General features: G+C 37.6%; 1 protein-coding gene across 1 annotated transcript; it reads right to left on the bottom strand.

Moving 5' to 3' along the window:
- Positions 1–21013: 21013 nt before the first annotated feature.
- LOC140236109 (retinoic acid receptor alpha-like) lies at positions 21014–64864 on the bottom strand. The gene is made up of 9 exons (XM_072316080.1): positions 64751–64864; positions 58718–58875; positions 54657–54798; positions 41135–41358; positions 30530–30712; positions 26222–26471; positions 25091–25206; positions 23695–23888; positions 21014–21988 (listed from the first exon to the last, which is right to left on the bottom strand). Exons 1-9 carry the CDS (start codon positions 64848–64850, stop codon positions 21799–21801), a joined length of 1557 nt encoding a protein of 518 aa, XP_072172181.1. The 5' UTR covers positions 64851–64864; the 3' UTR covers positions 21014–21798.
- Positions 64865–121362: the final 56498 nt, after the last annotated feature.

Here is a 121362-nt window from a genome sequence, read left to right as displayed (position 1 = left end):
AGTTCATATTCTGGTGCCACTTCCGGGTTTCATCATCTTACAAGCCAAAAAGAAAACCAAAACCAAAAACAAACATAAAACAAAACAAACGAACAACAACAACAACAACAAAGCCTTAAGCTCAACTTTCTGATTCCACTTCCGGGATTCTTCAGCTGACAAGCAAAAACCTTCTCACGACCAAAACAGAATCGCTATGGTACAACTGGTCAGGAGCTTAACCGAATTCTTGTTTTTTGTTTGTTTCTTTGTTTTTTTTGTTTTTTTTTTTTTTTTGTGCCACAATGACTTCCCGTTTCCGGGGTCTAAAAATGTGTGTGTGTGTGTGAGTGTGTGTGTGTGTGCGTGGGGGGGGGGGGGATAGACCCCCCCCCCCTTTAGCGGCCATGTTTCCTTTTACCTGATTTGCAAGTGCATCATTGTGTTCTCTTCTCAATATGGTACTTCCCCGTCTCTTCTGAAGACACGAAATGTATAATTTCATAAAACTGTCTCAACCGTATTTTTGTCAGTATACATAGACTGATATTGTTATTATTGCCAGAATGACAATGGCTCACCCGCTTGCAGCATGTGGCTTATCCGACTCCAAAAACCTGCATTAGAGAAGAATTTTGCTATACTAGTATCCCTGTATATTTGAAGACCTGAATATAAGAACGACCCAAGTCCAATTTTTGGCCAAATTCGGTTTGACATGGGAAATTGTAGCTTATGCATGGACTCATCTTGGGTATAAATGATAAATCCTAATTACCCCCGGAAGTGCCTGAAATGCATAAGTTAAATCTTATATGAATGTAAGAATGAAGGACTTGGGTCATTCTTACATTTATATTATAGCGCCCTCTCTCATCCTTCTCTCATCTCTATAGCAGAATATCATGTATATGATTCAAAGAACGACCCAAGTCCATATGATTCAAAGAACGACCCAAGTCCATCACACAAAATGGCCTCTCCACAATTAATGGGAATGCTAATTGTCATAATAATGTATGTTCTAATTTGTATATACAATGCTGCCTTCCCATCACAGTTAAATAGAATATTATTGGACAAATAAAAAAGATATGAAATTTTTTTTAAGTTTACTCGAAATGGTCTTCCATGGACTTGGGTCGTTCTTATATTCAGATACTCATTTGTATAATTATTTTTGTTTTGTTCTTCTCTTCTCTTTATGTTTCGGTCACTTGTTGTACGGCCTACCCATGCTCCTCATCTCAATCACGCTCGACAAGCTTCCTTTTAAATAGATTCCTTCATATTTCTTAAGCATTTATTCTGAGATTCCAACTTTCATAGATTGACCACTATGATTTATTATGTTTTCAATATTCTATGTATGTCTCGTACCTGGATATCCATGTATTAATTTAATTTTATTACATTTGATGTACTTTTTCATTGAGAAATATGAAAATAAATTGAAATTGAAATTGAAGATTGAAATCGAAAATTTGATATATAGAAGAGGAGCAGTAGAAGAATATCGCTATAGGCAGCACTAGGTGAGACCATGTATCTGTAAAAGGAAGTTGATGTGCGAGGACATTAATTCTCATTGTAGAGTTGGAAACGTAATGAATAGGAGAAAGACTTTGTTACGTAACAAAGACCGGAACCGGCCATGTTCTATAGGCTGCAGGTTTATAAGAACTATGACACTGCTATTGTGTTTCGATATCATTCATGAATATTTTACATCAGTGTGTTATAGCATGATATGATAAGAACTAGGAGTAATACAACCTTGATGTATGATACTCACTGGTCCATATAGCATTAGGCAATTCTCGATTTGTATAATTCTTGATTTGTTCATCTGGTAAAACCAAACACATTGGCCATCACAGGGCGCAATGCTTTCAGAATCCTCTTTATTTCTACGGGATAAAATGTAAATAGTGCATGTAAATAGAAACACTTCTGTGGTTGCAAGATTATGCTTTCAATAATGTACTTATTGTTCACCCACTCTTTGGTATGTAAAGAATCAGTGTCATAGACATAATGTGCTATTCAAGGCTTTTGATTTGGAGCTATGGATCGTTTTGTCAATGCTTAAAAAGAATTATTGTTTGTGAAGCGGACTATTAACACATGATAATGAGTCATGGAGGACATCCCCTAAAAAAGGAAGTTCCTCTGAATATGAAAATTGCAAAATGCGACGGAAATTCAGAAAGATTGCCAAAACAAATTAACTCTAGAAATTCGAAAGGTATATAAAGGCTTTATAATACTGCAACTATGACCTTTGTCTATCAAAGATTTCAACAGAGAGAGGGGGGAAAGGGGAGAGCAACATAATGAAATTACCAAAACTTAGTATTGAAGGGATCGTATAGTTTTGGTTGAGACCTAATTTCAGGTTTCTAACATTTTTGGTGAGATAATGAGAAACCTCTAATGAAATATGAAAGAGCATGTAATTTTATGAGAAATTCAACTTTTTTTTGATGAAAATTGGTTTTGAAATGGCTGGGATATCCCCCCCCCCCAAAAAAAAAAAGAGCAATTCTTATAAAGTGTGGGACCCACACTTTATTACGATCACTTTGTTTTACTTTGTTTTTGGATGTTTCAGTAATTCCAAACCCGATTTACATCAAATAAACTTTGAATTCCTCTTAAAATGGTATGCTCTGTATTAATTATCATAAGTGTTTTCTTGGTATCTCGCAAAAAGTTAAAAGCCCAATTCTCATCTACACCAATACTGTACCATCCCTTTAAACTCTCAAATACATTGTTTAACTTTGCTAAAACTTTCAAGAAGTATTTCACTACTAAAATGTTCTGTCCATTCACGCTACAAATCCACATGTAGAGAAACTTTCCCCGGATCGACCACGCCTTAGTCTCTCAACAGTTGGGTTAACAACGAACTATTGGGTAATACTCTGGCTTGCAGCTGGCGCGACATCACTTTGATATTCCATCGAATGACTTCTGAAGTTAAGAGCTCTTGGTTGCATCAGTAATAATTCTAGAAATATATATTTTGGTATTCTTGTCAGTACAGTTGATGAGTTTGTTTGCAAAAACCGATAAGTCCATATTTGCCAAATGGAGATATTTGGGTTTAAAGGTCAAGAAAAATAGAGAGAACAATAAGAAAATGTTTGCTTCTTTTGACCATAACTTCAAAAATGTACCTTTATATGTAGTGACCAATATATCGTTTAAAAGGTATTATTTTGTACTTTATGACAGAGACCGTACTTCAAAATCTTCAAAAATGGACTTATCGGTTTTTGCAAACAAACTCTTCAGTTGTATCTGTAGAATCAGAGATATGGAGAGTTTAGAAATATATTATGTATCATGCACATGTTACTACGCTTTGCTTACTATATATTTGTTCCTATGAAAAGAATAAATGTAGATAGGTGTTTTGATATATTACATGTAGTCAATGGAAGAAAAGTTGATAAATGAAAGGGAAAATGAAATGAAAATGTATCAATAAAATCTTCGAAGGCATATTTTGTATGCATGTGTGTGGATTGACTCCATTGAGTATAATGTGTGAAATATATCTAAAATTCACATTCATACACTCATAATCACTACAAGTCTCCCTCTCCATATCGATTTTCTGTGTTATGAGTTTATGATGTTATGATGTGTGTTCTGGGAGGTATGTTATGAATACACATGTATAAGTCCCGTGTTTTGAGCTTATGATGTGTATTCTGGGAGGTATATCATGAATACACATGTATAAGTCCCGTGTTTTGAGCTTATGATGTGTATTCTGGGAGGTATATTATGAATACACATGTATAAGTCCCGTGTTTTGAGCTTATGATGTGTGTTCTGAGAGTTATTTCTGTTTGCAGCACCTGCAGCATCATAGTCACCATGTACCATCAACACCATTAACATTATATCCGTCATTAGGGAAAAAAAAAAAACAAACAAGTTGTATTGGCGTAACATGAGATTTTCAAATAGGGTCGGGCGGGCGGATTTTATTTTTTTATTTTTTATTTATTTTATTTTATTTTTTTTTGCGCTACCTGTATTTTACGTGTAAAATTCATATTTAACAAAACCCCATCGATAGAGAGGGTCTGTTGCATTCAAAATTTGTTATTATCACCGGTTTAAAAGCAATAAATATTAAAAGAGAATCATATTTTGGACATGGAAAAACACCCTGGCCCGCCTCCCACTCGAACCCATAAGAGACCGCATGCGTGTTCCCGTTTTCAACGTCTATCTACGGAAGATTTGTCCCTAGAAATTTATGAAGGAGGGGGGGGGGGGTGTTTTTTAGTCTTTTCCGTAGATAGGGGTGTCCATTGAAAATTACCCAGCGCCACAGACAAATCGATTCTCCGAATAATATTAAATGAAATCTTCGAACCGGACTTGCCGGTCGCCGACACGCTGTACTGCGCGGCCATTTTCCGACATACGATTTTTTTTTTTTTGCCTTACTGCCATCATATTATTATTATCACCATCATACCATCACCACCACCATAATCATCACCACCTTCACTATCACCATCATCACCATCATCATTGCTGTTACCATATCAACCATCATTATTATCAACATACAGTGTAATACCATCCCTACTATCATCATAGTCACCATGCACCATCATCATCGACATCATGATCACCATCTTGATCATGATCATCATCACCAACACCACCATTTGTGATATTAATCTTGGTGACACAAGACCTCTTCATCCTCTGAGAGGAAAAATACCAAGACAAAAAATAAAAATAAAAATAGAGTGTTTAACGTTTACTATAATGCTGAATATTTCTTTATTCATATATTTCTTGTCGGCTGTACATGATAGTATACCTGGAAACACTGATGGATGACATTTACATTTCAAAAATAAAAGGCAAATATTTTTCTCTTCTCTGAGGTCTTTTGATTCTCAGGTTAATAAAACAACGACAGAGAAGCATACTCCTAACAAGTATAGATTACATGTCAACCTGGCATAAAATTATATGTATATATATATATATTTTTTTTTTTTCAGGTGGGAGTGCTTCATTTTGTGTAAAATTGACAGAATTTGAAAAAAACACATGAACTTCAACAAGTATATCTAATTTTCTATACCTGAAAAGCATTTCCTTGGGCATGGCCCAATCCCAGCTTCCAAACTTTCAGTATGGTCAGCAGAGCAAGCATAATAGCATCACAAACAATGAACACACTTTGCCTCAAAGACTGTCATAATAAACCATGTGTACTTCTGACATAAATGCATCAATGATAACCTTAAAAAAAATCATGCGTCAACACAACAAAGTATTGACCAGTTCAGGTTCAGAGCTGGTACTAGTATAGGAAATCAAACCAAAGCCTGAGACAAGCTAGCCTTTGCAAAGGCAGCTTGTTATTATTTTCAACACAGAGAGCAATGGACTCGCACACACGCCATCCAATCGCTGTGTGCGAGCGAGTCCACCGCCCGCCATATGCGAGTCCATTGCTATCCACCTTTGCAAAAGGCTGACACCTGTAGGTCTACAAAAAACTTAACTATAATTTTTAGGTACAATAATACATGGAATCCTGCCAAGCTAGTATCTCACATAGAAATACCAACTCTTACGACAGAAAACATGCTCTTTATAGGCCTTATGTACATGTGCTGTGGAATCATAACTTAAACATGGCACTCCCAACATTCGTAGGTTGCGGTGTGTTTTGACATGTAGGGGATTCAGTGTTGCACTCAATATTTCAATCTGACACAGATTTGTATGTTTTGGGCAATAAAACAGAAAAAGCCATGAATCCCACATTTCTTTAGTAAAAAGAAATTACAAACATCTGGGCAAACATTGAAAGTTCTTTGAATTATACCATTCTTAATGAAATGATTTTTTTGCCTACGATTCACATTCACTAAAGAACTTGAGAATTTCTTGCACATTAGATTACATTGACAAGCAATAATCCCGACTTAGGAATGCTGCTTTTTAATAGTGAACTTCAATACATGTCGTTGAAGTTAATCTATCGTGAACTTTGACTTAGGAATTAATTTTCCATTGCAATTTTTTTTTTCTTTCTAACGACAATAGTAGCTTGAAAATACATATCTTGCCTAGTTTTACAAGCAATGTTCTGAATGGTCATCGAGAGGACCAATATTTGACCTTTCAAGTGAACTGCCATACAAAGGGGGTCAGTGTCTCATTCCAAATATGTATCCATTTTCTTGAATAGCAGTATCAATTGCAGTTTCATTCCATGCAAAGCTCTATACAGGTAACTGGTTATACTGATTGTGCACATAGGCTACATATAGAAGAGTATGTGGGACCATGAAAAACTCATCACTGGCTGTTGCCATGATGGCAAACTTCAAGTTATGCATACAATGAATACTACATAAGCACAATCCAGGTTCGAAAGTATGATCATAGTAAAAATGTTCGTTGTTGTAGGACCAGCTAGAAAAGTGGGACTTTTTACAGCATTACAGATCGATGCACACCATCATCCCCTGAAATTTACAGAAAATGTATCTACATGATATTCTTCTGCAATTAATAGAGAAAAATAAGATGGCAGGTCCTGATTACCACAGCCCAGTACATTAAACACCTCTTGGCATAACACACATGCACACACACACACATATACACATTTTAAACACATCAATACAAGAATACATTACAAAATACAGGATACTCTATACATTGTACACATTACAATTACGGAGTATAAAAAAAAAAATGTGACTTTGAAATAGCAGAATGTCACTCCCACATAAATCAGATCCACGTAATATTTCAGATAAGTGATGATTCTTCTTAAAGGGTGTGTACAGTTCTGGTCGAGGTGAAGATTTAGCTTTTAACGTTTTGTGAGATATTCAGAAACCACTCTATGAGATGTCAAAGAGCATGCAGTTCTAAGGGGTATCAAACATTTATTCGATGAAAATCGGTTTTGAAATGGCTGAGATATCCAAAAACAAGGTGAAACAAAGAGATACCAATAAAGTTGGGGCATGTCGCCTTTTATTATTAGCACTTTTTTGGATATCTCAGCCATATGAAAACCAATTTTCATCAAATAAACGTTGAATTCTTCTGAAGATTACATGCTCTTTCATATTTCATAAGAGGTTTTTCATTATCTCACTTAGGAATGTTCAAAACATGAATCCCTACCTCAACCAGTACTGTACAGTCCCTTTAAAGGTCTTTTCAATATTTCTTTATTCTATCTTCGTGAATTTCATCACATACTGGAGTGCTTCTCACATATAAAAATTAATCTGTCCCTCTTGCTCTCTACGTATTTCTGGCTACCTTTTTTTTTTCCTCAACGGTCAACTGACAAGGTATTATGTCAAGGAACCCCATCCCCTCAAGAAACTGAATTCTAACAATCACATTGTCAGATTTAAATGTAAATCATGGACATGGCTGCCACAATTATCTAAAAATCAAGCTCACAGCCTTTCTACAGGAATAATAACTTACGAGATATTTGTGCATTAAATGCATCTCAAAATATAAAAACTACTTTTGCAAATCAGGCAGACATTTACATCCTTTTAATGCTACACTAAGGGATATCCAATGGAATCAGACATTTACATTTAACATCATATCATACCATATCACATCATATCAGTATATGATCATTGAAACTGTAATATGATATAATATGTCATAATACAATATCACATTGAATCATGTTAAATGGATGGTATAGTTTTAGTTGAGATGAGAGATTTAAATCTTTTTGCGAATTAATTAGAAACCACTTATATGTGATATCAAAGAGTATACAATCATATGACGAATTCAATGTTTATTTGATGAAAACCAGCTTAGAAATGGCTGAGATATCCAAAATCAAAGGGAACAAAGTGGTTATAATCAAAGGTGTGTCCATCTTTTATTAGCTTCACTTTGTTTTTGGATATCCCGGCCATTCCAAAACCAATTTCCTTCAAATAAACTTTTTATTTCTCTTTGAATTGTATACTCATCAACATGTCATGTACATTGTATGTGGTTTCTAATTAGCTCCCAAACGTTTAAAACCCCATTTCCCATCTCAACCAAAACCATACCATCCCTTTAAACTATTAGAAAATGGAAACTCTTGATCTGGGGCACAAACCGATCAAATCTGGCTTAATGCACACCTCTTTGTACACAAGTTGGACGGAGTTGAAGTCAGTGACTGGGACTGCTGAGGATTAAATAAAACCGGGTGAGGCGTTCATGACCGATGACACCTTCACATGTCAGATCTACCTCTCAGTAGAGTGGTTTCACCATGTATGCAAAGTTCAATATCGACATGATGATGAAAAGTACAGTCAACCTTGGCCAAGTCAAATCCAAAGGGGTGGCAAAAATTCCTTCGACCTGCATAAACTTTGACTTCCATAATAGACAAATAAAGAATTCTTTCTGGTCAGTTTATTCTGTCTTTATTTGTTACAAACTCAAAAAGCTGCATCACTTCGGTGATCCCTCGCATTTATCCCCAAGTTGAATTATCCTTCGGGTTTATGCCAGGTTCAAGTGTGTGCGTGTGTGTTACACACAAACACACTGCTATAGCTTCTGACCACCCGAGCATTGAGAATTAAGGGTTTCTGGGACGAACACTGTACTAGGGCTTTCTATAGCTCAGTCGGTAGAGCACCGGTCTAGCAATCCGGAGGTCTCGGGTTCGAATCCCGATGGAATCCCATTTTCTTTGCTCACTTTTCCATAATAGACTTTACACATACAATGTATTCACATCCATATGAAGTAGCATTCTTTTTTTTTTTTCTAACTTGATTAATTTGTTTTAAGATTTTGTGAAGTCGACTGTGGATGCATGAGGTGGGGCATTCATGTCAGGAAGTGGGATACACATAATCATAACAAAAACTGTCAGCTCTCAATCATAGAAGCATATAAAATTATCATTCTTCATCTGTGCTCACACCTCACTGATAGTTTCCTACCAGGAATACCTAAATTTTGTGCCTTTAACATGAAACAAACAAACGAAACTGAAAAGAAGCAAAAGCTATGTGTTGAAACCCATCGAATGACATAAAACTTTTGTTTTCTATCATTTGTGTCTTATGTGGTAAGATAACTTCTTATAGGGCACAAAATACTGAACAAATGTAGACAAATAGCTCTCGGTCTGGACCGAGAAACAGATGTTCATAGAGGGAGAGTATTGTGATATTCTGTACCAGTATGTGACCAAATGAAAGAAAATAAATGAGAAAAGTGTGCTTCAAAGACTTCAAGGTCAGATGTACTCTCGGTGGAGTGTGCTTTTTTTCTAAAGTAATAAAGCGTTTTTAGATTTACAAAACCCCCAAATTTCCACTACAAGATGAAAGATATACCTAGTGGCTCAATACAATGTCAAATCTTTAGTTTGACTGAGTTTCACCTGTTTTGAAAACACACAAGTGTCATCATGCCTGAATTACAAATTTTGTGATTCGTGCACACTTTGTGTCCTTCAAGCTAAGATAAGGTAAAAGTCAGAAAGGTGTTGCACTAATTCATTTTGTTATTAATTGATTGAGAATTGTGAGGCAAAAGTACCACTACCCACTATCCCCCTTCCCCCCCCCCCCCCCCAAGGAAAAAAGCAAACAACAATACAATGTACCACATGATTGATTAAGCATTACATTGTCAGATTTGGATGTTTTTCCCGTCTCTGATTTATATTCATGGATTCTGCTGAACATTTTTCCTCATCATAATCCATTTTCATTTGTCCACCACATGAAATTTGATGTTAAGCTATCTCCATACAGTCCTCCCCAATCTTACATTCATAAAGGGTCAAAGGTCATCAAGTTTCAATACATTTAGTCAGCTCAAAATAACAATTTGACCCAGAGCAGAAAAGAAGTCATTGTTAAACAATAATAAATTTGGGCAATATTAGTAGTACCTACACATTTTGTCTGACTCTGTTGTAATACAATGTATTTCCTGTGACCAATTTCTTGAAATAATTGTGGAATCATACAGGAGATAGAAATAATCTTAATACTGGAACTTAAACATTAATTTCAGGAACATCATTCTTAAGATTGCACCAAATATAACATCTGTCTTATGTAAACACCTACACAAAGTTTGATTATCAAAGTTTTGTGAAATAATATCTAATTCACTGCAATAACAAGAAAAAATATGAAACATTTCAGTGATTACAAATTAGTAGGTAGTCAACAAAAGCAATGGCCCTTTTCAGTTTATGGCTATGTTACAAGTCAAAATTGCACTCAAATAAGTGTCATCCCAAATTTTCCAAATGAGTATATAAAAACAATCATAAAATCTGACCTTTGTTCCATAACAAATGTCCCCCAGAACTAGATAACACCTTACCATGATGACACCTATTGATTATTCATGGAGAGTTCACCCAAAATTTCTTCAGAGGCACTGCTTATGTTTGGGGGAAACAAAGCTGAAAGCATAGTCCTATACAACTATTGGAATAATTGATACTGTGTTATTACGAAGCCATATAAAAGTGAGGTTGAAAATAAATGTTAAATACAGTGTAAATCAAAATGGAAACTATCCACAATGAGTTAAAAGATTTACCACACTCATTATTTTCAATAGACTGAAGCATTAGAATTAACTATTCTGTAATCAGTCCAATAGTTTTGTGGTAATTATTAACAGGTCACCTTGTAGTGGCAGTATAATTCTCAAAACTTCTTGTATGGAACATCAACGCATAAAATAACTCGGTCAGCAAACATCAGCGATCGATGAAGTCGAGCCACCAGTGTGAAATTGATCTCAAGTTACCATGGCAACAGGAAATTCATCAATGAAGTCCCTTTGATGGTCAATTGGTATTCATATACCTTACCGGTCATCGGTATGTACAACATGGTAGATTCATATTACATCTGAAAGGAAATAGTTCTAAAGTGAAGTTAATTAACCCTCACAACATGGCAGTCATACAAAACAATCTAAATGCTACTGACTTTCAATATAGAACAGTTCTTTTTGAAAGAAAAGTTTACTACTTTTACTCTGATGTCTATCGACTATATATTTCCAGACCTATAAACTTTCAATCAAAGAAAGATGCTCGGGAGTAAATTCTCCTGGACGGCATCAGATTCTTGATTTGCATTTATGAGATTAAGCAGGATGGGGAGAGGTAGAGAAAGGGGATGCATAAAAAGATATTGTTTTTAACTCTTTATGTGCCATGTTTGCACATCCCACTCAGTCGACGGCGTGCCAACTTCGCATATTCTGCTCAAACGCACTAATCCGCTTAAACTGATCGATAAATCGCCTAATCCCGCGGTACAATGAAAGCTTTTCTCTCGCTTTTGTTCCATTTACATACAGCTTACCAACTTCTGTGTGGTGATTGACTATCAAGCGGTGTTCCCAACTAAATTTTTCGTGTAAATTCTAATTTTCTCTCATGGTTTTTACATGCAAAAGTCATGCCTTTACAGTAATGTAGCAACTGGTCATTAAAAAAAAAAAATAAATAGAAATAAATTTGTCATACAATTTATATCAAAGCAAAGCTTGGCATTCCTCTTCAACTTTGCTCACTATTATGTCCAGCTTAACATAAATTTGTAGAAGTTATATAGACTAGAAAAACAAAATTCTTTCACAAAGCATGACTACCTTCGTGTCTCAGAATAATGTGGCACACAGGGGGTTTCCACCATGGCAAATAAAGAGTTAATGGAAAGGAGAGGAAATAAGATGGAGGTAATGGCAGGAAAAGAAAGAAAAAAGAGAAGAAAGAGGTAAAAAGTGAGGCAAATACTATCTTAAGAAATACACAAAAAACATGTCTCTGAGAGTTGTACTCTTTCCAATAAACTATTCTATATCTTTTGAAGACACAACAGTTCTCCCATGCTGCTCTTAGTCTAGTCTGTTTCGTTCACTACCACACACCGTTTCAATCCCTGATGTTGACAAATGGTCAGAAATTTGCACTTTGGCTGGACAAGGCACACAAAATGAACCAAAACAAAAAAACAAAAAAACAAAAAACAAAAATCAAAAACAAAAAACAAACAAAAACAACCACAAACATAAAGGAAGGATTCATAGATTAGTGTTCCTGACAAACAGCACAAAGAACTACACTTGAATTAAACTTCTGGCAATTGTGCTATGATAAAGTTTGAAATGTACTGAAAACAATGCTGACAAGGGCAGACATAAAGTCATGTTAGAATCTTGCCATGCATATATGTACATGCTGTCAAGACAAACATGGTGGGACATTGTTACTGACTGAAGTAAAAATGTCTGTACCACTGATCGTAGTGTAATGAAAAGATAAAGCAAACAAGTTCTCAAATTCCCCCTCACAGGGAATGCCACATTTGATTTCTGACAAAAATCCAAGATGGAGAAAATTCACAATGTGGAAATCATTAACAGGCCCCAGCTATACTTTGACAACAGTGATACACACACACACACACACATATTTCAAAGAAAAAAAGTATGACATTAAATGAAATCACAAACTTGGTAACTCCATCACTATGTGTGTCAGTGACAATGATTTGAGTATTGAATTTCACTTAATGGAAACACTAAAGTTTGTTACAGTGAAGGTTCATTAATCCAAAAATTAAATAAAGTTTGTCAATCAGAAAAATGAAATGAGGTTTGTAAATCCCAAGTTGATTATAGTTTGCACCTTACTTCATATTTAGATCAATGAACCTTCACAATAAATAATTGTTTTTCACTTTTGTAATAATGAACCTTTTTTATGTTTGGATTTACAAACCTTTGGAATAACAAACATCACCAGAAACATAGAAGTGTCAAAATGGCAGAAATGCCCTCTATTTTGACTTTAATGAGAATTTATCAATCACACCAAGAATTTCCCCTTGGCTGAGGGGTAATGATGTGCATAAATATTAATAAAATCAATGCTAAAAGGCTCGATCTTTGTTGTAATCTAACCTGAATGAACCCAATCTCGCATGAAGATCAAACTCTATGTAACATGTACAGTCTGACATTATCCACCACATCCTCTGAAATCTTAATTCAACTTTATATCATAATGTGTCACATGTTCCCTACATTCATACAATGCCCTGGTAACCTCATGACGATGGTCTGATTTTTCTATAATACCCATTTCCCATTTACCCCAATCCAAGAATACTCCGGACCAGTCTTCAATGGGCTTAATGCACAGTGCAAAGTGAACTGGGAGGTAATTTGTAAATTTTGTAAGAGATAGTAGTCTTTTGCATGACAGGTTTATATCTACTAAAGATATCTGCATCTATTGTTGTCTTTCATAACTAAAATGTTTATTGAAGGAAGTATTTTTGATTTTTTTCATCAGTCTATAGCACACCAATGAAATTCTTGTTCTCCTCTTCAAATTGGCAACACAGTCTTTTGTCGCATTTTCTACACTGGAGAAAGATGTAATGCAACGAGATACATTCTGTAAATCTGCCTAAAGTCAGGAATAGACACTAAAGCGTAACAGTCTAAAATGTGTTGCCAATTCAGAGACTGCTCACAACTTCAATAATTTTGGAGGCTCTTATTGGCTTTGCTGCTTAACTTGTAAAAACTGGTAGATGACCAGAACAGGGTAAAAATGACTGAGAATATTTATCACATGATGGAATACATTAAAGCAATTAGTCACAACATTTTCAGAGACTGGAGAAATATGGTGTACTAGCTATATGTGACCGTTCCTCACAAAACCAACACAAAGTCGCACCCACTGATTTTGTGTTAGGATTGAAAATAGGTGAAATGGGTGAATCCAGCCAATTTTGAGTTTTTCATATTTCCTGAAAGAGCAAGTCTTCTTCTATTATACTTAAGTTTGGGATCATATCGCAAACAGGAACTTATGTTTTCAGCAGTTTTTCTCAAACACTTTTTGGTGGAATAGTGGGATAAGGTGTTTCTCATCGAGTCCCCTTTTCATTTCTTCAAAACCCTCTCCATACTCTTCACGTTCAACTCCTATAGCTTTGGAAAGAATGATATTGCTGCCTTGAAAGTTGGCATTAATCATCTACATAGTGTTATAATAAAGAATGCTCAATTTTAGCTTCATATAACAATCCCTTCTTTGTTGATACTTCAGTGGTTTACATCCTGTTTTTTGGACCATTCATCCCGTAAGCTAGCACAGCTTGATAAAGATTCAGTGCTTGAATAGAACTTGTACTTCAGAGGCTGTTTTCTCAGTATACAGTTTCCACAGTGTATGCTTTCTTTCAAATATTAGGATAAGTTAGGAGAGTCCATTTGAATTGAGTTACACATCAATTAAAAGCTTAACGTCTGCTCTTTTAGAACCTGCCCTCAACTAAAAATCCATGTCGGTGACTTTTTGTGGGTTTTGAGATGCAGGGTAACATATTATTATTCAGTGAGAGGCATCATTTTAAGCATGACTGGTTGTTCCCAGTGACAAACACTGAACAGTTCATGAATACCAGGATACATGATTCCAATGATTTCAATAATTGGAAAAACTGATTTACACTCTCATAAAAAAAGAACCAAAAATAAAAAAGAACAACTCAAAACAATCTGGCTACAGTATATTCCCGAGACTCATGAAACATAATACTCTCTATATTCCTTAACAAAGTATCTAGATTATTAAAATTAATGAAATTCTCGTGTCAAGTTGTTTTTATTGCAACAGACTGACAAATCTGAAATTGGTATGGAGATGAAAGTATCTATATCCACAGGATATCAACAGATATTTGAAGGGGTCGGTGCAATATAGCGCTAACCCACACTTTTGTCAAAATCGAGTTACATGCATTTTCATAATCCTTATCCTTCACTCTAACCTCCGTGAAAATATCATATCTTAATTCAACCAATAAGATGGTAAAAAATGCATGCATTCATGTTCTATTAATGTACAATGTATGGACTTTTCGAACATTCAACAGCGATTATCTCAAAATGACTATTGTGTGGGTTAGCACTATATTGCACCGACCCTTCATTTGATAGATACTACATGATTGACTGATTATTGTTACCCATATGACATCATATTTGTCCATTTTAACATGGAGGAATTCAAAGTATATTCCAGAACACTCTCTTCACCCTATAGCAACCAATTGAAAATGAATTGATTTTGCTATTACATACATTTCCCATAGACACCTACCCCTGTATACTCGGGACTATCATTCTAAAAAGGTTACGGAAACTGGAACTCTTGTGTCCAACAAAAAGGAAAAAGGAAGTGTTTGTTAATTTACAGATCAGCAGTTGCAATCTTGACAAATTTAATTTGTAGAGGGAGACAAAGTGAAGAAACTCGCACCCGAAGTGTCCCTAAATAGGCGGCTCTTGGTAATTGGGCATTTTCCATCTGGTTTCATTCTAGCTTACTAACACACATACATGCACTTCCCAGATAGTAAAAAACACACAAACAAATAAACAAATAAACTACCAAATACCAAACTACCCCTCTGAAAAATGCCCTTCTGCATTTCCTTACACTTTCCCTGTGTCCAATTTTATCCGCGGCTGAATGTATTTCATAACTCTTCTTTTCTTTACCTAATGGCTAATATGTACTCACCTTATTCATTTCAATTTTCTATTTCCGGTCTCCTTCCAATTTCAGTCATTCAATCTAATTCAAAGCTTTTCTTTATTATCTCTTCATTGTCCAAATCTTATAATGCATACCTTGGGTGCGTTCTAGCGCTCTAAAGCGAACCAAAGCGAACTGAACCAAAGCATACCGTACAGAACTGTGCCAGTTTTGAAGCGTTCGAGCGCTCTGTTGAGAAAGCGTACCGCACGAGTTATTTTTAGAAAAGGTCACGCTTGTTTGTAGCAAGAATGTCATTCACCTTGCGCTTGACCTACTTACAGCTGTCCCAAACAAAGAGAATGATGTCTTTGCATTGTGACGTATGCGCATGATACGCGCATGCTTTACAACAAACTTTTGGTACGCTTTTGGAGCACATCGGGAAGTGGTCCACTTTTGGCTCTGTACAGTACAGTACGGTACACTTTAGGAGCGTTCGAGCGCTCTTCTGGCGCGGATACGGTACGGTACAGTTCGCTTTAGGAGAGCGCTCGAACTCACCCCTTGACATGCCTATTGAAACCTGACTTCTGAAAATTTTTTTCATTGTGCGATAGAGCACTAACTACTGCACTCTCCTGAGTTGGTTGGTTTATTAGTTTTGATCATTTTTTTTTTTCTGGGTGTCTTAATAGATGTAGTGCAGCCTCTTTTGTCCATTCAAATGTGCAGCCCATTCGGTTACAAGAAAAAAAAAATCTGAATCACTTTTAAGATTGCATTCCTGAGTGTCTGATATAAATTTGTTGAAGTATGTGTTAATTTGTTTCAACACGCATATCCCATACACTCCTGCCTGAGTATACTCGGGACTTGTTCTTAACAGGTTAAAACTTGTGTGCCACTGTTTTTATAATTCAACTGCATTGCATTCATAAAATTGCAACACTGTGATCAAACTCTTCACCCGTCATTGCATTCTCTGTGTCATAAACTTGCCACTTATCTCTATCAAACATGTCCTCATACAGAGTGTAGATATATACTTGCATGAAAGAGAATAACCTGCAGATGTTGTATCTATCATCTGTTTTTAATATTCAATGCATCGCATCGGGAAGATGCTAGAATTATATTAATCCAAGATTTCAAAATGGCCTGAGAAGCCTATTGTGCGCATACTAAAAAGCGTTTTTAATTTCATTTTTCATTTGATAAAAATGCTCTTGAGCACAATGTGCAGGACTAGATAATTACAGGCAATGTAGTCTTTCCCTTCATGAAAAACAACCAATACCCGCTCATTTTTTGAAGGAAAGTCATGAAAAACACAAATTCCTGAAAATGAATGAATGAACTTGTATCCTTTTAAGATGAATACATGAGAAACATTCACAATTCATGTACAACACAACTTGAATATCCCGATATGTTACTTCAGAAATATATGTGTTATAACAGTGAGGCATTCCTGAGTGTTAGACACACCCCTTTGAGGGCTATTGTGAAACCTCATAATAACGAGGCAGGATATAGGGGGCTACCTGACATAATGGGGTAATTTCATAGTCCGTGCCATTCCTTTTAATGTATTCTTTTGTTTTAATCCCTGATACAAAATATAACATGATACCCAATGTAAAAAGGACATTTCAGAGGTCCTTTGCAGCTCATTATTACAAGGCTCCCCTGCACTTCTATTTCTATAATCTGTGATTGATGATATTTTGTGTGTGTGTGTGTGTGGGGGGGGGGGGGAGGGGAGGGGATTAGACATCAATGACTTCTCCTTCCCTGTCTTGTAATATGAATACAGAACATGGCAAGTAATTATCGCTATCGGAAGAACAGGTGTCTTTCATTACAACACAGTTCTTGGAACCGGCAATTTTCTTTTGTTACCGGGTATATTAAAATTTCGTTAGAGCCAAAACCGTAAAGTATATAAAGATAATATAGATGACAATTTCGGGACCTAAATTTTTAATTTGTTGTAAACGAAATTTCATTAAAACTGTGTTCATTTTAAGGGGAGTGAAGATTGATGTTCTTTTAAACCAGATGCATGCGAAATGTGGTGACTTTTTACACAGCCTTATTGTGTAAACACACAATGCACTAAGTTCCCCAATGCACCAGCTAATACGTACATGATTATGCCTAAAAAACTAGTACTGTGTATGTATTGACAAGATTAATAGGCAGTGCAACTAAGGGCCAATCTTACATATGGTGAAATACCATGGTATTTTGCATAATACCTTGTAATGTGAATACAAACATCTTGCAAAATACCATGGTACTTATGGTGGTATTTCAAACTTCGCACAAATTACACATGCCACATAATCATGAGTGTGACCAACTCATCGCATTAGCATCCTACTCTTGTATAGGAAGTCAGATATTCTATGGGAAAGAGTTATGACTCCCTCACACATGGGAACACCATTCTAATAATGTCCTATCCATGGGACACTGTATATGACTCTTACTAGAGGGGACAACATGATTACACATGACATTGCTCAGCTAGACTCAATGGGAACCTAATTCTAGCCATCTGATTACAAGGCTGACGCATTGCTGACTGAAATAAAAAGACATAACTGTAAAATGTTTAGAGCAAATGATAATATAAAAACAAAATTGGGTGTTGTTTAATTCAAACAATTCTGTCCTGAGAATAACTGCCCTGACTGCCTTGTGAATTATAGTCTTATTCCCCCCCCCCCCCTTAAATCATTACGTAGCATCAAAGTACAACATACTCACTGATTTTAATCCAAAAATGATCTGAGGTGATTTTGGTGATTTCTGTATTCTCTGGCTCAATTTAATATCTACAATGTAAATATACCACAGTGTACATCAGGATTAACAAATAGTTTGCAAGTTTGCACACATGCCACAATCAGGTCATGTGATCACATTGTACCGACAGAAGGGCCTTCCCAACCATGCAATCATGGCACGTCAGGAACAGAAAGTCACATGTGGCTGAGGTGAGAAGGTGAGACGTGGCCGAAAAGATGAGGTATTGTCACATGACAGAGTCTGGAAAGAAACTAACACTTTAAAAATACTCCCCAATGAAATGCATACCCGAAGCTCCACAACACTGTACAAACAAATGAGGAAGAAAAGCTTGCCAAAACATGAAAATCTCCTATACAGCACAATTAAAAACATGTGTTTGCAACGAAAAAAAAAAAATATAATGTTGAATGTACCCATTTCTTTCCTACAAAAGAGAGAACTAAATCATGCATATCCTCATGAAATAGAAACAGGTACTGTAACAGAGCAGACCCAAATTAGCTCAGTGCACCATGCATAACCTATAATTGCAGTCAATCTCTTTTGGTGTAGTTTATACTCAAATACAATACTTTCTTCAGACCTCTATGGAGAGTTCTCTACAAAGTTTTGAAAGTAGGATTGCTCAAAGTCCAGAAATTTGAGTTGGACCTTGACTTGTAATTTGTTTTACAAGGCTGTTTTTAACAAAGAAAGCTGTGAATGTTTGTATTAAAAGCAAGCAACCATATGGCCTACAGCTTTGTGTCCTTTCAAAAGAACTCAGCAGCAGGGAAAGAGTACCTTACCAAAGGGGCAAAAGCTGCCCGGGGATTTGAACCAGGATCCTCATGATTGAGAGTCTATCATCCTAACCACAGAGCAACAACAGCTTCTCTATTGTCTGCCGCATGAACTTCTGTCTTGTTTCATGTTTTGGCAAAGTTGTTGTGATGATGATCAAACTGCATTGATTAGAGAGTGGAATGAGCTAGCTGGCTATTTTTCTAGGACAAATGCTCATCCGTAAAAGGCCACATATGGGTCACATATCATCAAATGCCTTTCGATGAATGGTTAAGTTCATATTTTTATTACCAACACAACACCGTATGTTCGATGATTCAACGACAATTAACAGAACAACACGAGTGGCCAATTTGCAATTCTGGGATGATTCACGAAGAAATTGTGATGTTTGAGTAATCTTAAAGAAAATCATAAAACTTTGATATTTAACAAATCATTTTATAACATGAAGATTCTCTGCTATTCATAAAGTGCAATCTAAGCTGAATAAACCACACAAATGGAAAAATAATAATATTGTCAGCAAAAAACATCTTTTCATTCATCACCTGTTTAAAACTGCAGATGGCATCACCATAGACATATCCTTATTGCACACAACCAAGTTTAGTCGCTACACAGTCTAGAAATGTGTACCTCGGTACTTCCAGTTCTCACAATATCGATTTGAGGGGAAGCTAATTTCACTAGAACATACATTTCCCATAAACATGTGCACGGGAATGCTTGGACTAGTCTTTAACAGGTTTAACACTCTCTGCGCTGGGGATTTTGGACAGTGTGTTTGATGCCATGGGTTTACAGTGACAATAAGCACTCAAAGCTCACAAAGGATTAATTTGTGTTCACAGTACCTTTAACAACTTCTAGCAGGTGAAGGAAATATTTCTTGTAATGCTCTCCTGTATATATCATTAGTCACTGGGTTCATTGTACACAAACACCAGATAAAAGTGGTTGATATAAAGGCACCCTTTAACAATTCATCCAATTTGATCTGAACAACTGGAAAAGAAAAAAGGTTGGAAATAAAATGCTGAATGCTTTCAAAAGTGTGAAAATATGTAAGCGATTGGATTCACTGCATTTTCCACTGAGAGTATCCCTAAAATGAGTTGTTCAGTAAATGGGTATTTACATGGTAATGTTTGGTCCAATATGTCTTGGAAATAGCAGAATTGAATATCACCATATTCTTGGTGAGCAGATAACACAAGGAGTGTATTTTTTAAGAGTTTGAGAGAGTGCCCTCACACAGAGAATCAATTATATCAAACAATCTAAGTTTGAACACAATTACAAATGTCCAGAAGTTGACCTTAGGTGCCAAAATTTGATTGTGCGCAAAAGCATAGGTTTCTCCATGTAGACGGCAGTAAAGTCTTGGACGGCATTATGGTCAAATTATGGGCAGATTGCTTTACTTTGAGAAATCAAGAAGAGGTTTTCGCTCCCATCAGAACAAAAGTTGAAGTGGTGTTGGCAATGCCCCCCCCCCCCAAAAAAAAAAAAACAAACAAACAAAACAAACAAACAATCAAACAAAAACAAAACAAAATACAAAAACAACAACCAAAACAAGCACATTACAGTAAAATGATTTTGCAGTGATTGAAAGAAATCAACAAACAGCAAACTGCAACCTGAAGAAACATCCAGAAGAACAAAGCAAGACAATCAACCAAACAACCAAGAGAATAGAGACAAAGATACAAATAAATCATGCACCCTGAATAATGTCAACAATAAATCAGACTGACAAACAAATAGAATGTAGTACAAACTTCATAGTGCTGTATTCTTTGTGAATGGACAGATGATACGCACAGGAGTACAAACAGATAAACACAGTAAGTCCTCCAAAAATATTTCCAGATATTCATTAAAAAATTATACTTCTGTCCAAAAATCATTCAATACTGAAAAAAGAGCCCTATAAGTATGAAATGTACCTTCTTGTATTGGTGAGATACACTTTATGACCCAGACTCCCCTGATGCATAAAATATACAGAACATGTCCGTCACTCTATCTGTTTTGCATGAATAAAAACACATACGGTGGTAAATATAAATGATGCAAGACAGTGAAAAGTCCTAAATATTTCTGGCAAGGGTTTTGCTGGTTGCATTTAAGAAGTTCTCATGACAAATATGAGTACATCATGAGTACAGAGGTATATAGTTTGTATAACTCACCTGGACAGACATGGAGCATAGGTAAGGCAATGTATTTCTTTTCTTTTTTTTACACTGAACTGGTCGTTCTGTTTTTATGTTCATACAAGGAATTACATACACAACACAATTTCATATCACAGCTTTATCCGTGGAGGCTGTAATTTTTCTTATACAATCTGTACACATACATCAATATTTCCATTCATGATCAGAATACACCATTAAGCCTTATTTCTTTAAACAATCGCAACTGAGTTGAGCAATTACATACACATAATTAGGATAAACAATTGCGAAATGAAAAAATATAGAGAGAAATGAACACCGTCACTGACAAAAATAGAGTTGAAAACTATTTATAGGATATATTTCAATGTACATGGGGAAGTGGGGTGGGGCGCTGAGGCGATGTCACCGTGGCTGTACCGGTAGACTGTTGGCCGAGGCGCAGCTGAGGGGGTCTGCTTTTTCCTCCTTTGGGGTGGCGTGGGAGAGGTTGGTAGGAACGCCGCAGACTGACTTCGGGGGCTGGAATATGCCATTACCTTTCGTCAGCTTGGTGAGTGGTAGCTGATCCCAGATGTCCCTCGGCCGTTTGCCACTGTGGCCCAGTCCACAAGGGAAGATCACATGACAAGTGATAAGTATGGTAACCATGGCAACAAAATCAACTTAATCAATGCTCCTCCTTCATGAGTATAAGATATCACAGTAATATATCATCCCTGGGGTGACAAGAGCTCTTATCTCAAAATCATGAATTTTCAAGAGGGTGATTTTTTTTTTCTTTGTCTTCTTGCAACATTTTTGTAGAATAACATCGATGTGACATCGAATAATGTATGAACATGTTTTTGGAATATAGTTGGAACTTACTTGTTGTTTCATTTCATTTGTTTCTATATCCACATAATACAAAATATAGCACAATAAATCTGTACACACAGGTGGAAAGGTTATGTTTTAACCCTAAAAGACCCTCGACGTTTCGCGCTATAATTCTGTAACGCGAGAAGGCCTCGTCGCAAGGCTTCTTGACTTTCTTTGTTCAAGTCGCACGCAACTTTTGAGACCAAATTTGCAATGTCCGCGCATACTTTTTCGAAGCCACGCCTTTTCTGTAACGGCATGTCACCCCAAAACGGGCACAATTTTATGATTTTGTGTACATTTCCTATGGAAAAAAGTGCTCTGTTGTGAAAGTGATAAAAACCTGATTACTTTCACAATCAATCACTTTCATTGATTAATTTTATGTCAGTTATGGTAGAAAAGTGGTCAGTGACAATTTCCAATAAAAAAACAAAGAAAAAAAATCAAAGTTGAAAAACAATGAAATATATAAGAAATTCTGAAAACAATAAAATACATAAGAATTGAAATGAGTTTTGAAAGTTTTTGTGATGTACAATTGTTGAATATGCTAAAACGGATTTACAGACCAAAAAGTAGACTCTCCATGCTTTTAATTAGGCTAAAATATGATTTTGAGTTTAATTTGCACAATTAATTAATCAAAATTAGAAATTGATTGTTTCAAAAAATGTTATGATGCAATCTTGTAGATTATGACGTGGGTGTCACGCATGCCAAATTTTGTCGCGATCGCACAACCGATGGCCGAGATCTCGGGGGGCGGAATCCGCCCCCCTCCGGTTTTAGCATAGCCAAAAAAGCCCGGCCTGATTAGGGTTAAAACTCAAATCAGTAATTTTTATATAAAAAAATCAATTTGTAGGCTCGCCACACTCGCGTGCAGTCATTTTGTTCTCACAGTTGGGTCGGGTTGTGGTGCATGGGCCATGGTAAATGTCACTGTAGCTCGGAGTTACTCATTGTCCTTGTTAATCTCCTCCTCCCTTTCCTCCATGCTGGAGGGAACTGCTGCCTGTTCAACAGCTCCCTCAAGCATGGAGGAAAGGGGATTTAATAAAAATGGTTAACATACTCATCATCATCACCATCATCATAATCACTATCACAGTCTCAACTATCTTTATCAAGTACTACCATAACCATCAAATAACATACATGTGAAAACAAAACAAAACAAAAACAAAACATAAAGCCTACAACCCTACAAGAAAGTTGTTGCCTTTGCAAAGAAATTTGGTTGAATTTTAGGGTTTTCTCTGGTCATGGGATTAATTACAGCACATGAGCAGGTTCTAAAACAGAGAGACTGAAAGACAAAAACAACAACAAAACAAAACACCTGAACACAAAAAAGAAAAAAAAAAACAAGAACAAAAAAATAAACAAAAACACACACACACACACACAAACAAAAAATCCAGAGCGTCTTACCCATTGGCGTTTGACTGGTTGAACACACCCGTGCAGGCACTGTAAATGTCTACCTTGGGCGTTTCCATGACATTGTCATTGAGTTCCTGCAGGAGGGGAGGTACGGGGACGGTGGGGTGCTCCATAAAGAACCTTAGGAGGGATTCCATCTGGAGAACGGAGACTGAGCGGAGCAACTGCATCTTCATCACCAGCTGAGGATGGGATGGGGAAAAGGGGGAGGGGGAATTGGTTACGTAACTTTAGGGTTTTTTTTTTATCTCAATGATACTATGATGCTCTTCTTCTTCTTAATTATAATCTCCTTCCTTTTCTACACTTTCTCTTCCTTCTTTATTATAATATTCTTTACTTTCATTTTGACCATAATGATGAGATAATCATTTGGTAAAAATAATGACCTGATAAAAATCAAAATAATGATAATAATAAAAAATAGCAGTTTTCTGTATAAATTCTATCTAAAATTCTTCAAACACATTTAACACATAGCCCAAAACACTTTGTCATTACAGCCTATCATTACTCTGCCCAATGAAATCAAACCCACATGCCCAGAGCACACCTCTATCCCCTGGTGCACACACCACAGAGCAGCACTTTGGAGGGAGTTATATTTTCTTTTTACTGTCTCATCTAACTGACTTAACCCGTTGAGGACAAGTCCGGAGTACACTGGGGCAGGAGTCTATGGGAAATGCGTGTTGTAGCAAAATCAGCCCATCCTCAACGGGTTAAAGGTCCTGTTTACCGTTGGGAACAGTGATTTACAAAATTTTCAAGATATGACATCTAATGCATATGTGTAGGTATGTTGTACCACAAAATACCCTATCACATAATTTTTTTTTTGGTCGTTTTATGTGATAAAGCCTAAAATATAAGGAGATATTTATGTTTTTCTCAATAACCCGTAACTCAAGATGGTTTAGTCTGAAAACATTTTTATTGTAACTACTGTTCACATTTTTAAAATTTAACAATATTTAACATTGATTTTACCAATTCAAAAATTTTCAGTGGTTATTCCTATCCCTAACTCACATTTTAGACCTACATGTATTCTAAAGCACTAATGCTGGGATTTTGCTTCATCTGCAAATGGTACAGTATGTTCTTAACCTTCATGGAAAAAACACACAAACAAATAATAACAACAAAATTAAGAAAGTGTTGGTGTTCAGTAAATCAATTCTGGAAAGTCCTTGATAGATATCAAAGACCTCTCTTTATTGTTCTTTTTTTGATAATCATAACACAATTTGGATGAAATTGAATTAATATTTTCACGTGAGTGTCTGACACTCAAGCATTTACTTTTCTCTTAAAGATATCTATGGCATTATTTTTGATATGTGAGTTCTTATCCCTCTTGAATCTCACAAGAAAAACGGACCTTAAAGAAGCGTTTGCTGTCTTGCGGATCCTTCCTGGCCAGTTCTCGACGCAGACATTCGAGGAAGAGCTCCGATTGTTTCCCGAGCTCTTCTCGCTGATGAAGCCCAGCACGATCTGGAGTACGACCACGAACAGAAACATAAAACGTTTCATTTTCTTTAACTCTTACACTGCTTTGTTCACCAACTGAAATGTTCAATCCCTGGCAAGCCCTATTTTCTGATCAGTACAAAATGTCATGCCACTAATCCGTTCATGAACAGGGATAATAAGTAAATCCCCCTATTCAATATCACACAACTATGACATTCATAAAGTGTGTTAAAGTGATCAATCTTGATCAAATATTTTGTCATAGCAGAGTTAAAAGGGATTGCATAGTTTTGGTTGAGACAGAACTTCAGGTTTGTAACTTTTTTTTTTTTGGTGAGATAATGAGAAACCTCTCATGAAATGTAAAAGAACATGTAATTCTAAGAGTAATTCAACATTTATTTGATGAAAATTGGTTTTGAAATGGCTGATATATCTATAACAGAGCAATTGCACCAAAAAGTGGGACCTACCTTTAATCATGATCACTTTGTTTCGTTTTGTTTCTGGATGTCTAGGTCATTCCAAAACTGATTTTCACCAAATAAACTTTCAATTCCTCTTAGAATGGAAATGCCCTGCACAATTTGATAAGTGGTTTCTCATGAAGAGTTAAAAGCCCAATCCTCATCTTCACCAATGCTATACCATCCCTTTAAGTGAAAGGTCAAATAATGGGGCAATTTCTTATTCCAGAACAACCAACATTAATCACTTGGTGTCAAGAATCTTTGAGATGTAACAAACAGGAAGTCATATAAGGTTATTAACACTAACACCAGAGAAAATGGCTTGTAAACATCTCTTTGCCACGATTCATCTACACATACTCATGGCCTGGTTTCATATCACACATCAGTCTTTAGGCAATTATCTTTATCACTCAGTGTGACCATGGCACATGACTGAATTTCAAGATATTTATGACAGAAGGACACACATTCTCTCACACACACACACACACACACACATAAACACAAACAGCTATAGTCACTGCAGCGATACTCACACTGGGAAAAACTTGCCCTGGACCTACCCGAGTTCATAATGGTTGAGGCCATGAAGAGGGCGGTCTCCATATCGGTAAGGTTGAGCTGGGCTATGGCCGTCGTGAACTCGAGTACGTGCCTCCAGAGGTTCTCCTCAGCCATGTCGGCGATGAGGCCAGCGTCGAAGAGCACCTGCTCGCCGAGGATGATGCTGCCGTCAACGGCGGATGCCAGCGGGTTGACTTGGATGAGCCACACCTCGAAATATGTCTGCTTCAGAAGCTGCATCTGGTCACACTGGGTTAGAATGGGGTTAATTGGAGAAGAAAAAGAAAAATGATACAAAGAGAGAAAGTGTGGGATTAGCAACTTCATATGGACCGACACAAAAAGAGAAGGAAAAGAGAGAGATAGAGAAAAAGAAGGGAACAACAAGACAGAAAGATATATATATAGGGAGATAAAGACAAGAAAGATTGTTGAAGAGGGTTATGAAATAGAGAAAAATGGAGATATGTGCAAACAAAGAGAGAAAGGGAAAATAGTATTCATCAGAAGAGGAAGACAAAAAGAGAGATGGTGAGAGAAAGGGAAAAATAGTTGTAGAGACAATAAAAAAGAAAAATATATTTATTCATACATTTGAAAGTGAGAGAAAAAAACAGAGGAGGGAATTAAGAGAGAGGAGGAGAGAATCAATGTCTTTCAGAAAGACAGGGATGAGGGAGAGAAAAGATTATAGAAAATAAAATAGAAAACCAGAGACAAAGTAAGAAGGATAAGGAAAGATATAAATAAAAGCAGGCAGAATGAGGGAGATGAGAGATAAAGACAGATGTAAAGATAGAGATAGAGATAGAAAAAAACAGATTGACTTCCTTCATTGCTCTTGGGAAATTTACATAACTTACAGAAATAGATCCAAAGCAAATATGATTCAATCTGTACTATCACGTAAACATGAGCGAATGAATGCAACTAAGTTCATGTCAAAAAATCCTTAATCTCTCAAATTGATAACATTTCAGTAGGCATTTTCACATCAGCCCGATGTTTCGAAATAGCGCGCTATTTTCTGACTTGGGAAATTTTCCCCGATAGCGAAATAGCGCGCTATTTGATAATGTGAACACAAATTAGCTCGCTAATTGTATCGCTCTGATCGAGAAAATTTCTCGACTCCAACTCGGGAAATTTCTGAAATAGCAGGATAGTAGCGCGGTATTTGATAATGTGAAAACGACTCAAGAAATTAGCGTGATGCATCCCATCATGCCTAGCGTGTGTGACCCGATCGATCGAGGCAAACTGCACACAAATCATGAGGAATTTTTGAGAGGGCACACACGTTACTGATGCTGTTTGCACATACTCAGCTGTCGAATTAGCTATTTCAAAATGTTTAACTATTCGGGCTACCCCCTCTTCGGGCTGATGTGAATAAGAAATGAAATAGCGCTCTAATTCGCAATCACGGGAAATATTTCGAGCTTGGATTTTTATCGGGCTGATGTGAAAACGCCTAATGCTCTAGATGTCCTTTAAAGGGATCATACAGTTTTGGTCGAGACTTAATTTCAGGTTTCTAACATTCTTTGGTGAGATAATGAGAAACCTCTTATGAAATATGAAAGAGCATGTAATTCTATGAGGAATTCAATGATCATTTGTTGAAAATTGGTTTTGGAATGGCTGAGATTTCCAAAAAAGAGCGTTATCACGATCGCTTTGTTTTACTTTGTTTTTAAATGTTTCAGTCATTCCAAACCCGATTTTCCTCAAATAAACTTTGAATTCCTCTTAAAATGGTATGCTCTGTACTATATCATAAGTGTTTTCTTGGTATCTCGCACAAAGTTACAAGCCCAATTCTCATCTCCACCAATTACTGTACCATCCCTTTAAGGTTAATGTTAGTGTTATTCAATGAAAGTTTTATGCTATATGAGAGTAGTCATGTTCCTATCTGACTCTGCCTCTTCTTTTCCTTCTGTCCGTCTGTCAGTCATTTCATTTCACTTTATTTCCAAATTTATCAATCTGTCTCTCTCTTCATCTATCTTCGTCTTTTGTCTGTCTTCTATTTATATGTCTGTCTCTCTGTCTACCTATATGTACGTGTATTTGTCTATGCCTTAGCTGTTTACCCATATATCTCCATCTTTCTCTATTTATCTGTAAATCTGTTTACTGTACCTATTTATCCACCTACCCATCGACATATATCTTTATATCTATCTTTCTATTCATTTATGTCTTCATTACCTATCTATCTATCTACCTACCTACCTACCTTTCTATGTATCTTTATATCTTTCTATCTCATTTATGTCTTTATTACCTATCTATCTATCTCTATCTATCTATCTATCTATCTATCTATCTAACTATCTATCTATCTATCTATCTACCAATCTATCTATCTATCTATCTATCTATCTATATATCTATCTATCTCTATCTATCTATCTATCTATCTATCTATCTAACTATCTATCTATCTATCTATCTACCAATCTATCTATCTATCTATCTATCTATCTATCTATCTATCTATCTATCTCTATCTATCTATCTATCTATCTATCTATCTATCTATCTATCTATCTATCTATCTATCTATCTATCTATCTATCTATCTATCTACCTATCTATCTATCTATCTATCTATCTATCTATCTATCTATCTATCTATCTAACTATCTATCTATCTATCTATCTACCAATCTATCTATCTATCTATCTATCTATCTATCTATCTATCTATCTATCTCTATCTATCTATCTATCTATCTATCTATCTATCTATCTATCTATCTATCTATCTACCAATCTATCTATCTATCTATCTATCTATCTATCTACCTATCTATCTACCTACCTACCTACCTATCTACATGTCTCTGTATATCAATCTTTCAAGTATGTATGTATTTTTTTCCCATCACCTACACCTCTTGAAGTGATGGAGTGTGTGGTTTAGTACTTGTCTGAGTGGGAGGGAGTGAAGGTATGGGTTGGTAGGTCTGGCGAGGTGATGTTGTATTTTAAAGGTGAAAATTACTCTAACAGACATACACTGTATATATGTTCTCTGTCAGACGTCTTTGCTATTTTCATCTTTATACCATTTTCAAGGGAAACATGGCACCACTAAATTAAAAACAAAACAGAACTAGAAATATCTGTTGCCATAAAACAGGAACGTATCCTCTGGTTCACTGAACCTTCACCTGTTGAAGACTAGTCCCGAGTGTACTCAGGCAGGTGTCTGTGGGAAATGGGTGTTGAAGCAAAATCAGTCTGTCCTCAACTACATGTAGTTTAGGGTTTATAAGGGTATATCAAGAATGATCTGCATACTGAAGAAAAAAGTCAAAAAGTGTGCCAGTAGAGTGTATACACATAGATAAACTATAAAGTATGACCTTTGACCCTATGGAACACACACAACTGCATTAACAAAGACACCAGTAATCTTTCACCATCGTACACCTGAGTAAAAATGTCAATAATATCAGTCACGAAACTGCAACTGTATGGGGACAAGTATGGGACAAAGGTGCTACCATCAAAAGTTACGGGCAGTTAAACCATTAAACCATTCCCACAAGAAATGATTAAACTGATACATGTTGGTATAAAATTGGAGTAAAGTCCGTCAAGAAACATGGACAGCAAAATAGGAGGCATCAATCTGGCAGCGGTCTGACACTGGCACCTTCTTAATCCGAAGTACCCTCAAGTATATGTACCGGGAGATGCAGTGAAGAGAAATAGAATTCATTTGTATTCACTTACTGCTGTATATTCATATAAATCCTTTGATTGGAATTAGATTGTTTCTTAATTAAGTTGTTGATCCCTAGCTTGTTAAAGGGATGGTACAGTATTGGCAGGTGGAGATGAAAATTGGGCTTTAACTTCTTTTGCGAGATACCAAGAAAACACTTATGAAATAGTACAGAGCATACCGTTTTATGAGGAATTCAAAGTTTATTTGATAACAATCGGGTTTGAAATAGCTGAAACATCCACAAACAAAGTAAAACAAAATGATTGTAATAAAAGGTGGGCCCCATACTTTATTAGGATCGCCCTGTTTTGGATATCTTGGTCATTTCAAGACCAATTTTCATTTTCCATTCGTTTTTTGTAATTCTTATGACTACTACTTATTTGCCATTTGTTGCGGTAAGTTATTAGAATATACATTCAATTTTGTTTGTCGAAAAAAAACCTGACAAAAATGTTGTTGTATAATAAATATCACTGTAACTCAGTTTAACATGTTTGTTTCTTTGCTTTTGTGAACTAAAAGAGGAAATCAAACCAACTCAAATCATTTTTCTAACCTGAGGTAGTTTCATGAATCCGGGGAGGCATTTTGCAAATTCCACGATTCTCCGGACACACGGCGATATGGCCTCTAGAAACGCCTTCCATGCGTAGACCTTGGGATCTCTTCGCTGCTCCTCCGTCAAGTCTGATGTGTAGGAGGCAGGGATGATTGGCTTACCACCACTCTTAAGTCTCTCCTGGGAGCAGTGAAAAGAGAATCATGCAATTTAAAGAAAGTGCTCATAAAAATAACTGTCTCCATGGAGGAGCTCATAAAAGAAGAGAATACGAAAAAAAAAGTTTTCACATGGGAGCTAATATTAAAAAAATTGTGAAAAAGTCTCCACGTGTGAGGACATCAAATAAACATGAACATCTAACACAAGCAATATAATACCTGTCCACATCAACACACTTTAATTATCTGTTGAGGACGAGTCCCAAGGATACTCAGGCAGGTGTTTATGGGAAATGCCTGTTGTAGCAAAATCAGTCCATACTCAATGGGTTGATGAACACACATCCTCACACACACACACAACACACACATGGTGAATTAGTAAAAAACAAAATATTTGAATCCTAGCCAAAATTAAAGAATCAATTTACACCCACAAAAGTTTGCTTCTAAATCAAATTTTAGGGGTAGATAGAGGCAAAGAAAATAACAACATCAGAAAGACAAGATAATTGTCGTGCAATCATTTACCAACAGCTGTTGCAGTCCATTTCCAACCCAACACTGGGGTTTCATCATGATGTGGCTAAAAATGCTGGTACAATGGAAATGTGCCATGGTTGCCATCAAAATGAAAAAAGAAAAGGAGAGAGAAAAAAAAAATCCACACACACACATTGTACCGGTACCCCACTGAAGGCAAGTCCTGATTATACTCTGACAAGTGCCTATGGGAAATGTGTGTTGCAGCAAAATAAGGCCAAAAAAAAAAAATTGTTGCATTGGCGTAACCCGCCCGACCCTAAAAATTCCGCCGACCCCATGTTTTTTTATTATTTTTTTTTGCAATCGATATCAAATATCTTGTTGATTGCGATCGCGATCGCACAAACCCGGGAGTGGAAACGGCTCTGGGGATATCGGATGTACGAGGGAGAGATCTAGCGCCTCGCATAAGCCTTCCTTGATCAGTACGTCATCTGTTTCCAACACGGACACGTACTCTAACAAGATTTATTCAGTGTATACGTAGCATTCAGACTGCGATGTATTGTGCACAGTTTTGCCGTAGGTTTCTTGTGTGGAGAACTTACACGAATCTGTATATGTGGGACTGTAATAGAGATCGCCGTGTGCGATGAAAAGATCGTACATATGGGTCAATTTGCATCTATCTTATCTAAGTCAAAATAGTAAAATATGAAGTGAAAACATTCAGGATAGGGATTTCAACATCTTTAAATTCTGTGAAGGGGTATAATTCCAGTAATATCGGCCTCATAAATGATTTGTAGAATAGATGAACACAGCAGATTCGGTGCAGCAGTTGTAACTGTTTACTGAGCTGAGCACGAGTTTTACACGTAAAATGCAGGTAGCAAAAAAAAAAAAACAAAAAAAAAAACCAAAAAAAAAAATCCGCCCGACCGACCCTATTTGAAAATCTCATGTTATGCCAATGCAACAATTTTTTTTTTTTTTTTTTTTGGCCTAAGCCCATCCTCAATGGGTTATAAAGGAAGCTTGGAGTAGGGAAAAAAAAAATAGAAATACAACTTCAAAAAAGACTCAGAGGTTTGAAAAAGGAGACATACAGTGTACGTAGCATTTGGTTTCCATATAAAGTAAAACTACACATACTTTAGACAATTGACATTTCACAGTTGATAACTTTCAAATCTATTGGTATTTGTACAAGTCTTTGAAAAGACAAATCCATATCAAAATCACCGTGTCTTAACTTTGTTTTCCATTAGGTCCGAGTATATTAACCTGTTGAGGATGGGCTGATTTTGCTACAACATTTCCCATAGACATCTACCCGAGTATACTTGGGACTCATCCTCAACGGGTTAAGATAGAACTTTATGAACCTTTCAAGTTTCAAGTTTCTTATGAATATTAGTGAAATGGATTTTTTTCTCTCTCACTTTTTCACATTTATCAACTGACAGACCTTCCAGTAAACAGGTTAATATGCTAAATAATCGGCCTTAAAAAAAAAAAAAAAAATAAATGTTGTATTGGCTTAACATGAGATTTCCAAATAGGGTCGGGTGGGCAGATTTTTTTTTTTTTTTTTTTGCTACCTGTATTTCACGTGTAAAACTCATGTTTAACAAAACCCCATTCGATAGAGAGGGTCTGTTTCATCAAAGTTTGTTATATCGCTGGTTTAAAAGCCGTCACGACATACCGGTCAGAATACGAACGAACAAATTCCTGGGTTAAATCACCCAGCGCCACTGACAATTCGATTCTCAGAACAATATTAAATAAAATCTTCGAACCAGACTCGCAGTACTGCACGGCCATTTCCCGACACCAGCTGTTGTTGTTGTTGTTGTTTTTGATAATTCGCAAACTCGTATCGCGCCCTCTCTCGGTAAAACAATGTATTTCCTTTTTTTGTGTGTGAAAAGTTCAGGGTCGGGCGGGTTACGCCAATACAACAATTTTTTTTTTTTGCCTAATGCAAAGCTTCAACATTTTCTGTATTGATTTCATATCCAAACAAGAAATCAAATGAAGGTTTAAAGGACAGGTTCACCTTCATACAGATTGTAGAGATGTGGATTGAGTGAATGCAGCAGTATGGGTAGAACACATCAGTGAGAGTTTAACAAAAATCAGACAATCCCGTTCAAAAGTTATGGATTTTTGAAGGTTCTGCTCAATCACTGAAGATAATATAACCCAATAGAAGCTTTGCTTCTGTATGTGACGGCATTACTATGTAGTTGTAAAACCCTTGTATGTTTTGTCACTCACAATTTCCACCCTAATCTATCACAATTCTACAAAAACCACACCCTCTTGGAACATCAGAACAAAGAACAACAAAAGTGACAATGATTTGAAAGGACTGTCAGTTATCAGAAGAGATTTGCTGTTGCTTTGGGGAATTCGGTAGATCTGATTTGTCATCCACTAACACAACAGGAAGGAAAAGTTAAGCCAAAGTCATTCCAGACGTAACTACAACACTATGTGGGAAAGGGAAAGAGGGCAGGTGAAAGAACTGACATCATAACCAAACAGAAGTTTGCTCTCTTCCTCTCCACATCCTAACATTGCCGATTTGCAGTGAGGGAACAACAAATGTGATCTTCCAATATGAAACCCACACAAAGTAGGCCAAAATGAATTTCCACTTTTCTACATAGTTCTTAAAGGGTAAGCTAAGCTCAAATCTTTAGTATGACATAAAACTTGTTCGAAAAGGACTATCCTTACCCATTCAAAAAGTAACTAAAGTAAGAGAAAGTTATTCGGAGGTACAATTTCATAGCAAGGGGCGAAAATATGATTTAAAAATTGGGGTCAATTTAAAGGCATCCTGTACAGAAGTATCAATGAAGACATTATTTTTTTTTCCAGTAAAAGCAGTGCCTGTCCAAAAACAGATGGTCCAAAGAATTGCTAAATCTTGGTTTCAGCTTGGTTTTAAGCCACTAAGGTCGAGTCATGAGTATACTCGGGGAAGCGTCAATGGAAAATGTGTATTGTAGCAAAATCAAACCATCCTTTGAACGGGTTTAGTAGTCAAATTTTGACAGTCGGTAGAGAGAAGATTACTCTCCCAGGTAAGACAAACTTTAAAAATTTGAGTCAGTCAACCCAAACTGTGGGGGCGCTGTGGCATAGTGGATAAGACTCTCCACTCCCAATCGGAGGACCCGAGTTCGAATCCCACCCAGTTCTTACGTCCTTGGACAAGATGTTTTTACCCACAATGTCCCTCTCGACCCAGGTGTATAAGTGGGTACCTGGTAACGCTGGGGTAATAATAATGGCAGGGCCCTCTGGTAGAGCAGTGGCAACGCTGAAGAGGCTACCCTGGATAAATAAGACCTTATTATTATTATATTATTATAAATGACATACTTGCGTCCTTGTAAAGCAGGGGATCCAAATCAGTGACTTTTTTGTGGCTTTTGAGCTACTTGGTCACAAATACTGACTTCTAAAGAAAATCATGGAGTGAGACAAAGGCAATGATTCAAACGAGAACTCACACTTATGGCTCTGGGATTATAAGATTATTGCTAGCACTTTGGAAACCCTCTACATCTAGAAAAAAAATGTGCATGAAATGTTAACAAACATGACAATATGCTGTAAGCTTTTCATGTGATTTAAAATTCCTCCTCTTCACATCATTTACATTTCCTTCAGACATGTTTTAATATAAATTTCCATGTCTTCTTATTCTAAGAAGCATTTTTCTTCATTAATAATGTCTGCTCAAGGCACTGCACCAAAAATTGTTTTCTCACAAATCAGGTTATCTAGATGCTGATGAATTCTAGGAATACGCTAGAAGAGGCACCTTGCTTGAAGAGAATACAGATTATAACCTTGCAGTCCTATCCCTCCACATTCCTTCAATTTTAGATCATTTCAAGATCAAAACAATCAGGTGTAAAGGATAAATATCATGCTCATGGATTCCACGTCAAAAAAGACATAATGTGAAGATTTTATTTTTTTTTTTAAAAGTCATATGTTTCCTGGCTGATTGTTAAGGTGGAGATACGTGAATTATCGCCTCTGCCAATTTGAATACTGGAATATATACATTCCTCCCCCCCCCCCCCCCCATTGATAGTTACGTTGTATTATCACTTCTTTGAGGAAAACCTGCAAAAGGTTAAAATTCTGAAACTATCTTCACAAGGTCAATTACTCCCATTCTAGTTGTCTGATCTAATTCACTCTACATTTCTCAAAGGTAACTTTGAATGCATTGTGTGGGGTTGCACCTTACTGAAGCTTGTTGATTCTATTATTATTATTCATCGCTATGTGTTAGAAGTAAACTTGAACATGGCTTTAGAATTTTGATTGAAGTTTTTACAGATCTTGTGTGGGTGCTGTCTCTGCGCCCTACATTCATTCAAGACACCCTTATACCTCTGGGGTGAAGTCCCTTCAGGGGGCTACCCTGGCTGGGGCCAAAAAGGACCTGGGGTGCAGATCAGATCTCTTCACCCCCCAAACAACAATGGAAGCCCAGTTGGGCAACTTGTCAAGGGCATGCACATAAAAACAATTGATTCATGGTAACCATGGCAACGATATGGTGAGGCAGATACACAGATAGGCATTACAAAGATGTGAGGGGAGTTCTCCCCAAGGACAAGTATGAAGAAGAGAGGGAAGGGGGGGGGGGGGGAGAAAGGGGGGGGGGGGGAGACGCTGTGTAAACATAGACAAAACATGCACACAAACTGATCAGTTAACTCAAAACACACTCTCATATGCACTACCTTAACTACACACAGACTGATCTTCCCATAACCTCTGCCCTAGCTCATACACACACCAGACAGAGCTGATCTGCTCAGCATTTATAGGGAATTTAGGGATTTTCCCTACCACATACAAATTGCTGAACTCAAGTAAAATGCCTAACATCCATCACCCTGAAGCCATAAAAGAAGAAGAAAAAAAAAAAAAAAAAAGAAGAAGAAAAAAAAAAAGAAGAAGAAAAGAAAAGAAAAAAAAACCCACAGCCCTACTGAGCCTTCTTTGCTGATTGGCATAGATGTCTGGAATCTAATTTTAAGTAAAATAGAAAAGATTAATACGCCTACATAATTCCTATTGTGTCACCAGATGTCCTAGGCCTGCTTGTTGGAGTGAGGCACATTGCTACTCCTGTACAGGCTTGCTTTAACTCTTTATATGCCAAGGTGTAACCCCCTGTGCGCCACATTATTCTGAGATAGCAACGTCCTGCTTCGAATGGGAAAACATTAATCTGTTTTTCCAATCTATGTAACTTTTGTAGATTTTTGTTACCCTCGACATGTTATGAGCAAAGTTGTAGAGAAAATTCCAAGCTTTGGTTTGATGTGAATTGTATGGCAAATCTATGATTATTTTTCTTTCAAATGACCAGCAAATGCATTATTGTAGAGGCATTACTTTTTCACACAGAACAGTGACAGAAAGCTAGTATTTGCTCACAAATCGAGTAAGGAACACCGCTTGATATTCAATCACCACATAAAATGTGAGCTACATGTGACAGGAATGGAACCACGAGAATGGCATTTGGCAATCTATTGATCCGTTTGGGCAGGTTTGTGCATTTGAGCAGAATATGTGAAGTTGGCCCGCCGTTGACAGAGTCGGGTGTGCGAACGTGGCACATAAAGAGTTACAGGCATAATTTGCCATTTGCAGATAAAACAAAAAACTCAGCATTAGTGCTTCAAAATAGTTATAGAATGTGAGGGATAGGGATATATAAGGGATAGAAACAACCAATGTAAAAATTTGAACTAGTATAATCGATATTAAGTATTGTTAAGTATAAACAAATGTGAACAATAGTTAAAATAAAATAGTTTAAAAAAAAGCGTCTACAGTTATGGTTCTTTAATATTAAAAATAGTGATATCTCCTTATATTTTGACTTCATTGCAAAAATTGTATATGGTAAGATGTTGTGTGATACAACTGACCTACACATGTGCATCAAATGCAATATCTTGAAATTGTTTTTTTTTTTAAGTTCCAAAAGGTAAAAAAGACCTTTAAACTTTAAAACCAGGTCAAGTTTGGTTTGACTACTGATATACAGTAGTGATGAAGAGGCTGAATAAGATGAAAGCTATGTGCCCTGGCTTAATGTAAGGGGCTAAAGTGCCATTGTACTGAATATATTATACAACACCTATTTAGAATGTAGCTATCCGATTGGTCGATTGTCCATCACGTGACATTTAGTGAAAAGTTCCATCGCACGCTCTGGCTGTCAGCTGTGCAATTTTGTTTGAGCAAAATGTTCCATTGCACGGCTCTGATGTCACAATAAACAAACATGTGCCGCGCACACTCAACAATTACAAGCGCGCTTACAAGCACATCGTATACTTTTGTCACTCATTTTTGTAAACAACTTTGTTTCGCATACGTACGTACATGGTGACTGCGACTGTATGTGAGGCTACTCATTCGTCTTTCATGGAAAATGGTTGCCATTTCTGTGCTAAATTCAAGAATCTGTGAGTACCAAATCTGTTGACGTTCAAGGTGTTGTGTAAAACAAATAGTGTATAGTCTTTACTCGTGCAATGGAACAAGATTTCGCACTCGGTGAAAGATGAGGCAAACTATTCAACTCAGCTTCCCCTCATTGAATAGAGCGCCTCTATCTTTCACCTCGTGCGAAATCTTGTACCATCGCACTCGTGACCATTCACTATTTGTATAATATTCAAGCTGAATTTGAATTACAGTGTATTATCTGCTGGAAATCAGATCAAGAGAATGATACCAGTTTCATCAAAATCAGACATACATTGTTTAAAAGTAGGACAGAATAGCAAGGAAGAGTTCCATGTTTTTGTTGCATACACACAAACGATGCCCTGTTATCCTCAGATGGATCTTCCATTGGTTTGTACACACACACACATATCAAATTCATACGGTTTTTCTTGTAAGATACAGCGACATTTTTCCCATACAGTTATTACCTCAAGCCCACAATAATTTGATGCAAAAGATACATTGTAAGTCTGTACATTTTAAACCCCAAAAAGGGGGAATTTAATGATGATTTATGTAGATTTCAACTGGAGACTCGTGAGGTGATGACATCACTACCATTGCCCATTTGAGTATATGTGTTTGCAAACGATATCACTGATAATAAAAGATCAGGCAAAATTTCAAACTTCCTCAACATTTGTTATTGATTTTTTGTCAGATTCTGTTAAAACCTCTATGATTCATTTAATCTGTTGTAAAAAAAAAAAAAAGAAGCTTTTCAGAATGTTACACAGTTTTTTGTCAATGTCCAGCTTTAGGGTTAATAATTTGTGTGAAAGTCTACTGAACTCACCTAGTGAGTTATCATTATTATTATTATCACTATTACCATTATTATTTTTATTATTACTATTATTATCATTATTATTATTATTATTATTATTATTATTATTATTATCATCATCATCATTATTATTATTATCATTTCTTTTTACAGAATCAAAACACATTGGGCAGAGGCACAAATGTTTCTGAGGTCTTGTTGCTTTCAAAAGTGCAAACACATAACTGCCACCACTGTGCCTGTTTTGCCCATTTATGTTATTTACATCAGTTAACTTCTTATTTAAACCCATTCAATCTACCAGCACATCCTTACAGAGAAAGACATGCTACTTTTGGCTCAAAAAAAAAAAAAAAAAAATCTCAAGTGTCATGAGACATTAAAGGGACTGTACAGTACTGGTTGAGGTAAGGGATTTATGTTTTGAACACTTCTAAGTGAAGTAATGAGAAACCTCATATGAAATTTGAAAGAGCATGTGATTTTTATCAGGATTCATTGTTTATTTGATGAAAATTGGTTTTGAAATGGCTGAGATATCCCAAAAAGTGATAATAATATAAGGCGACAGGCCACAACTTTATTAGGATCTCTTTGTTTCACTTTGTTTTTGGATATCTCAACCATTTCAAAACCGATTTTCATCAAATAAACTTTTGATACCCTTTAGAATTGCATGCTCTTTGACATCTCATAGAGTGGTTTCTGAATGTCTCGCAAAACGTTAAAAGCTAAATCCTCACCTCGACCAGAACTGTACACACCCTTTAAGAAGAAAAACAGAAAGGAGGAAGAAGACTGGACAAAAATGATGGAGATATGTGACCCACTACAACAAAAGGATCCTAAAGTCGCTGACGGGCGAGCCAAGCATGGCTCAGAAAAATGTTATTTTCAGGCCTTTCCTTTGATCATTTAGCTTCGAAATTTCGGCAGATGATAGAAGATACATTAGACTACAAAATTATGTAACAAAGTTGACATTATTTTGTCAGAACCTTTGAGAAAAGCGACTAAGTAATTTTTTATTTTTTCCAGAAGTCATATCGCAGTCCCGATCACATGCAGAAATACACACACACACACACACACACAGACAGGCACACTCACAAATAAATTTTTAACTTTTTAAAAATATAATTACAGTGTATTGCAACGGATCAGCAAGAGGTACACTGTGGGCTTCCATCTTATGTCTTGCTTTATCAAGTCAAGCACTGTGGGAGTATTTACCTGTTAGATGAAATAACAAGGTACTCCCACAAGTATCTATTGTTGGGATATGTGTGATGAAAAAACTTTGAAATCTTGTGCATGGACATATGAGAATAGATGCATGTTGATTTTTTTTTTTTTTTTTCTTGGAAACTCTCATGATCAATTCACAAAATGTTACTCACCATATGACCTACAAACGCATGCTGGGGTACATGTGGTCAAGTTGTGGTCATTGTTTTTAAAGGCATGCATGCATTCTGAAGGCTCAAGTGCTTCATTTGCAGAGCGAGTGATTTATTTATTTTTTAGTTTTTAGTTTTGCAGGGTGTGAATGGCAGGAATTAAATTTATTCTTGCACTGCGATAAAAAAACAAAAAATAAAACATGTAAGACCCAGTAGCATGGGGAAGCATGGATGGTTCGATTGAATCTAGATCTAATGGTGCTTTCAGACACACCGAGTCATCGTATATATTCATACGACATATGGATATACAACGTTTCAATACGAGAGCATAAAGACACAGCACCCCATTATACGATAATCATATATTTCTTGAGCAGACGTGAATCTCTTCCATGCGCAATACGTAATTTAGTACGCAGGCTTTGCGCACAGTATTTATACTCTGCCTTGGATTCATCTGGTAGTTCGCTAGTTCACGCCAGATCATTATTATGTCACAATCAATCTGTCAGCTGCCCATTACAAGTCCGCACCGTGGATACGTGAGCTCGGCGCGCACTGCGAATAGGCCCTGCCTACTCATACAACGTATGGATATGAGAGAATTCAGACACAAATATATGTCGTATGGATATAGGATAATGATTAGAAACGATGCTCAAACCATCGTTTCGATACATGACGTAAATTGATACAATGTTTCAAAATAAAAGCATTAATCAGGCACATAAAAACGTTCTCTATCCATACGTCATATATCCATACGAGAACTCTCTAGTCTGAAAGGGGGGTTAATTCATTCATCTTCAATTGATTCTTCCATCGGCGTACATAAAAAAAAAATCATGAATAGGGATAGTATCTGCCAGCCAAATGTCAGTGAATGTCTCATCAATAAAGGCTGCCTCCACTTGAGATTCTCTCTCTGCGTGTATATCAGATTCTTCATGGATCAGTGATAAAGCTGCACAAATTCATAATGGAGATTCCTGAATAAATCTACGCCAGGCTAGCCTATGCACGACACGACATTCCCACACTCTACTGGGTCCTTAACCCATTAAGGACGCGCTGGTTTTGCTACAATACGTACTTCCCATAGACACTTGCCTGAGTTTACTCAGGACTCATCCTCAATGGGTTAACAGCTGTACGTGAATAGAATTGGCACAGGCATACTTACCATAAGTTCCTTTCTCCTGCTAATCAAGGTGTTGACCATCGTCTTGTTGTAGAGGCAGGTCACCTCTCGGGCCTGGAGGATGGTCTGGCTGACCGTGTACATCTCCATCTCGTGCCGCTCCCTCGCCTCCTTCTCCTCGCTGGTCTCCGGCCGCGCGGTCATCTTCCGGATCTCGTCCAGGTTGTTCTGCTTGACCCGTTTGGAGTAGCGGCCAATACGGACGGCTGACCAGTCGAAAAATTGGATGGGAAGGGGGAGGGAGAAATATACAAAGAGAGATGAAGAGATAATAAAAAAGAGAGAAGAAAAGAAAAGCAAACATCAATACAGAAAGAAAAATAGACAGACAGAACGAGAGAGAGAAAGACAACAAAACAGTGAGGAAAAAGAGAGAGAGAGATCAAACATTTAAAACAATTGCAGACCCAATAACTTCAACTTTTACAGTCACGCAAAATAGTTTTTATTATGATGCTCATGCAGTCATTATAACAGCCATATTTGTGTACGATGAAGTCTATTTCACTTAGCTTTACTTAGAATTTCATTTGAACGGTTATTAGCCCCATAAACCTAGAAAAGAGAGTGATATGAAATAAGACTGATCCTACAAGGCCGATTGTACCTTAATTACCAACATTCAATGATCTGTTCCTTTAGCTGGCACCTTGACTCAGAATGATGTACAAAAATGTGACCGTGCACCTCAAAACGAACATAAAGTCGCACACACTGATTTTGCGTGAGGACTGAAAATAAGTGAAATGGGTCAACCTAGCCGAACTCGACTTTTTCATATTTTCTGAAAGAGCGGGTCTTCTTTTACATTATGCTAAAATTTGATATCATAAAACGGGCAGGAAAGTGGTTTTTTTTAGCAGTTTATCTCGAACATTTTTGGTAGAATAGTGTGATTAGGTGTGTCTTTAGAATCCCTTTTTCATTTCTGAGAAACCTTGTCCACACTCTTCACTTTCAACTCTAATGACTTTTGAAAGGATAGTGCTACTGCTTTGAAAGTTGGCTTTAATTATGGACAGAATGTATTAATGAGGCATACTTCATTTCAGTTTAATCTGATAATCTCTTCATTGTTGTTACTCTGGTGGTTTACTTCCTGTTTTTTGTCCCATTTATCACACAGCCAGCACGGTTTGGTAAAGATTAAGCGCTTGAATAGACACTGTACTTCAGAGCCTCTTTTCTCAGTTCACACTTTTCCTGAGTTTGTGCTTTCTTTCCAATATTTAGATCGTTAGCAGAGTCCATTTGATTTGAGTTATACATCATTTTAAAGCTTTAAGTCTGCTCTTTCAGAATATGGTCTTAACTAAAAATTCATGTCTGGTGACTTTTTGTTTGTTTTGAGGTGCAGGGTCACAAATGGAACCTATGACAAGGACAGACTTCTATAGAAGAAAATGGTTTGTACTCTCAGAGAGAACTTAACTTTCTTAGATGTTAAAATTACAAGATCAACAATTCTGTACTGATTCTCAGATTTTACTCATTTTGCATACTTTGTATCAATTATGTACTGATTTGTCACTGTACTTGAAGAAAAAAAAAATACAGAAATAAAACTAAACCAAAACATACTCAATCAAGAATTGTTTGAAACAAATGGGCATCAACTCTCCTTTCTCCAATTTTGCATCTCCAAAATTCTGATGGGGAAAATTACCAAAAAGTATCCCTTTTTAACTAATATGGTATGCATCATACATTTCATGAGGTTTTTATTTTTGCAAATTTTGTGAGATGCATGTGTTTGAAAACATGTGAAAATGCAGTGTATTACAACCTTTGATCCTGACACAAATGTGATGTGCACTCACACAGTGCTCCGTTCATTACACTGTACTCCCCAATCACAAATTTCACTACTCACGAAAAATGTGACCCGCTACAACAAAAGGATCCTAAAGTCACTGATGGCAGAGCCGAGAAATTCAAGCTTGAAGTCGCATCATCAAAATTGGTCAAAACAATCGGATTTCTGTTTCTGGCATAATTTTGTAGTCTAATGTTTTTTCTATCATCTGCCGAAATTTTGAAGCTTAACGGTCAAAGGAAAGGAAAGAAATTGCCGTTTTTCTGAGCCATGATTTTCCGACTGTCAACGTAAGAGAAACGTGTCCGAAGATTTGGATTTAGCGCCGCAGCTAGACTCCGCCCCTAGCAATGAGGGAGTGATCTTATTGGTCAGTCCGTGGCATCCTGATTACTGATTGGTCATGCGTGGACCGCTGGCGCTAAGCTTGAATGAACATCGTGGAGGTCGCTAGGAGCATGCCTTCTATTGTCAAGCGGTGAAAATCTGTCTCGCCTCCCCTTGATCATGATAGCGTCGGAAGGTAAACTTTGAAGGCGTTTTTCTCGAAACTCTGATTCCCTCAACCACTTGACATGCGCTCATAAAATCATCGATATCTCCGCAACCGAATACTTTTATGAGTTGTGCTATATATGAAATGAAAGTAGAAGAGTAAGGGAATAATGTCATGCCATCTTCAGAACATTGTCCTCCCCGACTTTCGGATCCTTTTGTTGTAGTGGGTCACAAATTAAACTCATTAAATACATTGGTGTATGCAGTACTCCTGAAAACACCTCTGAAACTGCACGCTTCACTGGTGCCCTATGAGTAGAAAGAGGGTTTGCTAATCTCTTTTTCAGTTTGCAGAATTTCTAAATGTGACCCTGCACCATGAAACCAACAAAAAGTCACCAGACATAGATTTTTAGTTGAGAGCAGATTTGAAAAGAACAGACTCTAAGCTTTAAAATGATGTATAACTCAAATGAAATGGACTCTCCTAACCAGTCTAAATACTGGAAAGACAGCACACACTCCAGAAAAGTGTGAACTGAGAAAAGTGTCTCTGAAGTACAGGGTCTATTCAGGTGTTATTTATTTATTTATTTATTTTTTTGCAAGCAGTGCTAGCTGTGCGATGAACGGGACAAAAACCAGGATGTAAACCACCTGAGCAGCAACGATGAAGGGATTATCAGATTAAACTGAAATTGAGCATGGTCAATTAACACATTCTGTCCATAATCAATGCCAACTTTCAAAGCAGTAGCATTAGCCTTTCAAAAGTTATTAGACTTGAAAGTGAAGAGTGTGCAAAGGATTTCAAGAAATGAAAAGGTGCCTCTAAAGACATACCTGATCATTCTACTCTCCCCCCAAAAAGGGTGGTAGAGAAACTGCTAAAAACACACTTTCCCATTCATGTTATGATCCCAAAACTAAAAAATAATGTAGAAGAAGGATAGCTCTTTCAGAAAATATGAAAAACATAAGATTGACTTGGTTGACCCATTCTACCTTTTTTTTGAGTCCTCATGTAAAATCAAAGGGTGCAACTTTTTGTTTGTTTTGTGATGCACAGTTGCATATTATCTAAGGTTGAATTTCCCTGTAGATATCTAAATGCCTGACTCATTTCTTGCCCTTCTTTTAATAAGGGGTGAATATAACTCATTTATTCCTAACATCACATTTAGGCCATGACTACAATCTGACTCAATGCAGCACACTTGGTCGGGAGAATCGTTATTTAACACTTCCATATTGTGAACATTTCTGCGCTAAAGATCCCATGGCACCATTTCACAGAGGCCTGCACTGCTTTCTAGGCTCCAGCATTGATTAGGTGATGAAAATTACTTTTGAGAGATCTGGGCTGAATGCCAGTCTCACTGCTGGATCCCACATATTGCTTTACGTGTACTCCTAGTGTATCAGCCACACACTGGGTCACAATGTCTTAAATGCCTAAATATCTCTAATCCCACATATTAAACTCCTAAAATCTATGAAAGTTGTCCGATATCCTTCATACACTAATATAGGTCCACACTATCACCCATGCATGGTCACCAAATATGCTAGCCTTGCTAGCCTTGGGCCAATTACTAAGAACACGCGGCCATTAATCTTGATGGCATCAACCAAAACACTAGAATGGACCATCACCAAGAAGTTGTCCACTGTCATTGGGAGGGGGGGGGGGGAAGGGGGTGGATGGGGGTGTTGCTCTCAATCCACACAACTTGCAATGCACCTATTCCCCAAAAAGCATCAGAAAATAGGATTCGCTTTTAGCCATATGTGACCCGCTACAACAAAATGATCCTAAAGTCGGGCGAGGTCGATTATTTGAAAATTGCATGATATAATCCCCTAATCTTTCTGCTTTAAATTGATATATAACACACTTTATAAAAATAATCGGCTGCGGAGATATCAATGTTTAAAAGAGAGCATGTCGAGACGTCTGGAAAATCACTGTTTCGAGAAAAGCGCCCTAAAAGTCTTCCTTTCGACGCAATCGCGATCAAGGGACACGCAAGTCAGTTTTCACCTCTGGACAATAGAAGGTAAGCCCTAGCAACCCCCGAAGAGTTAATTTAAGCACATCAGCGTCGGCGGTCTCTTCACCAACCAATCAGTGACCAGGATGTGAGAAGCGGCTGAGCATAGCGCACCCCGCCCGCACGCACCAGTCGACTGGGCAGTGTGCGAGCTTCACGCTTCGGTTAGCAGCAAGCAGCAAACTGACCAATGAGATCACTCTGGTCGTTGTTAGGGGCGGAACCTATCTGTGGCGCTCAATCCAAATTTTCGAACCAGTTTCTGCTTCGTTGAAACGCCAAAAAACATGGCTCAGAAAAACGCTATTTTTTTATCTTTCCTTTCATCATTTTGCTTCAAAATTTCGACAGATGATAGAAGACATGTTAGATTCCAATATTATATCAAAATCAGAAAATCGTAAGTTTTGACCAATTTTAATGCTCTGACTTCAAACTCGATTTTCATGGCTTCGACCGTGCGCGACTTTAGGACCTTTTTGTTGCAGCGGGTCACATATTATGGTGTCATCAATGTTTTCCCCCAAAAGCAGTGTTTGTTTTTGTTTGTTTTTGATTTTTTTTTTTTTTTTTTGTCCATCACCATCTACCACTAGGGGTGAGGAGAAAAGGCTATTATGCTTTTCAAATAAGGCTCCCATCTACATCTAGTCATCACATAGGGATAAGGGAGAAGAAATGAAAAAAAAAATATTCTGTTGCCTACTAACTATCAATAGGCAACAGGGTATCCAACCTCATACACCACATTGCCGTATTCTGAGGGCTGAAAAGGCTTTTTTTTTTTTTTCTGGGAGGAAAAATAAAATCTTGGCCTTTTCTGCAACAGCCATCAATAATAAAACATTTGGGGAAAAAATATCAATATTTTCCATTTAATCTGTATTTTTTTTTTTTTTTTTTTTTGGGGGGGGGGGGGAAACGGTTAAAAATGCTACTAAAAAATTAACAGTTGGTATCTCTGAGGCACAGGTGACCATCTTCACTTGAGTTGAAATAAACTTGAGTACTAGTTAAGAGCATGATATGACTACCAGCAAAATGCTTTCTTAACTCACAGTCCCATAAAATGCAGAGCACTGTTGAGACTCACAAATGAATTATGCCCAGACAGAATTACCAGGCTTCAACTTGTAGTTCTCTTTCAAATCAGTAAAGAGTCATTACAGGCAGGGAAGGAAAATCTTTGTCATAATCTGCCTTGATTTGATTTGAACTGATAAAATTTGAATTCCCTTGATTTGCCTTGATTTGCATCAGATTGAATTTGTTCATGAGACCACTGTTAACTCTTTATGTGCCTCCTTTGAATGCCCGACTCAGTCAAAGGCATGTTAAGTTCTCATACTCTGCTCAAACCCCACAAACCTGACTAGACTGATTGATCAATCCGCAAATGCCACGGTGCCATGGAAGTGTTTCTCGCAATCTCATTTCTGTCACATGTAGACTGCATTTTATGTGGTGATTGACTATTAAGCAGTGTTCACTAATGGACTTGTTAGAAAATTCTCAGTTTCTGTAACTGTTTTGTGTGCAAAAGTCGTGGCTCTTCAATAATGTCACTACTGACCACGAAAGAAACAAAAATCATATATCTTTCCTAAAATGTACATCAAAGCAAAGCAAGGACATTTTGTCTTCAAATTTGATCACTGCATGTCGAGGGTAACAAAAATCTCTTAACGTTTTATGGATTTGAAGAAAAAAAACCAACAAACAAACAAAACACAGAATGTTTTCCCAGGCAGCGTTGCTGTCCCAGAATAATGTAGCACACAGGGGTTTACGCCACGGCACATGAAGAGTTAAAAGTAATGATCAGAAGCCAGCAACCACCGAACTCATGGCTCCCATGGGGACTTGAACCATTGACCTTGTGATTGATGGTCTTATACACTGAAGCATGGCAGCTCCTTGCATTTGGTAATCATGTTGACAATGGTAACGATCTCACTCAGAGACTAAGCAAGCTACCGCATGCTCTCACCATTGCCATAAATATAAGAAGTGAGAGATTAGTATTTCATGACAATTCCCCAAACCGAACCCTTATACTGTGCTTAGTTTCCAGATGTAGGCAGACTAACCCAGTGAAGCCCCGAGTATACTCAGGCAGGCGTCTGTGGAATAGACTGCCGTAGCAGTTTTAGCCCGTCCTCAATGGGTTTAATTAATTTTAGCCAACCATGTGAGGTTATGAAGAGGTGAGCTACAATTTGTAACTACAATGTGGGGCGCTCTGAGAAACGGTCTCACCAAGTTCAATTCATCTCAGAGCTTATCTCATCAGCTTTCCCACTGAGCTTGCGGTTGTGTTTTCAATTTACTGTTCTGATGCCCTCCACTGAGGAGTACTGCCATTAAAGAAATGATGACGCACAGTACACTCAAGTGACTCTCGATTATTAACCGTTCGCTGTGCTTTACTGGCAAAGAGGCACATCTATTGGAGTGCCTTTTTTTGCCGATTGTCACAAACATCTCAAAACTCTACTGTCTCACCAATGAAAAGAGATTAGCTAATCCCCTTAATCCCTATTGAGTCACCATGGCTTTTCTGCTGGATTAAGACATTTTTTTATGCCTAAGTGGGCTGGATAACTTATAATTAGGTTAAAGGGTGTGTACAGGTCTGGTCGAGGTGAGGATTTAGCTTTTAACGTTTTGCGAGATATTCAGAAACCACTCTATGAGATGTCAAAGAGCATGCAATTCTAAAGGGTATCAAAAGTTTATTCAATGAAAATTGGTTTTGAAATGGCCGAGATATCCAAAAACAAGGTGAAACAAAGAGATCCTTATAAAGTTGTGGCATGTCTCCTTTTATTATCAGCACTTTTATGGATATCTCAGCCATTTGAAAACCAATTTTCATCAAATAAACGTTGAATCCTTCTTAAAATTACATATTTCATATTTCATAAGAGGCTTTTCATTATCTCACTTAGGAATGCTCAAAACATGAATCCCCACCTCAACCAGTACTGTACAGTCCCTTTAAATTTAGAGGACGTTCATTGACAAAATGTTGACGAAAAAGCATGACAAATTTTATAGTGTTTGGGCACATATAGAGGGTTATAAGCTACATGTATAACATACATTAGGTTCCTGTTAAAACAAGTCCTCTTTCATAATGGAAAAGCATTGCATTTTGTTATTGCGAACCCAGTTAATAGAAAATACAAATCCACTTCTGGAACCAAAAACAATTAACTTCATCACATTCTGGTCATAGCTATTTATTATGATCATTTGTGCTAGATGTACAGTGAACAATGCCAGTTTGAGACGGCACAGGGCCTAGAGTGTAGGTAAACAGACATACAGTGTAGCAATAAATTGTAGATGACATACTTAACCCTAAAAGGGCCGGGGGGGGGGGGGGGGGGCGGATTCCGCCCCCCTCGACGTTTCGCGCTATAATTCTGTTACGCGAGAAGGCCTCGTCGCGAGGCTTCTTGACTTTGTTTGTTCAAGTCTCGCGCAACTTTTGAGACCAAATTTGCGACGTCCGCGCGTACTTTTGCGAAGCCACGCCCATTTTTGTAACGGAATGTCGCACCAAAACGGGCACAATTTTGTGATTTTGTGTACATTTCCTATTAGTCCAGTCAAAATACGACAAAAAGTGGGTTAACCCACAACTAATTGCAACAGAAACGATTCCACTTGCATATGAACCGGAGGAGCTATTAAAATAACATATTAAAAGTTCCCTAAAATTCGAGTGGTGGATCAGTGTCTAATTTGCATAAATTCAAAATGGCCGCCATACAACCTATTTATGCCTATATCTCGGGACATATAACCCACAGAAAGTAAATTCCGGTGTCTAAACCTATGTTTTATAGGTCAAGGAATACAAATATGTTATCTTTATCAACTTTCAAGCATCCCTTTATATAGTTTTTGCATATATTTGCATACAATTACATACAAAATGGCCGCCATATTGCCTGTACAAGCAGGTATCTTATTAATGTAGTACACTCAGGAATAAGTCGCTATATATCTGGACATAAAACCCGCAGAAAATAGATTCTTATGTCTAAACCTTTGTTTTTTATGTCAAGTAATACAATTATCATATAAGCAGTAACTTTCAAGCTTCCCTTTATACATTTTCTGTATATATTTGCATTTAATTAAATGCAAAAAAAGCCGCCACAATGCCTCTACAGGCTTATATCTCCATTTGTAAAAGGTACCCAGTGTTGGTGTCTGTGGTCTTCATTTTACTGCTGAGAATCACTGATGAAGAATACCTTCCACTCAGGAATAATTACCTATATTTCACTAAAAATTTGCGTATATTCATACATAAATCTATTCAAATTAATAGTAGCTTATATCCATAAGCTACTCTACAAAAGTTTCATGGGTTTAGACATTAGATGACGATCTTGTCATATCAGGGTACCATGTCACTCACTCACTTTTTGAATAAAAGACCCAGGGGTCCAGCCCTCATCCGAGCATCTCAAGTTTCCCTTCCTTTCATGTTTACAGACTATTACTTGGGAGAAAAGGAAATTGGAAGACGTTGGGAAACTGTATGGCCATATCTGGAAGCCTTTAGGGACCTCCAGGGCCCAGGGAGGCATGATGTCCATATATGCATGACACTAGCGATAAATGCACTTACAGTACTAAGTTTGTTGTAAATTTGACCATGTGTTTTCAAAAGGAGGATCAAAAATCAAAAGTGGCCTCCAATAATTTGGTCCCAGCCCAAAGGTGGCCGCACCTAGATCAGATTTGAGGTGCCTTTGGGCATTCTGTGACCGGGGGATGGTTCCCATTTTATATACCAATATTCTACCAGCCAAGTTTGATAACAAATTGAACAATTCTCTCTTTTTTTTTTTGAAGATGAAAGAGTGAAAATTGGTACCTATTTGGCACTAGCCCCAAGGAGGTCACCCCTGCATCTGCCATTATAATCTTGAAAGTATGCTAATGCACTCACTGATGTATTGACTCGATGCTCTTCTGGTTTTATAAAAGCAGCAACTCTAGATACAGATGGGGACATTAGTGCCCACACGTAAAAGAAAAATATATATATATATGATGACGAAGTAGACTGGTGATGCATTTCAGTCCAACAGTGCTAGTTATTCAGACCAAATTTTCGACGAATATATTTGTCTTCCTGAAGGTCGACAATGGCAATTCTGAAGAAAGACGAATGTATTTGTCGAAAATTTGGTGTGACTAAATAGCACTGCTGGACTGAAATGCATTACCACCCTACTTCGTCATATTTTCTGTACTGGTACCATATAATGTGTAAAATTTTGAAAAGAAGGAAGATAAAACTGCGAAACTATGCAGTCTCCAAGATATTCATCTTTGTACTTTTTACCTAGCTCTGTTATAACTGGTTCTACTTATGTGTGTGTGTGTGCGTGTGTGTGTGTGTGTGTGTGTGTGTGTGTGTGTGTGTGAGTGTGTGTGTGTGTGTGTGTGAGGGTTTTTTTAATGATAAATTCCTTAATTTGGGGGTTCTGGGACCTTTTGGATATGGCGTCTATTTGAACAACTTGATAATCTGTCATCCTTGGGATGCTACATGCCTAGTTTGTTGAAGATCGGTCATTACATGGGGTCTTAAAAGAGAATCTGAAAATGGTTTTTGAAAATGCATGCATGACTGTCGACGGACGCCATAAGATAAATGATGGCTATTTGCAATATTAGCTTGAACCTTTTTTGCTGTCTTGAACCTTTGGCTAAGATGAATTTAAAATCTAATGAATCAAAGTCATTGGATTTCAAGAAAACTTTCTTCCGTTTCAAGTACATCATTTTCATTTTCTGTCTTGCTATAATACAGATACTTAAGGTATGTAATGTGATCTCTGAAAATATAGATCAATGATAAAAGTGTAAAACATGAAAACTCGCTTACACTCAAAGTGTTCTATACCACAAACTCTAGACTAGGATAGTGTGAAATTGCAGTCGATTAATGTAAAGCAAACAGGATCCCGGCTTCATTTCATACTGACGAAAAGAAGAGTGGTAAGTCTCACATTTGTTGTAAACTGTGTTGATGTCTTTCGAGAATGTTATTCATTCCTAGTCACCAATTAGAACAGCATCATCTGACTCCTCAGATATTTTAGAAATACAACATTACAAGTGTCTGATCTATAATGGCCCGCATCTGCCACTGATATGGGTTGTGTGCAGTCAAATCTGTTTGCCCTGCAACTATACACTACCAGTTTGCTAACAGCCTGATGTAACAGATACAACACGAAAAATGGTAAAAGTAACATTTATCAGAATTTATAAGCGTTTTATGAGCTTGAAGCCAATGAGAAGGATGCTGTTTGTATTGATCGACTGATGAATCCAGAGTACTAGGAATAGAAATGTTAAGGCATTTCCTTTTTCTTTTCTTTCTTTCTTTTTTTGTATCTGGCTTTTTTTCTGTAAGTCATTGGGTGAAACCACGCAAAAATATGACAAAATCCACTTCCATACAAATTATCACGGTCATATGTTGCTCATTGATAAACATGCCTTTGCCAAAAGTTTTGCAACAAAAGACACAAGTATCGACTAAACATGGCTACAAATCATCGCAGGTAAGGAAAAAGATGTTTGAAAAAAAAATCTGCTGAATGATTTAAGACCAATTTTGGTGTACCGTAAGCACACTTTGAAAGCTATATGAGATAATATGACAAGAACATCATCTAAACAAATGTCTAAACTCATGAAACTTTTGTAGAGTAGCTTATGGATAATCATGATCTTGATGACTTCCCCCCCCCCCCCTTTGGCCTAAAAAAAAAGTATTGCAACATAGACACAAGTATAAGCAGTAAACATGAGGGTAAAATTACACGATATAATACATTAAATATCATGCAATCATAAAAATCTTTTTAACGATTTCTACCACATAATTTGAGACTTTACTGTTGTGTACCTATTGAGCACACTTTGGAAGCTAAGTTGAGATTATAGTTAAGTAAAGATATGTTCTATTTGATGCTACTTACAGTTGTTTTCTGTTCTGAGGCTTTATCTCAAGAAAATGTGAGTTTAATGTAGTACAATACTTTTAATCAATGCAAGAATATAAAACTGGGTGTAAGGATAATCGTTAAGGTCGTGAATGGAATTCTAACAATTTTTGCCCTTGAAATATTGGATGCATTAATTGCAGTACAATTAACGTTCTGTAGCTCGTATTCGTGTATCAGAAATTATATTCACGATAAAAATTTGAATAGATTTATGCTTAAACATAGCTATGCAAATTTTTAGTGAGATATAGGTAATTATTCCTGAGTGGAACGTATTCTACATCAGTGATTCTCAGCAGTAAAATTAAGACCACAGACACCATCACTGGGTACCTTTTACAGGTAGAGATATAAGCCTGTGAAGTTATAATGGCGGCCAATTTGCATTTAATTAAATGCAAATATATGCAGAAAATGTATAAATGGAAGCTTGAAAGTTACTGCTTGTATCATAATTGTATTTCCTGACCTAAAAACCATAGGTTTAGACACCAGAATCTATTTTCTACAGGTTTTTGCCCAGATATATAGCGACTTAATTACGAAGATACGGGCTTGCACAGGCAATATGGCGGCCATTTTGTATGTAATTATATGCAAATATATGCAAAAACTATATAAAGGGATGCTTGAAAGTTGATAAAGATAACATATTTGTATTCCTTGACCTAAAAAACATAGGTTTAGACACCGGAATTTACTTTCTGTGGGTTATATATCCCGAGATATAGGCATAAATAGGTTGTATGGCGGCCATTTTGAATTTATGCAAATTAGACACTGATCCACCACTCGAATTTTAGGGAACTTTTAATATATTATTTTAATAGCTCTTCCGGGTCAAATGCAAGTGGAATCGTTTCTGTTGCAATTAGTTGTGGGTCATTTCATATTTTGACTGGACTATATGGAAAACAGTGCTCTGTCGTGAAAGTCATAAAAACCTGATTATTTTTACAATTAATCACTTTCATTGATTAGTTTTGTGCAAATTATGGTAGAAAAGTGGTCAGTGACAATTTCCAATGAAAAAACAAAGAAAAAACAAAAGTTGAAAAACAAAGAAATACATAAGAAATTCTGAAAACAATAAAATACATAAGAATTGAAATGAAGTTTGGAAGTTTTTGTGATGTACAATTGTTGAATATGCTGCAACAGATTTACAGACCAAAAATTAGACTCTCAATGCTTTTAATTAGGCTAAAATATGATCTTGAGCTTAATTTGCATAATTAATTAATTAAAATTAGAAATTTATTGTTTCAAAAAATCTTATGACACAATCTTGCAGATTATGACGCAGGTCTCACGCATGCAAAATTTCATCGCGATCGCGCCACCGATGGCCGAGATCTCGGGGGGGGGGGGGGGGGGCGGAATCCATCCCCCCCCGGCCAGAGCATAGCCAAAAAAGCCCGGCCCCTTTAGGGTTAAAGGAAACCAAAGCCCATATACAAGAGTGGATTGAGTGAAAGCTTGTTTGTTTCATTTTCCATCTGAGAAGTTGGGGTGAGGTGGGACCACTTCATCGTCTTAAACACCCTCTTCTTTGCAGTGAATGAATGAAGCAGGATCTTTTATGTGCATGAGTTGTGACTCTCTCACACACGGGACCTCCATTTTATGTCATATCCGAGGGACAGAGTGCTTGCCTTTTGCTAGGGGGGACAGTATGATTACAAACAACACTGCTCAGTGGGACTCCGGGATCGGATCGGGTCCATTAGATCGTGAGGAAGAAGCGCTACCAACTCAGCTGACATTCATGCAGGAATTGATTTTAATTGATTCGAATTATCAAATTCTAACATCTAGCAATTGTGATTGGAAATTAAAGATGTACCCTTCATTGTTTTGCAACTTTGTTTGTATTCCAAAATAAAAGTCTCCGTGTTCTGAAAGGAAATACATTTCAAATTTAATAGTAGAAAACAACACATACTCCCAAACAGTCATATCCTCAGACACAATGTACAATGCAAATGACATGATACAAAAACGTATGATGATGAGGAGCATGGTCCGGAAAACCTTTCATGAGCACCCAGGGAATCGATGTCGAGTTCACGAACGACACTCACATTCCTTGGACATTCCGACCGCCAGGCATTTCCTGAAACGACAGTGCTGGCACCGATTGCGGTTCACCCTTTCGATCGGACAATTTCCGGTGAAGTGGCATTTGTATTCCATCTTCTTTTGAATACTCCTCCTGAAGAAACCCTGGAAGTAAGGGGAAAAGTAAGAGTGTATTAAAAGAACATGGTGGAAGATATGTAAGATATGGAATTCCTAGGAGAAAGATGTATTCTTTTCTTTCTTTTTTAGGGGGTAGAAATCATCTAAGTCTTTTATACTGAGATTGAATTCCACAAATATCAAGTTGAAACCTACGTACAGCCACAAGGGAAATTTAGATATACGTAAGGTATGCGATACGAGGGAAGGAAAAAAACAACAACAACCAAACAACAAACCTTGCACCACAGGAGTTCTCAAGTGGCAGTGAAACTAAATAGTATTCAATCTTGAGAGTGAAAAAAAATTAAAGATACTTTTGGGACATCCCTATTATTGTTCCTCTACAATCAGGCAGGCTTCACACACCCTTGATAGATTGTATCATATACAACTTTATTTTATGTTTCTATCTCTTCATTCATATCTATTGCATTTAATTATTAATTCATTATTTCTGTTTGGCAAAAAACAATGTCTCTTGAGTGTAAAGATTCATGTGCAGCTTCCTACATTACACCTTTACCAAGAAATGTAAGTTTTGCTGAAAGGTGCAACATTGCACTGCAAGACTGAATATCTAATAAGCTCTGCAAAACTTTGCAGTGCAATATATATTCAAGAGAGTCAAGTTTTGGGGTGCACTGAATCTTTTGCAATTCAGATTCTAACAATTCACTGATTGAAACTGAACTTTGCTCTCTTCACAGTCTAACAAAAATCTCAACAACAACAAAACAGTACAATATTTTGCAGCTGGCTTTAACCCTATTTTAACTGGGCTATTTGAGACCAAGTTTTTACTGGGGGCAATTAGACCCCCCCCCCCCCCCTTCAGATCTTGGCAGCCGATCGCGCAATCGCTGCAAAATTTTGCCTGAAGATAGAGCCGGATGTCAACTACAAGATTACATGGTCATACAATGGAAAAATATTGCCTTTCTATTCTTAATATATTAATTATGCAAATTTATGCATACAATCATATTTTTACCTGCACTGTATAACTCCATTAAAAAGACTGAAGGATTGCTAAATTTTTGTGTCAGAGTTCCTCACGACACATCAAAAAATAGGGTTAAGTCAGCGATCACAAAAAGCACACCATGAAAAAGTCATGTGCCATGTACACATGTGTGGTTCTGTAATGTTTCAGCCAATCAATTTATGGCTTCACAGCTTCTGTGATTTACAGACCAATGGTGGCACCTGCTGGTGTGCTTTCTTCCCAAACTGGTGCAGATACAAACCGTCAATACACACAAATTTCCGAAGCCATGTAATCCCATAAGCATCACCCTGGCTTTTCTGTTGGATTGACACATTGTTGGGCCCAAGTGTGCTGGTTAAATCACAGCACATTAACGTCTAGGGGGATATTAGGTGAATACTTCTGAAAAAAAAAAAACTTGTCCAAGTTTTAGCCAAGTGCCTGACCATACATTGTAAAAAGATCTGCATAATGAACACCTTAAAAACCTAACTCGTCACGGCAAATCATGGACCCTATGCAAGTACCTTGTATCTTAACCCATCATAAACAAGTGCCAAAAAGTAATGCCATATCTTCAGAAGATGTGTACAGGTGGTTTAACTTAACTTTTGGTGATTACAACTTTTGGTTGCCTCATCGAACCATAATGCAAGCGCATGAGTAGAGGCTGCCGCGGCTGCCTGGCTGGTCAGTGGCCCGGCACAGTAGCACCAACCTACAGTTGTAGCTGCGTACGTGGACATTTGCGTGCACTTGCGTGTTTTGAGAGTATCGTAGTACACTGATCGTACAGAAAATTATCAAACTACGCAATCGAATGCAGTCAATAAGGCCAGAAGACTACTCTTAGATCAAGGCGCATGTAATTTTTGTAATGTTTATCTTGAACATTTTTGGTAGAATAGTGTGATTAGGTGTGTCTTTAGAATCCCTTTTTCATTTCTGAAAAACCTTGTCCACACTCTTCACTTTCAACTCTAATAACTTCTGAAAGGATACGGCTACTGCTTTGAAAGTTGGCATCAATTATGGACAGAATGTGTTAAGGAGGCATGCTTAATTTCAGTTTAATCTGATAATCCCTTCATTGTTGTTACTCTTGTGGTTTTACTTCCTGTTTTTTGTCCCATTCATCGCACAGCCAGCACGGTTTGGTAAAGATTAAGCGCTTGAATAGACACTGTACTTCAGAGCCTCTTTTCTCAGTTCACACTTTTCCTGAGTTTGTGCTTTCTTTCCAATATTTAGATAGGTTAGGAGAGTCCATTTGATTTGAGCTATACATCATTTTAAAGCTTGAAGTCTGCTCTTTTTGAATATGGTCTTAACTAAAAATTCATGTCTGGCGACTTTTTGTTTGTTTTGAGGTGCAGGGTCACATATATACTACATATACCATGCACCCAATAATCCCTGGATGTATGGCTGACCGTACTGGATGCTCAAATCAAGAAATGGATTTCTGGAAAAAACAACAACACCATTCTATAGAACAGATGATGCACATGCCATTTTGCACATCAGTAGTAAAAGTGGGCATGCAGTAACTATGGAATCTTGTCTAAACCCACTTGGCTACGCCTTGTGGTTAAACTTTCCAGTTGCCTTATGCTTACAATTCTTACAGATGCACTCAAACCTGCGCATCATTTATATACTGATTTAATACTTAAAGGGGAAAATGGGCTGCTGTTGCTAGATCCCTGAGCAAAAATAACTCAGTCATCTAAATATTTAATGTACAAATCAATAGAAGAGTTGTGAGGCAATAGCATCTCTGCTATCACTATCACTAGTTTGTGAACAGATAATCTTCTGGTGAAAACACATGAAACTTCACAGCACACATAATTCCACAGTATTTTTATTTGATATTTTATTCTAAGGTAATTTCCAGCACTGTTCTTATGTACTATAAAATGAGGAATGTTCCCGTGCATATTAATTTCGCGAATTTCGCGAGCGGCAACATTGATTCGCAAAATTAAAATGCATGCGAACGTTTTTTGCCTACACAACATGCATCTAACTGGATGCCAGTGGCAATTCATGAAAATTTCATGCGAGAGAAAGGCCATCGGCTCCAATTCGCGAAAGTTTCATGCCGCGAATATACTGTCAAGGGCGGATCCAGGAATTCTGTAAAGGGGGGACGCAAGTAATATTTATGGTGCCACTTCCGGGTTTCATTTCATTTTTTTCTTTTTATTTCTTTTGTTTTTAACGAAAAACAAAGGGGGGCGTGTGCCGGTTGCACCCCCGTCTGGATCCGCCACTAATTGTGTTTAACAGTAGTTTTCAGCCATTCAACTATAAAGTCAACTTGGATTTGGTGTTGACAAGGGCATTAAACTCTTTGTTTTGTTCACTAATTGACATGCCTGCTATAAAGCATTCTTCGCCAATTAGCATTGATGTGTAGGGACTACTCTCAATTTGATAGAGATGAACTGATCCCTATAATCTCTTGTATCACCATGGCCTTCCTATTGGACTGAGGCACATTGCTACACTTACAGTGTGCTTGCTATAAAACTTTACATCAAGGTTTATATATTTGAAGGGATGTACAAGAGCATCATGTTGGACCCCACTTCTTTCATTGCATTAATGTGTTCCACCATCAGTTGGCAAAGGGTTAAGGTTATAAAGCTCTTATTATTGGCAGCTGCTGTTCTGTATGGTAATTCTAACTGTAACCATGAATACTGTAATTACAATATGTCACAGATGTAAAATTGTTGAAATTGTAGATTCGTAGCAATAGTAACTTATATTGTATATGTACAGTGCATATCATGTTTGATTGAATTGCTAAAAGAATGGCAAATGATGCCATAAAGAGAATACATGTATACAAATGAAGTCAAATATAGTAAATATAGTATTTTTGAAGACATAGATAAGTACCTTACACCCTTCACAAGCCATGACGCCGTAGTGGAATCCTGAAGACTTGTCCCCACACACCTTACAGGGCAGGCATAAGTTGTCCAGCACCTTCTCAGAGCTCTCCTGCTCTTCCTGGGAGCCACTGGGATTGGTGAAGCTGTCGATGCACCCCTCATCTGGATCAAAAGTACAAAGTCACACCTGATTATTAAACCCCTTCTGTGACAGAGACTTTAACCCTTTATGTGCCACGTTCGCATGTCCGACTCAGTCGACGGTGTGCCAAATTAGCATATTCTGCTCAAACCCACAAACCTGCCCAAACCGATCGATAAATACATACCTGCCAACATTTCAAGATGAAATATCTTACTCGTGGATTGCAAAAATCTTATTTTATATGCAAACTGAAGTTAAAAATCTTACTTTCGGTCAAATCTTCAGAAAATACACATGAAAGGTATATCTAAATATTTTTTTAAAATCTGATTTCTCTGACAGAAAATCTGATTTTGCTATTTTTAACGTAAAAAATCTTACTGAATCTGATAAAATCTTACTAGTTGGCAAGTATGTAAATAGCTAAATCCTGCAGTACAATGAAAGCTTTTCTCGTGCTTCTGTTCGTCTCACATGCTGTAGCTTGCATTTTATGTGGGTGTTACGATTGACTATCAAGAAGTGTTCCCCAATAGATTTGCAAGTAAATTCTAAGTTTCTGTCACTGTTTTGTGTGCAAAAGTCGTGCCTTTACAGTAATGTATCTACTGGGCATTTGAAAGGAAAACAATCATAGATTTGTCATTATACAATTTTAATCAAAGCAAAGCTTGGCATTTCCTCACAATTTTCCTCATTACATGTCCAGCTTAACAGAAATCTACAGAATTTACCTTGTAGATTTGAAAAACGTAATGTTTTCTCAAAGCATGACTACGTTGATGTCTCAGAACAAAGTGGCACACAGGGGGTTTCCAACATGGCACGTAAAGAGTTAAAAAGCATTTGCAACACTACCAATGGGTTTTCTGCAAAATATAACTAAGATGTTATATTTTAAAGGGTGTGTACAGTTCTGGTCGAGGTGAGGACTTAGCTTATAACGTTTTGCGAGATATTCAGAAACCACTCTATGAGATGTCAAAGAGCATGCAGTTCAAAGGGGTATCAAAAGTTTATTCGATGAAAATCGGTTTTGAAATGGCCGAGATATGCAAAAACAAGGTGAAACAAAGAGATCCTAATAAAGTTGTGGCATGTCGCCTTTTATTATTAACACTTTTTTGGATATCTCAGCCATTTGAAAACCAATTTTCATCAAATAAGCGTTGAATCCTTCTTAAGATTACATGCTCTTTCATATTTCATAAGAGGCTTTTCATTATCTCACTTAGGAATGTTCAAAACATGAATCCCCACCTCAACCAGTACTGTACAGTCCCTTTAAGACCCTGAAATGGTATTCAGACAGTCTAATCATATTGGAAGTTATCAATGCAAATTTTTTTTTTTTCATTTATCATTTATTTATTTATTTCATTTTTTAATTTGTACCTTTTTTTTGGGGGGGGGGGAACATACTGTACACGAGTTTCGGTGCCAATAAGCACTCAAAGAACATGAAATTAAGTAAACAACAACAACATCAACAAATGCGTTTGATAGACTACTAATTCAAATAGATTTGCACACATACACTTCTCCCAAGGACTGAAGGAAGATTTTGCTACAGAAAGTATGATGTTTTCACCCTCAAATTGGCACCTTTGATTTTGATTAAATATCTTTATATTCAAGAAACACTACACTGAATTGGTTTAAAGCCATCCAAATAAATGTGTATGAAATCAGAAAGAAATTTGTAAATATTGCAAATATGTGAGAAAAGGGATTGTTGTATGTTTCTATTGGTATTGCAAATGTTAAAAACAAGAGAAAATTCAGCACTTAAAAGGCTTTTGAAAAAATCTGCAAGTGAAATGACTTTCCATGAACAACAAAGGGCTTGAGTAGGGCTCAAAGGGCTCACTAATGATAAAGATACCATATATTAAAGCTAGCAGCTCTCTATTAGGTAAGAGACATAAAGAAGCTACTGTGGGCTCATCCCATTGACATATAACTCAGGAGAATCTTTTCCTGTTGTCACATAATAGAAATTAAGCAAACAACAACAACAACAAATGGCAAACATTTGTGACCCGCTACAACAAAAGGATCCTAAAGTCGCTGACGGGTGAGCTGAGAAAATCGAGTTTGAAGTCAGATCACCAAAATCTGTCAAAACGTTCGGATTTCTGTTTTTAACATAATTTTGTAGTCTAATGTATATTCTATCATCTGCCGAAATTTCGAAGGTAAATGATCAAAGGAAAGGCCTGAAAATAGCATTTTTTCTAGGCCATGCTTGGCTCACCCGTCAGCGACTTTAGGATCCTTTTGTTGTAGCAGGTCACATTTTGTCATTACTGCTATTAGTAGACATTGTTCTTTCATTATTTACCATATTAATCCACACATATAATTATTACTCTAGATACTATACTTTATGACTTGTATTTTTTTTTAACAAATTGTTATACAATATAATTTGTCAAACATTTACTTTGAGTTATGTGTTACTTTCTGTTGGATGGAAATACAAATTGTGAAATATCATTGAATTGACTTGAAACATGTCAGATACAGGAACATGACACGAACAATAGCCTTCAATTAAAGGTGCATGGTCTCGGTGTTTTAGTCAAATGCGTATGCGGACGCACGGCACAAGTTTCCTATAGAGACCTACGCTATCGACTCCTCTCTAGCGCTTACGCTTTTGCCCACTTTCCCGAGTCCGAAGAAGTCCGATTCAGTGTAGTCAGTGGTCCGATCACAGTTCGGCTCATGAAACGGCTGAGGGGGATGACAGCTTTAGCAAACTTCTTTTGTGATGTCACAATAACAAGCACATATGCACGCACCCTGGCATTACTACAGACTACGCGATGCGCAAAGAAGACAACAAAGGCAACGTTACTTAATAGCAACACCTACGCACTTTACTGTTGATGACAGCTCAACTTCGGTAATCTTTGTATCAATGCTAACGGTGATCGGCAGTATCATCAACAGCGCCATCTACACTACCGGGACTATGCCCCTTTAATACAAACACATACAGAAATACAGACAGACACTTAAACACGAAGACATGTAATACACAAACACACATGGTCTGTCTCTGCATAAGGTATCTTTTCATGAGCTCGGAATATATTAACTCTTTATGTGCCACGTTCGCACGTCCGACTCAGTCGACGGCGTGCCAACTTCGCATATTCTGCTCAACACACAAAGCCGCTTTAATATTGAAAGCCGATCGATAAATCGCTAATTCCGGGTACAATGAAAGCGTTTCTCGCGCTTTTGTTCCTCTCACATACGGCTTGCATTCTATGTTGTGATTTACTATCAAGCGGTGTTCACAACTAGATTTGGGTGTACATTCTAAGTTTCTCTTAGGGTTTTATGTGCAGAAGTCATGCCTTTACAGTAATGTAGCAACTGATCATTAAAAAGAAAAATTGAAAATAGATTTGTCATACAATTTATATCGAAGCAAAGTTTGGCATTCCTCTTTAACTTTGCTCACTATTGTGTCCACCTTAACAGAAATTTGTAGAAGTTATAGCAATTGGAAAAACTGAATTCTTTATCAATGCATGACTACCTTCGTGTCTCAAAATAACGTGGCACACAGGGGGTTTCCACCATGGCACATAAAGAGTTAAGTGGATGTGCCTAGTCCCTTCTATGCAGACACAGAGAGAATACATAATTTGCTAACCAGCATATTTCACATCCACAGATACTATAAAAGTCATTTGAAATTCTTTTTGTCATAATATCTGATTATGATTACCTTTTCTGTTTTCCTTTAGTGGGACCAGTATAACTTAGGCAAAGCATCATTTCATTTGGGTTTACTGTGCAATGTTTTTATCCATTGCAACAAATGCTGTATTTAAGCTATATATTTAGCGAGTCTAAATTTCACAAATCGGGACTTTCCGTCGATTTCGCAAGTGATCAAAGTGGCGATTGTGGAGTACTGTGCGTGCTAAATGGAGAAATTTATATGTGTGCGACGCACTCATATTGGGATCAGAGTCATTATTTTTGTGTGTCTTTAATTTTGCCAATAGCACCTGACTCACGAAATTCGCGAAAATAAAAACCCCGTAAAATATTCTGCATTTTAATGTAAACCTCCACTGAGCTTTGCTTTATACAGTCAGACTTGTCTATAGTGACCACTCAAGGGAGACAAAAAAGTGGCTGTTTAGACAGGGGGCCACTATAGACAATTTTTTAACACGCTTTTTCTCTCAGAAGGAATTGTTTTTAGTGGTTGTATATGGCAGGTGGCCACTATAGACAGGTGGTCACTATCAAAGACAGGTTTAACCAAGGAGCTTCATTGAAGCTCCTTGGTTTGACTGTACTGAACCTATAGCATGGTGGATTGCTTTCTATACCAAATGGCACAGACGTCCTGTTAGCTTCAGGCACATACATGTAACTGTTACACTTGAACAGGCCCAATCTACAAAACCACATCAAGTCTGGATAGGTTACTAGGTTGCCGACAGAGAAAACTTGACAAATTAAGCTATAGTCAGTGCCTGGGAAAACAACAACAAAAACAACATCAAAAAGGTTATTAAAGGCACTTTTTGACATCATGGAGCTCAATTTCAGACTCTGTCAAACTTCTTTGCTCACTGTATGATGGTTTTCAAAAGCATGAAAAATATCTTCTGCTTAATTACAATCACAGGTTTGTCATACTATAAAGGAAAGTAACTCTTTTCTACCTACCGTCAAAATTTTGCGACATTGACATTGAGATATAAGCAGTTTTTCTGGACCATATTTTTTGGACAAGCACTACTATCACTGTGATTTTCACTGATGCTTCTGCACAGCACGCCTGACTTACACTTACTTTTAATATTTTTACCCTTTTTAATAAAATTGCACCTTCTGACTCTCTCTTATTTCACTCACTTTCTGAATTGGTTAGGATGGTCAAATTTTTAACAAGACATACACTATTTTAGAGCTTTTGAACGATGCTGAAAAATAAAAAATCATTTTGCCTCCTTTTTATGGGTTTTGACCTTGGTAGTCACATATGACGGTAACTGTTAGATGCAGCTCTTTTATAAATCTAGTTAACAACTGCTGGACAAAGTTTTAGCCTAGGCCTATGTCGTAAAACACAAGATTTAATAGGCCTACAATTTTCAGACAGTTACATATAAACAAAGTGGTAATTTGGGTGAATTTTATTACTCTTTTTAGAATAGAGGTCAAATTATTTCCATGATTATGAAGGTCACCAACTGTCATATGGCTGTCATTTCTATTTGAATGAAGTGAATGGCAATTACAGAGAGTGCCAACTATACAGTGATGAATGACTCTTATGTTCAAGAAGCATTACAGGCAGTCTTGAAAAGGAATGACCGGTCAGATATGGTCAATTCAGGCTATCAAGTTGATTAAAAGTCTAATGTTGACAGGACGTCAGTGAATTGTTGTCAGCAACAAGGTTGTGGCTGACGGGTTGTCTATAACAGATTGTCAGTGATGGGTCGTAGGTGACAACTTACTGGTGACAGGATGTGGGTGACAGGTTGTCTGCGACAGGTTGTCGGTGGCAGGTTGTCAGTGGCAGGTTGTTTGTGACGGGTTGTCGGTGGCAGGTTGTGGGTGACAGGTTGTGGGCGACAGGTTGTGGGTGACAGGTTGTGGGTGACAGGTTGTTTGTGACAGGTTGTCGGTGGCAGGTTGTGAGTGACAGGTTGTCGGTGACAAGTTGTCGGTGGAAGGAAGTCGGTGGCAGGTTGTCAATGGCAGGTTGTTGGAAACAGGTTGTTTGTGTCAGGTTGTTGGCACCAGGTTTTCGCTAACAATATATTGGTGACAGGGTGTCAGTGAAAGGTTGTCAACTATGGGTTGTCGGTGACCATGTTGTTGACAGGTTATCTTTCAACTTACCTGGGACCATGAGGCTGTCAACATCTGGAATGTCTTCCAAGGAGTACAGCGGTGAGGGTAAGTCGTCTGGTAGCACCAGCGTGACAGATGCATCCATCATTTGACTGTCTTCTGAACCTGCCACAAGAGGGCACTGTTCACTCATCTTCTGACTTTAAACGCTGACCTGTCTCGACTGCGGAAAAACATAAAAACATCAGACACACAAACATACACACATATACATGACACACATATAAACAAAGAGAAGCCTTTGTATTGAAAGAAATACCACATTTTCTACAAATTTTCAAGAAATAAGAATGTCAGTCAAGATGTAATTACCCATCCAGACATACATGTAGACTACTAATCTATGTATGACCAGAAGATAAGATACTCATCTTGATGATTGGCGATCTTTAGAATGGCAGTCATACCATTTACACTTTCTAATCGCAGAATCACTAGACCAGTCTAGCTGGGTTCCAAAGTCCTGACACTGCAATCAAACACATAACTCTCAATACCCATGCATGCAAAAATTTGAATTATGAATATTTGCTACACACGACCATCATAATCAGAAAGCACATGCTGTGCCACGCTGCTGAAAAAAAAACAAAACAATGGATCAAGTGCAATTTGGTTGACTCCCTAAATGTGTTAGAGTGGTCCTCACCTGCTCATGAATGATAATACGTAATTAAAAAATACTAATGCTCCAGCAACATGTGATGAGACCATAACTGACAAAATATGATTTGATCTACGAGACTAAAAAAGAAAACAAAACCCAATGATTCGTGTTTGACATCGGATACACAGAAACAGCTCAACTGGCATGATACATATGTCTTTCCTAAACATGTTGAAGAACAGGTTTATTTGTGCATCAGAGAACTCAAGGCTATTAAAGGGGATGGCTAGTAACTGATCAGTGGGAATCAGTGGGAATGCTGGAGGATGATTGTTCCAATCCTTGTGGGATTCATTTAAGAGTACATTATATATCTATTGTTGTGTGAAAATTATTTGCTTCAGAATGGTCTCATATTCAAGTAATGTGCAGTTTAATGTTTCCAGGTTAGCATGCCTGGTCAGTGACGGGGCATTAATCTGCACATTATTGGAATATGACACCGTTCTGAAGCAAATAATTTTCACACAACAGTTGATATATAATGTACTCTTAAATGAATACCATTCCAAGGATTGGAACAATCATCCCTCAGCATTCCCACTGATTCCCATTGATCTGTTACTAGCCATCCCCTTTAATCAGACGATATCACATGGAGGGCCATGAGACCATTTACACTGTACATAACAAACTGCATCCAGCTCAAGGCAGGGGGCAAAGATTAATCTCTAATGTAAAGCTTGAGTCATATATTTGTGTTCATTGTCTGCAGGCACTGAAAGCTTCAATTTTACATATCTTCAAAATGATCAAAGTCTGCAACTTTGATCATTTGTATTCTGACGTTTATAAAACAATATATACTGATTTCTACACTTTTGGCTTCAGAGTACAAGTGGTTCATTCAGAGGGCAAGATTCAGGGTGGTTCTTACAAGCATGCATGCTTTGGGCAATTTTGACAATCTCATCATGACCACTGGGTTGGATCACAGACTTAGAAAGGGTTGGTCAATTAATGTTGGCAAAAACCTATAAATCTATAATAAAAAGCATCGGTAGGTCCATTCACAAGTGCTCAGTCAAAAAGTGTGATTTGACTCACAATTAAAATCATGTACAGAAGGAGGTTACAGAATCTGCAAAGAGGTGCAGCACAGCAAGATACATAATCTGAGTAGAGCATGAGTGAGTATAACTAACAAAAATAAAAAGTGCTGGTAAGAGACCATCACACTTTTACAAACTGCTCACTATGGAGGAGTCTTCTCCCACAGGAGTTTTTGACAGAACGTACACGTGTATGTGTAATGATTTCACATAGTAACCTCCAAGGAAGTTCTCCAGAATGTGAGAATAATCAGCATGTTTGTTTGTTGTTGTTGTTGTTTTTTTTTTTTTTGCTAACATGAAAGCTCTTGATTCCAATCTAGATTGAACATCACTCTGATGCTTGAAGATCACGAAACAAACTGTGATGTAAATGCACCATGCTGTGACCCAACATTGTGCCTTATTACGAATCATTGTGGGTACATCCACACATGTGGTATCTATTCCTGTTTTATCTATAGTTTTTATTTATTATCTATCTATTTATTTATCTATTCACTTATTTTGAGCATGGAGGGAGCTATGATTCTGAAGTAAAAGTAAACTACTATTAACCTGCCGGGAGAAACCTTTGCCAACGATTCACTTCAAGATCCTGTTGCACAAATGTAGCGATCAAATATTATACAGTCAGAAAATAAACCTAGAAGTCTTTGAATACTCAGTGTTGATTGGCTGATACTTGACTTACGTTTGATTTTTTTCATTTAATTGCATACATGTATATTTTAAGCCACAAGGCCCTGCACACAAATACAGAAGAAGGTCCCACTGTAAAAGTTGACACTTTTGCACGTCGAGTAGTTCTTTGCACTAGGCTAGGTAAGACGAATTTTTAATACCTAAAAATGAAGACATTTGGTAGTGGGATGAATACCAAGCAAAAAAAAAATATATATATTTTGCATACTTTTGTTTTCATGCTAGGTTCTGTTCCTGCAAAATGTACTAAAATTTCCACACTGCAAAATTTCAAACCTGCAATAAAACAATAACTAATTTCAAAGGCTTAGAAATAGAGAAGTATGCGTAACTCCAAACAAGTTTGTGACCTCTATTTCTTCCCCCCCGCAGAACCCCCACCTGACACCACACCCTAAAGAGTAAAACATGAAAACAAAATGACATGCTAGTATAGAGTATCACCTCATTCAAAGAGAAAATATGAACTGAAATTGGAATATCAAAATATCAGACAAATAAAGATGGAAACAAAACGCAATATCAGAAGTTGAAATAAAATGTAAAAAAAAAAAAAAAAAATCATTGAGCAGTTGCAGTTTGCTTGTTGGGACCTACACAATCTCACAATTAAAAAAAACATGGTCGTCTGCCATAAAATCATAAGCCGTGAATACATATGTCACGGTCTCCTGATGGTAAGATTTATCGCCTGCAAGAAACTGCTCGATTGGATTCCCCAAAAGACACATCAATGTCTCTCGTAGATTATGGGGATTTCCCCTAAAGCCATGCATCACTTTGACCTGATGCAAAATGTGGAGTTTGAAGATTCCAGACATCGTAATTCCCCTAGTAGATAGTGCAATATCAATATCCACTTCAGATTGCATTTAATAGCCTGCATGGCTACCTGCTGCTCCTAAATGTTTGCCGCAGATTACACAAGAAAGCTGGAGTTGTACACAGATGGATTTTCGGCAAACATATCCCTACTTTTTAGTCTTGGGGACAGCACCTTTATCATACTGTCATATATACGATTAGGATAATCTTGGCCATTTGTTGGCTTCAATGCGTTACTGCTCATATTGCATATATCACCTTCAGTTGTTTGAATCTAAACAGTTTAAATGACAAATTTAAATGCAAAATACTTATATCCATGATCAACTTGAGACATCTGAGATACAGAGTAGAAGGTGCTGAAAAATGAGGAAAATAATCAAGACATGTGATAACTTAATTGATATCTTCAAAACTACTCCTTGTTATGTGATGAGTAATAAGGATTGATAAAAAGAGATTCAATTTTTCGTTTATGACGACAGACCCTATCAAAAATCTTTGAAAATGGTGTTTATCAGTTTTTGCATCAAACTCCTCAAATGTTTGACATTAGCAGTCGGTGTATGTAAGGCCAACAGAATTATATATCTAGCCACCACTTTTGTGAGAAATTACATGTTTTGGCAGCCCAATCCCACCACCAAGACGGCACTGTACACCACTTCTAAGAAATGTTATTCAGTATTGGATATGTTACACTTGGTGAATTTGTTCACATTATGCCGTCTTTGACACCCTTAACATAAATGACTGCCAGTTTTCACATTTTTATGTCATCATTATTTCATTTGTTGATGTTTTCATTTCTTACTCTTATGTCACAGTACATTAGAAGCACAAATTGGATTTGATATGGCAGAGATACCCACAAACATTTAATAGTCCTAATAAAAGGTGGGACTCACCTTGTATTTGGACCACTTTGTTTTACTTCGATTTGGGATATATCTCAGCCAATTCAAAACTGATTTTAATTATCAAATGTGGAATTCCTCTTGGAATTGTATACTCTGTAATATTTCACAGAAGCGGGTTCTAACTATCTCACTAAAAGTTTTAAAGACCTGAATCCCCATCACAACCAAAAGTATACCATCCCTTTAACACGTTGAGGACGGCTTTATTCTGCTATAAGATGCATTTTCTATAGACCCTTGCCCGAGTATACTTGGGACTCGTCCTTAACGGGTTAATAGAGAGGAATAAAAGCAAGATGTAAATGGGGATTGAGAGAATGCAGCAATATTATTAGTAGAACACATCATTGAAAGTTGGAGGCAAATTGGACAATCCATTGAAAAGTTAATTTTGAAAGTTTTTGTGCTGTCATTATTGCTAGATGAGAAGTCTACAACATTTTTGATGTCGCATATGAAAATTATACAGAGAAAATATAATGAAAATTCAACATATCGTTGGTTGAGAAAGATACACTGTATGGTATAGAATTAGTTGAGGTGAGGATTCAGCTTTTGACTTTTTGCGAGATACATGCTGCAGTCACACACGGCTGGGTCACAAAAACAGATTTGATCCGGGTGAAAATGAGCCAGAATAGTCCTGGAATGGAGAGTATATGCTACAGTCAAACACGGCCAGATTTCGAGCCGGGTCCATAAAGAATTAAAACCATATCGACCCGGTTCGAGCCGTAGCGACCCGTATTGACCCGTATCGAACTGTATAAAAATCCGCTTTAAATCCTTAACTGAATCCTTTTCGGCCCCTATATCGACCCATGTCGACCCGCTTCGACCCATATACCGACCCAGATGTAAACCTTGTCATCATAATCATCCATTGCTTGAAGGCAATGCGGCATAGGGCAAAGGTCCGTACGGTTTTACGCTGTGGGTTGCAGCAGGTCGATGCTAGTCAATGCGGTTCGAACTGGGTCAATTCGGATGTCAATACGGAATTGAAATCCATGAGAAAATTTTGAACATGACCAAAAATGTTTCACCACCGTATCGTAGCCCCAGGAATCCATCAGGAATTGACACGGGTTACAATGCAGGTCAATGCGGGTCTCTACGGCTCGAACCAGGTCGATACAGTTTTAATTCCTTATGGACCCGGTTCGAAATCCGGCCTTGTGTGACTGTAGCATTAGAAACCACTCTATGAAATAATAGAGAATATAGAATTCTTAGAGGAATTACAAAGTTTAATTGATGAAAATCGGTTTTGAAATGGCTGAGATACATGTATCTAAAAACAAAGTAAAGCAAAGCGATCCTAATAAAAGTTGGGTGACACCTTTTATTAGGATCACTTTGTTTTGGATATCTCAGCCATATCAAAACCAATTTTCATCAATCAAATAATCATTGAATTCTTCTTAGAATTATGATTATGTGTTCTTTCACATTTCATGAAAGGTTTCTTATTAACTCACAAACAATGGACAACATAATCACAATATGAAGAAATACTGAACCATATGCCACCAAAGTGTGACTTCTAAGACTTCTAGGCCTTCTGAGTTGGAAGGTCATTTAAATTCTGTTAAATCTACCTCAAAGGAGCGCTGACATTTCATACTATTACTGCATAATGCAGGACAATACAAAGATGTATTGTTGTTATTGCCAACAACTTAAGCCAGGTGTTACTGGCATATCGGAATAACAGGCTGCTGAAAAAAAGGGATACAAAGGCATTTTTGTAGTTGTTTTTCAAGAGCACGCATGCACTACGCAAATGTTTGAAGCTCCTTGGTTGTTACTCTCTAGGCGAAATAAGAAGATATGTGGGTGCACAATTGTAGATATCACCTAAACAAGTGGCGTGGACATGCTCACAACAACAACCAAAAGAAAAAAAAAAATGCTCAACTTTTGCTGAAACTGCTCAAAACTCATTCATTCTACGGCTGAAAACTGAGTGTATAACTGCAAATGCACAAAAGAAAAGAGGATATTTTCAAGGTCAGGTAGACTACATCTATAATTTTTTGTTGTTGTTTATGTTCTTTTGTCCTCATTACAAGTGTACCATCGCCTGTCATCACATGACCACTACGACCACTGCATGATAATCACATGACTAATACTTGTTGTATACGTAACTATTACCATTACATCCCCATGCCTATAATCAATGCCGCTGTCATTATGTTTTAGTATCGTGTTACTATTGCATTGCCATAAATATCGCATTACCACATTACCATTAAAAAAATGCAATTATTTCATCGCCAACAATAAACTTTTGAGATTCGGTTGATTATAAACTGTAACTGTCACAAAGGTCTCTTGCAACCAGGCTACGATTCATGGTCCAACACATCTCAGATTATACAATGGTATAAGAGACACACGGACAACTTAAGGACAAGACAGTTCACCTTCATTAACATAGGGATTGAGAGAATGTAGCAATATTAGTAGAACACATCATTGAAAGTTTGAGGAAAATCAGACAATCCGTTCAAAAGTTATGAATTTTTGAAGTTTTTGTGCAGTCACTGCTGGATGAGAAGACTACTGCAGTGTATGATGTCACATGCGTACGTACAACAATATAAGGAAAATATGAAGAGAATTTCACCAAATTTTATCTTTTGAAAAAGTGCACATTCCCTTGACTCATTACTGACATACACTGTATGGTATGGGTAATATTATTCCCACAGTCTTTAGAATGAGGCAAGTCAAGTGCTCTTTTATTATGCAAAAAAAGTGAAAATATGTTGAATTTTCTTTACATTTTCTTTATACTGTTGTACTCATATGACATCATGAGCCTTCAGTAGCTTAGTCTCCTCATCCAGCAGTTCCAACACAAACATTAATTAAAAATTCATAACTTTTGCATCGATTGTCCAATTTTCCTCAAACTTTCACTGATGTGTTCTACTAATATTGCTGCATTCTCTCAATCCTTATGTTAATGAAGGTGAACTTGTCCTTTACCCCTTTCTGTACCAGGGACTTTGGACAGTGAGTACAATGCTATGGGGTTTTCTGTGCTAATCGGTACGCAAAGCACACAAAGGGTTTACCAGCTATCTCCTGGAATTACTGCATGTTACATCAATAGCTGTAGAATACCCTCGAGTGTGCTGTATCTCCACTATTTAAAACACACTCTCACCTATACTAGTGTATTATTTGTATATTGGAGAATGACTACATGGAAATGATTATATCCATCAAATCTGCTAAAATCATATGGAATTACAAAAACTTAATTAATCTGCCAATCGGCACAGATGCTTGGAAACTAATCTGAAATAAACAGAGATTATCTAATCTCCCTAATCCCTTTTAGTCACCGATGGCCTTCCTGTTGGACTGAGGTACATGGCCATACTTTAAAGGACAAGTTCACCTTCATAAACATAAGGATTGAGAGAATGCAACAATATTAGTAGAACACATCAGTGAAAGTTTGAGGAAAATTGGACAATCGATGCAAAAGGTATGAATTTGTAAAATTTTTGTGTTGGAACCGCTGGATGAGGAGACTACTACAGCTTGTGAGTCATATGCGTACAACAGTATAAAGAAAATGTAAAAGAAAATTAACCAACATATTTTCACTTTTTTCGCATAATAAAAGAGCACTTGACTTGCCTCTTTCTAAAGGCAGGGGGAATAATATTACCCATAACATTTGTCGGTAACGAGTCAGGGGAATGTGTACTCTTTTCAAAAGATGGAATTTTGTGAAATTCTCTTTATAAATATTTTCCTTATATTGTTGTACGCATGTGACATCTAAGTTATTCACACACTGCAGTAGTCTTCTCATCCAGCGGTTACTGCACAAAAACTTCAAAAATTCATAACTTTTGAAAAGATTGTCTGATTTTCCTCAAACTTTCAATGATGTGTTCTACTGATATTGCTACATTCTCTCAATCCTTATGTTTATGAAGGTGAACTTGTCCTTTAATGACGATACTAGCTAATGTTACTGTATACACCGTTATTTTCACGAGGGTTTGATTTTTGCGAATTGCAGTTGGATCGCGAATTTAACAACACGCGAAATTGTCTCCATGCGCTTTGTTAATAGAACATTAATGTAAGCATCGGCGTCGATTTGCGCAAAAAAAACATCTCGCGAAAATGTCTATGACCTCGTCATTCGCGAAAATATCCGTATGCGAAAATAACGGCATATATAGTACTCTACCATGATTTAAAGGGATGGTATATAATTGGTGGAGATGAGGGTTGGGCTTTTAAATTTCTGCTAGATAGCAAGAAACCACTTGTGAAATAATAATATAGAGCATGCCATTCTAAAAAGAGGAATTCAGATTTCATTCGATACATGTATAATGTCATTTAATTACTGATTAGAAGTTTCATATTGGAGCGATTATTGTCAGAAAGGTCAGAACAAAACTGGCTTATATACAATATATGCAATGTGTTATCGTTTGAATTAAGATGGCCAATTGAAAATTCCAGAAATATTTGCTGTGTTTATTATATACCCTGTGCACATTGAACTCTCGACACAGCATTGTACAAACTGTCTAAAGTCCCTGGCAGAGTTACGGCCATGCCGTGATCTCCAGAAGCATGCAGCAGAGTCTTTATAAGTATTATTAAGGCATTTGTAGTTCTGAGTGACCTTGGCATTTCAGTCCTATTTCGTTGCTAATCTGAACTCTGAACAACCATTCGTCTCTTCCTTGTTCAGACACGTCAAAATTGATTCTCCATTCCCAGTGACTCTTTTATCTATTGATCTTTCTTCATTTAATGCAGTTCTTTATCCAGGGTCTCTTCATTAAGCGGTCAAAGAATTGCTCACCTTAAAATAACGTTGAACCACACTGTCTGTGCCAACGAGTCTAATGTGTTCACATTTCACATAGGGCCTAGATCCATACCAACACACACGATACATTTATGTGAGATCCAAAGCTTAAGACCACAATGCCTGACCTGACCAAAATAAATGTCCAGCCAAAGGTTGTAGTGAAAAAAGCAAAAAAACAAAAACAAAAACAAAAAACAAAAACAAAAACAAAACAAAAAAGGCATTTCACAGTAACAATCTGAGCATGCGCTGTTAGTGGTTTACGAAAGGACAAGTTCACCTTCATAAACATAAGGACTGAGAGAATGCAGCAATATTAGTAGTGGTGGGCTATACAGGGGGTAAAAAAGGGTCATGTTTCGAAATCCTTAGGGTCCCTGCTTATTTGAAGCAGCTTACCATACTGAGCATTTTGACACCTTTCATTAAAAAATCGGTTGAAAAATGAGATGGAGTCGGCCAAAAGACTGATTGGGGGGGGGGGGGCGCAAAATTACTGTCGCGCATCGGTCAAAATATAGTGAAAAAATAATAAATTCACTATCCAAAGGAGTATGAAGATGATTTAAGTGTCCAGATATATGTTTTTGAGGTCAAGAAATTGATTGGAAATGTCAGAAATCCTTGATATGCTATAGAAAGCTGTCAAATTCTCAAATTTTGCTTTTTGTGAGGGGGGGGGGGGGGGGGCGTAGGGCTAAGTTTCGGCCCATTTCTGGTATTTGAGTCACCCAACATATGCACTTTGCCATCTTCCAAATTTTTGTAGTCACAGGCTTATGTGATGATAATTAAGATATAAACAACAGTAGATATAGGAAGGATATTTTATGCTCTTTCAAGCAATTCAAATTTTGAAAATGAAAAATCTGTTAAAACACTACTTTCACAACTGCAACAGTTACACTAAAGGACACCACATACCGGCGTAAAAAATTACTACATTTAAGTTCCATTTGTTATCAAACTTGCATAATTTGCTTGCCATAATGATGTGATTTAATATTCTCCTCTCTACTCAAAAGAGTGATTGGAACAGGGCATCAACAAAGATATTGTGTGGTAATTGTCAAGTCCAAATATCACGGTACACTTTCGAGGTCTCATGGTCCCATACTGTTGCGTGGTATAATTTGCAGGACACTTACTGTCTGTATGTCGCTTTGGGTATCTCCAACGTAACCCATTATCAGGATCACAACACTTTATAAGATGTTCTACTACAAGTGTATGTGCCCTTTCCATTGGCATTTTGGCATATGCTGAGGTACCACTGTCTGACATTATTAACATCCCAAATAAGGGCACAAGGTTCATTGACCGCAGTATCTGGTTTAGTAGCGCCACTTGCAACTTTCAACTTTGAAGGTGCTGGTTGAACCTCAGCGATGTTCAGAATCAGTTGCATACATGTACAACTGCATATCCTTTTCCATGGGCATGTCCGGCAATGCACTGATAGTGGCGGACTCTCCAAAGTATTGTACGAATGAGGGTCAGACGATTTCAGCTCTGTTACTGAAATCTGGTTAAAGTTGTAGAAGTGAGATCGTGCTTGGAAATGAGAAGTGTGCCTTCTGTATGACACTCCAATTTGAATACATGAGCAGAGTCGGATCTTGCTGCCAGCTTGTCAAGATCTCTCTCCCAATCCAAATTGTTAGTTTGTAGACCTTCAAGCTCCTCATCATGTAGGGTATCGAGAGATGTTGCATGCGGTGTAAGATCAAACTGTGCCCCACATCTACATTCGCCACCTTGTTGCAATGCAACACAGACACAGCATTTGTACGGCACTGTACTGTACATACATGTACAAAACTGTAGGAGATGTTTCTCAACAGCTAATGTTGGTTCTTCTGGTTGAAATAACTAGAATGTCACATGAAACCCTGAGAGAGTATTCACTTTCTGAGCTGCTAGATCTCTGTGAAGTTGTGGAAAAACAGGTTCTACTTGAGTTGCCTTCTCCATGTTGAGAAACAGCACTTGGCATACATTGTAGGAAAACCAAGTCCACAGAATTCGGTTACTGCAACAGATTCTTCAGTGTGGAGATTCTTTGAAACAGAATCTGCCACCAGCTTCTGAAAGCCTGTGTAGCGGGTAGTTGTTCAACCTACAACCTTGTGATGTTCTGCCTATTTTCTATGTCATGTGATAGAGGATGAAGATGGAAAGATAGTCCACTGCTGAAACTCTGCTGAAGTTAACAACAAGGAATGTCCACTCTCCCTTTGATATTATCAGAGAAAGTAGTGTTGAATTATTTTCTTTACAACTTGTTATCATAATCTGCAGTCTACACATTTGAGATGGGTCATTTATGGACAGAAAATACTATGAAACTTTGAGTCTACCCCACCACTAACCCCCCCCCCCCCAAAAAAAAAGAGAAACAATGAATGCTTTCTATACCAAATTAGGGTTTTAAAACACATTTACAATCAGTTTCTTGACATAAATTCTACTGTTGTTTATATCTTCTGTATCATCAAATTTATAAATCTGTGACAATTGGAAGATGACAAAGTGCATGTTGGGTGACTGGAATACCGGAAATGGCCTGAAACTTAGCCCTATGCCCCCCCCCCCCAAAAAAAAAGCACAATTTGAGAATTTGAATGCTTTCTATAGTATATTAAGGGTTTCTGACATTTGCAACCAATTTCTTGACCTCAAAAACATATATCTGGACACTTAAATCATCTTCATACTCCTTTGGATAGTGAATTTATTATTTTTTCACTATATTTTGACGACGCTCGACAGTAATTTTGCACCCCCCCCCCAAATCAGTTTTTTGGCCGACTCCATCTCATTTTTCAACCGATTGTTGAACGAAAGGTGTCAAAATGCTCAGTACGATAAGCCGCTTCAAATAAGCAGGGACCCTAAGGATTTTGAAACATCACCCATTTATAGCCCACCACTAATATTAGTAGAACACATCAGTGAAAGTTTGAGGAAAATTGGACAATCGATGCAAAAGTTATGAATTTTTAAAATTTTTGTGTTGGAACCGCTGGATGAGGAGACTAAAGGCTCGTGATGTCATATGAGTACAATGTTCAATATAAAGAAAATGTAAAGAAAAATCAACATACTTTCACTTTTTTCGCATAATAAAAGAGCACTTGACTTGCCTCTTTCTAAAGGCAATGGGAATAATATTACCCCTAACATATGTCAGTAACGAGTCAAGGGAATGTGTACTTTTTTCAAAATATGAAATTTTGTGAAATTCTCTTTATATTTTCCTTACAAATGCTGTTGTATGCATGTGACATCACACACTGCAGTAGTCTTCTCATCCAGCAGTGACCCCACAATAACTTCCAAAATTCATAACTTTTGAACGAATTGTCCGATTTTCCTCAAACTTTCAATGTGTTCTACTGATATTGCTACATTCTCTCAATCCTTATGTTAATGAAGGTGAACTTGTCCTTTAACCTTCATTTGAAATTGACTGGTAACAAAGTAGATGTAAAAAATGGCTATTCTTTTCAAGAAATTGTTGGTTATAAATATTCATGTACAAACAGGAAACATGTTGGAATGAACAGGTGAAAGTAGATGTTCTTGTCAAATGGATCAACAAAAGACTTTCATGCAGCAGTTACCAATGTAGATTACCACTTTCTGCTTTATTAGCTGTTTTTCCACTGATCTTCTAAAATAATTTTACATATCTTGTAAAGTCTGTGGTCCCACACGTCATTGCAGACCAGTTAGTGCTATCTAATTTATTTCAAACAGTGTAAACTGGCTTATTGTATGTTATGTAAACCTTTTCTCAACTTCTCTGGATTAGGAACCAAATAAAAAAACTTGAATAAGCCATCAACAAACAAATCAAACAAGCAAACATGTTATTAACAGAAATACATCTCACTCATCTGTTCATGCACAAAAATAGAAGCAAAGATTATCACATGATAAAACAAAAAAGAATTGACAACTCACAGAGTAAAATCAATGGAAGAGACATCCATCCAAATTCAGAATTACTGGGTATTCACACTTCAAATCAGGCTGATTCTTCCTCGAAATTGTCACGGTGGTAAAAATCTTGTAAATGAAGCAAAATCACTATCAGCATTCTTCTCTCGCTACAGTGAAATCCATAGTAACGCCATGGTTCCATTGTCAGTGGCTCCCTTTGGAAACCTTACAAAAAAAAATTGTTTTTGTGAGTTGTCAATTTGCACATCCTCAGACTCAGACAGAACATTTACTCCGTGGTCAAATGGTCTTTTGTCATTTTATCACATCTCTTGTGCAATGATTTGCTTCCCCAGTTTGAGGTCAGTTTTCAATGTCCTCTTCTCATGACTGAGACAAACAATGTGCAGATGGACTGCTCACTGTGTTGATGACGATGCCATGCTGTTAGTTCCAGGCAATTATTTCAGGACTTAGTAGACAAGAACGTACGGAAATAGTATTGGATGTGCACGCCAAGTACATGTATACTGCATGATATACGAGAGTTTCAAGTAAATTCATCCGCAATGCTAGAGGATTTGTGCTAAATCTCTGACAGTATATCTCCATCAACCGCTATAGCTGCATGCTTAAATTTCTCAGTGCCATCTCTTCCTATCTCTCACAGAGGCAAAATGAGAATGGCTTAGTGTCCTTGTTGATGATGCCTTTTTGAAAAAATAAAGCAGTCCCACCAACAAAACAAAAGAATCAAACGAAACAAAGTCGATTTTGCAATGATCGCAACGAGTGCATGATTCCTGGCTGTATCTGAGATCAATGGATATGTATGGCAAAATTATTGAGAAGCTGCTGGCATTGGTCACTGTGCAGGCATCAACTTCTCCCTATCATTTTTTTCTTTCTTTACCAACTTTTGCGAGGCAAAGAAAACTCACAACTTATCACTTTCTGTTTGGTGAGGGAAAAAAGACTTGCACAATCTTGCATCCGGGATGCGACTCCTAAGTCCGCCAATGGCGGCAAATTCCGCTGACGGCCCACGAGAAGTTCGATTCTATGTTCTGAAACGTGATGGGATGGGGCAGTCCTTCTCTGCTGCCCTCTTGATGAGCTGGAACATGAGCTGGTAACGCTGACTTCGCTAAGAAAGCCGTGGTGACGCCATCACCATCTCAAAATGTCGCAAAGAACAAATATTACGTGCATCTGCGGCACATGCGTTTTGATGGGAAAGGCGCCAATCTCTGCATCCCCTGGGAGCATGTTGGAAAGATCACATGTCAGCATCCACTGTCATCAGTGGCTTGGGAATCCCACGTAACCATCTGTAGCAACAGAAAAAAAAGGAAAAACACACAATGACGATGCCATGAAGAAATATGTTCGTTATCTGTAGCCAACTATCACAACGGACTCAGTACTAGGTGATTTTATAATCAACAGTTTCGAACATTCCGTGCCCTTAACTCGTTATAGGACGGTTTGATTTTGCTACAACACATATTTTTCATAGACACTTGCCCAAGTATACTCTCGACCCGTCCTCAACGGGTTAACAGTACAAAACATGGCATAAAACTTTCACCTACACTCTGCCCTTTATATTTGGAAACAAGGATCCCTGTCAAGTTGCTATCTCCTCTGTAACAACGCACATTGTATTCAGTAACTTATCTTTTCCTTCCTGTTAGTAACATAAAAAATTGAAACTTTCAATATTCCAAGCTTCATCTCCTCTCCCCTCTCCCCAAGTAAAAAATATTACAACTCTAGATTCTCAAATCTCTTGATCTGTGATCTTGCCCACTGAATCAAAATTCCATCTAATCTTAACCCATTGAGGACGGACTGATTTTGCTACAACACGCATTTCCCAGAGACACCTGGCCGAGTATACTCGTTAACCTGTTGAGGATGAGCCCCGAGTATACTCGGGCAAGTGTCTATACAAAATGCATGTTGTAGCAAAATCAGTCCGTCCTCAACGGGTTAATATGCAATGGAGCTACAGTCCAGCTTCTACTGTAAAAGTGGAAATTTTCGCACATTTTGTGCAACCAGAAAATAGCGCAAAAATAAAAGCACGCAAATATTTTTGTTGCAATATGTTCCTGTGCGTGACGTCTTGATTCCGCGGAATTACAAACGCGCGAAACTCTTCTGACCCGGCCAAGTGCGAAAAAATTAGTCGCCCGAACATATCCACTTTTACAGTATTCTAAGCACCTGGTACAGAGAGGGTTAAAACAATTCTTCATTTATCACTCATGACAAACTTGCAGGCTCTCTTATAATCAGTAAGACAGACCATATGGATGCTTGGCATATTCGTTGCTTGCATTAAAACAACCATCCACAGAACGCCGACATCCCATTTGCCAATACAAATATCATACAAACTCATCTCAGATATTAATTGCCAGAAGCCTGAAATGTGTCATTCTAAATCAGGAGAAATAAGCCACAAAGCTTATTATCTTCTTGACTGCGGCAACATTTCTTTTCATAAGCAGAATTGTGGTTTGACGACTGAGTAGGTGGATGTCAATCAGTTTACAGAAGTATGAAGTGAAGCCCAACAGCCTAAATCCATTAGATCAAACATCTTGTGTGGCTTCAGAATATTACCATCTGAAACCAAGAAACTGCCACTGTAGATATACTGATAACCCAACAAACATTAAAGGGTGTGTACAGTTCTGGTCGAGGTGAGGATTTAGCTTTTAACGTTTTGCGAGATATTCAGAAACCACTCTATAAGATGTCAAAGAGCATGCAATTCTAAGGGGTATCAAAAGTTTATTTGATGAAATTCGGTTTTGAAATGACCGAGATATCCAAAAACAAGTTGAAACAAAGAGACCATAATAAAAGGCGTGTCCTGTCACCTGTTATTATCACTTTTTGGGGTATCTCAGCCATTTGAAAACCAATTTTCATCAAACAAACATTGAATCCTTCTAAAAATTACATGCTCTTTCATATTTCATAAGAGGTTTCTCACTTTCTCACTTAGGAATGTTCAAAACATGAATACCCACCTAAACCAGTACTGTACAGTCCCTTTAAGCAGATCTAGGTACGGAAAAACAAAAATACATCTTGGAGAAGGTTTACGGCAAGAAAGCAACCCATGTTGCACCGTTGTGAATACCTAACTTTAGGATTTCAGTGGGGAAATAAAGCAGGATGTTTTGTGATACAACTGAACTAAGCATCTAATGTGACAACTTTTGATAACTTCACTTTTTTTAAATCACTCCTTCCAATGGTAAATGATATCTTTAACAAGTGTATGGTGTGTATAAATGGATAAAGGAGGAATGGATAAATGATAAGTTGACTGGTTAAACCACCCCCTGCTTTAGAAAAAAGAAACAAAACAATAATTCAAAATAAGACAAAACAAAACTTTCTCTGGCAGTGAAATAAAGCTTTAAAAAGCAGTTAAAACATTTATTGAGAAATCTCATTTCTCAAGAAAAAGGAGTCTTATAATGCTTTTCAAAATATTTTCAGTATGGGATCTTACAAAGAGTTAAGAGTAAATGAGAGCGATTGTCATTGCAAGCTCTCATTTATTTTCATTGTCTTCTCTCTCCCTTTCATTTGTTTCTCCCTTCTTTTCATCTGTCTTGCGACACATCCTGTTTGATATATCCAAAACTTCTATCGCACTTCAACTTAATCCCCTTTTTCAAGCTTTTCAATTTACTGCAGATTATAGCACAAGTTTGCAAAAAGCATCAGATCTACAACAACAAAAAGGGGGAAGAATGATGATATTCTATTTCAAGATTCAAAGCCACTTATCAAAAGAAAGGGGGGGGGGGAGATACTCTATTCCAAAGGAAAGACATAATGGACAAATATCTGGTAGGTACCAGATTATGTGTATAGTGACTACAGCCACTCATTTGGTATTAAGTATGACATGCTACAGACATCTTTCTGTATCTACCCTGTATGTCCAAGTAGCATTTTATATTGAAATTTGTGCATGTACGCCTACAATCTTGCCGACTATTTTGTGAGGTCTTCTAAGTATTTCTATAGCAAAATTGTGCAGAAGTATGTATGTTGATTCAAGTTTTCAGCGCAACTCTTATCACACTTAGGAGCTCTGGAATTCAAGTCAAAAAGGGTAGGTAAGATTGGATTAGGATTGGATTAGGATTGGATTAGGATTGGATTAGTATGATTTCAAAAGCAGATTATGACAAACTCACTTTAACTTGAATAATAATAGAAGATTGAACAACAGCATAGACAAAGTTTTCAAACTCGAAAAAACAAAATATAGTACTTGTGGGGGGACATCAACCAATATCCACTGATGGAATACACTGTAATCCAGTTTATAAGCCGTTGCTGCCGAAAGATATTTCATGCATGTTTACTATTAAAAAAAAAACTTTGCTGTCTCAAATTCAAGGTGATGTCACAAAACATTAATTACCGTATATGAAAAACAAAATATATGAAGAGTTTGTTTGCAAAAAACGATAAGTCCAAATTTGCCGAATGGAGATATTTGCGATTAAAGGTCAAGAAGAATAAAGAGAATAATAAGAAAATTTTTGCTTCTTTTGACCATAACTTAAGAAATATACCTGTATATGTAGTGACCAATATATCATTTAAAAGGTATTATTTTGTACTTTACGACAGAGATCGTACTTCAAAATCTTCAAAAATGGACTTATCGGTTTTTGCAAACAAACCCTTCATATGGAAAGCTAGATCAATTGGAAGAGAAATAGTCCTTAACATTAAAGATGTAAATAAGCATCATGTGATGAATTATGGGATGTTTTGTTGTGTGAAATGGTTTGTTTTTGTTTTAGTTAAAATAAGTTGATAGTTGGCTAAAAGTGATTATTTATTTCATTGCGCATAATAATGAGGCCGCAATATTAAGCTCTGCTTACTGGGGAACCTGCTGTATGGTACTTTGATTCCGTTCTCTATCGCAATGATTTGCTTACCTTTCATACAAAATCAGCCATGAATAATGAGGAACCATGTGTATATTTTCAAAAATGATTATAGCTGAATACTTGTATCATGCAGAAACAATAAAATGAAAATGAAATGAAATGAAATAAACATTACATTACATATATGAATTTACAAATTTATGAATATTAGTAGAATAGCTTATTCAAAAGAAACCACCAATGAAAAAGATTCATAGTCATTATAACAGAAAAAACATTTTGACTATGAAATCTTCATACTGTAAGCTTTCTGATGGTATACAACTCATAAGGCATAATGCTTACTAATATCAAGAAACATTGAATAAAAGCTGGTAGAGATATTTATTGTAGCTGTGGACTAGTGTGATCTCATAAAACCGTATGGATGGGACTACAGAGAAGCACCTACACCTATGGCAGTGTCTGATCTCACATAGATGTTGACTTATTGTTTGCTGTAAACCTCAAAATTAAAATACCAATCCAAAGAACAGTGACAGGAAGTGAGGCAAAGGACTAGCTGTGGAATGTCACGTCAGAGTTCACAGGCTTTTAACAAGCTCTTGAAACCATCCAATCCATGTCTGGTATAAATTATCTCATAGATTTGTGGGGGGGGGGGGGGGGGGGGAGGGGGGAGGAGGAAATTTGGCAGTTTAACATAAATTTCTAGCAGCCCAAGGCCATCGGGCCACTACTAATGATGAGTCCAACATTAACCACATAAACAGTTAAATACAACAACTATATATCAAAGTTTTCCAACTTTACCTCCTTTTCGGTGTTTGGTCCATGAAGAGAGATCATAACTACGTAGAATAAAGCACTCAGAGAGCACAGACCACCACACAGCGTATTTCCACCCTGAATACTAGTACACACAGGCTGAAAATTGCCTAATTTCCCAATATAGAAGCCATTTGTTTTTGTCATCAGCTTCCAACTGCACGGCACCTCCCCCAAGCAGGGCACGCTCTTTAGAACGCACAAACTGAAATACGAGCAGCTAAATGAACTTAAAGTTCATTGACCCTTCAATGCCCGACAGATAAAAAATCCTTCAAAATCCATAAAAATTCCAGATCACTACCAAAATTTCATCATCTGTTCCCTGTGTTATATTCAACTTTTCCTGCAAGTTTCATCCAAATCCATTCACAACTTTTTGAGTTATTTTGTACACAGACAAACCAATGAAAACCAAAACAAAACCTCATTCCTTGGCGGAGGCAATAAAAAAGAAGACACAAATGAATAGTAGAATGTGGAGTAACATTAACCGCATGATGAACCATTCATAACAAAGTATTAAAATTTAAGCCTCCCACATTCTTACTGATCCAAAACAGGAGGCTAAAAAAGGGCTGCATGATTAAAATGCACTGAGATTATTAACCCATTGAGAACAGACTGAATTTGCTACAACACGCATTTCCCATAGAACCCTACCCAAGTATACTCAGGACTCGTCCTAAATGAGGAATGATTTCTACTCCAGACTATCCTCCAAGGTCTTATTTGAAAGCATCTCTATCTGATGGTAAGATTAGAATTACAATGACAAGAAAGAAGTCAGTTTTCTTGGAAAGCAGAACCTTAATCATCAAGAAGGCACTTGGGATACCATACACTGTGGTTCATGGTGGCATCATGACAACATGGCTTAAAATTATCAGCAGAAGATAATTAAAACACAAACCCACAAACATGCTTAGATTAGCCCCAAGGTGATTTATCCAGTCTGAAAACTGTTGTTGTTGTTGTTTTTTTTTTTTTAGAGCCCTCTACATTCACCACATTCACAAAATACCATAGGGTTAGTGGCATTTGATGCCTTTATCTTTTGTAGATCGTAAATTAGCACTGCGTCACAATCACTCGTTGGATATCATCAATGGTCATCCGAATTGCTGAATATCTTGATTTTCGGTCAAATTTTCGATTTTCAGATTTTCCATCACTTAGATAGTGGACATTCTGTTATGCATGGTAACTACATGTATGTTCTGTGAAATTTTCGGTTTCTAAATTGATGTAGTTTTTGTTTAAAGGGGAAGGCTAGTAACTGATCAGTGGGAATCAGTGGAAATGTTGGGAGATTATTGTTCCAATCTTTATGGGATTCATTCAAGAGTTCATTGTATATCTATTGTTGTGTGAAAATGATTTGCTTCAAAACGGTCTCATATTCAAGTAATGTGCAGATTAATGCTCCGTCACTGACCAGGGACGCTAACCTGGAAGCATTAAACTGCACATTACTTTAATATGAGACCATTCTGAAGCAAATCATTTTCACACAACAATAGATATACAATGAACTCTTGAATGAATCCCATAAGGATTGGAACAATCATCTCCCAGCATTTCCACTGATTCCCACTGATCAGTTACTAGCCTTCCCCTTTAATGATCACTTTTATAGAGTTTGATCACTTTATTAATTTCCTCATGGGCGCACGTGTAAAAAAACAAGGAAAAGTAGAAATTACGCGGTGCGTAATATATGTCCCCGCCGGAAGTAGCATTTAGTAGCAAAATGTACAATATAGGTAAAAAGATCAAGGTCAAAGGTCAAAGAAGTCAAAGGTCAAAATTCTATGTGGAAGTTTTGAAGCCCTCACCTAGTGCAATCACATAACGCAAACGGAATCGAAATCGGGTTAGAAATGGCGAAGGAGTAGCATTTTGTAGCCAATGTACAATACAGGTAAAAAATCAAGGTCAAAGGTCAAAGAGGTCAAAGGTCAAAATTATGTGTAGAAGTTTTGAAGCCCTCACCTAGTGCCATCACTTAAAGCAAACGGAATTGAAATCGGGTTACAAATGGCGAAGGAGTAGCATTTTGTAGCAAAATGTACAATATAGGTCAAAAATCAAGGTCAAAGGTCAAAGAAGTCAAAGGTCAAAATTCTGTGTAGAAGTTTTCAAGCCCTCACCTAGCACCATCATATAAAGCAAACGGAATCAAAATCGGGTTAGAAATGGCGAAGGAGTAACATTTTGAAGCAAAATGTACAGTATAGGTCAAAGGTCAAGGTCAAAGGTCACAACTGAAATTCTGTATAGAAGTTTCAAAGCTCCCATGTAGTGCTATCATATAAAGCAAACAGAATCAAAATCGGTTTAGAAATGGCGAAGGAGTAGCATTTTGAACATTTTGATCACACACGGACGCACGGACAGACGGACAGACGGACACACGGACACACACACGTATGGAGCCCGTTTCATAGTCCCCTGCTCGAACTCGTTCGGCGGGGACAAAAAAACAGTGATACACTGTCCTCTCCTATATACGGCAGTTCGGATGATCGCGAACACAGTACGCGCAGTCAAACCGTCATATATCGGGCACACTGACGTTGCGCGTGACATTAGTGATATACGACAGTTTGGTGACCGTAAGTACTGTGCACGCAGCATACAAAACTGTTCTATACAATAATGGTAAATGACAACAGTCTTCACAAATCAAAAAAGATATGTATGTTACTCTGCTTACTTCTTGCATAATTCCTATTTACTACAATCGACGTAGACATCACATACATGTATTAGAGTAAGAATTAAAGTCGTATTACAAAAATAATTGGAAATGCCAAACACAAAAGTGTAGCAATAATGATTGTAAAAGGGGTAAACTTCAAATGTGATTATCTCAAAATGTCATTCTTAGTGGAAATTGCATTCTATATGACAGTTCGGACGACCGCTGACAATGTGATTGCCCAGCTCAAAACCCAAAAAACATTACACATTACAGATTTAATCTCTGTAATGGACCAAATGGTCACTTTGGTTGACCTACTGAAAATGTTAAATTTCACCTTATCTCTTATCTTGGATAATAATCTTTTCTCTACCTATTGTCAAAATTCAGCTGCCCACAACAAAATTAAAGTTGAGATATTAGCAAGTTTTCTGTACCATACAGTAGGGCTTATGTTTGTGTTTTTCTTACTATTGCCATATGTAGATGGGTTCTATTTAAAATAAAAAATAAAAAACTTATACGCACTTTTTCCTTTTACATTCACTAATTTACAGACATTTGGGTTAACATATCACAATTAAATCTGACATCTGTATAACGAAACACATCCCTGATTAAACTTCAAGAAAGTCCTTAATACTGATATCTCTAAAATACACAAGAAGCATTTTGGTAATATTCAGAACATCATTTAGGGTACTGTATTTGATACCACAAACATACTGTATGTCATTTTGGGTATGTTATGCACTCAGTGACGCTATTCCGGGTATGATTTTTCATGTGTGCCGTCACTTCAGTGCACAAATTTGTTGTGCTGCAATACAACCTTTGTGGTCCATGACTGAGGTGTTTGGATGAGGTGACTTTTGTTTGAGAACGCCCTCACCCCCACACACACCCTTGTCATGACCGGGACGGCACAGCTCAGGAAAGAACCGAGGATATCGCCATTTAATGTCTTCCTCCGATTTGATCAATAAGGTTACTGCAAATAAATTTACTGTACCATGTCAGAGAGAATTTGAAAAGAAAGGAAAGTTAAAAACAAAATCAGAAAGCCATGAATATCCTGCAGAGTATAACTGTGTAGACCTACACTATTACCTAGTATTAGCACCGATGAACAATAAATTATTTCAAATGGTATGCTGTACATTTCTATGGGAGAAAACTGCCATACAAATGTTAGTTTGGGTAGCAGTGGAGTAAAAATGCATCGCAAATGGCGATGCGATACCAGGGAAATCATTTCATACTTTCACACTACAGCGCCACTCGGGAGTCCCTGCAAGATCTTGGGTAAAATCTGCTCAGTGCGAAAGGGGGAAGTGGAAGGAAGATTTGATTTTAGGGTTTGTTGAGTGAGGAAATTTAAGTGGAAAAAATTGGAGAGGGTTTGTTTGATGGTGAACTTTGGGAGGGGAAGGGGGGGGGGGGGTGGCTGATGAGAAGAGTACGGTTTGGTTTAGAGTGAGTGGTGTCCGTTGATCTGAAGGTTCATTAATCCGAAAATGAAATAAGATTTATTATCCCAAAGGTTCGTTAATCCAAAAAATGAAACAAGATTTGCGATTGTGAGATTCATTAATCTATATGAAACTAGGTTTGGTATTCCTAAGGTTTGTTATTAATTCAGAAAATAAAATAAGGTTCGTTTGAAAGTGAAATTGAAAAGAAGGTGCATACTAATAAACCTTAAGAATTATAAGCCCTACTTCTTTTGCATTAAAGAACCTTAGCAACATTGACAGACTTTTTATTTTTTCATTTTTAGATGAAGAAACCTTGGGAATAATGAACCTGTAATTTTCAAACCTTCTGAATATTTAAAGGAACGTTACAAATCTAGGAACCTCTGGAATAAAAACAAACAAACAAACAAACAAACTGTAAGCATGTATTGATGGGTTTGGAAAAGGGTTTGTGAGTTCATTTTCCTTTCTAATCTTGACAGCTGAAATTGAGTACTGCATGATACAGTACAAGAGACAGATAAAGTCAGCACTATTTATCTTAATCTTTATTAATGCAAACACATCCAATAATTTCAATCATCACTTTCTCCCCCTCATATGACAGAAGACAATTTTCAAAATTGGCTCCTCAAATCTGCCAGTTCCTTGACTTAAAGGGACTGTACAGTACTGGTTGAGGTGGGGATTCATGTTTTGAATGTTCCTATAGGTGAGATAATGAGAAACCTCCTATGAAATATGAAAGAGCAGGTAATTTTAAGAAGGATTCAACGTTTATTTGATGAAAATTGGTTTTCAAATGGCTGAGATACCAAAAAAAGTGATAATAATAAAAGGCGAAAGGCCACGCCTTTTATTACGATTGTAGGATCTCTTTGTTTCAATTTGTTTTTGGATATCTCAGCCATTTCAAAACTGATTGTTGTCAAATAAAATTTTGATACCCCTTAGAATTGCATGCTCTTTGACATCTCATAGAGTGGTTTCTGAATATCTCACAAAATTTTAAATGCGAAATTCTCACCTCGACCAAAACTGTACACACCCTTTAATGTCAACCAAATTGTTTACTTGGGGTGCTTTGAAAAAAAAAAAAATGTTGAATTCATTTAATAGTAGTTCTCAAAATAAATATGGTGCAATTCCAATAAGTTTTTGTGGACAACAGAGAAAGGCACAATTACACACATTTTCAGTATTCTGGCCTCTTGCTAGCTGTGCAGAGCTTTACTAGGTGTTGCAAATTCAAAAGCTTTCAATGAATTTTCTTGGAGTTAATTGCACCATAGTTCCGTGAATGAACAACAAAAACAACAACAACAACAACAAAAGTTGCCCGATTAAGACAAGTCATATGTATACTCAGTGTGTCAGCAGAGGCATGATATTTTACCTGCTCTTTGCTTTTTTTGAGTTTGCATATTCATTTTTGTAAATTCAATCTTGGACACACAGCTTGCGACTTTTCTTGCCCGGGAGCAAGATTCCTTGGGTATCTTTTCCCCTACCACAAACCAACAGAAGTCGCACCTCTACAAATGTATACTTAGTATTCAGCAGCTAAGGCATGGCATTTTGGTGACAGCCTTGCTTTTTTCTTTTTCTCTCCCAGCTCGTATTCTCATCTTTTAATAAATTCAATCTTTCCCTTTCATATACCTCAAACCTGTCACACATGAGATGCTTTAATGGCCGCCAGACAGTATTTCATTCTCCTGAGATTTCAGCAAATACATTCTGTCTCATCCTTTTTTTTTTCTTTTTTTTTCTTTTTTTTTTTTGGGGGGGGGGGGGGTTCTTTGCACCTCCTGACGTATCAAGATTTTGACACCTGAAACGGGTGGCTTGTCTCCATTTCCATGACTTCACAGGCTTTGCCCAGCTAGAAGCAAAGCTTTTACGCAAAGAAATTTTAAGACTCCATACAGGGAAAGAAAACACTGTGCATGCCTAAGGCCACAGTGCATCAAATCTTGAAGGTATTCAAGTCAGCTGAAAGGGACTTACATTACCATCTGACAGTACAGTATCAAGATGGCAAAGATAAGATGGCGACTGTGAAGAGCATTATAACATCCATGGGGTATATAAGCAGAGATACATTTCTCATCCAAGCTCAAGTAGAAATACCACTGAATGTAACATTCCTAAAAGAATGTGAAGTAAGAACCCTACAGGCTTTGACTTCCCTATAGATGCAACACAATAGCTCCAATGCCTGGGCTGTCACAATTTCATTTCAAAAATGAATCATAGAACCAAGAAAACATTTATCATTCCCACAGAAGGCCCATTTACATGGTTTCCAGTGAAACACTGTACAATGTATATGGTATTTTGTGTGGTATTCTATAATGTGAATGTAATTCTGAATATACAGGATTATCAGGATAGGGGTGTGGTTTTTGTGAAGATGACATCTTGTGTACCATTAATGTGCTTGTGTTTATATGTTTGTTTACAAGTGTGAGTGTGTGTGTGCCGAAGTTTGTGTCCATTATAGTTTCTAGAAAGAGGAGACAAAACAGAATTAGATTACAATCTCTTTTCTCTTATAGATAAAACTACAAATGTCGCTATCACAGCGATGGGTATGCCTCCTCCATAATGCATGGTTCTCCTAATAGGTCTATAGTACAATGTCTTGTCAATGTGTGATGACAGTTTCACATAAGTGGCAAAATATTAAAATGACAGGTTTGTCACAAATGTGCTGAATGTTTACTTTCCTTGAACTAGGTTTAATTGGATGAATGAATAAGTTGTCAGAGTGCAGGTATTTGGGAATTTGAGGATTTTTAGTAAACTATGATTACTAAGACACTATGCACTTGAACACATGTACACATTGTACTCAGAGCAATTCCGTAGTTAGTATTTATGAGCTGATGACTAAGCAAAGAATTCAGTCCATTCTAAATGTGTGTAGAAAGTCATATAATCTTTTAATGGATTATAGAATTCATGCTAGCTAAACGCAGTGCGAGTAAATGATACATTTATCACAAGTTGTTATTTTTTTGGTAAGCTATGGTAGGCCTAGTGTATTTAATCCTGTCCAGAAAGCTGTCATTCAGTGGCAACTTGTACCATGTGTTAAAATGTGTGTGTGTGTGTCCTCACAAATTTGACATTAGTGTTAAATGTTTTGTTCTAGGGTTGTTACTTTACACATCTTTATTGATTCTGCATTATTTCTCAGGAATACATTTAAAAATGCTTTCAGGCTTTAATTCTCATAATTAATGTAGGCCCCCTTTGTAAATAGAGATCTAGTGTCATAACAATCCATTTATGTGCTTTTTGCATCCATGAAGATTAATTCTGAAAAAAAAAAATACTTGTAATATATATATATATATATATATATATATATATATATATATATTACATTTATATGAAACATGTATTATATAAATAATGATATATACTCACTTGAGGAGAAAAAGAGCAATGTCATTTGTGCAATATATTATGAGATCTAGTAGATTATTAGTGTGGATAAAACTAAATATAAAGAATATGAATAAGGGAAATTTTCTGACTCCGACAGCATTAACCCATTGAGGACGATTTGATTTTGCTACAACATGCATTTCCCATAGATGCTTGCCTGAGTATACACGGGACTCGTCCTAAACTGTACGGGTTAAATGAGATGGCGGTGAGGCAACATGAGTCATGTACTATCTAATCTCCTTCCTCTCTGATTCTGTATCTGTGTCTGAGTAGGAATTAAAGGTTTCATGATGTAAATGATGCTGATAGCTTGGCCGAGATTATCATATCAAAAAAAATAATAATAAAAATATAATATATATATATATATATATATATATATATATATATATATATATATATATATATATTATATATTTCGTCGCTTGGGCAACAAGACCTCATATCTACAAAATGTGAAATGCTATGCTCAGGAGAGCAACAACAAAAAAGAAATGGCAGTCAAAGCACTGTATCAATCAAATGGGAGAGCCTTTCCTTTAACATGCCGTGGTGGCTTCATTTGTGGGGTAAAACAGCTAGGTTTTGGATGGGACATCACTTAACTGATTATCTGATCAGTAACCCGTTGAGGACGAGTCCCGACTATACTCAGGCAACAGTCTATGGGAAATGTACATGTATGTTGTAGCAAAATCAAACCGTCCTCAACGGGTTAATCCAAAAAAGTCATTTTCACCCAAATTTCAGATACGAGGTCTTGTCGCCCTTACTAGTAACAATTCACTTTCTAACCCTTTGCATGCTTTGTGGCACAAAAAAAAAAACCCAAAACAAAACAAAAACAAAAATGGTAGTAGCGTGACGTCTGTGTAAGGTTAACCGTTGTGATGTCGGTCGCAGGCCACCACCGCTAAACAAGTAAGTTGTGAGATTTTTGGTTTAAACTTTCTTTCCATCATGGTAATAGCGTTGTACACAGTGTTCAAAATCACTGGCACAGACAGTACAAATCCATTGCCTCTGGAATTGAAATTTGGTAGGTCACTTGTATCTACAGCAAGATCTCGATGGAGATTTCAGAATCTCATTGGGAAAATTATGATATTTCTTCTTCAGAAGAGTAAGTTCCACTCTCTAATCAAGTGGACTGTGACAAGTATTGTACAAAAACAACAACATGGACTATATATCAGGTAAAGCTTTAAAAAAAAAAAAGTGAGACTGTTGAATTTCATATGCTGTCCACCGTATTACAATATCTTGTGCATTCATTCTCTAAAAGCATATCCAGTGTCAGAGTCAGATTTCTAAAAAGACTAAAAAAAGAGCAAAAGATTTGAACAAAAAGTCTTTCCCCCTTTTCAAATTACGATGCCTAATGTAACGGCACAATAATCAAGGACTGAAGATTATTTGTCATCTACAAGTATTCGAACATCGCAAGGTACCCAAAGTTTGACGACACATCATGCTGACATGGTGGCTATGCAGACATGATAATAGTTACGTTCAGACGGGAGCCCTTAACCTTGAAGTTAGGAAACTTCGAGGTTAGAGCAGCTTGTAGTTAGGGACCGGGAAGACGCACTCGTAGTTAGCAAACCTCGAGGTTTGCTCGATGTTTTGAGCCACAAGAAATCTTATGGTTAGCGCTCTAACCACGAGCCGCAGGGGGTCCCCACTCGTAGTTAAGCACCATGTGGACACAAAAAACAACCAACTCGAAGTTAAGAGTGACCTCGCCGTAAACTCCATCCCCCACAATTTCCCTCTGCTTCCGGGTCAACCTCCCAAACGTACACCACAAATACACTACACGTGAAAAACCTATGACGCACGACACAACAACATCACCTTTTCTTCCCATGCGCTTGATCTCTGAAACTGAACATGTCGAACTCGCTACTGTATTCTATATTCTTTTCCGACGCTAAAAAAATGTTTCGACGAATGTCTTCATAAAGGCATAAAGTCATCAGTGCAGTGCTATCTCTGCATACCATGACAGAGAAAAAGAGTACCTGTAAGCGAGTCCGACAGGGTTGGACTAAAGAATAAATAGACGCCTTGTTAGCAGTGTGGGCTGAAACTTCCGGTTTTGTGGTTTTAACATCAAGTGGGACCCACTCTTAGTTATGGGGGGCAGAAGCTTAACCTCGAGGTTTCGTAACCTCGAGGTTAAGATTCGTCGTGTGGACACACGTCGTAGTTAGGGGGCAAGAGCTAAACCTTGAGGTTAGGGCCTGCCGTCTGAACGTAACTATTGTATTGTCCACTGGTCTGTTTGTCTGTTTGTGCACCTTCCCCATCTAGATTCTTTGAAAATAACTCTAATCTTGTGTGCTGAAAGGCCTGTTTGTTTCTTCAATATTGTTTTTCTTCGATACTGCAAGAAGTGGTGAAATTCTACTCACAATTCACGTACACTTTCTGTCACTTGCACTAACAATGCCAAAAAGGTCTTGACCTGATCCATTGCATAAGGTAGTAAAATAAATATTATAGCTTTGCTGCACATAAATATTTCATAGCCTCCTGCTTTATCACAACTTAAATATGCATGCAAAAGAAATAAATAGTCCCCTAAAAGTGTATATTTTAAAGGGATGGTATAGTATTGGTGGAAATGAGGATTTTTTAAGGGCTTTTAGTTTTTTGTCAAATACCAAGAAACCACTAATGAAATAGTACACAGCGCAGCCATTCAAAGTTTCCTGGGTGAAAATCGGTTTTGGAATGGCTGAGACATTAAAAAACAAAGTAAAACAATGCAACAATAATAAAAGGTGAGTCCCACCTTTCATTAGGATCACTCTGTTTGAAGTATAATCTCAGCCATTTCAAAACCAATTTTCATCAAATAAAATTGAATTCCTCTTGGAATTACATGCTCTTTCACATTTCATAAGAGTTTTCTCATTATCAACCCAAAAATGCTAAAAACCTGAAGTTTGGTCTCAACCAGAACTATGCAATCACTTTAAAGCCCCCCCCCCTTACTTTTTTTTTTTTTTTTTTTTTTTTTTTACATCTACAGGAATATAATACTTTTGTATACATTTTGACCCTGGAAGTGATAAAAAAAAAAAAATAAATAAATAAAAGAAGTAAAAGCTTTTGTTTAGCCAGTCGATGAAACCTGGAAGTGGAAGTGGAATTTTTTTTTGCTTGTCAACTTTTTTTGCTTGTCTGCTCTTCAAACCTGTCAAAACGGATCGATAAATCGCCAAAAGCCACAGTACAATGAAAGCATTTCACGCAATTCCATTCCTGTCACACGTAGCTTGCATTTTATCGTGAATGACTACCAAGCAGTGTGTCCTACTGGATTTGTTAAGTAAATTCCAAGCTTCTGCTACTGTTTTGTGTGCAAAAGTCATACCTCTACAATGACGTAGCTACTGGTCATTTGAAAGATAAACAATGTAGATTTGTTGAAACTAATCTAATCTAAGCTAATCTAAGCAATGTTTGGCCTTTTCCCCCCTACATCTTGAATGGAAAGAAATGTGACATGTACATCACAAAAACCAACAAAAAGTCGCATGCTCTGATTCTGTGCTATGACTCAAAACAGGTAAGAGGGGTCAACCCAGTCAATCAATGAGTATTTCATATCATCTGAAAGAGCAATTCTTCTGCATTATTCAAACAATTTGGATCTCAAAATGAAAGGGAAGTTATGTTTTGAACAATTTTTCCAAAATATTTTTTTCATTGTAGAATAGTAGTGCAATTAGTACAAATGTTTTAGAGGTCCCTTTTCATTTCTTGAAAATCCTTTTTCTCACACACTTTTCAATTTCAACTCTAATAACTTTTGAGAGGTTGATGAGACTGCCTGCAAATTCATGGTAGGAATGAATATTATTAGCTCTGCCAAGAAGGTTTCAATGTTTTTGCTGGCATTTGTTTAATGTAATTGTTTATTCATTTATCTCAGAATAGCAATGTTATTGGGAAAAAATTCTGAATAGATGATAGTAGAATTTGTGGTAAAGTTCTGTTGGTGGCAAAAGAAGCTGTGGTTTATTGGTTTTTAGGGTGGCTTGGATCACTTCAGATTTTTGTTTTGTTTTGTTTTGTTATTTTAAAGTGAAAACATAGTGTTGGTAAGGGTTTGAGAACCCATCTGGCACCATTTCATATTTGCTTGCAATATATCGAAAGAGTCTACAAAGAAACTTACCTGGCTGACGCGATTTGCCGGGATGATGAGCCATTCTGGAGTATTTTGAGATTAAAAATAAAAGTCGGTAAACATACTTTTATTCCAGAAGGATCCAGACTAACTCAGTCTCAGGGAAAACTCGACCCTATTTCAGACATAATTTACATGCAGTTCGTGATCACCATAGGTTATTCTGTATATTAACTTAACAGACAGGAAAGTGCGTGCTAATCCCGTACAAAACAAATGGACAGCGTGCGGTCCTCAAGCGTATTACGCACATCACCTCAGTTGCTGAGACACGCTGTCTTTGAAGTTGTTGCTGTTTATCAAGCGTCTCTGATTGTTTTTAGAGGTGCTTGATAGGCACACACTAATTTTGCATGCATGCCAAAGAGGTTTTTTTTGATGCGCGCGTTGTATCAACTCAGACCATTACTGCGAGTAGCCAGAACGCGAAGCGCTATACAGGCCGCTTCCATAGTACAACACTGTACAATCCAGAGGGGCAACCAAGACAACTCAGCCCGCCGTCAAAGTGAGGCCGAGTTGTCCGCGAGTCCGAGTTTAGCCTGACCCCGTTCGGGTAAATTCTGAGACTGAACCTTTTTGGTTAATATTTCACATTTTCGTCGTTACCCATCGAATATCTTGGTATTACAGCGTTATTCCGCACGTTTTTTAGGCATAAGTTCACATTTGGGAGCGAAATTTGACAACTTTTGCAGACATACCAGAACTATGTTTTGGTTTTAACATGCACGTTCACATTTCATTTTATTCACAACGTACAAATATTATGCAGGAAATCAAATCTGATATTTAATGACAAGGCTTGACACAAATGCTACTGATTGATGACCCATTCAGACTACCAATATTCATCAAGTTCACTTGTTTGATGGTCCAACACTAAAATATATTATATGTGACCTGCTACAACAAAAGGATCCTAAAGTCGCTGACGGGCGAGCCAAGCATGGCCCAGAAAAATGCTATTTTCAGGCCTTTCCTTTGATCATTTAGCTTCGAAATTTCGGCAGATGATAGAAGATACATTAGACTACAAAATTACGTTAAAAACAGCAAACCGAATGTTTTGACAGATTTTGGTGATCTGACTTCAAACTCCATTTTCTCGGCTCACCCGTCAGCGACTTAAGGATCCTTTTGTTGAAGCGGGTCACATCGTCTGTTGAGAATGAGAAGGGCGCTAAGTTGTCCCGAACACTATGGCCCGAATTCACGAAGGTGGTACAAATGAAACCATGGTTTAAACCATGGACAAAAACCATGGAGCGCCAAGTGTCGCACGGAATATTTCGTTACAAAATTGGTCATTTCGTCGACAAAATGACCGTTCGTTAACAAAATTATCATTTCGTGGACGAAATGTTCATTTAGTTACAAAAACGTTGTCATTTCGTTACAAAATGATCATTTCATCGACGAAATGACTGATTTTGTAACGAAATATTCCATGCGACACTTGGCGCTCCACGGTTTTTGTCCATGGTTTAAACCATGGTTTAATTTGTACCACCTTCGTGAATTCGGGCCTATGGGTTTAGAGGCAACTTTAAACGCCCTTATCATTCTCAACCGACGACATATTCCTAAATAGGTAAAAAAAAATATATACTTGAACCATTTTAGATTTATCATGTGTGAAAATTGATATGATAAAGTGCCTCGAATACCACAAAATCTGACTGAGAAGCAAGAAAGACAAATATTTAAGCTGCAGAAAGCAAAGAAAAAAAAAAAATAAGCTGCTCCTGGTACACACCAGGTTGCCATGGCATCAACTGACATACAATTGTACAGCAAACTGGTATACCAGGTTCCCAAAATGTAGATAAGAGTGCCTGCATTTGTGGCCAAAATTCTTTCTTTCTTTCTTTCTTTTTTGTATTATGCTTCCATGGACAATGGCCTTAAGAGAAAGATTAAAGTTTCTTCTATCAATCATAGTTTGATGCAGTTTAATGTTTCCAGGTTAGCATGCCTGTACAGTGACGGGGCGATCGTTTAATTAAACTGAACATTACTTGAATATGAGACCATTCTGAAGCAAATAATTTTCACACAACAATAGATATGTAATGTACTCTTAAATGAATCCCACAAGGATTGGAACAATTATCCTCCAGCATTCCCACTGATTCCCACTGATCAGTTACTAGCCATCCCCTTCAAATAGGCTTACCAGTACCTGAGCACTATAAAATAATAATAACCATTGATAATCATTTGACCCCTATTTATCCAATAAACCCAAAAATGCTATGTGACTGTTAATACACAGGCTACCAATACCTGCAATAAACCGGGTATAAACAAATTGATAAAAACACAGGTCTGCCAAACTGATCTCTGACATTTTTCCCACTCTCCCCACACTGTCTTATAAGATAGGCCTACGGGTTTCACTGTAGGCCTATGGTTTCAATTCATGTTGATGGATGCACTGGTGATGTTGCTAAGTGTGCAAAGAAGATGAGAGAGGTCGTTCACCTCATCATGAGGATGGTCAGTTAAAGGATCACTGTAGGCCTACTTCTCAAAACTTTATTATTCACAGATTCAACTGCTTGTGAAAATGAAATAAATCCTGCATGCAGGGCCTATATAGCTTTCTGACACTCATGTAAAGATATTTTATCGTAAACTCTGAAGTTTAACTCTATCCCTTTCACATCAACTGCACTTCTGAAACCACGTTCGTTGCCAGATGCTGCATTAACCCGTTGAAGACAAGTCCCAAGTAAACTCGGGCAGGTGTCTATGAGAAATGTGTGTTGTAGCAAAATCAGTCCGTCCTCGATGGGTTAAACTTTAAAGTCTGTTAACCGGTAATCACTGACTCCTGTTCAAACTAACCCTTCTTTTTAGGGATGGAATGGATCAAGTTCTACACAACAGACATGAATCAATAGTATTTAGAATCTACATGGAAATTTTAGACATGATAAACAGTATCACTGGTATATGGTTCTATACCATCAACATTGTCCAAGGAAAAGTAAAGAAAAGCTAAATACACTACCAAACAGTACATAATTCATACTCAATGCCTGCAAAACATGTACACACAACTCAGTCAACAGGGTCATTCATGAAACGCGTGTTTGCTAGAGTCTCAACAAACTAGCTACAAGGTGTTTTTCTTCTCGCCCCACAATACAATCATCGCCAAGACCTCAGTAGAGGGCATAAGCAGTCAATATTACCCTTTCTGTTGGTTTCTTCCTGGACTACATACTTACACGCTGTCTGGGAAGTCCAGGTCTCCCCACACGAGGGCAGGCTACACAAACATGATGATATTCCAAGTCAAGGCGATGTGCTTGTATAACAATTATAGGTAGGAACCAACATCACCACCCGCAGTTACTGATGTTTTTTTGCTTTCTTTTTTTCCCCCTCCGAAGCTCTCCACATCTTTCACGCTTTCTGCTCTTCACGAAATTCACAGCATTTGCCCTCCAAGTTCTGCAAATATCAGAGTAGAAGCAGTCAAGTAAAATACTAGTACTGGACGCTGTAATTGGTTGTGTGCCCTAGCGATGCATTTACTGTTTGTGTTTTTCTGTGTGTGAGTGTACGTCTCCCCTAGTCTCGTCGCATTGCATGTGTGACTCCAGTGTGTTTTCTGTGCACTGGCATTGCAGGCTAGACACATTGACCGAACACTCACAATTTATTCAGAGCAATAAACACACTGACTGGAAGTTGACCTTGGAATTGTGTGTGTGTGTGAGTGGGGGGGGGGGGGGTGGACTTGTGTAAAGCGGGCCTAGTCTCCTCCAAGCACCCGTATTAATTTAATCTTTTTGAGAACACTGATGCCAAGTGGTAAGAGTATAATTACAATGGAACCAACATCCGTATATGAATCCTTGGGTACTTACCGGTTTAGATGAGGTATCAGTTTTTATTTATTCATTTTTTATTTGAGAAAGAGAGAGAGACACTTAGGGCCTATATAGAAACCACATATGAAATGTTTAATACAGAGCATACATACAGAGGAATTCAAGGCTTTGGTTTGCACCCGTTGAGGACGGACTAATTTTGCTACAACATGCATTTCCCATAGGCACCTGCCCGAGTATACTCGGGACTCGTCCTCAACGGGTTAAAACAAAGCGATCCTAATAAAAGGTGAGAGCCATCTTTTGCTGGAATTGCTTTGTGGCCATATCTCAGACATTTTAAAACCACAATAAACTTTGAACTCCTAACAGAAATATGTTTTTTTTTTTAAATATTTCATAAGAAATGTCTTATTATCACACCACACCATTAAAACCTGCAGCCCAATTTAAAACAAAACAAAACAAAAAACCCCACTAGAATCCCTTTAAACCTACAGTATAATACTCCTAAAATGCCCCCCCCCCCCCCCCCCCGTTAAATTGTTGTCAATACTTCCTTACCCTTACTATTTTTCAAAATTCAATTAACTTTTTGGGTGATCCCTCCTGCATTTATATACCAAATCTATGGTAATCAGACCTACGGCAAGGGTGTCAGATTTTGTACCCGAACACAATCTGCTGAAATCTTGCTATTTCTTCATACAATTATAACTGTGTATAAACCTACCAACAAAATGAGAAACTTCTCCACATTATGACATTATGATGAATCAAAACTTTCTCATATAGGCCTAAAGTTAAAATGCACACACACACCAACACACTTCCTCTTCCACATTGATGTAGACATAGAGAAGGTTGAAAAAGAAATACATAAGAACATTGGAAAACAATAAAATACATAAGAAATAAAAATCTCAACCTAATTCCATTGATACCTTTGAGGAATTGACAAGGATATTACATAAGACATTTGTACCAAAAAGTGTTATTCCTAAAGCTTTATTCAGTGAGAAATAACCAAAGCTATGATTTCACACATACCAACCATAAATCCATATTTACGGTATATGATATTAAAGGAAAAGGACATTTGCCAATTTAGCCAGAAAGTCTTGTAGATTATTTAATCCTCTACCCTAATGCGAAAGTATGAGGCAATCAGGTGACCCATGGCCGGAATCTTTGGGGGCGGGTGTAATGTTCCTATACCCCTTGGTAAACCCAAGACAAGACTAAAAATACCCCAAGAGTATTAAGTTGAAGTAAGAAGGTAAACGGAAAATTTCATCTGTTCTTGTAATATACCTGTAGATGAGGCTTTATCATAACAATCTCAATGCAATTGAGAATTATGAAATTTGCCTTTTTACTTGATTTCACAATTACAGTGTTGAAGACTGTGTCCTGAGTATACTCAGTCAGGTATCTATGGGAAACGCGTGTTGTAGCAAAATAAGTCTGTCTTGGGGGGCATTTTTCATGAAGCGTTTTGTCCGACAAACTTGTCAGACAAATTTGCTCTTGGCCAATCAGATGCATGGATTTCAGTAGCTCTTGTAACAGTTTGTCAGATGAAATATCTGACAAAACACATCATGAAATGCCCCCCCCCCCTCCCGATTAGGCTACAACGCAGATTTCCCATAGACACTTGCCCGAGTATACTGTACTCGGAACTTGTCCTCAACAGATTAAAGAAGGTAAAATGTGCTCAAAATGGCCAAGGGCTTGAAGTCCTAAATTTACATCCATATGAGTCATTAAAGGTTCCACACAACCACATGCCCACTATAGCAACGGACATCTGCTTATTAAAACAATTATGGAGCCCTTTCTTAAATGCTCAATTAGGACAATTTTGGGAGAGATACTTTATGCATAGGCCTATGTACATGCATCACACATACACCGTACATTCATAATTTCATACAAAATACACTTCACCTGGTATTAAAATACATTTTACTGTAACTCATACAGTGTATGTACATGTAGGCTACAAACCCTGTAGATGTGCTTTGATGTAAAACTACATTATAATAACATGGTATCATTTTCTCCAAAGGCTATGGCCGCTCCTCTACACTATATACTGCCAGCGCATTTTGTTGGAAACAACAATCATGTAGCATGCAGCACAAAAGCAGCTTGAAAAATGTACATACATTTGTGGCATCTAGCACAGTACAGTTCAAAAATTCATGTAGTGCAAAGTTCGCATTCAAAATAGATGGAATAATCCCTAGCTGTGATTTGAATGATTTCAGGGGTATGTAGGCACTTTCAATATATGTAGTTGCTTGAGGCTGAATGCTCAACAAAAAGCACTGACTGCTATTGAGGAACATGCAAACACAAAAAAGAGAGAGCTTTTGGGACAATAACTCTTTTTAATATCCAATTGAGGACGGGCTGATTTTGCTACAACACACATTTCCCATAGACAATTGCCCAAGTATACTAAGGACTCGTCCTCAACGGGTTAAGGGAAACCAGGTCTGAATGTTGTAAGCACAATTGCTGTTGATGCATGAGTGCAACTGCATACATGAACACAATGGACGCAGAAAAATTTAAACTGAGGCAGTGGATTTTGAACTGGGATCCATATTAACCCTATCAGTTCCAGGGACTTAAGACTGTGTGTGCAACACTATCATTTTTTTTTTTTTTTTTTGGTGTGTGTGTGTGTGCAAATTGGCACTCACTAGCACACAAAGGCCCGAATTCACGAAGGTGGTACAAATAAAACCATGGTTTAAACCATGGACAAAAACCATGGGGCGCCAAGTGTCGCATGGAATATTTCGTTACGAAATCAGTCATTTCGTCAATGAAATGATTATTTTGTAACGAAATGACAATGTTTGGTAACTAAACGAACACTTCATCCACGAAATGATAATTTCGTTAACGAAACGGTCATTTTGTCGACGAAATGACCAATTTCGTAACGAAATATTCCGTGCGACACTTGGCGCTCCATAGATTTTGTCCATGGTTTAAACCATGGTTTCATTTGTACCACCTTCGTGAATTCGGGCCAAAGAGTTTAAAGCAAGTTCATCTCTATGAAAAGGTGGGGGGGGGGGAGGGGCAGGAGAGAAACAGTACAGTATTATTTTGTGTCAACCATGCAAAATTCAGAGCACTTTGTTATCATGCTTATAGAATGAATTTCTAATGACGTGTACAGAAATTATGAGCTATCCAGACACGATGATAACAGTCTTCAGACCGACCGCTGACATTTCACCGAACAGTCGCGCTACAACATCAATGGCTTGCTCATCAAATAAGCTAGTCTATGATGTATGTAATGTGCACACACATATAATATGATAGAAATGAATGCAGGGCCCAATGAAATTCCACATCCTTGACCCTTTTAGCATCGTCTTCTCAAAATTCCACTCACAATGCATGTAAAATAAACTCCAGGGGTAGTCAGAGGGTGAATATGTAACCCGCTGCAACAAAAGGATCCTGAAGTCGCCGACGGCTGAGCCGAGAAAATTGAGTTTGAAGTCACATCATCAAAATTGGTCAAAATAATCGGATTTCTGTTTTTGGCATAATTCTGAACTCTAATGTTTTGTCTATCATCTGACGAAATTACGAAGCTAAATGATCAAAGGAAAGGCAAGAAATCAGCGTTTTTCTGGGCCATGATTTTTCGACTTTCAACGTAACAGAAACATGTCCGAAGATTTGGATTTAGCGCCGCAGCTAGACTCCATCCCTAGCAATGACGGAGTGATCTTATTGGTCAGTACGTGGCAACCTGATCACTGATTGGTCATATGTAGATCGCTGGTGCTAAGCTTGAATGAACATCGCAGAGGTTGCTAGGAACATACCTTCTATTGTCAAGCGGTGAAACTGTCTCGCCTCCCCTAGATCATGATAGCGTGGGAAGCATAACTTTAAAGGCGTTTTTCTCGAAACTCTGTTTTCCTCAACCACTTGACATGCACTAATAAAATCATCGATATCTCCGCAACTGAGTTCTTTAATGAGTTATGCTATATATGAAATTAAAGTAGAAGAGTACGGGAATAATGTCATGTAATTTTCAAAAAAAATTGTCCTTCCCCGACTATCGGATCCTTTTGTTGTAGCGGGTCACATCTTCTCTAGATGGAGTCAAAACATTAGAATTACAAACCAGCAAATAATACCCACAGAACTGAGCAAAACATGATAGGAAGGCACCTGTTTACTATCAAAGGCTGGATACTATTTAAGAAACTTGTTTGGGAGAAATATGATTCCAGTCTGGTTTCAGACTTGAAAGAACACAAAACAATTAGAATGTCAAGCACTTGTAACAAACTACAGCTCTCTTTCTATCAAATGATTCCTAGTAACCCTAATTTTGGTGGTTTTTGTGATGTATCTTTTTGCTACAATTTCTCACTTTCTATTGTAGCAGTTGCTATTACACATGGCAAGTTACAATTCTCTCCCATCTGAGCCTTATGTTGTTACGCAGGCCTATACAATTGTTCGTTTCATTTGCAAAACTGTCAAAATTCTCTTAATCGCTATATTTCAGGCTGATGCTTAAATAGGCAATACAATATCTCTTTATGACAACTGTATTTTCCTTTTCTCTCAAATTGACACTCTTCTGTGATTCAAAACATACTTGGATTGACACACTGCAAAAAGTGCGGTGTTAAAAATGAAACACCGAGCTGGTGTTAAATTTCCGGTGCTCATTCATGGTGTTAGATTAACACCTCCGGTGTCATTTCAAAATACAAAATTGTTTTTTTGAAAGTTTCTTAGTTACTGAATTTCTTGTTAATTCTGAACTTCAACAAGACGATGAAGAATTTTCCGATAAAGTACTTGATTTTTGAAAAAAAAATATGCAAATACATTTACACCACAGTTACACCAGTTGTTGTGGTCTCCTATTGAAGCTGGACAGGTGTTATAGCATTGAAATTAACACCACCAATATCAAATCAACACCATGCGGTGTCATTAATGAACTAGAGATTGTAATTTGTCATCACTGACAAATTAAGGTGATCCGATTTCTTTTTTAATCAATGATTCGAATCGTGATAGTGCAAAGTCTCAGCTACAACATACTAAAATCTGAGAGAAATTCACCGAAGCATAAGTAAGATAGTCCTCGATAAAGAGAGTCATGTCAATTTTCACATCTAAAAAAATTCACTCCCATAGAGATAACACGTCATAGCGAAAATAGAAAAAGAAGTACATATGACCTTTGACCCCACTTTGCACAGACAAGATGGCATCTGAGCAAAAAGTGATTATTTTATGAAATGATCCCTGTAACATGGTCTTTACGTGTGCAAAATATGGGAAAGATAGGACATGTATTCACCAAGATACAGGATGAAACATCTATGACCTTTGACCCTAATTTACATACCCAAGATGGCGTCTGATCAAGTCGTTGTTATTTTATGAAATAATGTTCGTGACATGAACTAAATATGTGCAAAATATGGCGGTGATAGGGTATGTTTTTCTTGAGTTATTGCACATAACATTGCAAAAAGAAAAAAATATTTCAATACATCGAAGATAAACTTTAATTTCAAGTAAGTTTTTTGACGTGATCCCGACATCATATGAAAAAACGAAGGGAACATTTAAGATAGCCCAAAGTCTCAGCTACAACATATTAAAATCTGGGAAAAATTCACCGAAGCATAAGTGAGCTAGTGCTCGAAAAAGATAGTCATGTCAATTTTCACTTCCAGAAAAACTGCTCTCCCATAGAGATAACACGTAAACTGGTCAAATTTTACAAGGATACTTTTCATCCATTTTTACGAGGTGATGACGTCATCCAATCAAAAGTTTGTAAAAATAAATATGAAAGAACATTGAATAAGCTACAACATACTGAAAGTTAGGTGAAAATCGGCAAAGGATAAGTGAGATACGCTCGAGTGAACTTGAATTTTGATGACGTCATTTTGAAAATTTACTTTTTTTACTTTTTTAAGAAATTTGATATCTTTTAATCATTTTTTCAGTATCGCCAACCCATGAAATGATATGTACAATTCATCAGCTTTCAAAATATGTAAAGAAAATGGGGGGTCACCGTCCATCCTGACGAGTAAAATCGGATTTAGATTTGGCGGTTTTTTGGCATTGTTGCACTGTATATCGCCATTGACGCGCGCGCGGAATTTCAACTTTGACGGGTCCGTATGACGTCATATTGAGTCGGATCGACTTGAAACTTGGTAGAAACATTCTTTGACATTTCAGACATCCGATACGTGTGAAAAAACGGGAAATTTCTATTGCATATGAGCTGTGCGTGCGTATATGCGCGCGCGCGTACGCGTCCGTCAATTTTTTCTGAAATACTCCAAATGATCTAAAACGTGTGCAAAACAATTTTGAGCTCGATTGGAGCATGTTAAAATTTCAACGCGCGCGTACGCGCTCGTTTACTATGAACGTGACTAAATTTTATGAAATATATCAATAGAGCTTGACTTGAACTATATGATATGTAAATTTCATTGAGAAAATCCATTCCATTAATGAGATACGAATGTGAACGTGTTTTCAGATAATGACGTCATAGTGACGTCATGGTTGACTGATCACAGTGATACATTAGATCTGTCGTCCTTATGACGTGATACATATATGGTATCAGTTTAGAAGTGATAGGTGAATGACTTTTTGAGTTAACCTCTGCACAACATTTGAGGAGAAAGAAATAAAGAAGAAGAAGAAAGAATCCGTACAGATACAATAGGTGATCCGAGAGGATACTCGGATCACCTAATTAACTCTAGCGCAGTGTCAAAAATATCACCAGCTACAGTGTCAAATTAACACCACGAAGTGCCAGGTGAACACTTTTTAATACCGTAACAATACATTTTCTACACCTGTGGGTGTGGTCCTCTATTGAAGATTGATTGGTGTTAGATTTAACACCCATGGTGTCAAATCTAACACCAATGGAATGGCTCTAAAAACCCTTGAAAGATCATTGAAGGACCAAACTGAAATTTTCCAACAAATTTCTCAGAGATCTATGTGGGACCTCAGGGATTGCTGAACATTCACTGAGAGATCAAGAAGACTATTAGGAGATCACTGCAAGATCACCTGTAAGACTCCTTGAGATCTTAGAGAGATCATTCACAATCTCTAAGAGACTAGTCCTTCAGTGCTTCCTAAATGTGACCCTGCACCTCAAAACAAACAAAAAGTCACCAGACATGAATTTTTAGTTAAGACCATATTCTGAAAGAGCAGACTTTAAGCTTTAAAATGATGTATAACTCAAGTCAAATGGACTCTCCTAACCTATCTAAATATTGGAAAGAAAGCACAAACTCAGGAAAAGTGTGAACTGAGAAAAGAGGCTCTGAAGTACAGTGTCCATTCAAGCGCTTAATCTTTACCAAACCATGCTGGCTGTGCGATGAATGGGACAAAAAACAGGAAGTAAACCACCAGAGTAACAACTATGAAGGGATTATCAGATTAAAACTGAAATTACGCATGCCTCATTAACACCTTCTGTCCATAATTAATGCCAACTTTCAAACCAGTAGCGCTATCCTTTCAAAAGTTACTAGAGTTGAAAGTGAAGAGTGTGGACAAGGTTTTTCAGAAATGAAAAAGGGATTCTAAAGACACACCTAATCACACTATTCTACCAAAAATGTTCGAGATAAACTGCTAAAAAAACACACTTTCCTGCCTGTTTTATGATACAAAATTTTAGCATAATGTAAAAGAAGACCCGCTCTTTCAGAAAATATGAAAAAGTAAAGTTCGGCTAGGTTGACCCATTTCACTTATTTTCAGTCCTCACGCAAAATCAGTGTGTGCGACTTTATGTTCGTTTTGAGGTGCACGGTCACAAATGATCTCTCAATAATCTGACAGTGATCTTCTCCATTGTGGCAATTCTTGAGAGACTGTCATAAGATATTGAAAGACTTATGAGCATCCTCTGGCAGATCACTGAAAGACTGCTGACAGCTCTGCCACTGAAAGTCCATTTTCTTGAAAGACAAGGACTGTATTGAGCCATTTCAAGAATCTGTGAAGATCGTGGAGATCATGAAGTTCACTGGCAGATCACGCAGGGATCATGAAGGCCCTCGGAGATCACTGGAACTCACTGAAAGATCATTGAGAGATCTGGTAATTTTTACAGTCTTTCAGTGGTCTCTGAGAGGTCTTGCCAAATGTGGAATGGGGGTGTGACCTGACACATATAACTATGCTTTATGTAAGGTCAGGAACAGAAGGGAGAGAAGTTCTACAGCTTCTGCAATTCCTTTTTTTCCCTTTTGTGCAGATTTAAATAATCAAAAACTTGTTCCATCAAATCTCTCTCCATCATAACATCTATGAAGTAAAATTCAAAGGTGGCAAAGACAAGAGAAAGATGTCCGAGGCAATTCCCCCAGGGTTCTATGGGTTACATTTGAAACCACTTGAGGTCTAGAATATTATTTGACTTTCTCCATCCCCCCTCCCCACACACTTCACTGACAGCCTAACATGATAGAAGAGTTCAAACAAATGCCCTCATAATTATCTTCCTTATTTTTCATTGGGTTCTGATCATTTCTGAGATGACTTTGCCATCCCACAATCACTTTGTCATCTTCAAATTTGCAACTCTGACTGGCAACTCAGAAATTAACCAGTTTAACCAATCTTTCTTGAGTGCAAGTTAAATGGAGTGAACTGAGTTTCCAGTCAGAGTTGTAAATTTTTCTAACCCGGCAACTTAGGGGAAGCTCACCAGGGAAAGCCTGACATTTTGTATTCTTGTAATTTGCTTGTTTTGTTTATCTGTTATCACTAGTATTGTTTGGCAAATGCCGAATAAAATAATAATATTGATGATGATACTAATAATAATAACAATAATAATGATAATAATAATAAAAAAAAATAATAATAATAATAATGATAATAATAATCATGATAATAATAATAATAATAATAATATAATAATAAGAATAAGAATAAGAATAAGAATAAGAATAAGAATACTAATAGTCTAAAAAATAGGCAGGAAGTTTCATCGAAATCAATAGGTGGGAAAGTTATGGAATACAAAATGTAGAATGAAACAGAAGTAGGTAAACCAACATTACAATGTACATTGTCCACCTACATTTTGCCTCTTGGACTTTATATTTACAAAATCAACAACTCTCGGAAATATTGTCATGTGTAACATAACTACTAATTACTGCTTGTTTCAAAGTTTGGAAATTGTTGTGACTTTTTCCTGTAATACCAAATTCCTGGGCACCTACTACAGTTCAACTAAGAAAAAAAAATCAACAAACACTAGGTACTTGAGGCAAGACTATACCAACAGTATTGCATAACACCATGGACTCGCACCATAGACGAAAACAGAAAACGTGACTAGTCTGCTGACCACTACACAGAGAAGTGACCTCAATGAGGTCAACATTTTTCAGTGGAAATGGCAACTTCAGTCACAGGGTCAATGGGGGGGAGGGATAGGGGAGTAGGGGTGGAGAATAGGGGAGTCTATAGGAGAGGGGAGGGGGTAATAATAGAGAAGGGAGAGGGGTGGATATTATAGTAAAAGGGGAGTGTGAGGAAGAATTAGGGCAAAACAGAGGGAGAGATCAAAGAAGAAGAGGGAAATGAAAGAGGAGGAAGTGGTAGATATATGTATTGTGGGGATAATGGAGCAGGGTTGATAAAGAATACAGTAGGAGAGGGGTAACAAAGACTGGAAGGAGGAAGGAAGGGAGAGGGTAGGGGGAGGGCAAAGGGGGGAGAAAAGGGGGGGGGGGGGGTAAGAGTGAGCTGATGGTGGGGCAGAAAGAAGGAACAACTAGGGAGGTATGAAAAGAGGTATGGAGATTTATTCCATGTGCCATCTTCATTAGACATGAGTTTGACAATTTCGTCGGTTGAGAATGATAAGGGCGTTAAGTGACCACAAAACCCATAGTGTTCGAGAAGACTTAAAGATTTGTGGTGTCACAATAGTTACATAATATCAAGAAAATTCAAGACAATTTAAGGAAACAAAATATTTTCTATAGGGCCTACCATGAAAAGAGTACTAACCAGTAACATAGCTTTTCCAGAAAGCTAGGAGAATTATATTTGTTGGAACATAGATCCTGAGTACAGACCAAGATATTGTGTAAAACTTCATATCAAGATGAAGCTTTGTACATTTTTTCTTTAATTGTCTTATGCCTTTCTATCACTGTGAGTTTTAACACAAATTGTGTTTAACTCTTTATGTGCCATGGTGGAAACCCCCTGTGTGCCACGTTATTCTGAGAGAAGGTAGTCATGCTTTGAGAAAGAATTCTGTTTTTCCAATCTGTATAACTTCTACAAATTTCTGTTAAGATGGGCATAATAGTATAAAGCAAAGTTGAAGAGGAATGTAAAGCTTTGTTTCGATATAGATTGTATGACGAATCTGTTTTCAATTTGTCTTTTGAAGACCAGTTTTTACATTACTGTAAAGGCATGACTTTTGCACATAAAACCGTGACAGAAACTTAGAATGTCCAAGCAAATCTAGTTGGGAACACCGCTTGATAGTCAATCACCACAAAGAATGCAAGCTGTATATGAGAGGAACAAAAGCACGAGAAACGCTTTCATTGTGCTGCGGGATTAGCAGTGATTAGCGATTTATCGATCGGTTTTGGCGGCTTTGTTTGTTGAGCAGAACATGCGAAGTTGGCATGCCGTCGACTGAGTCGGATGTGGGAACGTGGCACATAAAGAGTTAATAGCATTCCCATCTCAAAGGGAAGTGCGGCACATGGAACTGAAAAAAAAAAAGTTCCTGATTTTTATCTCCATACTACACTGTAGTCTAATTATTCTAAAAGCCACAATATGTACAGGGATGCCAACCTTGTTAACAGTATTGCAGTATTCTAAGGGCTGAAAAGGCACATTCTGGGCAGAATTCTGTTTTCCCTTTGCCTGTTGGTGATACATGTTTAAAGCACACCCAATATCCAGTAGAAAATTCAAATGAAGGGAACTGAAAAAAGAGCAGAGAATCACATTTGACACAAATTGTGGACAATGATCATTCAGTTGCGGGTTATACTTCATCATGTACCTGTTAAAAGAAAAAAAATGGAAAATGTTCTGCTGTTCAAGCTTAATTTAGGAATGAAATATATATATCTCTTGAAGCATTATTACCACACATAAATGGTCAGCTAAGATTATTATATTTTACTCCTCTTCATGGACAATCATCCCAGACCCCTCCCCTGATCATAAGTATTATTGTAATCCTGAACCTAATCATAATCCTAACTCAAATACTTATGCTAAACTTAACCCTTACCCTAGTCCTTACTCTAATCAGTAATTGTCTTGATTCATGTATGTAAACTATTCACATACACTGGAAATGTGTCCTGTGCAATGTATATAATGTCTTCATAGAATGTGCAATCAATCCCTTTGAATATGCACCAAGGTCAATGATTGCAAAATATATGAATTCTTTTCTACAATGAAATTTCAGGGTTTAATTTTGAAAATCTGAGGACTCTGAGAACCCGATCAAACCTGCTTCAGTGACCACCTGTCTATCATGACCTGTTTATAATGGTCACTTGCAAACAGCAGCCGCATGGAAATCCCCTTAAAAGAAGACAAGTTGTGTACAGTGCCCACGTGCCTAACACAACCAGCAACAACAGATTTGGTTTCTGCTAGATGACTTGTACCTGTAGGTGATCACAACCACCGCAGAGAAGTGTCTTTTGGGAGAGCAGCTACAAGTGTAGTTTAAAGGGATGGTATAGCATAAATGGTAGAGATGAGGATTGGGCTTTTAACTTTTTGCTAGATATCAAGAAAACATTTGTGAAATAGTACAGAGCATACCATTCAAAGAGGAGTTCAAAATCTATTTGACAAAAATCGGTTTTGGAATGGATGAGATATCCACAAACAGAGTAACATAAAGCACTCGTAATAAAAGGTGGGTCTCACCTTTCGTTAAGATTTTTCTGTTTTGGGTACTTCAGGAATTTCAAAACCAATTTTCATCAAATAAATGTTGATTTCCACTTGGAATTACATGCTCTTTCATATTGCATGAGAGGTTTCTCATTATCTCATCCAAAAATGGGTCTCAACCAAATCTACCAACATACAATCCCTTTTAATGGCTTTAGCATCCAACAAATGCTGATGAAACTTGTCCATGGCTATCCGCCGTTGAGGACGAGTCCCGAGTATACTCGGGCAGGTGTCTACGGGAAATGCGTGTTGCAGCAAAATCAAACCGTCCTCAACGGGTTAACTCTCTGTGCATTGCATTAATTTCCTGTCCATTGGTATGTGTGTGAAACCTGGGCACGATTTGACTCATTAGTAATGAAAGGGTATGCCAGCTAGTATATCATGTTTCACCTTTTTTTTTTTTCTTCAAAAAATCCTATAAAATTTAACTGCACTATCTTGAAAAAATCATATTTGGCAGACACGGAAAACAAAACACAAACAGAGGGACCTGTAAATCAGCAAAGGTCGTGCAAAAGGCTGCCCAACCTTTTCTGTGTTAAAGACGATAAAAAGCGTTCACGGAGGCAAGGGGGCAAGTACGCCTGTGCGAGCACAGTTTATGAGGTTCCCATTCTTTTACACACCACAGCAGTAAACACAATGCCAGCACAATGCCTGTGAGCAAGATCTTTGTCTTAGCTTTCACACGTACTGAGATTGCTTCATTTCTAAAACACAATTGAAATGACGCATCACCAGAAATACATTTCAGACTACGTACTGCAGCTGTATACACACCTGCAATGTGAATGCAAATGAGAAAGGGGGAGGGCGATTCAAATCGTAAAAAATTGTGATCATGTTTTAAAGGCATAAAGACCCGCCGGTATAGTCCCATGCATCGGAGCACGGCGCAAGTTTCCTACAGAGACCTACATGTACACTTTGACCCATTTCCATGAGTCCGAAGAAGTCTAATCCACTACATAGTCAGTGGTCTGATCACAGTATGGTTCATGATTTGGTGGATGATGACACCTTTATTATTATTCATTATTATTGTTATTTATTCAGCAATTCAACATGAAATACAAGCAGACATAGAATACAAAAATTGGAATCGTATTACATGATATAAAGATTGTGGTCATTCCAGGTGCATGCCGCTGGTTGCCAGGGGAGGAAAAGGCAAACTTAATCACTGAGCAAACTTCTTCTGGGACGTCATACTAAGAAGCACGCATCCTGGCATCACTGCAGACTGCGTGATGCGCAGAGAAGACAACAAAGGCAACGTTACCTAGCAACACCTATGCGCTGTACTCTTGATGACAGCTCAACTTCGGCAATCTTCGTATCAATGCTAATGGTGATCAGCACTATCATCCATCAACGCCCCCACAACTACCAGATCAACGCACATAATGATGGTCAAAGAAGAGGTGTTTTCCAATTGCATTTTGCCACAATTAAGCAGCAAAACGGTGGTGTGAATGTAATTATGAATTCCAATCATGTTTTGGGCAGAGGAAATTACGGTAACCTTCCACCCATTTCCACAGAAAGATCGCACTCTTCAAATGCTCGCACTGCAGTCAAAGTGCACGCAACTTTAATATATAGATCAAGAGTAATTGATTGGAAGCCAACCTCCTCTCCTCGATCTGAAATTTAACTCTTTATGTGCCATGGTGGAAAACCCCTGTGTGCCACGTTATTCTGAGACACGAAGGTAGTCATGCTTTGAGAAAGAATTCTGTTATTCCGACAACCAACTTCTACAAATTTCTGTTAAGATGGGCATAATAGTAGGCAAAGTCGAATGCCAAGCTTTGTTACGATATAATTTGTATGACAAATCTATTTACAAATTTTCTTTTGAATGACCAGTTGCTATATTACTGTAAAGGCATGACTTTTGCACATAAAACCATGACAGAAACTTAGAATGTACGAGCAAATCTAGTTGGGAACATTGCTTGATAGTCGACCACCACATAGAATGCAAGTCGTATACGAGAGGAACAAAAGCACAAGAAACGCTTTCATTGTGCTGCGGGATTAGCAGTAATTAGCGGTTTATCGATCGGTCTTGGCGGCTTTGTTTGTTGAGCAGAATATGCGAAGTTGGCAAGCCGTCGACTGAGTCGGACGTGCGAACGTGGCACATAAAGAGTTAAGAACTGCACAGTCCACAGTCCTCGCTGATGACAATGATTCAAATCATAAAAAGTGTAATCCTGTTTGTAATTCAGCATCAAATCAGGCACTCTCAGTACGTGTGAAAGCAAGACAAGAATGGGAAGGGCTTTAGTCTCTATTTGCTGCAGATCCAACTTCTACTATTAAAGTGAGCTCAAATAAGCCAGATCTCAACACAGCCTGCAAGAGGTTTAATTGGTGCTATGCATATCCAGGCAACAAGAGTTATTTTTGGCAAACTCTGCTCTAGATTTATGCAACTCTGTGACAGAAGTGCAACAAGTCAAAAATTAATTATGGTTTTGTTCAAGTGCATGACTTCTTACCTCCTTTAATGGCGAAATGAATGCATTATTACAAACTATAATTATAATGTACTCTTAAAAGTTTGCATTATATGTACATAAATCATATTAATATAGGTGCGATGATAAAAGGATGCTAGTAACAACCATAAATACAAAATAAACCTGTCATGTGCTAAACACTTAACTATTATTTGCCAAGCTTTTTCATCAACATTCAGCAATCTATCCAAACTTGACCAAAGTTGTAAAGCTAGCAAGCCTATTTTAGGTGTATAGCAATAGTCCAACAGAAGGCTATGGTCACAGTGACACAATAGGGTTATAATTTATTTATTGACAATATTTTACTTGCATACAGTCAAACCTGTCTTAGGGAGAACCTGTCTATAGCGGCCATCCGCCGTATACCACCATGACAAATAATTCCCTCCGAGAGAAAAAGCATGTTAAAGAACCTGTCTATAGTGGCCACCTGTCTATAATGACCACTTTTTCGGGTGGCCTTTTAGACATTTTTGACTGTACGGTATGTGTCAATCAGTGATAAAGGTATGGCAGTATGTACCCCATGTTTTGGTGAAGTACCGGATATTCTGATTCTATGCATGTTTTGTTCACCAATGTCCTCCCCCCCCCCCCCCCCCCCGGCTTGCCTTACCTAGCAACAACACAGTGAGTTCCTGCCTGTAGAATGTTTGAAGGAGAACATGTCAGTGAATGAAACTTGCTTCATTACCAGGCTGTATATAGGCCTATATTAAACTACAAATTGGGAATTGTACATGAATACATTACAGAAGCAGTCAGTTAACTGTGTAACATGGCACAGTAAGGTCTGTAAGAGGGGATGACATCACTGACCTGCACCAGAATCTATCCTTTTTTTTTTTCAAAATTTGAACTTAAAACCTTACATCCTTAATAATTTTCATCAGATTTTGTGCTTTTGTGTTTTTTTAAGTAATGCGGCTATGATATTTTGTAGGAGAATATATTATGTATTATATATATATGCAATATTGTTGGTCAAAATCATACTTTTTGTGTAAAAAAAAAGGACAGATATATATATAAACATAGCTATCACCACCTCATCTAATTTGCATATACTGTAATGATTGTATGTATGTAGAAGTAGATTGGTGTAAACATGTGTGTAATTTTAAAATTAAACAAGGAAAAGTAGAAATTACGCGGTGCGTAATATATGTCCCCGCCGGAAGTAGCATTTTGTAGCAAAATGTACAATAAAGGTGAAAAATCAAGGTCAAAGGTCAAAGAAGTCAAAGGTCAAAATTCTGTGTAGAAGTTTTGAAGCGCTCACCTAGTGCCATCACATAAAGCAAACGGAATCGAAATCGGGTTAGAAATGGCGAAGGAGTAGCATTTTGTAGCAAAATGTACAACAAAATGTAGGTCAAAAATTAAGGTCAAAGGTCAAAGGTCAAAATTCTGTGTAGAAGTTTTGAAGCCCTCACCTAGTGCCATCACATAAATCAAACAGAATTGAAATCGGGTAAGAAATGGCGAAGGAGTAGCATTTTGTAGCAAAGTGTACAATACAGGCCAAAAAATCAAGGTCAAAGGTCAAAGAAGTCAAAGGTCAAAATTCTGTGTAGAAGTGTTGAAGCCCTCACCTAGTGCCATCACATAAAGCAAACGGAATCAAAATCGGGTTAGAAATGGAGAAGGAGTAGCATTTTGTAGCAAAATGTACAATATAGGTCAAAAATCAAGGTCAAAGGTCAAAGAAGTCAAAGGTCAAAATTCTGTGTAGAAGTTTTGAAGCCCTCACCTAGTGCCATCACATAAAGCAAACGGAATCGAAATCGGGTTAGAAATGGAGAAGGAGTAGCATTTTGTAGCAAAATGTACAATACAGGTCAAAAATCAAGGTCAAAGGTCAAAGAAGTCAAAGGTCAAAATTCTGTGTAGAAGTTTTGAAGCCCTCACCTAGTGCCATCATATAAAGCAAACGGAATCGAAATCGGGTTAGAAATGGCGAAGGAGTAGCATTTTGTAGCAAAATGTACAATATAGGTCAAAGGTCAAGGTTAAAGGTCACGACTGAAATTCTGTGTAGAAGTTTCAAAGCTCCCATGTAGTGCTATCATATAAAGCAAACAGAATCAAAATTGGCTCATAAATGACAGAGAAGTAGCAAATTGAAGATTTTGATCACACACGGACGCACACACGGACGGACACACGGACGGACGGACGGACGGACGGACGCTACGACACACGGACGGACACACACACGTACGGAGCCCGTTTCATAGTCCCCTGCTCGAACTCGTTCGGCGGGGACAATAACTTTCTGTTTTCATGTCAGATGTTCATGAGGCTTCGACCACTGTGCTTGTTTTAACCCGTTCCATACGGGAACCTAGTGGCCTGTGTATTAAGTTTATGGGGATTTCAGAATTTTGTGTGGAACACGTTAATGTTGGCTCACTCTTTAAAGCTAACTTGAAAATGTAGTGCCATTGCACTTTACATGCTGAGTGGTTTAAAAAGAAAGAAAGGGAGGGAAAAGAACAGGTGGAAAGTGCATGCACAGGAGATGTGGTTAGGGCACACCAAAATGAGAAAGATTTGTCATTCTCTATAGCACATGGCACTTTGCAGACAAGCTGCTATACTTGAATCACCACCACCTGCACTCAATCTGAGGGTCCCCTACAGCATTTGGCACTTCTGTGCAAAATGTGCGGAACGTAGAGTAGACGACTTACACTGCGTTGTGCTGTAACCCCTGCAGAGATCTCGACAAGTACGCCCCGACTATCTTACAACCGATGGAAGCTGTGGAAAAATGTCAAGAAAATTCAACATCATTCTGAATCATATTTGAGCCAGCTGAGCTTCAGCTGTATGTTTAAAGACCATGTAGTGCTGCATGTGAGGATTCATGGAGCAAGACGGCTGGCCCAGTCTGGAAATGTGTGTACATCTTTATCACAGATTTCTGAATTAGCACACACACAGCCGCAGAATCTGAACTGGAGTCAACCATCACTGATGAATGTACGCTGAAATGCACATACAGTGCACTCCCGTTATAACGAACATGGTTATAACAAAATTCCAGTTACAACAAAGTAAAAAGTCAGGTCACAACATTATCCACTCTATGTATTTCTATTGTTTATTTGTTCGGTTACAACGAAATTTCGACATAACAAAAGAAAACTGCCAGTCCAGAGGACTTCGTTGTCACAGGAATCCACTGTATTTCTAAACTGGTGCAATTCCTTAACTGGTGCAAGTACTTGTTGTCATGTGTACCCAAGAGGGCAGCATATATGCACTGAACCACCCATGTATCCCTGTGTTACCGGGTCTTTATCCCGCTGAGCACAGCAGAGAATGATTTTCCTTCTCAAAATTGAATAGTAATTTTTGTCGATGGACATATACATTTTCAACAAAATGGTATACAAGTCTATGTAATGCAACGACTGCTATGCAAATTTCATTTTGTATAGCAGTCATACCAAAATGCATAGCAAATTGCTATGCGATACCAGGAAAATTATTCCCTGCACGGACTGATTTTGCTATTGAAATGGCTGAGATATTAAAAACAAAGCGATCCTAATAGAAGGTTGGACCCACCTTTTATTAGGATTGCATTGTTTTACTTTGTTTATGGATATCTCAGCCATTTCAAACGAGATATTCATCAAATTTTGAATTCCTTTTTATTATGCTCTTTTACATTTCATAAAGTGGTTTCTATCTCTAAAAAAAAATAAAAGCTTGACACTTACCTGAACAAATACTATATACCAATCCCTTTAAGAGGGTTTTCTCATTGGCCTTGGGCTAGGTGGCAACAGCTTGGTGGTGTCTCGAGTCTCACCATTTGTAGGGACGTTGCAAGACGTCTCCGCAACATCTTTATGAGACTATGTGGGTCTTTGTGGAATTGTAAGTGAATACATTGATTTTTTTCAGAAGATGTGTCTGCAATCGAGGTCTCTGCGACATCTCCTTAGTTGCGACCACATCATAGAGATTAATTTTGTCCAAGATGTCTCTAAGACATCTCCACCTTTGCAACCTAACGGAGACCTATGGCAACCAACTACCATCAATGTGGAAACATTGCGGAGACGTCTCCACAAATGAGAAGACGTCGCAGAGACATCTCGGCGGCATATCTGTCACTTAGACCCCGTTTACAGTGCGGGGTTGGGCCGAGCCGCAGCCGAGCCGCGGCCGAGCCATGGCCAAGCCCAGCCTCAATTGCGAGGCCGGGCCCCGCAATTTTGTCCGTTTACACTGCCGGGCTCGGCCGCGCTTTTGATTCAAACCTTTCAATATTTTGTCGTAGTGGCGCTCTGCTTGTAAACAAACGCAATTTGGTATTGTCTGGTTTTCAGACCCTTTGCCAAATGAATTCTGTGGCGACGAAGTCGCCATTCGGGCAAAGGCCTTAGCCGAAGGAAAAAATCCTTTGCAGGACAAAACCACCTTAAACTGTACTAGTTTTCGACGTTGAGGGGGTTAATATCCTGAATAGCGAAATAGTACAGGCAGCTAGGGTTTGGAAGCCTGACTAAAATTGGCCGCGCATTTGGCCCAGTTTGCGTTTACACTGAGAAAAGGCCGGGCTCGGCCACGGCCGAGACCACCTCCAGAGCGAGGCCAAATGCGGGGCCAATTTTGGCCCCGCATTTGGCCTTTTGCGCGTTTACACTGAAGCGGGGCTGGGCCGAGCCTTGCACTGTAAACGGGGTCTTACAGGCAAATGAGTTTTTACCTCGTTTGGACACACTTCAAACATCACCCTGGAATCGCCCTCTGAGTTACAGCGCAAGTCATTTTGTTTCTTTGTCTGTTTTTTGTTTATCACGTCACAAAAATCATGGCACCCTAGCACCACCTCCTTCAGTGAGATACATGTACCAGTAGTCCCTTTATTCGCTCTAAGCTCAGTCAAAGACCCACATGCGATTTCAAAACACCAGGTCAAGAAGTGACACTGCTTTAGACCGACATACAGACTGGATCTCTCACTGTCTAGCTGAATATCATGAAACATAGCATCAGTGTGAATTGGTCCCTGTACAATGTAAAAATACTGGACGACATGATGCCCGGTGCGAAAGGGGGGTACAGCTTTCAAGTTTGGCCTCTGAATGCCATCTTCATTCCAATGCCATTCTTGAGGCAGGAGATGGGGAAGGCGAGTGAGGGCGGAAGAGTTGTAATTTATCATTTCTAGCCTAGCAGAACTCCGGAAGCAGTGTAATCCCAAGCTAGGCCTACACATTGCTTTCTCTCATCTCCCATTTCTTCCTCCTTAACTAGACACCATCAAACATGATTGCTCCAATAAATCACCGATTCTGAACCTTCCTAAAGGAGATGGGTCAGGGTGGAGTTCAAGTCTTCCTTTGTCCCATCCTAATCTATCTCTTGATGGAAAGAGATATACTAAGAAAAGAGAGAGATAGGAGAAGGAGAGGAGAAGAGAATGTTGCAAAGAGAACAATTAAAGGGCAGGTTCACCTTCATAGACATGTGGATTGAATGAATGCAGCAATATTAATAGAATATACACTTTTTTATCAGCAAGGGTTTGAGGAAAATTGGACAATCCGTTTATAAAAAATGTATTATTTTTTGAAGTTTGTGCTTAGTCACTGCTGGATGAGAAGACTACTCCAGCTTGTGATGTCATATGTGTATAATAATTATCGTTATAAAGAAAATATAAAGAAAAATTGAGATATTTTCACTTTCTCTCATAATAAAAGAACACTTGACTTCCCACTTTCAGAAGGCAAGGGGGAATAATATTACCCTAAAGATACATCAGAGACGAGTGGAGGAAACGTGCACTTTTTTCAAAGAGCAAAATTTTGTGAAATTCTCTTTACATTTTCTTCATATCATTGTACGCATGTGACATCATACACTGTAGTAGTCTTCTAATCCAGCAGTGACTGTGCAGATACTTTAAAAATTCATAACTTTTGAATGGATTGTCGGATTTTCCCCAAACTTTCACTGATGTGTTTTACTACAACTGTAATATTGCTGCATTCACTCAATCCACATGTATATGAAGGTGGACTTGTCCTTTAAATCTCAAGTTCAGTTTATCAAAGGGAAAGACAAGAATGCCATTAGAAGTGCTCTCATGAGTTCTTTACTATGAAAATCCTCCGTCCATATTAAAACAAACATTTATCCTTAACATCTTTTACAAAAAGCAAAATACAACCAACCAACCAAACAAACAAACAAAACAAGCGGATACTATATACTCCATGACACTGGCCTTGAAATTTTACAATTGTTTTCTTTCCAGGTAAACTTGTTTGTACAAGTCCTACTCCTGAAATTATTTCTACAGTTGAGACATTTATAAATAAAACCTTTTATAAATAAAACCTTTAAAAAAATCCTCTGATATGGATGGGCTCTAGGATAGGGATTTTCCTTCACACGATACAAAGGTTTTAAACATACCCCCTTCCATATATCTTTGAGAGTTAGAAATGGACATTCAGTTTAATTTTTTGTATCTACAGTATTGTATTTTTCTGGCTTTATCGATGATAAAGCCAGCAAAGCTGCTGCGGTGGATAATTTGAAATTCATCACACCAACAATTCTATAACCACCCAAATTTCCAAGGACTCAAAACACCATCATCATGTCACAGAAAACAAATTTTAAGCACTCCTTCATCAAACTGAAATTCAGACCTGTGGGCTACTATATGGACATAAATGGTACCCTGGGGTACCAGAAAAAAATCGGCCATTTTGTTGAATTATTTATTTTTTTTTTTAGGGCTGTACCCTGGGTTACCAAAAAGTGGGAAATTAATTTTTTTGTGTGTGATTAATTCTTCAACATTCAATTATGGCCATTGTTCTTGTAAAAAAAAAAAAACCCTCTTCATCCTGTAGTTTTCTCAATTAATCCCTGAGCCAGCAGGGTCGTAATAATGCCATCTGCCTCCGCCTTATCCCCGGCGTCACTGGCCTTCTGAAACACCTCCAGAACATCGGCGGCCCCTTCCTTCCCCAACTTCCGAGTGGCGCGAAGCGTCGCGTTTTCCAGCCTCTCCTCTCTGGAAATTGTCCTTCTTTTCCGGCCCTTTCCTTTCAGTGCGGCATAGCCCCCATCACCTGCTGGCATTTTTGCAGCTTGATCCTAATTGCGAAAGGATATTTTGTTCGGCACAAAGTGCACAAAGCTTACGAAATTACGGGATCGAAACTACGTCTACGAGATCGTAACTTTGGCACAGCTAGCGGGCTATTATAATAGTGCGTGTAGTCAGTGCATGAAGCGCTATACTGAGTATCGCACCGTACCAAGAGTACAGTGCGCATACGTAACGCAGTAACTCTGCGGTTGTACTCGAGTGAACGTGAGATGGCGCTACACAACGTGGTACCCCGGGTTACTACGATACCCCGGGGTAGCGCGTGGTGCATCATTTTGCAGTTTAGGAAAACACCCCAATATTACAAATGTGCATCTCAGTCGTGGATCTAGGGAGGATCACATCATACGAACGCCCCCCACCCCTTTTATTTTTTTTGTTGAA

Source organism: Diadema setosum, chromosome 12 (genome assembly GCF_964275005.1).
Source record: "Diadema setosum chromosome 12, eeDiaSeto1, whole genome shotgun sequence".
In the NCBI taxonomy this organism is placed as follows: domain Eukaryota; kingdom Metazoa; phylum Echinodermata; class Echinoidea; order Diadematoida; family Diadematidae; genus Diadema; species Diadema setosum.
This window is presented reverse-complemented; position numbering and strand designations above follow the sequence as displayed.

Excerpts from the sequence above, each read along its gene's own strand:
- LOC140236109 (XM_072316080.1), bottom strand. The coding sequence starts at position 64,850 with ATGATGGATGCATCTGTCACGCTGGTGCTACCAGACGACTTACCCTCA. Across the intron at positions 54,799-58,717 it reads TGGCTTGTGAAGGGTGTAAG|GGTTTCTTCAGGAGGAGTAT; the intron begins GTACTTATCTAT and ends CCTTACTTCCAG. Across the intron at positions 25,207-26,221 it reads CTCAACCATTATGAACTCGG|ATCGTGCTGGGCTTCATCAG; the intron begins GTAGGTCCAGGG and ends GTCGTACTCCAG.